This window comes from Erigeron canadensis, chromosome 6 (genome assembly GCF_010389155.1).
Source record: "Erigeron canadensis isolate Cc75 chromosome 6, C_canadensis_v1, whole genome shotgun sequence".
In the NCBI taxonomy this organism is placed as follows: domain Eukaryota; kingdom Viridiplantae; phylum Streptophyta; class Magnoliopsida; order Asterales; family Asteraceae; genus Erigeron; species Erigeron canadensis.
In genome coordinates, this window is record NC_057766.1 from 38,144,563 (window position 1) to 38,255,988 (window position 111,426).

Below are 111,426 nucleotides of genomic sequence, written 5' to 3' on the forward strand. Positions count from 1 at the left end.
TCATACATGTTTTTTCTCTCATAAATCATTTAAAAAATATTAAATATAAGCTATGTGATTGAAATCAATGTTTAAATTTTTAAAAAATTGTGAGAAGGAAACATGTATGATACATGCTACTAGAATCATATTCATTTTTCCCTTAATAAATATATATATAAAGCCCTTTAATATTGAGTGATTAGCCAGCTTAATTATTGATTGATTCCATTGTAAGTATGACGTTTTTAGGATGACGACTATATATGTTGACATATCACATACGTATGTATGATGTTCGCGTTGTATTCTATTAAATATTTACGAACTATATTAGTATATATTTTTCTAACGGTAAATCCGAACTGATCTTATATTCAAGAGATCAAAACCTCTACCAAATACCACACGTCCACACACCTAAGTGATTGATGGCAAGTGACAATTTTTAATATGCAAGATCGCTCAATATTACTGAATTATCGATCATGTTATGAGTTACATGTCTAAATTATGTTGAGTGGTAAGAATGAAAGACCAAAGTAAGTCAATAACATTATGAGCATATCTATCGGTGAAAATAGTCAATAATGACTAGTAAATTTTTCTCAAAATCTTAAGTGTGATCTTTATGCATGGTAAATTTTGAGGTTTTTCCTATAAATACTATATAACGATCGATAATCAATATCTCATTGTTTAAGGTACCTGCAAGGCTTCACCATTATACAGTGAAGGTTCCGTAATATCGTGTCCCGACTTAATATTAAAAAAACAACAATTGAAATGCTATATCTCCGTAACCAACTTTCCCAACTCATAATCAACCAACTTTTTGCACCCATAAGGCCATAACCATCGATCTGCAACCCATCAACCACAAATGTGAGTATGTGACAATTTAATACCTCAATTACGTCCATCTGTGAAAGTTGTATTTAAAACTGATTTACATGTGTCAATATCTAAAACTACTTTGTAAAAAATGAGATCATCTAAAATAGAGGAAAGTTACCATGCGGTTAACAGCATCTACCTGACTCTTATTGTCCTCACATTCAGGGGGATGATTATTTATTTATTATATGGGAAAATCAAGGAGATGTTTGTGAGAGCAACAGTATTTTCCCCGTAACATACAATCCATAAGTCAAAGTTATGAATCCAATCAATATTTTTGTGCATTTATTGTTTCAATGGATTATAATTAGTAACACATTGTAGATAATATATTTTGATAATTTTAGTTAGTATTGATGGTAACACCACAACTTTGGACACTTATTTTAATGTCGCACCTTAAACTTTGGAAAACTAATTATATATTTTATTTTATTTTGTATATATAAGTGTTGTTGGGCAATAACAAGTTCTGTATATAAAAATGTATACGGGGAATTAAAGTATTTGTTATATGTTACGTTTGCCAAATTGTCAAAGAGTTGTTCATGAGCTGTGCTATGTTTTAAAAAACGAGCAATAGTACCCGCGTATTGCGGCAATGAGATGTTGGGTTGATAGGTTATAAGAAATGATAAGTTATAAAGTGTGATAACCAGATGCCTTAGCCGTACGGGTTCCGTACTCAGATTTAAAAATTCGCCGAAAGTATATTGAATGACATCTCTAATGAAAGAGCATGAAATTTTATGAACACCCATACAAATTTTATAATTTATCGATATATGGGTTTTGAGATAAAAGATTTTGAATAAATTAAAGAAATAACATGATTTATGGAGAAGGGAGAAAAAAATGAGTAGTTGAGATTTGATGAGAGAGGAAAAAAAAGAGTGGTTATGATTTAAGGGTATTATAGGTATATTCAGGTAGAGATGTTTAAATTAGTGAATAAAGAAGGGAGGTAATTTAGGTAATTCAAATCATCTTTTGAGATTTTAAAAAGGGCAAAATGCTTTATAAAATACGAGCAATAGTACATGCGTAATGCGACAGTGAGATGTGGGGGTGATAGGTCATAGGAGGTGATAAGTCATAGAGTGTGATAGACAAATGCCTTAGCCATACGACCTCCGTAATCGGATTTAAAAATTCGTCGAAAGTATATCGAATGACATCTCTAATGAAAGAGCATGAAATTTTAAAAACACCCATACAAATTTTTTAATTTATCGATATACGGTTTTTGAGATAAAAGATTTTGAATAAATTAGAGGAATAAAATGATTTATGGAAGAGAGAGAGAGAAAAAAAAAATGAGTGGTTGAGATTTGAGGAGAAAGAAAAATAAGTGGTTGAGATTTAAGGGTATTATTGGTATATTAGGTAGAGATGTTTAAATTAGACTAAGTGAAGTGGGAAGAAAGGGAGGGAGGGGCGACTTACGCCATATGTCATGTAGTATAAGAAGAGTTGCCCCTTAAAAAAGGTGAAAATGGGTGGATTTTTGAGAGTGGGGCAACTTGTTCCTTGTGGCATGTGGGGTAGAGAAGTGTTGTATGTAAGAAAAGTAAAAATTGGGTGGATTTAGGAGAAGTCGGCGAGGGGGGTTGGTGTTCAGGGCGACTTTGGCTGACTTTGGAGCACAAAGGGACGAGCTGTGGAGGTCTGGCAAAACACAAGTCGGGCAATGGGGGTGGTGTGGGGGGCGACTTTGGGTGACAAGGGGCAAGAGTCAGCAAGAGTCTTTACCACTCTTTTCAGTCTTAGTGAATAAAGAAGAAGGGTAATTTAGGTAGTTCAAATCATTTTTTTAGATTTTTAAAAAGAGCAAAATGTTTTATAAGATAATACTAGATGTAGAACCCGTGTGAAAACACGAGATATGTTTAGAAAATAACCTTAATAAATAACTCTTAAAAGTATAGCGGTAGACTCGTGTGAAAACACGGGTTGACGATCGGAAAATTATACAATGAGTTAGAAAACCGTATAATAAATTACTAAAACCGTATAATAAATTTCTTTTTTTGTTGATGAATAAACAACAAAAAGTGTTATAAAATCGTAGATCTAAATAACAAAATAAATCGATTTAACAAAAAAAAAAACAATAACAAAAACAAAGATTGGAAGGTATTATCTTTTCATCATATTTATCTCTCAAAATCGATAAATGATCCTTCTTCATCATGTTCATCCGCAAGAATCTGATATGTGGAAGCCTGGAAGGAGAGAAAGGAATGGAAGAGTATTAAAAAAGATTGATTTAGTATGATTAATTTTGAAGAGAGACGATGCCTGACATATTTTCAATCTCAAAGTTTATTCAAAAATTAAAAATCCCGCCTATTCTCTCTTTTTACGTTATCCCGCCCATTCTCCTCCTCTCTTATCTTCTCTTTCTTTTCTTCTGTATTGACAGTATATATATTATATTTATATTTATATTTATATTTATTTTGAATCTGATAGTACATACACATATATAATAATCATTTATTCATAGGTTTCTACACACATAAATGTATAATTACAGAAATACCGTATATATACTTTTAAACACATAGTGACATAATGCATTGTGTGTATAATCCCGTGAGATTACCTTAAGCACTTGACAAATCAGCTTTTATAAGATCATCACCTAAGCTCCTTTAGTAGGTAAAGAAGATAGATATAGATAGATATAGATTATAGATAGATATAAATATAGATATAGATAGATTACGAGTACTAGTTTTTGTAAAGTATAAAATTGATTAGAAGAGTGTTTAAAGGTTAAATAAGTACTCGTATTATCTTCAATTCTTGCAAGAATGCAAGTTGCACGAGTAAGACTAAAGAGTGGTGGTATTGGTAACATTATTAGTATGCGGTGTAAAAATTGGCATGCTAAATCACTAATCTTTTACCTTTGGCAATATCTGTTATAGGGCGTTAACAAATAAATTTGGTAATTTGTCGATGGTGAGAGAATTTGACAAATAGTAGAACACATACATCCTTGGCATGTTTGGTAAGTAATGTAACTATCCTCTGATTGTTTTTATATTTTACTAGCACGGTACCCACGCTATGCGCCGGTGGTCGTGACGGCGACGGTGTGATGGTTGGACGACTGTTGGTGGTGGAGCGGCGGTGAGTTGTGTATATAATTGATGTAAAAGGTTAATGGACATATTTTAAATGATAAAGGACTGACAATATAATTTAATCATTAATGTTAAGAGGATAGTGTATATGAAAGTTATTTAAGGGGTGTTAAGTGATTACCAAAAATAAAAAAGGGCTATTCTTTTAATAATATAGTATAAATATATACATATTTTTTTTTATGAGGATCGACAGTGTTGGGGGCATAAGTTACTAGAGTTGACATAACAAGTTACACGAAACTTATTAAAACGCGAACACGTTAAAATAAAACACGAAAACGACGTGTTAACTAGTTGTGTCATTTCTTCCAAACACGAGGACGAAAATTAATGGGTGCATCTATTAAGACATGTCAGGAAAACTATTTACATGTATTTTATATAAGTCTTGAATAATACATAAATACAATCCTTAATGATACAAAAGCTTTTAAAATTCTTAAATAATACAAAATACATAACTATAATCCTTAACATTACAAAAATTTATCAACATTTATCCAAATCTTAAATCAAATCATCAATTCTTAGTAATATATAGGTCTTAACTCTGAATTTATTAAGTTACGAGTGTTAATAGGTTTTAACAGGTTCATACTTTGTTTAGACATTAAATCTATTAAGTTCAAATATGAAACCTACTTAGAACATGTGGTATTATGTTTTAAGACTCAAAGTTATCGGTTGTATAAGTTACATGACGCCTTTTGATTGAGTAATGTTGAGGTAGATATTTGACGTGATAACAACAACATGTTATTTTCCATGAATGTCATTTTTTTTAATAAATTTTGATGCTTTTTGGATTTACAAGATACGTGTGTCATATTCTATCAAGAAAAACAAATTTACCATCTTCAATTTATTAACTTGATATTGTTATCTCATACATGTCAAACAAGATTTTATCATGCAATTACATCTTTTGCAACCCTATAATCACATTCCCATAAGTTTATTTTTGAAGTTATAACACGACTAACAAAGCAAAAGTTAAAATCAAAGGAATTTTAATAAAAGTAAAAAATGAACCATTGATAAGGGGAAAAAAAAACAAAGTATTTTTAAATAAGGGCAAAAATAATCAGATGTAAACACAACAATACAAGTGAAGTGTTCTAGAGGCTTCTTTCCTTTTTCATGATACAAATATGAAAAACAATCTGGACCGTCCATGTAACAGATATATCAACGCCATCTAACCCCAAATTCCAAACCCCCCTTTTATCACTTTCGCCGAAACTCTTCTCCAAGTCTTCCTTTTTCTCCTTCCCGATCTACTTCTTCGCAGGTACCTTACAATTCTATATCTATATCTATATATCTAGCTCGATCTGATTGTTTATATGTTTTTTAATTTCTAGATTTGTAATTGAATAATCGAAGAAGAGAAAGGATGTTTGGACGAAGCGCCCCGAAAAAGAGCGATAATACGAAATACTATGAGATATTAGGTGTTCCGAAAACCGCTGCTCAGGATGATCTTAAAAAGGCTTACCGGAAAGCTGCCATTAAAAACCATCCCGATAAGGGCGGTGATCCTGAAAAGGTTGTTACTTTTTATCCCTAACCCTAATTTTATTTGTTTTTAATTAAATATTTTGTTGAAATTAGTTTTGATGATCTAGTTGAGGATGTGTAAATTAGGTTGAATTGTAAATTAGATTGGATTAAAAAAAATGGATTAAAGTTGCCCCTTTTTGCTATTAGAATTTGATTTTTAGTATTTTGTGTTTATTTTGACCTTGTGTGATTTGTAAATTGATGAGGTGAAGTATGAAGAATTATTTATTACTTGATATGAAAGTAATTGGGGAAAGTTTGATACTTTTGAGAACTGGACACACATTTTAGAATTTGAATTTTGTGTTATGTGTTTATGTGACTTCATAGTGATTTGTAAACCGATTATGCGAGGTTGCCGAATTATTTGTTACTTGATTTTAAAGTAATCGTCGAAAGTTTGATACTTTTGAGAACTGGATACAAATTTTAGCAAAACAAGACAAGTGTGATTCATTTTCATATACTTGTCTCTTATATTTTAATAATAAGGGAGGTTAAATTTTGTAATACATGGCTGTAGTTGTTAATCAAGCATTGAACATATATGTAATTAGTCTGTGAATATAATAAATTTGTATATTTGGTGGATGTTTATATTTTAGTTTAAAGAGATTGCCCAAGCATATGAGGTATTGAGTGACCCGGAGAAGCGTGAGATATATGATCAGTATGGCGAGGATGCATTGAAGGAGGGAATGGGTGGTGGAGGCGGTGGGCATGATCCCTTTGACATTTTTCAGTCTTTCTTTGGAGGAAGTCCCTTTGGTGGTAAGCAATGCTTTAATCAACCTGTTATCATGAATTTGCCTTTACAAGTTCTTGGAATTGTGTATGGTATTGTATTTACTTAAAAACTTTTATACACATAGGTGGTGGTGGTAGCAGCAGGGGAAGAAGGCAACGAAGAGGCGAAGACGTTGTCCATCCTCTTAAAGTTTCTCTTGAGGATCTCTACAATGGGACTTCCAAAAAGCTATCTCTTTCACGTAATGTGCTCTGTTCGAAGTGCAAAGGGTGGGTGTTCGCTTTCTTTTGGTGTTTCATATCTTTATTGATTTTCACTGCTTGCTTTGCTAACTTAAGTCGAAATTTTGCAGAAAGGGTTCAAAGTCAGGTGCTTCCATGACATGTGGTGGTTGTCAAGGTTCTGGAATGAAGGTGTCTATCAGGCATCTTGGACCATCTATGATCCAGCAAATGCAACATCCTTGTAACGAGTGCAAGGGTACTGGAGAAACCATTAACGACAAGGATCGATGCCCAGCGTGTAAGGGTGAGAAGGTGGGGCAGGAAAAGAAGGTGCTTGAAGTCCATGTGGAGAAAGGGATGCAGAATGGGCAGAAGATCACTTTCCCTGGAGAGGCTGATGAAGCTGTAAGATTATATCATTGTTTTTTTTAATCTGTAGTCAATGTTTACGCTTTACAGACTTGTTTGACGTGCTATTGTGTTTTGCAGCCTGACACAGTTACTGGTGATATTGTGTTTGTTCTACAACAAAAAGAGCACCCTAAGTATAAGCGAAAGGGTGATGACATATTTGTTGAGCACACATTGAGCTTGACCGAGGCCCTCTGTGGGTTTCAGTTTATCTTTACTCATTTGGATAATAGACAGCTTCTCATCAAATCTCAACCTGGAGAGGTTGTCAAGCCTGGTAATTTCTCATGCCTCCTTGATCCATATGCTGATGTGTATGTGCAGAATGCTTATTTTATTCTTTGGTCATTCTAATTTGTACATCTCTTTTCTGCATGTCCTTAATGAGGTTTGAACCCACAACCAGTATAGTATCACTCATAGATACTTAATTTCATTGTTGGTTTGTGAGTTTGGAATATTGTGTTATTGGTTTCACCTGACTTGTTTTTGTAATATTGCGGAGTACTAATGACTTGTGATTTAGGTGTCTGGTTTGGGATGACCAACAAAACCGTTGATTGTTGCTTTTATGGCATTGATGTTTGTTCTCTGTTATCTTCGTTGATACTAGTTTTATGCAATTATTGATGGTGGTTCGAACGTTTTGTAGATTCATTCAAAGCAATAAATGATGAAGGAATGCCAATGTACCAGAGGCCGTTTATGAAGGGTAAGTTGTACATCCACTTCACTGTGGAATTCCCGGAATCCTTGACCCCAGAGCAATGCAAGGCATTGGAGGCAGTGCTGCCACCTAAGCCTACAACACAGATCACAGACATGGAACTGGATGAATGCGAGGAGACTACTCTCCACGATGTCAACATTGAAGAGGAGATGAGAAGGAAGCAGCAACAAGCTCAAGAAGCATATGATGAAGATGATGACATGCCTGGTGGAGCACAAAGGGTACAATGTGCACAACAATAATTGAGGCATGGCTATGGGGTTAAGGTTTGCTCGTCTATAGTTGTTCGTAAGACAATAATGTCAGTTGTATTTTTCTTTCTATATACTGCTATCTGTTTTGAATTTTAATATGTATGGATAATCTTTACTGATTTGGGAAACTATCTGGGGATGCTCCATTTTCCTTTCTGCTATTAACTGTGTGTGATTTTCGTCTGTATTTGAAAAGATGATCTCGAAAGTCTTGATTAGTACTTTTTACTTATTTGCTTGTTAGTTCTTCCTGATAGTATGGGTAAATTGCTGTACGTGGATGTGCAAAAGCCACATATCAGCTGGCTCTTCCCTCTTGTTTAGGTCAAGGATTGTAAATAATTTGTGAAGGAATTAGATAAGCTTGTTTGTGGGTTGCCTCTAGGAATGATCATGGGTTAAAAACCGGCCCAGCGGAGTAAAGGTGATCATTTCTTGTTCTTTGTAGCTATGGCTATTCATTTGAGTATGAAGGTAATGAATAGTCAATGAGCAGCCCGAACTGACCCAGAAACTGGATACACAATAAAATTTTTATTCATAAATCCGGTCATGGAAAACTGGTTGGTTTGGGTGGACTTTAGTGTCGTGTCTGCTCTGTTGATAGAACCTCAAGCTAATAGGAAGTTGGAGTCAGCTAAGGTTTGGGGGTCTAATGTGTGCTCTTACAGTTCTTATTCTATTGCCTTCACAGTTTGTCCGCACGCAAGGAATCAGGCTTGACTTTCAAATACTGATATTATTATGCACTCTTTCCACCTAGCATAGTTTGTACTGCTTTATGATTTGTCATAGGTAGGGCATTGACCCCACAAATATAGAAAAGCATGTATCTGTTCATGGTATTATGAAAGACACACCTATATGTTAGCTGCCAACAATGAAGGTATCAGACTACCAGTGCTACTAAATCTTACCGGAAACAAGTAAAAAAAAATAATGTTAATTAAGTTAATCTCTGTTATATATAAAAAAGCAGCAAAAACGACTTGCTGGAAAATTGGAATTATAAATCCCAACATCATTTCGATGAGACAGTTTTTAAAACAAAGCGACTGCCCCAAGTAGAAAGATACACCACTAAAGGTGAGCAATCCGGTTGCCCAGACGGCCGAGGCTGGTCGGGAACTGAAGGTGTGTGAGAGTGAACGCTACTTACTTTATAAAGATATACTATTTTTTGTACTGGTATGAATGAAAAAGGGTGATGCTATGTGACCAAAAAGTTTTGTTATTTCTCAACCAATCATATAATATGCTCTTACCATTTTCAATTGTGGTAAATTACGTAGCTAAGTAGTATATATATATATATATATATTTTTTAAAATAAACTAATATGTAACATTGTTGTTATTATGTTATCTTAAATAACACACCATTCCATTCCATTCCATTTCAACTCTTTAACTCTTAAATTATACTAAATATATCTGAGTTGACATTCTAATCCTCCAAACACACGCAATTAACTATGATCAATGGCACAGTGGAAACCGATGAACCGTCCTACAAATCTGAATATCTCTGTGCCAGCCTTTGTTACGGACTTGAATTATACTCTGCGATGCTTTTCTTATTATTCACCATTTCTTATACTTTATACATGTGCAACAGGATGCGCTCTACATCAGCCACCATCTCAGATGTTGAAGATGTAAACGGTCATTATGTAAGTTTCCCTCAAGGTCTTGAAGATGTTGTCATCTCAACTTTTCCAACTTTTACTTATAAGGACCGAGATACCAATAATAATTGTGACTCCAGTTGTTCTATTTGTTTGGCGGATTATGAAGCTGCTGATGTTATACGGTTGTTGACCGAATGTGGACACTTGTTTCATGTAAGCTGTATAGATACATGGCTGAAGGTTCATCCTACTTGTCCTGTGTGTCGAAACTCTTTTGACTCCATACTTTAATACTACTATGTAACGAATTTTATGTTATTCATACTTGTAAGTTGATCTCAAGGCCTGAGGGCAAACTTATAAGTTGATCTCATTTCTGTTGTATCGAGTGACAAACTTATTGGTCATCATATAAGTTTGCCCTCAACCCTTTATGCCTGCTTTAATGTTATACATGATCCTTAATGCAATTTGCAGTGGCGGCTTAAAGTTTTTGGACGCCTAGTTCATAAGCATATAAGTTAAAGTAAACAAAAAAAGTTACCTCGGCTTATGTTATGGAACTACGTACTATTAATGAAAAGATGCAAATGTAGATTAAAAAATCAGTAAAAGTGTTACTGCAATGCAAATTATATAACGGTACTTCGTCAAAATTCAAACATTAAGTCTATTATACAAATTGAGGTCCTACATTTTTGGGGGCCAAAAGCGATCGCCTAGTCCCATAGTACTTTTGAGCCACCTATGCAATCTGGATTGTTTGGAATGACAGAAATGAGGCTATCTTCAACAGCTTCAAAGCAAATCCAGAAAAGCTCTTTGATGACATCATTTAGATGGAGTATTTATCATTAGAAGCAAGAAATGTCGTCCATCATGGTTTGAATGGATTGTAAACCCAAAAATCTATAACCAATTTACCTTGTAACATAGTTTTTCTGTCATCTTACTAGTTTGTTAATGAATATGCTGTTAAAAACATATATACTCAGTGTTGTATTAATTGGTAAAGACATTTGAATTCTAGAGTGGAGGAACTAAATACATCGAATGTAAGTCATCAAAAATAAAATCAAATAATTGGAACCTTAAACCAAATGTCAATACTTGTACACCCACTTCATTATGGAATTCCCGAATCTTTGTCCTTAAGAGAAGTGTTAGGCGTTGGAGGCCGAGAGCGCCTAAACCTTCAACGCAGACGATCGACATGGAGCTTGACGAATGCGAGGTGAAAACTCTGCATAATACAAGCTCAAGAAGCATATGATGAAGGTGATGACATGCTAGCCACAAAGTGTTAATTAAAAACTTAATTTGTCTCTAAGGGTGAAAATAACTAGCTAGCTAGATCGAGGTCCTAAGATTGAATCCTAGGATCGAGCAGACAAGTATATACCCCTTGTGGCCACGAAGGTTCACTCGCAACCATTTTGCCTTCGGGCTACCCGCAAAGGGAGTGATTGTTCTGAGATTATTTGACAATGTGCACGACAATAGTTTATTATGGTCCCTACAGTATCGATCTCCTCACAAAGGAAAGTCAATTATAGATTTAAAGTCATATTTATTTGATTTCAATTACAGTTTCTTGTACGTATATGGAAATATGTTGTACCAACCTTAATTGTTGCTTTTGTACACGGTCCTTTCCATGTTGTAATCGGCCATATATAGCTCCTAAAATTATGTAAACAACTTTTAACCGTACACAATAATTGTCACCAGTTATATTTCATCATGACAAAATTATGAATTCGTTTTCGATTGCACAATTTGTTGGTAAATTACTCTTCTTTAATTAAAAAAGAAGAAGAAGGAAAACAGATAATTAAATACATGGTCAAGCAACGTGTAACTATGATCATCATGTCAACTAAATGATATAACCATGTTGGAATAAAAGTTGTTCGATAATAATATGAAAGTAGCTAGCTAAATACAGATTAGTCGACCTTAATAAATTGCCATTTGCCAAGTTGCCATCATAGTATAACGAAGACCTCTAAATATAATAGAAATATATTCATAATAAGATTAGTTCTAAAACAATGTATATATAATACACCTTAAACCTCCCTAGCTAGGCTATGATATAAATACAAAGATATTTAAAGCAGCAAATTAGAAGTCCATTTATGAGACCTGGTTCGCACATTAATTTCCACATTCTCATATACGCAAAACCAAATATATATTTTCAATTCACCACACGCAAGATCGATGAACACCACAATGGACACAGGGGAACCATCTTATAGGGATGGAACCATTCCATACGGCCTTGGATTATTCTTAATCCTTTTATTCTTACTAATCGCCCTTTGCTATAGTTCCTATATCTATAAACGTCGAACACCACAGCCAGCTGGCCACATTTCTTTTATTACGACCATCAACAACTACCATACCGACAACAACCATCACCACTCTATAAGAATCCCTGATCAAACAGGCAGTGATGACGACGACGTCCTTATTGGAATGCTTCAAACGTATGTTTACTCTGAATTATTAATAATGAAGCAGCTTCATAGGCGAGACGCTTCAAGCTGCTGCTCCGGTTGCACTATATGTTTGGCGGATTATGAACCTGCAGATGTTATACATTTGTTGCCAGAATGTGGGCACTTTTTTCACGCCAAGTGTATAGATACATGGTTGAAAGTTCATCCTACTTGTCCGGTGTGCCGGAAATCCCCTTTGCCTATATTAACTACGAGTATTAATGAGTAATTAACAACCAACATTTGTATAGCGCAGAGATTTTTTTTCCATTTTTTATGTAGCCAAAATATTCCACTTCTATCTATATCTATATTATATTATAAAGCAGATTTCTCTTGAATTTTCAACATTAAACTTGAAATTTTCAATATTGATTTTAAGTACTTCCCAAAATGCTCCTCCTATCTATTATATATTTACCTAAAATAACTATAATACCTTTTCTCTCTTCTCAAATCTCAACCAATCATCTTTTTTCTCTCTCCTCCATAAATCATTTATTCCTCCAATTCATTCAAAATCTTTTATCTCAAAAACCGTACATCGATAAATTATAAAAATTGTATGGATGTTCTTAAAATTTCATGCTCTTTCATTAGAGATGTCATTCGATATACTTTCGACAAATTTTTAAATCCGAGGGCGGAGCCCGTACGGCTAAGACATTTGACTATCATACTCTATGACATATCAACTCCTATAACCTATCATATTCTATGACCTAGTTATCACCACCACTATCTCACCGCCGTAACGCGCGAGTACTTGCTCTGGTAATATCTAATAGGCAACTGGTACCACACGCAAGTCAATGTTTTTTTTTTAACATTAAGTTAATATATGACATCAGATAAACCTCACCCGAGTACAAATTTGTTTCTTTCTTACTATTATATACGAGTAATTGTTTGTATTTGTATTGCCTTTTTAAATAATGCCTTCCGTAGAAATAGAGAAAACATGATAGATGTTCGTTTATTCTCTTCAAGTTACAAGTATTACTAGATTCTATTTGAAATGGATGTAGAAATGTAGATAAGCCATGGACTATGCTGTACACAAGAATATTAAATTAAGGGGGTGTTCTTGTATTGCCATTACAAAACAAGAACTGCGTTTTCAAAAGAGATTATACTTTTTAAAATTGCGTTTTGAAAAAACATGTAGGTACATGCTTATCTAAAACTACGTTTTCATACACTTTTTCATACAAACATTTTTTAAAATTATTTGCTTTTAGTAAATGCAATAATTTAAATAATCACTTTATAACACAATCTCAAACTCCCTCTAAGTAAAATTTTAAATTTTAAATAGATGATATTAACATAATTTTATATATGTGAATAATGATTATATTTGTATTTATTACTACATAAAAAATTCAATCGATATTAGATGAAATTTTAAATAGATAGATATCGACACTGCCAACTTTACATCAATTATAATTATTACATCAACCTACATCACTTTTCACTATTGCCGCCACCCATCGTCGCCACCACCAAAGTGTTGTCGCTGTCGCCACCGTTGCAACCGGGCACGTACTTATATAAAGTTTAATGATTACAGCCCTCTTTACTTATCATATCGATCAACTCAATATAAAATTTTAAGTTCTCGTGTTTGTTGTGATTTGATTTGGTGGAATTGTGGAAAACCACGACTTAACACGCCGGATTCCATTTTTCTAATCCCATGGACTAAAGCATATATCAATTAACTAAACAGAAATGACTACTTAATCTGAATTTAGTCTATTTGTATCATTTTAGTTTAGACTATTCCCGATATCTTAAAATATAAATTTAAAATAATACTTCATGATATGTAACAATGTTCTTTATTTATCTATACTGCCTTCCCACCATTATCATCGCACCATTATCATCACATTATACGGATACTATGCTAATACTTTTATAAATAAATGTTTGACATATATGTTAACCACATCTTTGAATATCGATCTCTTCAATATTAACGCTACTGGTCTCTTCAATGGGTAATAATAATCCATTAAAACATTTAAGTTACATTTATTTAATTTTATCTATAATCCCTTATAAAGCATATTGACCTCTCTTATTTTAGGAAATTCATCACTTTTTTATACCCAAAATACCATTATTTCTTAATCATAATTTCCTGATGCACCTAATCTATACTTCTATACTATTTAACAAATAAAACAACTCTCTCTTTAAAATTTATGGAGGAATGATCTAAAATACCATTAATGATTAAATTACAATATCATTCATTTATCCAAAATATCTCCATTAACCTTTTATATCAATTATCATTATATCAGTTATTTACACCATTCGACGCCGCCTCCACCACTAACAGTCCCCCCACCACCATACCGTTTGCGCCACAACCACCATACTATTGCCGCCACAACCACCGTCGCATTGTGCGAGTACCGTGCTAGTTTAGATATAGTTGCTTAATGAGTAACACTGAAAATGTCCAAATTTAACTTAAACTAGTATTTTAATTTCAGGCACTATCCCGAAAGAGATAACGATGCGTATAACGTATATCATGTGTATAAGGGTGGTGATACAAATATAAGGATAAACGTACGTTGATTTAACCTAATGGAATTGTGGTGGTGGTGTTGGTAGAATGGAAAATTGAATGCAATACAAAATGCATTGAAAAATTGAAGGAGTAAAAAGATAGAAAAAATAATTTGTGGTAAATTACCAAAGTTAGTGGTCAAATTTAGAAAGGGATTATTACATGTGAATGTAAATGTCTATGTTATATAAGGATTTCGTAAAATGTTTATGTAATATAAGGAACTTTCAAATCCTGATTATTGGATGTATCCAGATATATGTGGCAACCAAATAAGTTGTCACGTGTAAGTTTTTGATTGGTGAGATACATCTAGTAATCAGAATTTGAAAGTTCATTATATGACATAGACATTTTACAAGATATTTACATAACACAGACATTTAGTCATAGTTAGTTACATCTGCAGATAATAATTCCCTTTAAAAAACCAAAAGTTTGAACCATAATATTGTAATTAAGAGCCTAATTCTAAATAAAATGAAAGTTAGTGACAAGAAAAAAAAAAAAAACCTTTTGTGTTAAAAATAGAAAAATAAAAAAAGTTGTGGCAAATATTTTTTTTTTTTTAAAAAGTCACTGAAGTTAAGACTACCTTAATTGTTATATATATAATTTCTACTTATTTTTTGTATGTATTTTAAAGCTTTAAAATGTTCGATCCTAAGGAAAACAAACAAAGAGATTTGTAACATGACCATATCACCGCCGTATTACGCACTTTTTATATCTTCTAAAATATGTTTACTATACCACCTTTACATCGGTTACAATTACATCAATCTACAACACTCCCACCACCAATAATCGCCGTCATTACCACCCGCACAAACACCACCATATCATCGTCGCGACCACCACCACCAGATTGTACGAGTATCGTGCTAGCGTGACAAAATATTAAGACAATAAATCTTTTGAAAAATTCGCGATTAGATATATCGTTGTTATTTAAAGAATTATCCCCTAGCCTGTAGTTTATTTCAGATAAATTACAAATTATATACGCTATAATTCAGAGACGGAGCTAGAAATTTTTTGACGAGAGGACAATTTTAAAAGTTGTTTATCATATTTATAAGAGTCATATCCAAACATGTGAAAAAATTGGGGCTTAGCTCGAGAATAAAAAATTGACTCTAAAAAAAAAACTTGTTCCTCACATTAGATGTAACACTCATAGTTTCACAAACAACTACATTATAAGTGTACTACACATTTATATATTCAAACAAAGAAAGCTTCTTATTAACCTTTTTTTTATTCTTTTTTTTGGGAACGGTGAATTTCAACTTTGGGGGTCTAGACTATGTTGTTTTAACCGGGCCCACCCGCTAGAGCACCTCATACGCCAGACCTCAACCCAATGGGAGGAAAACTCCCTATTAATCTGCCCGAAGGCAAGACAATTTATAGAGGTAAACTCTGCCCCCTCAAAAACTAAAGGTTTTTGTTGATCTTACTCAATCAATTTTTCGATGACTCATTGATCAATGACTTACAAAGAATAAGTTTATGATAACGAATATAATATTTGTATAGATTTCATATTTATCTTTTAGATAAAAAATACAAATATTTTATTTAAATTTTAAAAAATTACATAGTACCAAAATTAGAGCGGCGGAAGCTGACCAACTGCCCTATAATAACTCCGTCCCTTGTAGTTCGTAAATGGACCACAGAATTACAAAAGAATTGACTTTATGGCCAACTAGCCATTGACTTCAACAGCCAATGGAAACTTTAAACAAACGTATGACCTTCTGACACTTCTATTCCGGACCACAAACATATATAAAATTAAATATTTATATAGATACTCTATATATAATCAGATTAATTTGGGTCAAAACTAGAAAAATACAATCAATATTTATGAAGGAACAGGTTTTAGAGACAAACAATTAATCAAAGTCTAGTTTTTCATAAAAGGCGTAAAATAACCACGAATGACAAATATAACATAGGTTGTTTTAATCGGACAAAGAGATGGAGAGCCAAAAAGCTAGACGGAAACTTTAATTATGAGCCAGAGATCGGAAGGAAAACTCACGCAATCCGATCGATCATGAATAAAAATTAGATACGTATTTCTTATAACTGAAATATTTGGTAGTTAATATACTACTATTTCAAGATGTTAGCTTTTATAATTTTTATATTTTGGGATATCTGTATTTATCAATTTATCAAAATTATGATTTACGGAGTAATATATACTGGCGTATGAGGCAGGCAAGACACTCGCGGCTTATATACATTTTGTCGTAGTCGTAATCAAATCTATGATTTCAACTATTGGTAACAAAGAAGTTCTAAAAATAAAAAATGATTAAACCTTAATTAAACTAATGGTAAGTGACGTTATCTTGGCAATTGGCAACCCCACTCCCCTATAAACCACCACACACTTAAGTAGTTGACAACTCCATTTCCTCCTAACACACACATACATACTTTACACTTAAAGTATGAACGGCACTATACACGCGGAGGAACCATCTTACGCGACCGACGGCAACGGAAACAACAAAGGAGGTGTTGCCTACGACGTCGGATTTTCCTTTGTTGTCATCCTTTTCATAACCATCCTCATTTACGCTTCTTATATGTGCAAACAACGAAGCAGCAACTCATCGCGATCAGCACCACATCAACTGCACACTAGTACCAACTACGACGACTCAGATGATTCCCAGTGTATGAGATGTTCCAGTGGTCTTGACGACGAGGTTTTATCAACTTTCCCTACGTTTCTTTATTCCGAGACCAAGAAGAAGAAGCCTGATGATCATCATAATATAGTTGACGACGACATCAATGAAACATCCAAGAGTACTACTACTAGTATAGCCATTGATTATGGTTCGGGTTGTTCTATCTGTTTGGCGGATTATAAACCAATGGAGGTCCTCAAGTTGTTGCCCGAATGCGGGCACTTGTTTCATGTGAAATGTATAGATACATGGTTAAAGGTTCAATCTACTTGCCCCGTGTGTCGGAACTCCCCATTGTCGACTTCAACCGACTTGACTTTAACTCAACATCATGATGAGTGAATAAAATCGCTTAATTAGATTACGCACACATCTTAATTCGATCGATCCCTTTGTATGTATTTCTCTTATTAAAATGTTGCACTTAATTAGAAATTGATACAAATGTAGTGAACCGATTACGTTCATTTATTTTGTTTTTCTTTTCCTTTTTCTTAATTATTATTTAGTAAAGTTACGTCTGTTTAAATATGAAATTAATTAAACCGATTACGATTCCACACTCTTATACTAGTGTACAACTTGCGCCGATGTTCTCAAAACCTTATTTGCTTCTTTTTTGTCGACATATATAATATTCCTAGCAAGTACTATTTAATTGTAAAACCAAATAGTTGACTATTCGTTTTGTTCAAGTTGTATTTTATATTTGGATTTAATTTTATTCGTTTTCCTTTTACAGAATAGATTTTTTTTTTCTTTTAGTTTGAAGTAGAAACTATATATAATTCAACTCATATATATATGTAAATGTTGAAGTGACGATGTCTTTTTGTATGTCGGGATACTTTATAAGGTTAATATATAGGTTATATTGATTGATTGTCTTTGTTCTTAATTTGGTAGTCATCAAAATTGTTGTTAGTTGCATGCCTTTCAAAATGTGATAAATACTCATACTCGTATTACCTAATTTAGAACTAGTTCTATGTAATTTGTTATTATTGTTTGTTGACAAAGACTGTTTCTTTAATTTATAAGAACACGAAATGTAATAGAATTAAAAATATGTGGATCGAATATTATATATCAGTGTTTTATGGTGTTTGAAAATGACGTGGATTTATAAATTGCCAAATGTCCTACATATATTAATTAGTTTAACTAATATATGGTGTTATCAGATATCAGATATTATATATATATATATATATATGGCTACCATAGCTAAGGGAAAAAAATAGTTTTATCTTTTGATCTTGACCATTTAAATTAATACACAAAACAATCTTAACCATTGAAAATATAAGTCAATTTTGATTATTTAGATTTGGTAACTCATTTATGTTATCTATTATACAATTTATTAATCATATTAAAATTCAGTGCAATCTATTCTATTATTTAAAATAAAAAAATAAATTACTATTAGCACGAAACTTTAAATTCAATATTTCAGTGAGTTGGCATGACAAATATGGGAATTTAGCACTTTTTGTGATCAAATGTTATTTTAAGAAATATTTAAGGGAAAAGAATTCCTACATTGAGCAATATGAAATGTAACAAAGTTAAAGATTTTGATATACAAATTTGTTTCTTTTTTTTTTTTTTTACAATTTCATGCATATATATATTATCTCTCATTTTTATGATATAATTATATAATTACTACTATAGTAAAGAGAAAAAATAAATTAAACTCAAATATTAATCTAGCATTGATAAATAGGAAAAATTAATCCTGACCCTTAAAATTAAAAGTAAAATAAAAAAAGTCACACTTTAACTAAAAAAAGTTATATATATTTTTTGTATTGAACATCACAGATTAAATAGGCAATACACAATAACTTGCCATTTAAATCGGTAATTAGTAATGTAATCTATAATTTCATTTATTTAGTTCGCAGGTCTAAATTTATAGTTCGTAAATCATATCATATTTCATATATAACCTTTTTCACGCGTGTTTTCATAAATTGTAATAACAATGAAAATATACATAAAATTTCGTCACAATACACCATTCAATTCAATTAATACATATATAATTCAATTCAATTAGTACGAGAATGGTACCTGTGACTTGCGGCAATGGTGGAGGTGACGGCAGTGGTGGTGATTTAATGGCGGCGACGGTAGTGGCGATGACAGGTGGTGGTGGTTGCGTCGAGCGGTGGTGGCGGTGGCGATTGGTGGTGGCGCCGGTGAGTAATGGAAGTTATTGATGTAATGTGCTATGATGTATGGTATATCATGCATTAAAATGTGTACATTTTTGAAACTTCAAATCAATGTTGAAATTTAAGTTCAAAAGTAATTTGCTTTATTATATAATATAGATGTTTATTTAAAAAAGTATCTAACTCTCTTTTTCACATATTGCTTTATAATATAATATAGATTATTATTTTTAATTATATACTAATCATGTACTTGTGTTATAAAAAATTGTTTATGATGGTATCCTATTGATCAAACGGAAGAACATGAATAAAGTGAAACTCAAGAGCATTTTAAAAAACATCACAATTTTCAAAAGCATAGTACTCTTTTACTTTACATTCTTAAAGGTTTGAATCTTCGAATTGCCCATTTACGGAGTTTTGATGTGTTAACATCTTATTTTGTTATATTTTAATGTTTTTGTTTATTTATTGTGTACATCGTCTTATATCTTTATACTATGAACCACTTTTTGTACCATCAATATATATTTGAAAATTTAGAACTTTTTTTTTTCAAGGAATCTTATGTTTGGGTTTTTAACATTTTTTGTTATGTGTTATTGATAAAAGTTTGATATTTGCACTTTTGTTATTGTTTATAATAAAGTTCAACATGTTTCGTCTACTCTTAACTATATATATATTGTTTCTAACCCGGTCAACGACCGGGTATAAATCTAGTTCATTGTGATTTACTTGAAAACAGTAGAAAGCTATGTGGTGACCAGAGATCAAATATTACCCACATGTTTGAAAAATTGTACACAAAAATCAAAGAGAGTTAAAAAAAGAAAAAAAAAACCCTTTCCGTCTTGGTCTCAAGGTCAACTCTAACCTCTACCATATATTTAAATCGAACTATTCTTTTCCTAGTTAAATTGACCCTGTATTTTTTTTTAGTTAACCATAAGATTGGTTCTTGTTGTTTGTCTATTTTAACAAAGAGGTCCCTTCTATATATGTTGTGTAAAAGACGATATTATCTCTGTACGTGATGGTCTGACCACATGCAGACTTGACGACAATCATTAACCGTACGTTATTCTATTAATAATAGACCAATTTTGCAAAAACAATCTCATATTAGAAACCCTAATTGCAACGATATTTGAAAAAAGGTTTTCATTGCTAAAATAAACAAACCACAATAACCACTCTTGCAAAGTGAAATTGTAAAATTACCCCATGACAAGTCACATGGAAGGGCTTACATACTATTAAGGGGATAACTTATATGATGTAAACATCATATAGTTAAATGATGTTTCCTGACAAACCTTAAACTCTAGGGAGCTGTTTAAAATATGTGAAAATTGGTGCGAGTGTAGTGCAATGATGTTAACATTATATAACATATTACCTATTATTAAAGGGGTGTTTGAAATTGCGTTTGTTAAATAGAGTTTGTGTTTCAAAACTATTTTGTGAAAAAGTATGTCACAACCTGTTTTTTCGAAACTACGTTTTTTCTATAAAAACGCAAATAGTCAATTTCTTTCCCAAACACATTTTTCATCATTTGAATGTGTTATGCAAACGCAATAATCAGATATTCATTTCAAACACAATCCCAAAACCTTGATTTTATAGTAAAAATAGTAAGTGAATTAAAATTTTATTTTAATCTATAATAGGAGGAATTTACGTAATACTGTATGTGTTTTTTTTTTTTAATCTCAAGGTATTTCGTTATGTACAATAACCGCTATTTTCAAGTTTGCCTTCTCATAACCGCATGCATACATAAATGCATACACCGTCTTCTTCCCTTTATCTTGTGAATGATGGTTAAGTGGTTTTCCAAAGTAGCATTATTAGCATTAGCACTAATGGTCGTCGCAGCGACAGCCGGTAGTGGTGTGAAACACAATGTGGGAGACTCTATTTGGTCAATCCCTCCGACCAAAAACTTCTATGATAAGTGGTCCTCTTCTCGGACTTTCCATGTTAGCGACTCTCTTTGTATGTTATGTACTTCTATTACTAGTAATTAATCCTTCAAATTGTTTTTACTCTGATTAATTTAATTTCTTAATGACAAATGCTTATGTAATACGTGATTGTCCCTAACTTTTGATGAGACTCCAAATTAGCCATATTGGGTTTCGCTATATTTAATTTGATTCCTTTTAAAATGTTGCAGATTTCGAGTTTGAATCAACAAGGTACAATGTGATGGAAGTATCATGGAAGGAGTATTCTCGATGTGAGAAGGACATTCTAATACCTTGGAAAAGATACAATGAAGGGCCGGCGTTGGTTCCTTTAGAGAAAGAAGGCGAGGTTTACTACATATATGTAATTGGTTAAACTACTGTTCCTTAGGGATGAAATTTACAGTATTGGTCAACCGTAGAAGCACCACTTAATTTCATTCTAAGACATTGTCACAGTCCTTGTCATATCAGGTTTTTAATGCTATTTAATACGTTTATGACTGTCAATTTTCGTACTTCATAGTTCATAGCATCATATTTGCAGGCCGCCAATATATAGTGTAATAAAGTATATTATATACATGATTAAGGAGGCATAAAAGATAGGTAATGTATTGTCGTTTCATGCTTCACCGTACCACATTGTAATACCTACACGAAGGTTTTTAAGTTGTTGGGAATAAGAAAGGGGACATGTTGATCAAAACATGGTTTAGTTTTGAAGGTACTCGGTTGTTTGATCACAGACTAATTAAACAGTGTCATTTGGGATGAAATCAGTATAACTGATCCATATAAACATTATATTTGTATGTCTTCTCCGAGTCTTCTTTTTTGGCATATACACAAATGCTTATTCAAATGTGGCCATAAAACGGAAGTAGAGACAGCTGATACGTGGCTTTTCCACATGCAAGAAAATTCGCCTTGAAACCAATAACAAGAACTACTAAGAAAAGAAGGATGTTGCATAACAGGCAAAAAAGGCTTTCTAGAACAAATGACTAGAATACTCCATACATATTAAAGGTTCCCAAGACAAATAGCAATATAACAATAAAAGAAAATTACACTAAGACATTATTGCCTTACAAAACACACCTATAAACCAGCAACCTTAACCCAAAAAGCCTTCCAATTATCATTGCTGTGCACATTGTACCCTTTGTGCTCCCCCAGGCATCTCATCATCTTCATCATATGCTTCTTGAGATCGTTGTTGATGCTGCTTCCTTCTCATCTCTTCTTCAATGTTGACATCATGGAGAGTAGTCTCCTCACATTCATCGAGCTCCATGTCGGTCATTTGCATCAAAGGCTTTGGTGGCAGCACCGTCTCCAGCATCTTGCATTGCTCTGGGGACAAAGATTCAGGGAATTCCACAGTGAAGTGGATGTACAGCTTACCCTTCATAAATGGCCTTTGATACATCGGCATGCCTTCGTCATTTATTGCCTTGAAAGAATCTAAACAACAAGAAACGGAGAACGATCGAAACCACGAAAACAAAGTCAACAAAACCATGAAAGCAATTGTAAATCTACAAACGGCCATGAGTCAAACTCCAGCTTTTAGACAGATCATGATTCATTAGTACTTGGTTATTCTGAAGTAGCATAAATTTCTGGATTAAAAAGTAAAAACTTACCAGCCTTAACAACCTCTCCAGGCTGAGATTTGATAAGAAGTTGTCTGTTATCCAAATGTGTCAAGATGAACTGAAACCCGCAAAGGGCCTCAGTCAAGCTCAATGTGTGCTCAAAGAATAAGTCATCCCCCTTTCGCTTGAACTTAGGGTGCTCTTTTTGTTGCAAAACAAATACAATATCGCCAGTAACTGTGTCAGGCTGCAAGACACAAACCAAGTCAGAAACTACATCTGCAATTGCATACCAACAGGAAAACAAAAATATAATAAGCTTACAGCTTCATCGGCCTCTCCAGGGAAGGTAATTTTCTGTCCATTCTGCATGCCCTTCTCCACATGGACTTCAATAAGCTTCTTCTCTGGTGTCACTTTCTCACCCTTGCAAGTCGGGCATCGATCCTTATCACTGATGGCTTCTCCAGTACCCTTGCAGTCGTTACAAGGATGTTGCATTTGCTGGATCATAGATGGGCCAAGATGCCTGATAGACACCTTCATTCCAGAACCTTGACAACTACCACATGTCATGGAAGCACCTGACTTTGAACCCTTTCTGTAAAAGTGAGACTCAAGTTAGTACATATATAATATATAGGAAAATGATAATGACAGCCCTAAGGGTTGTCATTAACAGCTTATTACATGCATAAAAAATAGTACTTTATATATCAATAACCGCCCCCTGAGACAAAGTACAAATTTTAATGCATCAAATTAACTATCATTAACAAAACTCTAATATATAAGCAGCAGAAATTAAATATGTAGTAATACTGAAGAAAACGTGCACCCACCCCTTGCACTTAATACAGAGTTTATTGCGTGAAAGAGAGAGCTTTTTGGAGGTTCCATTATAGAGATCCTCAAGAGACACTTTAAGAGGATGGACCACGTCTTCGCCTTTTCGTTGCCTTCGTCCTCTGCTGCTAGTATTACTAGGACCTGATGATTACAAAACAGTCCATATAAATACAACACTATACACAATCCCAGCAACTTCTGAAGGCGAAAATTAGATAAAAGGGTTAAAACAGAGGTTACCAAAAGGACTGTTGCCAAAGAAAGACTGGAAGATGTCAAAGGGGTCATGACCACCAGGTCCAGAACCCATTCCTTCCTTCAAGGCGTCCTCACCATGCTGATCATATATCTCACGCTTCTCTGGGTCGCTCAGTACCTCATATGCTTGCGCTACCTCCTTAAACTATACATAGTTCCAAATTTATGAATATATATATAAAGACCATGAAATGTCTTATAAATTAGGGGAGAGCGCAAACATGCTATATTTGATCTAAAACTACCTAACCTTAAAACATAATATACATACATATATGTATATACACACACACACAGAGATGTATAAATTGTGTACATAGGTGAGCAACTTTTCTAAACAATAGAACCACCACTCTTATCAACATCATCCTCAGAAGCTATTTGTAATTTTTTATATATCATAATTCTATAAACACGCTAAAGATTCAACAATTATCATTCATTCAATCAGGAGGCATCAATTATATCAAAATATACAATCTAAATAAAATCATATAATGATTATTATTAGAAAGAAAAAAAGTTCTAGCAAGAATAGGAAATACCTTTTCAGGATCACCGCCCTTATCGGGGTGGTTTTTAATGGCGGCTTTCCGGTAAGCCTTTTTGAGATCATCTTGTGAAGCGGTTTTCGGAACACCTAATATCTCATAGTATCTCGTATTATTGCTCTTTTTTGGGGCACCTCTTCCAAACATCTTTAGGTTATTATTCAAAAATCACTAATCTGGAAATTATAATAAACATAAATAAAAAATCAGATCGAATCACATTATTCATATAAGATTGTTATATGGAGTGGAAGGGAATTGTACCAGAAACGAAGAAGAAAAATCGAAATCGGAAGGAAGTCGTGTGCTCGCGATAAAAAAAGGGTTTTGCCAATCGAAATATGATTTGGAGCTCTCCGAAGTTTGTTTGTTCGTAATTTCGTATATATGGGCGTTCCAAATTGGTGGGTTTTACCTTAACGGAGGTAGAGTTTCTATATAATAAAACTTAAAAGGAAGGATCTAGAATGCTCCAGTGTACTCCTAAGCTTTCCTTTTTCAATCCCAACCTTCGTATTCCACAAACTTCAAAATTGGACTATAGAGTATTCACATTTGTACAATTTTTAACAATGTAATTTTATGTTTGTATATAAATTTATAATAAAATTTGTAAACCAACGATAGTTTTTAAATAAATAAAATAATTTTAGAAGGATAATAGTTTTATTTAAAAAGCATTAAATTTATTATAAAAATAAATATCTTGATAAATAATAAGTGTGATTTACACGAATGGTACCTATGGTTTGTATAATATTACATGTTTCATGCCTCATGTGCAAGGCACATTGGCTACTTAACGATACAACTAACGACCATCAACTTGAGGTACCTTCCGAGTGCGAAATTGTAAAACATGGGTATGATGGACGTAATTTAAATCTAACAGGTATGAAAATAGTAATTTCGACCAAACCATAGGTACCATTTCAGTAATTTACTCTAAAAATTATAAACACTATTTAAGTGATTACTGAAAAATGTTATTTATGCTACATGCAACCGGACCTGGTTATACCCTTTAGCCGCGAGAAGAAACCGGTAAACAAAGTCGTGATCATATCGAAAGGTAGTTTGCGGGGCTTATATTTTGATTTACAAGTGTTCACGGCAAAAATTTGTGCCATAAAGCAATTTATAAAATTATCATTACCAATATCATCTCAAGACAACTTTCTTGATATATTATACGAGGCAATATAACTAAAAGAGTTACGAAGTATAGAACAATCATTTAGTCAATTAAATTATAGAACAAGTATTTTCACTAACAAATTTTTTTAAACAAATAATCATACAAGATTACAACTAAATTTTCAATGAGCTAAACTAACGACCTTAAGTACAAACACAAATAATGTTGTTATAGGTTTAGAAATTACATTGATTAAAGAGTGTATATATCAACATAATAAGTTACTTGAAAAAGATTGAAGTCAATATATCAATTCATGTCCTCTTAAGTTGATTACAATTTTAAAGGTAAAGTTAAACAATCTTTAACTTTTAAATTAAAATTAAATGTCAAAACTCACATTTGATTTTTTAAATTTTAACTATTGAGTTTATTAGAAAGGTTAAAATAGGTCAAACTTTACTAATTACTTTAGAGAACCTCTATATAGTTCATGTTCATTTACCATAGTGTTTTGAATGTTTGGGGTAGATAGAAACCGAAAACACATACATTTTACACTTCGATTACAATTACATTAACTTAGACTAACACGTTACCTGCGCAATACGACGGTAGTTATGGCGTCGACGGTGTGGTAGTGGAGGCGACTGTTGCTAGTAGAGACGACGTCAAGTGGTGTATTAAATTGATGATGTAAAGGGTTACTGAAAATATTTTAAAAGATTAAGGACTCATAGTATAATTAAACCATTAAGGGCAATTAAGACAATTCACCTCATGTAACTTTTAACAAGGAGGTTATTTTCTTTATAATATACTAGCATGGTACCCGCACGTCGCGGCGGATACCATTGACACCGCAAAATAATACGATGTACACCTGAAACAATTTCGCTAAAACTACTCACAAAATTTTATTCTAGTCTTGTAAATCATCTCAAATTCTCATTCTAGTGTTGCATTCCATGTGATGTAGTGCATTCTTAAATTGTTAACCATAAGGTGTAACTTCATGAGCATCTCATTGGCCATCAACTCAATCTCCTCTTTCAAACACTGCCGCAACTCCCATACCAGAACATGCAACATTGGTACTATTAGTTTGATTGGCAGCTCAAGTGTTCAAACAATATCTGTGAGAAATACGGATAGTATTGGTAAGAAACATAGGTTGATAAAGCGGCTAAATGATAATAAAAACTATTATTTCTCATAAACATGTAGAAATTGCCACCTTTAACTGTAAAAGAAGTAACTTACCTATGCACATAAAAACAATCCCAAAGTGACTATCTTATCCACGGCGCTTCATCTCATGAAGTGAAGTTGCGACACAGCAAGCTCCTGATACTTTAAAATATACGAGTCCATTAGATCTAACCACAAATGAATACAAAAAGGATAGTTTAGGATTATAGAAGTAGCCTATCGCTCCTAAATGATGTCCTATAGCTATGGCTTCTCCATTGACATTAACTTTTCGATAATTAAGTTGTAGCTTCTTGCGGAAATTTACAATATGTAAGTTAAAGGCATGTAACAATGTAGGTGAACATTAATACTACTTTTGCTGGGAAGATAAGCATCTTAACTCAAACTTATAAGGTTGTAATAATTGTACCTCATTTGATTTAAAAAGATCAATGTTATGAAGCTCTAGAGTCTAGACGTGGTGACTTCACTGCAAGTGGAATTGCAACAGCAGGACCTATGCTCATTGTAGCAGGATCCATATCTACATCCTCAAAACTCTTGTATAAGTTAATATTGTGAACACACATCAAAGTCATGCTTGCAACTCCATAACATCAATAAACAATATAAGTACATTTTACCTCTAAACTTCAAGAATAAACCCAGTTACAGAGAATGATAGAAATCTTTATCGTTGCAATAGTCTATGAGTAGATGGTTTTACATATTTTATAAGAATGAGTTTTTTGGCAGAGGTGTAGTAGCTTGTATGCAATTACCTAAGGATATGCCAATAGTTGTAACAAAAGGTTTGCTCATCTATAATTATAAATAACTCCAGTGATGTACTTGAAATTTGGCCATGGTACTTTGAACTTTCATTACCAACTAAACTCATAACTCATAAGTGACTAATTTCTATCTTAATCTAAAGCTCCAAATAAGAACTGGTAGTTGACTCAACTCTAGAATCATTACTTTTATTATTACTGAAGTAGATAGTTATGAGACTTATAATAACACAATTTCAAAATGTATATATGAAAAATATAAAATTCCTAAGAATTGTTTGTCATCTTTTAGTGCTAAAATATATCCACAAATAACATCACTATAGCAGCTTTTATTACCTGCATAGACTCTTTAGTCATGCTGCTCCTTCATACTGAAAATATGCTAAGCATTCAATAAATTCAAACTTCATATAAGTTGCTTTTAAACAATAGTCGTTGTGAGAATAAAAATTGCATTCACAAAATAGCATATAGTTAGCTAATCTGCTCTGTCAAAGCTTCATACTCAAATCCAAGCTGACTTGATGTTTCATACTGAAAATAAAGAATCATAATAGTAGAGTTACCATCAAATCCACAATAATCAAGTAAAATATACATGAAACCTCAAGGTAAGGTCGATAGATAATATCGATAACTACAATTCTTTCAAGTCTCGTAAAGAATACACACCCAAAAAAAGAAGCAAATTATATTAAAAAAATGTACATTTCATTCATGTCTGGTAAAGATAGAATCCGTAAAATTATATGAAAAAGCATCAGCCATAGTGATCCCCAAAAACCACTAATTAATTCAAAATCATAAATCCATCGTACTTAGTAGTATATCATTGCAACATGATGATTATCAAAAAACCACTTATCAAAATAAAATTATAAGAGCTATTGAAAAGAATGAAAAACCCTTCGACTATAAAATACCCGAATCATAAGAGCAAAAACCCAAAAATTTACCGAAATAAACTTCAAAATGAGTGTTATTGCTGTGTAAGAATCTCTGCAATTAACATCAACCGAGTTGTAACAATATGCTTCTATAGCCAAACCTGAAAAACTAAAAAGATCAGATTAAATAATATATAGAAATGTGTTTTTTGGAATCAATGATAAATAGAAATCCACATAATATAGATTTTTTTTTATCAAAATAACACAAACCCAGGTGGCATCAATGATAAATAGAAAATGGGTCAATTAGAAGCAGATTTGAAATAAAGCTTTATCTTTACCATTTTGTTGAAGATCGAGGAAGAGAATATGGGTGGTGATGGAGGAATAAGCCGATGATGGTTGTGATTAGAATTGATGGGATTAGGGTAGCGAGAAGAGAGGGGGAGACGGATGGTAGGCGTGCAAAAGAGAATGGTCGGAATTTGCATAAGGGCATTATAGATAATTCGTCATGCGTAACATTGGGTGCTATTTTTTTTATTAAATAGTATAGATTATAGAAGTATATATATATTGAGCTTATCACATTTTTACATTTTTTTTGTAAAATGATAAATTTATCTAGTCCATAAACCCGGTTCATAATAAAGTAGATTCGCCTCCACCATGACATGATGCTAAACTAATAATATAAAACATTCAACATTCGATATATAAGCATAATTTAGAGGTTAAAATTTTGACTAATGTTTTTTTAATCATAATATATTTTATTTTATACTGTTGGTGTGAAATTAATTGTCCATCGTGTATATTAATTTATTTTTTCTTTTTAATAGTTGGGTAGATCGTGTATCGAGTTATTTGTGTTTGTAATTTTTAACTCCACAATAGTACATATTTAAATTTAAATTATATAGTGCTTAACATTTTTTTGAGATGAACATGCTATCTACACAAGAATTGTATATTTGTGTATTATGTCAAGCGAATTAGCTAAATAAATTAGTTGATGTTAATTTTATAATTAGTTAAATATAAACCGTTAAGTATGTCTAGACACCACTTTTAAATATCATCAATAATTTGTTCAATTGACAGTGAATTGAAGAAAAAGTTAATTAAAAATACATCAAAATTTAGTGGAATTATCTTTGAAGTCTAAATGATACATTGAAAATGGGAGATGATTCATATACAATACATTTTTGTCATACATAATAATTTATGCATCAGTAACTATACAACTATATTATGCATATATTATTGTGTATGGTAAAACTAAGTTGTGTGAGGATCATTTTCCATTGAAAATACATGAACAGACGTTTACATATACTTGCTGATAAACCAAGTTTGTTGCTGTTAAAAAACAAACATTATCAAAGATGGTAATAAAGAGAATAACATGTGTTATTATTTTAGGGTGCATTTTTGAGTTTTTTGGTTAAAGGATAAGAAAAGAAAAGATAGGTGTAAAACTAACTTTCACATTCTTGAGTTTTTATAGATAAAAAAAGAAAAGATATTATTGAAAAACTTAGGGGTTTTTTGTTCCAAATTTTTCCAGCCAAAAGTGGCAAGATTTGGATGGAAAACTTCCCATATAGATATAAAAGTACCAATCTACCCTTTACCTTTATTGTTGTTGCAAGTGATACATAGATATGAACTGGACGATGGTTGTTTATGGCATACGACTTGTGTTTGTAATCAGCCAATTAGGCATCAGCAAAAAGTGATGAAAAAAGGAAACAAACAATAACCTTTTGTAACCAAAAGGCGTATAAAAGCAGGATGATATGGTGAGTTTTTGTGAAGGTGAATAATAAGGAGACAACGGTTGTTTTAATGCTATTGAAGAAGATGAATGAAATCATATAATCAATAGACATGAGCAGAAGATGGTGGAGTCTTTTTTGTATGAAATGTTCTAGAAGTGTCAATTTTTATCCAATAAATAAATGGTAAAATCGATCCGATTTTGAGTATATATATAATAGGGATATAATTATAAAGTTATATTTTTTATCCTTTCTTTTCTTGTGTATTTTTTTTAACTCAAGAATGCCATATATAAATTTATATCTTTCTCTTTTCTTTTTTTATCTACTATTTTCCTTTGTTTTCTTATATTCTTATATTCTAAACTCAAGAATGTGGTGGTGGATTTTGCACTTGGCCAATCAAGTTACTAGTGTCGTACATCTTTACATGAAATGCTTGGAAAGCACATACAAAGAAAGCAAACCAGATGATCAAATGTCCAAATTCCTAAAGTAATCTTTTTTGGAATTTTATGTCTCGTTATGTATTTACTTTCAAGGACTTTGATTGTCAACAATTCTTGTGATCGCTAATTTAGTAATACGAGAGATAGTATTCGCGCGTTGCGGCGGTGAGATGGTGGGGTGATAGGTCAAGTCATAGAGTATGATAACCTGCCTTAGTCGTACGTGTTCCGCTCTCGGATTTAAAAATTCGTCGAAAATATATCGAATGACATCTCTAATGAAAGAACATGAAATTTTTAGAACACCCATACAATTTTTTTAATTTATCGATGTACAGTTTTTGAGATAAAGGATTTTGAACGAATTAGAGGAATAAAATGATTTATGGGGAAGAGAAAAATGAGTGGTTGAGATTTGAGGAAAGAAAAAAATGAATTATTAAAATTTAAGAGTATTATAGGTATATTAGGTAGAGATGTTTATATCAGTGAATAAAAAGAAGAGGGACAATTTAAGTAGTTCATTTACTTAATTTAGATTTGAAAAAAGAGCAAAATGCTTTATAAGATAATATTAGATGTAGATTAATATTTCTATACATCAAAGAGTTAAATTAAATTAGGATTTTTTAATAACTAATCGTATTAGAAATTAACTTTGTATTTTTAGTTTTTACGAATTATTATGTTAAGCCGTTGTTTATTTTTTACTTAATATACACTCGATAGCTAAGGAGTTGAATCACTTGATATATTCAGTTAAATTTTTAATTTTATAATCGAATAGTCGTCAATTATTCTATTAACACCTTTTCAAAGAAAATAAAATTAAAAAATAAAATATATTTGTGGGGTGGGCCCCACAGTGGGGTGTGTGATAAACTTAAACCCAGTTGTAGAAAGGAGGAGGCAACGTGTAAAGAAGCAAAAGCGTGACGGCTCTCTACTCCTCCTCCTTCCACTATCACACTCCATCCTTCCATCCTTCCTTCCTTCCTTCCTTCTTTTCTCGGTGAACATCAAGAATTTAAAATAATAAAAAAAAAGGTACGTCAAATTTCACCCTAAAAATCTTTACTTTTTTTTACCTCTTCCTAAATTTTATAGTTATTATTTCGATGTTTTCTTCTTGAAACCACATTTGGGGTTTTCATGTGTTTTAAGGAGGAGTTATTATTATCATTATTATTTTTAATGGTTTTTAGGGTTGTGGCCTGTGGGGTTTGAATTCTGAATTCAAAATTCAGTAATAAACACAAATAATAAATAAATAAATAAATACTAATAAAACCCCCCCTTGTGTGGTCAAACTGTCTGTACCCAAAATTAGAAATTACAACAATGCTGTATTGTGATGTTGGTGTATTTATTTTACTAACAAAATCTATATACAAATTCAGTTTCTTTTTTTGTTAACAGATTATTATTGAGTGTTTTTCTTTCCTAATTTATGAGTTCTAAAACCAACTAGGGTTTTTTTTTATAAATAAAGAAAAAATATAATGTTATTCACTCAATGCATGTATGTAAATATAATTCGATTTCGTAAGTAATGGTAAACAAGTTAACAAACAAAAAAAATCCGCTGGGTGTCGTGATTTTTTACGACACGTAGCACCAACAAAGAGCAAGACTATATTTGACACACAAGAAAAAAGAAATTCGTGGACCAAGCGGACTCTAAGCGCGCCCGTGTAATGGGGAAATGTGGTTTGAATTATGGAAGTATATTTTTATGTGATGTTTTTTTCTAACATTGATTCTTAAATGGTTCAAAAGAAGTAGTAACAAGCTAGTATTTCTGACACACAACAGCTCAATCGGTTTTAATGTAAAAAGTTGTTGTTGTTAAAGAAGATGCCAACCATTTAAAATGTCTTTGTGTTTTTGAAAAGGAGATTTGAATTGTTGAAATATACATGCTCATTTATAATTGTTGTTGGTTGTACACTTGTTGCACATGGCTGCAATAAGTTTTAAAAGGAAATCTTTACTATTTTGGTTAAGGTAAATCTTTAACAACAGATTTTTGAATATCATGTTATTTAAACCTTTCTGGTTGAGTTATTTCTTTTGTTTATGTGTCTTTTTAGAAATCGATTCTGAGAAAATGTCGAGACAGCCACACCTTCCACCTCGTTGCCCTATTGCAAAGACGAAATCTCTAGATTCTTCATCATGGAAAAATGAAAACTTTCATTTGCAACACCAAAAATCTGTATCGCAGAGTTTTGATATGGAGGAGCAACCAGCATGGCTAGATGATCTTTTGGGTGATTGGGACTCGGGTTTCAAGTTAAAATCTCATCGTCGTGCAGCTAGTGATTCTGGAACTCTTTTGGATGGGCTTTCTGAGTTGCCTAGCGTGAACACGGAAAAAGATGATAAAAATGCTGCTACTGTTTTAGAGGAGTCGTCTTGTATATATGGTCCTAACTCACCTCGAAGCATGGGAAACGTATTAATTGAGTTGCCTAAAGTGAATGTTGTAAAAGATGATAAAAATGCCGCTACTGCATTACAGGAGTCTGCTTGTATATATGGTCCTAACTCACCTCGGGCCAAGGAGAAAGTATCAGTTCAAGAGAATGATATAGTTTCAGCTTTATCAGAGTATGCTTCTCATGGTCCTGTGCAGTATGCCAATTCAGATGTTTTCGGTTCTGCGTTTTCACAACTTGATTCAGTAAAAGATGCAGTTGGTGAAGTCACTATAGAGGCTAAACCGTTTAAAAGGTTAGGTTTCAAAACAGAAACATTCATATGAAATTTTGTTCAACTTTAGCTACCAGTCTATGAATTTAATATCTTGAATATTCTTCCATTTTGATGTTTTGGCGTAGTTTTGTATCCTTGGCCATTGCCAACTTAGAATTATGCATACTGTTAAACTAAATCTGTGATATTAATTCTTGCAGGCATTCTGCGCAAAGGTCACGTGTACGTAAACTCCAGTATATAGCAGACTTGGAAAGAACTGTTGAAAGTTTTCAGGTAAAACCAGTAGAAAAGTCAAGTAATATGGAAGCTCCAGTAATACCATCTTAGTTTTATGCATTCCTAAAATTACATTAACATGGGTCGTAGATTTGACCACATTATTCTTTTGGCAAGCTTTCCACATTCTTTCTCAACATCTGTATGCACAATCTACAAATCCTTTTTTTGTGCCCATTCAAGAAAATTATAATTTGTTTTTTTAACTGAATTCAGTTTCATGTGTTCATGGATTTTTATTACTGAAGTTGGATAATAAAACTTGTGATCTATTATTCTACTGGCTTAAACTTATGTCTTAACATCTTGCCACCGTTTGTAATTAGTTTGTTATTGCATTTATGAACTAGTTTAAGTGGCATTTATACTTATGTAAGTAAGTTCATGCGGATGATGCAGAATATCGTGTCAGAATTAGCTGTAAGAGTTGATTCTCTGGCAGAGCAACGTGTTTATTTGTCGCTAGAGAATAAGCAACTAAAGCAGCGGTTGGCCAGACTACAGCAGGAAAAGTTTGTCATGGAACGTAAGATGTTCATCCCTCATTCTATTACATGTAGGCTGTAGCAGCAACAGATTAAGAGTGATGACCTAAAGAGCATTTCATGTAACTTTTTTAACACGTTAAGCTTCACGAAGAGTACCAAATATGTAAAAAGATAGTAGCTAAGTTTTTACTTTGAAATGTAATATACTAGAAAGTAGTTGTGCTTAAATTTCACGAGACCACTTCATTACGCGTACTGTTTGCTGCTAGTAGTCTTATGCACCACAAGTAGTGTTATACATGCAAATTTGATAATGATGTTAGAAATTGTTTTGAAAATTCTGCAGAAATAGTTGATAGGATCCTGGTCACATACTTTATGTATCTCATCTATCCTTTTTTTAATTTCTGGAATGGAAACGTTCCATTGGTATTTCCAATACTGGTATAAAGGATCTTACCCATTTTAAAGTTGGGCTTTGAAATACTCCTTGCTTGATAGTAGAAATTTGATTATTTTGTTATGTATTTAGTTTGAAACTGTGTTCTCTGACAAGAGATTGTGATATTGATACAGGCCAGTACCAGTTTATGAGAAATGAAGCTGAGGTGTTGAAACATCGTTTAAGCAAGGTAAACACACATATTAGGTCGAATTCTACTGGCAATACAGAGAAACTGCATGTAGAACCAGCTTGGCATATGATCGACATGGGCAAGCTTCATATTAACTGAAGAATTTTGGGAACAAGGTAAAGGTGTGTTTTCTGCAGATATAGAACTGATAAGTTGCCTGCATTCTAGGAAGAATTAGATACTCCCCATTTCACCTTTTCCATTTAAAAAAATCACTTGTAGGTTGTATTAGAAATCTCCCACTTGATAAAAGAAGGGACCGGAACTATGTAACTAACTGTGCTGTTGAAATTGAAAAAATTAGTGTATTCTTGTTTTGATTTGACTGTGAGACGCACCTGGCCTGATGAAAGGACAATTTAAAGCTTGGTCCATCTTAATGTGTGAAGCATATATTTCACGTGTTTAAACTCAGACATGGAAAGCAAAAATATATAAAGTAATGGCAAAAACGAAAGTACCGAGTCCGATGACAATGACGGTAGTTACTTACAAGCTCTTTAAAACCCTCTGAAATTAAAAGTCACGTCACTTTTAAAATTTGTGTATCTTTCTAATAGCTGATCATGCTCCCATTGCTCAATGTCTCTTCTAAGAAATTTTGATATGCACTCCATTATGCGCATCCTTTCCGTTTTATGTGAATGATTTTTCGAAGTTCTTGTAAATTGAGATAAAAGTATGATGGGCAAAGGCGTGGTCTGGGCTAACTAATGTATAATAGGACTGATATCACTTACTTTGACCGATATTTAGTCCATGATCCAAACATATAAGCCTCATAGGGTTCATTCACAAACAAATTGGAAATTGGTGATGAACTACCCTACAGTATTCTAGCTTTGAGATTGGGTTTGTTAACAGTATACCCATAAGGCCATAACAAATATCTACTAAAGTCTAAGATTTGCCTTTTTATTTTATAGAAAGGTGAAAAATCTTTAAGAGAATCAAAAATGGATCATGTTTGTGGCCAACCGGCATTACAGTGAAACTATCACTAAATTTTCATGGGAAATTTTTTATGTCAATGAAAATCAGCAACTTACATTTCTTTGACTTTTTTTCCCAGTCAAATTAAAAGCATTAGCTTCAGTAAACTAAATGACATAATTGAGATATCTTAGAGTTACAACTCAACGGTGAGAAAAGATGATTTTTTGAATTAATATTATTGCTGATACAAAAACAGGAACCTCCAGAAAACATTGAACGTTAATGTCCAAAAACAAATAACTATAGTGATCAATAAGGACCTCCCAAGTCATTAATCCAACAACGAATATAGATTATAGATATGGATAGACTCATACATAAGTCCACAACATCATCTGAAGACCCTCAGTGAGTGATTTGTACTTGTAAAACCCCCATCAACAAACAGGTTGGTGCCACTTACATACTTTGCTTCGTCACTGGCTAAAAACAGCCCGGCATTTGCAACATCCTCTGGCACAAAATCCACACCTTGCAAGTTAGCTTGCCGTCCAAAATGGGCTCTAAAATTAGCAAAAGCATCCTCCGTCCTTTCATCCTCTGGCACATGTGCCATAGCCAAATTAGTCAAAACTGCATATGGAGAAACACAGTTGACCCGAATCCCGTGTTTCCCAAGTTCAGCAGCGACACTCTTGGTTAGACCCAACACCGCGTGTTTAGACCCCGTGTATGCGTGAGGGCCCAGCTCACCTATTGCACCCCCAACACTACTAATAGAAATGATTGAACCTTTCTTAAGTGGAATCATTATCTGGGCTGCATGTTTCATCCCAACAAACGTACCCTTGGCGTTTACATCAAATACCTTTTCAAATAATTATAGCGGGAATTCACGGATATCAGGGCAGGGGGGTTCTGCAATCCCAGCATTGTTGACCATTATATCGAGTGTGCCAAACTTGTTGACAGAGCCGTCCACTGTAAGAGAAAAGGGTTTTACATAATTGTTGACCAAGGTGGTCGTCAATGTCGACTACACAAACTTTTGCACCGTGTTTATGAAAAAGACGCACAATGATTTCTCCAATACCAGTAGCAGCACCAGTTACTAAAGCAACTTTCCCCAATAATCTGAAATGATTAAGTAAACGTGAAGCTGCAAATACGCTAATTCATTTTATAAAAAGTAGACATACGCAAATTCGCTAAATTTAACAATAAAGGAGCCGAAAAAGGATTGCAAGTCAAGGTGGTCCAATTGAGTGCAAACATAACACAACATGTGAAATGCCAATGTGTGTAACAAAATAAAATGATTGATATATATTATGACTATACATAATAGAAGTTGAGAAATGGTTTATGTTTGTTGTTTACCTTTGAGCTACAAGAGGTGTATCACTAGAACCAGTGGTGGTCATTGTAAGAGCTTCTTGATCAATCAGGTTCTAGGGTTTTGGTTGGAAGGAAACCAACAGATACAAGTGTTGATAGACTTGACAGTATTATATAGGACGAGAACGGTACCCACGCGTTGCGGCGGCCGTCGAGTTAGTGGCGGTGAGATGGCGGGGTGATAGGTTATAGAGTGTGATTGGTCATAGGAGGTGATATGTCATAGAGTGTGATAGCCAAATGCCTTAGTCGTCCGCCCTCGGGTTTAAAAATTCGTCGAAAGTATATCGAATGACATCTTTAATGAAAGATCATGAAATTTTAAGAACACCCATATAATTTTTATAATTTATCGATGAACGGTTTTTGAGATAAAAGATTTTGAATGAATTGGATAAATAAATGATTTATGGAGGAGAGAGAAAAAAATGATCGGTTGAGATTTGAGGAGTGAGAAAAGGGTAATATAGTTATTTTAGGTAAATATAGAATTGATATGGGACATTTTGAAAAAGTAAATATTAAAACTTAAAATTTAGATAAGAGGAATTTACTTTATAATATAGTATAGATATAGAAATATAGAAATGGGTGGGGACATTTGAGATACACTTCCCACCATAGAAAAAAAAAATGGTCCATGTGCATCATAGTAATTGTTAGAAGGCGTATGCTCCCAACACCCCTCCTTTAGGTCAATGTAGTGTGGTTCTTTGTGGTCCTGTGGGTTTTGTTTCTTTTTTACTTTCTCTCACCAGATCCCAACACATCAGCCTTTCCAGAACCACCCAACAACAAGAATTCAAAAAAAAATAAAATCAAGTGTTAATTTTAACTAATAAAATGGAAATTGAAGTAAAGATTCGGATACCCAATTCATAATCTTGCAAAACCCTGTTTTCACTTTTGTCTCCTTTCCATTTAAGAACAATTTCTTTGACGGCGCCCCCAGTGAGCTTTCCGGCCAGCGTGCCGTCCTCCGTATAAGATTTTACAATGACCCGGAAAACCCAAAATGTGTAATTAGTCTTAAAGCTAAAGCAATACTTGAAATCGGTGTGAGTAGAGTTAAAGAAGATGAAAAGGAAATCAACCCGGAAACTAGCCGAAAATGTGTGTCTGACCCATCTCGGTTGAAAATTTTAGTTGGGTCATCAAGAGTTATGACAAGGGTTAAAGATGTGTTTTTTGGTAATGGGGATGAGTTAGGGTTTTGGGGTTAAGTGGGTCTAAGGGATTGATTGAAGAGTTCTTAAAAGAAAATGGTGCAAATGCATATATCAAAAGAGTGTGTATAGGTTGGACAGAAGATAAAAAGGAGAAAAAAAAATTTTCAACTTTTTTATATGGGATTTTCTAATGACAGCCCACTAGGTTGTTTTTAAGCACTAATTACATTTTTAAAATAATGCATAATTAATTTAGATTCCCACCAATTAGTTTTTTTTGTCGTCCCTTTATTTCTTTTGCTAAAGTCAAATAAAAATAATTTTAATTCAATATTTATTCTTAATTTATCTCAAACATCTAACTATTATTTACATCTTTATTTATCAAAACAAAAACCTATACAAACTTTACAATTCTTCCGTCTCTCCTCCGGTCAGTATATATATCTTAAACTTTTGATACTTTTGCTTTTCAGTTAGTGTTTAATTATGATATACACTGATTCGTTATTTATATATTTTTGCTGATTGATTATTGAATATCTATAGCTTTGCATACATTTGATGGACTATATATTTTTGAGTTTTAAGTTCCTTGTTGATCTACTCACGTTACAAATTAGATATATATGATTTGTTAATTGTAAATGTACACCACTATTATTTAGTATTGGTAGGTCGTTGATATATATTTACTATTATTCTGTTAATTGTTTCTAATAATATTGTTGCACATTTAGGAATTATGTTTGATTTGAACAATCTTCCAGACGATGAATACGATGAAAATATTATTGATGAAACATTGAATAATGAGCCTTTTATTGGTCAAACTTTTAGCACTTTTCAAGAGGCATTTGTTTTCTATGAAAATTATGCGAAACAATATGGATTTACAGTTCGCAAAGATCGGTCTCATAAAAGAAATGATACGACAGTTAGACGTGATATTTGTTGTCATCGTGAAGGAAAGAAGCGATTAAAACTAGTTGATCTTTCTAAGAATCAACGAAATAGGGGCTCAATAAAATGTGAGTGCAATGCTCATATGCGTGTTACTTTGAAAAGAAGTTGTGATATATTTCCAGAAGAATGGCATGTTACAACTTTTGTAAAGGATCACAATCATGAATTATTGCCACCCGATGAAATGCGTTATCTTCCTGCTAACCGCATTATCACTCCAGAGGATGAACGACAAATTTTACTATATAAAGAGGCCGGGCTCAATGTTCGACAGATTATAAATGTAATGGAACTCCAAAAACAAGTGAAACATGGTGATCTTTCTTTTCAAGAAAAAGATGTCCATAATTTGTTTGCTAGAGTGAGAAGAGCACTTGGAGATAATGATGCAATGGAACTTATAAATTATATGAAAGCTTCAAAAGAAAAAAAATAATAAGTTTCATTATGAATACACCGTTGATGAAGATATGAGGCTAGAAAATATATTCTGGTGTCATCCTCAAAGCTTCGATTGGTATGAAAAATTTGGGGATGTAATTGTATTTGATACCACTTACAAGGTCAATGCGTATGACATGCCATGTGCACTTTTCGTTGGCATTAATAATCATGGAAAAACTGTTCTGTTTGCAAGTGCACTTCTTCGTAATGAGACTGTCAAAACATTTACGTGGTTGATGAAGGTATGTCTTTTAAAATATCTAACTTATTTATTTATTTATTTGTAGTATATGATTCATATTCATTTTCTTGAATTGATATGCAGACTTTTGTGGCCATCATGAAAAAACCATCAAAAACAATCATCACTGATCAAGATCCATGGATGACTGAAGCAATTGCAACTGAAATGCCAACTACAAAACATAGCTTTTGTATATGGCATATCACTACTAAATTTAGTTGTTGGTTTGCAGCTCTTCTCCGTACTCAGTACCAAAATTGGTGTGGTGATTTCTATACACTTTATAAGATGACTTCTATAGAAGAATTCGAGCATAGTTGGCCATTAATTGTTTCAAAGTATAACTTGCAAAAAAACAATCATGTGCAAGGTTTATACAAAATTAGGAAGTCATCGGCTCCTGCCTATCTTCGAAATTATTTTTTTGGTGGAATGAAATCAACTAGCAGATCAGAGAGCATAAATACTTTTATTAAATGATTTGTTTTCTCTCGCACAAGTTTGAGAGAGTTTGTTAAGCAGGTAATACCTTACAAAATATCATACTTCTTATAATTTTTTTACCTTTATAAAATACTCTATTTAAGCCGCATAACTTTTTTTTCTTATTTTTTCTTATTTATTATTATTTTTAGGTTGATTTAGCCGTTGAAGAAATTGGAATTCGCGAGGCGAAAGACAAAATGTCAACTACACTTACACATGTTCCTTTAAAGACAAAATCTCCGTTGGAAGAACAGGCTTATAGAATTCTTACACCATTTGCTTTTAATAAGTTTCAAGTTGAATTTCAAAGAGCGAACCAGTATTCGATTGTACGCGTTAAAGGTAACGACTTTATTATACGATACTTTGATGGTGAAAATCATAAAAATCATCAGGTATTTTGGGATGGGCACATTGCTTTGTGTAGTTGCAAGAATTTTGAGTTTTGGGGAATACTTTGTCGTCATATATTTCGGGCACTTCTTCACAAGGATTGTTTTAAGATACCACCTATATACTTCCCTTTGCGTTGGAGTCTAGATTCTTTTCAAAGTGGCAGTGCAAGGCAACCTTTATCACCAAATGTGTCATTGACTCAAACAAGTATTGCTCAAGGAATTGATGTGACATCCGTCACCAAAACTGGTAATTTATTATAGTCTCTAACTTACATTCCAAATATCTTGACTAGTCAATATGCCTATATAGTATAACAAGCATAGAAATGTGGTGATCATTTCCAATATGAGATTTCTATTACTTGGATTTTAATAGTTTAGGAATTAGATATTTGATCTTCCTAAACGTAGATGACTATAACTATCCCCGTAATTCCTAGACTTGTAGTTGTTAGTCATATTTATTTCTAAACATTGATAAATTTCTATACGCTATTTAGTGGTGAACAAAATCAATAATTATAAAAATAATATATAATCAGTATAAGTAGTAAGAGGGTAATAGTAATAGTAAAATATCATATGTTTAGTAAAAAAATTTCGGTCATATATATATTACAACAATTTACGGTGAGCAAGGAATTATAATTCCATTAGAATTCTTATAATGCATTAAGTCTAATCATAAATTAACTAAAACACTTATCTCCATATATATATATAATAACTATAACTATACCCTAAACAAGAAAAAAAAAATATAAAAAAACTCTTTGTGTTTTTCCCTGCCGTCGAACAAGACCACCACAAAGAAAAAAAAAAAAACAACTTCCATAATCTCACAATTGCCATTTATTCTCCAAGGTATCATGGATTTTTGGTAAGATAATATAATTCTCAATATGTTTTCTAAGAGTTTTATTATATAAAAATCTATGGTTAAAATCCTTATAAAATTAATATTTTATTTTGTTAAGGTATCTAAGGAGTGATCATCTATCTTGGGGTAAAAAAATTACTTATCTTTTCTTTTCATATATATATATATATATATATATATATATATATATTGTTGATCTTTTATTATAAGTAACCTATTTGATGAATATATATATTATGGCAAAATATATATAATGAATGAAAGGTGTTTTATTTTTAGGGTTAAATCAAAAGCTTGAAGTATAAATCATATTAATGTTAAAAGTTTATGTATTTATTGTATTATAATAATTAATGTAATTAGAGAAATTCAATTATGAAGACATGGAAATCATAATAACAGATGTAAATAGGTGTTGGAAAGATTTGAAAGTTTATATATGAATATTAGTTGTAGTAGTCTTTAAAACAGTAAGTTTGGGTTATTTCAGAATCTGGACAGATTCTGTTTGTTAACTTTGAAATGTCGTATCTTGGTCATGGAAGATGGTTGGTGTCTAAAATTAATTTCAGGAAGTCTACTTTCTGGTGGAAGTGGTTTCGTGTCAAAATATGAAGTTTAAGGTTGTCAAACGAATTTTATAACAAAACTGCGCAAAGCTGAGTTTTCAGAACAGATTTAGGTCGACTTCAAATAGTCATATCTTGGTCGATTTTATGAACTGGAAGATTATTTTTTTCCAGAAACATTTTTAAGATGTTAAGAGTGTACAGTAAAAATTTGGATTTTTTTTGAAACTTCGAAGGCCCTTAACTTTTATAAAACTTTTCTGTGCGCAAACAGTGAATTTATTAACTAGTCTGTAATTATCGAATTTTTAAAAATAGTTCAAGAACAAAATAAATTCTGTAAAAATTCATTTAAGTATCTAACACATAAAAGTTACTGTGGTAAAAATTTAAGGACTTGGTTAGTTCGGGTGATCTAGAATAAAAATTGATAAAGTTACTAAAAATTTCAGCGAATAAGAGCTTGTAGAACTAAATCATAAATCATTAAAACAAATACTCTATATTAAGTTATGTGACTTGTAACTTAATAATAGATGACAAATCAGTTGGGAATATTTTGAAAGTAGCCATATATGTATATATCATCAAATACGGGTTACAATGGATGGTTCTTGACCATGTCCATAATTGTAACTTGTTTATATATATGTTGTGTAGATTCTAGCGACCTTGTTGGACTTTGCATAACTACTTGCTTGTTGAGGTGAGTTTCGTGGCCCCTTTTTTTTATTATTTCTTTGGGGGAAAATGATTCTCAAAATATTTTTATTTCTTTACTAGCTGTGCCAAAACTAGTTTGTTTTATTGGACATATACGTGTACTTATGAAATGTGCATGTTAGCTTGCTTGTGTTGATTTCTATGATGCAATAGATGTCTGTTGATATCTATTGAAGACTATTGGATAACTATCGACCAACTTTATACTCCAGCTGGTAGTTGTTGGTATTTAAAGCATGATTGAGTTGTTAACAGGAGTGATGGGGATTGTGTTGTTGGATAACTATGATGGCATTGATCAGTATTTAGTACGCTACTACATGTTATATTTACACTATTGTCCAAAACTTGATATATCATGCACAGCAAACTCATTTGTATTCCTTTAAACCTACGAACTCACCAACGTTATGTTGACATTTTCGAGCATTCATTTTCAGGTAATAACAATGCTTAAGAAGATTGAGCTTATGGACTTTAGGAAGACCAATAAAGAGATCCTTCATGGACTCCTAGATTGCATGTGAAACATTGAACGCTATTTGAAATTGTTACTTCTTTGCTATTTGAGGCGTGTTGCCTAGACTTTCCGTTTGTGGAATTACATTTATTTGAATTTCATTTAGTATGACTCTAATATAAAGTCCATGTGCTATTGCTATATCTTTTCGTCATATCCTACGATTCCGCCTAAGGTGGGGTGTGACAATTGATTTAGAAAAAAGGTATAACGTTTTGTGCCTCCCAAAATCAGCAACAAAAGGTCGTCCAAAAAAGAGGCGTATGAAGGGTGGAAAGGAATTGGGAAATAAGCCACGTAATAGATGTTCCATATGCAAGGAACTAGGACATACAAAAACCAAGTGTGATAACAAGGAAAATAATGTTGCTGTTGAAAACCTCTCTTCAAATAAGCCACAAAACAAGAGGAAAGAAATGGCTAGTGATCTTGGGCTAAATCCAGTGTTTAGTTTGAAGTACTAAGCCATTAAATTTTACTTCTTTTTTTTGGTTCATAGACCTTCTAATAATGCATTGTATTTCGGTTTATATTTTGGTTGTTTATTTATGTGTTAAACTTATTTACTTTTTAGTTTGTTTATGCTGTAAGTTGTAATGATAAGATATCATACAATTTGATTGCATCTATTTATAGTGTAAAGTGTTGTACGTAATGATAAGATATCATACAATTTGATTGCATCTATTTATAGTGTAAAGTGTAGTGCATATATTCAAGTGTAAATTAAGCGTTGCTCGACTCAGAAAGATTTTTTTAAATAATGGAGCATAGTAAAACGAAATTAAATATATGTAAATATATATATATATATATATATAAATTGTACATTAAAATAGGATATTTTGTTAGTGGTTTACTTTGACAAAATCATTAGAACGGAGGGAATCTAAATTAATTATACATTATTTTAGGAATGTAATTAGTGCTTAAAAACAGCTTAGTGGGCTGTCATTAGAAAATCCCTTTTTATATATTGGAGTGGTCCAAGTGGTCTTATACCTATTTATGTTGGATGGGAGGGTGCTCAAAACAGCCCCCTTGTTAGAAACATTGTATTACGAAACAAATCATCACGTTGTGCATCGACCATCATCAATACCTTAATTACACATTCATACAAAACGCGTACAAATTTTTAAAACGTTCCCACCATAGAAAAAAAACATATGGTCCATGTGGATCATAATAACTAGATAAATACCCGGTCACCGGTGACCGGGTTACCAAGTAACTTAAAATCCATTTTATCAAAAATTAATGTTTATAATAAAATCGAGCATATGTTACAATAAAGTTTTAAATTTCGTGCACATTTTGATATAACATGTATAGAGTCGGTTTGATATATATTAAGATTGTTAATACTTGACCGTACCCGAAATTCACCTTGAAGCCGAGTGAAATCTTGAACCAGTAACCCGCCAACTTGATTTTTTGGGCCGAGGTCGGGTTGACCTTTTGGGTTAATAGGCCAACTTGCCAACCCAAAAATATTGATAGTAGGTCGCTCCATCAACTCATTTCATCAGACAACCACAACCCATTTGACTTAAAATGAATCTGTTAATTACCCAGCAACCCATATGAACTAAGATCAACCCACCAACCATTTAAAACGTCAATCTACCAACCCGTGTGACTTGAAATCAAACCACCAACTCATTGCCAACCCGATTTAAGCTAGGTTGACACGTTTTGGTTAAGATTCCAAGTCGATTTTGATATCAAGTCAAGTTCGGGTTGAATATTTTCAACCCGTTAACCTAAACTCCTTTTCCTTAACCCATTATGATTATATTATAAAGGGTAATTGGATGGGACCCCTTGATCCCATGTACCATTTGATACCCACTAATCCCCTAGCCAAGGTAGTGTCTATGTGAATCTCAACCACTTAATAATCCCTTAATTATCTCAAGTTTGCATTTGGTAAGACTCAAACTTAGGATTCTCTCTAAAAAGTGGTAGTTGGTGACCACTGGACTGTTACCCAATGATTTTCATATCCCCTTATACAATGACTTCGAAATAAATATATTTAATAAGTAAAATAGAGTAGCTAAAACATCCTTGGTATCTGATTAAATTATAAATACCCGTCATCTTTTATGAAAAAAATTCTCCAAATGAAAATATTGTACGTTTATATAATTACAATTTAATCGAAGGTGATATTCATATTTAAATCAATCAAAAGCTTCTTTTTTCTTGTTATTGAAGTGATTGATGGATTCAAAATCTTTAAAAAAATATAAAAATTGTAAGGCTTATGTTAGTATATATATGTATAAAACATGACTAATAATATAATATCTTTATATAAAATATAGAAAACCAGATTTAAATAATATAATGAAATATGAATGTAAAAATATTATATCGTTTTCATCTTGTTGTTCACTTGTTTGTAAATGGTGATATTTTGAAATGAGAAATAGTATATGTTTGTGGCTTTTATAACGGCATAACTTAAATCTTCTATAAGTTTTAAAAAGTATGCAATTAATTAAAAAAATTGTGGTCATGCGTTTGTATTTTGTAATGCTGTGTTTTTTTAGTTTTGGTGTAAAAAGTGTAGCATCTTTTACTTTTGTAAGGAAAACTATGTCAATCGCAATTGTTGAGCGTCGTCTATGGTTGTATATGTTTAGTAAGTTTGACTTGTAAGTTTGACTTTTAATTTGGAGGGGATTAAAAGGCTTATGATTTTAAATGGCTGGGATTAAAAGTTTTTTTTTTTTTTCTCTATGCTCTACCAACAATATATATATATAATATATAATATATATAATTGTTAGAAACATTGTACTACAAAACAACTCATCACGTTGTCCATCGACCATCATCAATACCTTAATTACACATTCATACAAAACCCATATTATACGAATGTCTAGAATGCAACTAGAACTACTCCCAAATATAAGAAGTGAGAGTCAAACTTAAGTCAATGCTATTAAAATCAAATACCTTACCAATTAACTACCATACAAAATCCATACATATTTTACAGTTTGTATACTATGAAACTAGAACCAACAATTACCCCGAGGAACCAACAACTTTTTTTTATGTTTAAATTTACATCAAACCGTGTTAAAAAATGTATGTGTTCAACTGTTCATGATTATACAAGGCGCTCTACGTTTCACGGAAGGTTTTTAACTTTCTTTCTTCAGAATGCAGGGATAGTACCAAAAGGTTTTACCTATCTTAAGTTACATCATAACAGAAAAAAAGAAGATGATTTATCGTGTTAATATATAATTGCTGATATTGAAAAACAAAAACCTCCAGAAAACCATTAATAGTAAATCAATGACCAAAAAACAAATGACTTTAGTGATCAATAAGGGCCCCCCTCGCCCATTATTCCAACAATGAAAAAACAAATAAAGATCACATTTTATTACAGAAATATTTTTAACATCATCTGAAAGCCCTGAGAGAGTGATTTGTACTTGAAAAACCACCATCAACAAACAGGTTGGTTCCACTTACATACTTTGCTTCATCGGAGGCTAAAAACAGTACGGCATTCGCAACATCCTCCGGGACAAAATCCACACCTCGCAAGTTAGCTTGCTCTCCGAAATAAGCTTTAAAACTAGCCAAAGCATCCTCGGTCCTTTCATCCTCTGGCACGTGTGCAAATGCCATATTAGTCAAAACTGCATATGGAGAAACACAGTTGACCCGAATCCCATGTTTCCCAAGTTCAGCCGCTACACTCTTAGTTAGACCCACTACTGCGTGTTTAGACCCCGTGTATGCGTGAGGGCCCAGCCCACCTATTGCACCCGCAACACTACTAATAGAAACGATTGAACCTTTCTTAAGTGGAATCATTATCCGGGATGCATGTTTCATCCCAGCAAACGTACCCTTAGCGTTTACATCAAACACCTTTTCAAATAATGAAAGTGGGAATTCACGGATATCAGGGCAGGGTGGTCCTGCCAATCCAGCATTGTTGACCATGATATCCAGAGTGCCAAATTTGTTGACAGCCAAGTCAACTGCATGAGAAATGTCTTCTTCAACAGTCACATCGCCATGAAAGAAAAGGGTATCGTCACCGAGAGTCTGGCATAATTGTTCACCAAGGTGGTCGTTAGTGTCGACTACACAAACTTTTGCACCGTGTTTATGAAAAAGACGCACAATGCTTTCTCCGATACCATTAGCACCACCAGTTACTAGAGCAACCTTCCCTAATAACCTGAAAGACGAAGTAATTATTGACCTGCAAAAACTTCCTACTTGATTTCTAGGTTATTAACAAGCTTCACTTTACAAAAAGTAAAAACACGCAAATTCTGTCAAATCTTATCATCAAGGAACCAAAATGTATTGCAAGCCAAGGTAGTTCACTTTTAGGTGTGCAACATACATGAGCCGTTATATATGGATCATTAGAGGTATAGCCGTATAGGCGCCTTTAACATGCCATACCATACTCAAGAGAATAGCAAAAGTATTTGGTTGAGACAACATATATATATATATACAAATTAGAACCAAATAAACGTCTTATGTGTTATTACCTTTGAGCCACAAGAGGTGTATCACTAGAACCAGAGGTGGCCATTTTAAGAGCTTCTTCGCCTTGGTCTTATCTCACTTCAGATTATTCCAATACAAAAGCCTTTGGATAGAAAACTAAAAGATGCAAGAGGGCCTTTGTTAAGATTTGAGATTCAATTGCCACCACCGATAAAACATATGGATCACAAGACACGATTAAATAGCCAAATTTGAACCAATTAAAGTTGACTTGTACATCATTGAATAATAAAAGTTTAGCCATCTTTGATCCAAATTTGACTTTTACGTTGTTGAATTAATATAAAAGTTTAGCCAAACTTGACTTGTAGCTAGAGTCGTTGGATAATTGCAGCCAATTTTTACGGAGTTAAATTATCAAACACTCGAGACAATAATTTAGGAAAAGGGCGTAGATTACTTGCAAGTTGCAACATGAGAGATGCATATGGATTACCTTTGCAAGAGCTCATCTTGGTTCCAACTCAATGCAGCTTATTTTCCAAATATATAAGGATTTAACTAAAAAAGAACATATTTTCCGATACATGGTGACAGTTTACAACTTAAAAAGTACTGAATCCTTGTGATTTGAACAACTATGACGTGAACTATATATATATATGAAGTTGATCAAGAAGCTATAGACATTTAACTAGAAAATGGGAATAGATGAGCGAGTGATTCGTACATGTGAAGCATCCATCGAACCCACACCCTGCAGGTTAAAATTCTTTCCAACGAAAGCCCGAAAACCTTTGACATCTACTTATCTACCTGATTAAAGGAATGAAAAAAACTTTCCCACTATTGCCCGAATCCACACCCAAAAAAAAATTTGGACCATTTCTCGATTTGTGCATGTCATCCCATGATGATCTTCTCTGTATCGTTCCAATTTTATCAGATATCCCCGAAGGAACAATATACGTTGCACGCCCGAGAGTTATAAACCTAGAAAAAGACTCTTTTTTGAACGATGTGGGATGGGTTATTGTTATCTGTAAACATAACTAATTCATCTATCTTTTTCCTTTGAAGTAATTAGTTAGTAATTATTGTTGTTCAAATAAAATTTAGGATTTCGCTGAATATACAATTCTTTATTATCTCTCTACCTTTGTATCTCACCTCCGTTAGATGCATCTTGTTTTCTTATACATTATCTGTGTTGCCTTGTTTTTACATAATTATGCTCGTCTGAGGTTTGCTTTTGCTTAGGTTTCAATATATTGGAGTACGTAAATCATGTCTTTGAATTTTTCATATTGTTTTACACCCAACTGATCTATTCACCACATCTCATTCTAATGCTGCTTTGTTAATTACATGCTAAAGTCTTAGTTGTTCAAATACTTTTCTGCTTTTGGGTTTTTCTCACTTAAACCATTATGATGTGCTACATCTAAAAATATGTATATTGATTTTAACATGTGATAAAGCAAAATAAAAATAAAATCAAATTATTTCATCTATGATCCAGTGACATCTAAGAAGACATTGAGGGGCAGTGGAAATTTTTGTCAGAATACCTCTCATTGTGTTCGACTTTAGAGACAGTGCTCCCTTTTGGGTATAAATCCTTGTATTAAAACCCAATCAACTTAACCAAACTCAAACCCAAACCCAAAACTTGTTGCTAAACCGTTTGAACATCAATGATCAAAACCCAAGGAACCATGAGTATGGTATGTGGTCCATGTGGATGCACCAGAAGGTTTTTCTTCTTCTATGTTTAAAAATGTGTTCATGATAATACAAGGCACGATACAATTTCACAGGACTTTATTTTAAGAACTACATAAACCCTGTTTAAAGGGTTGTCTAATATTACACTACGATATAGATATACAGCATGTCTACACCCCATCACCTGAATACCCTCAAAGAGTGATTTGTAGATGTAAAACCTCCGTCGACAAACAAGTTGGCCCCACTTATGTACCTGGCTTCATCACTGGATAAGAACAGTACAGCATTTGCCACATCCTCTTTCATCAAATCCACACCCTGCAAGTTTGCATTTTGTCCAACGAAAGCTCGAAAACCAACTATGGCATCCTCTGTCCTTTCATCCTCTGGCAGATGTGCCAAAGCCAGGTTAGTCAAGACTGCATAAGGAGAAACACAGTTAACCCGAATCCCATGTTGCCCGAGTTCAGCAGCTACACTCTTTGTGAGTCCCAAAACTGCATGCTTGGATCCTGTGTATGCGTGTGGGCCTAGCCCGCCTAATGCACTTGCAACGCTGCACAGAGAAATGATCGAGCCTTTCTTAAATGGGATCATGATCCGGGCTGCATGTTTCATCCCAATAAACGTCCCCTTGACATTTATATCAAATACCTTTTCAAATGTTGACAGGGGAAATTCACGGATATCGGCACAAGGAGGCCCTCCCGTTCCAGCATTGTTGACCATGATATCGAGTGTGCCAAAATTGCTAACAGAAAAGTCAACAGCACGAGAAACTTCATCTTCAATGGTGACATCGCCATGAATGAAACAGGTGTTGTCACCAAGAGTTTGACATAACCGTTGACCAAGGTTGTCATCAATATCGACTACACAAACTTTTGCACCATGTTTATGAAAAAGACGCACAATGCTCTCACCGATACCAGTAGCACCACCAGTTACCAATGCAACTTTCCCTAATAATCTGAAAAATACAGTTAATATCAAGAATCAGGAGTAGTATAACAATGTAACTTAGTTTAACTAATAAATGCTACAACTTAACACGGAAAAAACCTATCATGAAAGTTATGGCAATTCATCATTACTGATCACTATTTTCGTCATTTTTTAAATTCTACAAGATTTCCTTGGTGTTAACAATGTTTGGCAAATAACTGAACTGTGTGCTCCATGAAAGTGAAAAGCGTATAAGATTAGGACAAAAAGTATAAGACACGTCATCACTTGAATTTAATCGCAGTCAAGAAGTTATTGCAGGTCATGGTAGTTGAATAGAGTAAACACCAATCAAACAAAATGGGAAGTGCATCTAGATCCATATGACTACATGAGTTTGCTTGTCAACTTGTTCACAAACAATTAGCCAAATATTATCCAGTAACTGCAATAGGCACCTAAGGCAGATCCTATTTAAGAGTATAACATAGAAGTTCCGACAGATTATAACTTCAAACTAGAACTTGAAAAAAGGAACAGATTTACCTTTCAGCGACAAGAGGTGAATCGATAGTACTAGTGGTCGCCATTGCAAGACCTTGGTTCTATCTCGCTGCACAATATATAAATACAACACTCTTTAGAGGAAGCTAAAAGATGCAAGTGGGATTTTATTTCAAAAATAAGAACACCACCAATCCACCATGGAATGATAGATACATAATTGATAGGTGATGGATACTTTTCCCATAAATAAACTTTATATTAGATTCCCACCATATAAAGGAAAAAAGGATGAACCATAGAAACTTTACAAATCATTAATAAGACGACTGGCTAACTAACGACCATCAAACTCCAAAGTCCACTTTTTGGATAACTTGTACAAGTAAACCACCATGTGGTGTCACTACCATGTGATCACATGGGCCCACAGATCTAGTCACAGGTTCAAAACTTGCCAAATGCAAGTGGGGAAACTATATCTTGTGATCCATGTGTGAGAATGGTGACTTACCGGACATAAGTTCTATGCAGTGTGCACTCTGGGTACCGGTACATGACCCATTTACCCTTTTTTTTTACAAGTAAACCACATAAGATTTCAAAACTTTATACATACATGTATCAGAAGGCATGATTAGCCATATTTTTCCTGGCTTTCTAAGTAGTAGAAAACATAGCATGTAGTAGGCATTATTTGGACTTCTAAAAAAGCTTGATGCACTTTCCACGATAATCCGAAATGATCCCCCTCTCTCCTTAAGCTTTCGTCCCAATAATTATTACGGAATATGTTATTGTTGCTTAATAAAAGTCCCATTTCTGTTTCAAGAAAATTCTTAATTATTTCTGGATGCTATCAATTATAGAGAAATGATGTGACAAAGCTATAATGCTAATATAAATTCCGATTCATGTTAAATTTTATAAGTTTTTCAATAATGATGATGTAATGAACTGAACACCAAATAATAATGATATAAGTTTTTGGAAATGTATTTAACTCTAATTAATACTCCATTATTAAAAACTTATGATACTATGTAACATTGTAACCAGTATTATTTGTTATTGAAGTGTAACACATGACATTCATATATATGTTGTCACATCAGCAAAAATTCTAAGAATAGATACATACAGATACATAATATACTCTTTCGGGCTACTGTTAATTACATATTCAAGCAATTGACCCTAATTAATTAATTTTTATTAAAAAAATACAGCTAATAAACACTTTACTTTCCGTGTTAGTTAATAATGAGTTAATAAATACTTAGTATGTTAATTATGTTAGGAATAGTAGTATGACTACTTACTGTGGGATGAATGTGTCCAGAAAAGAAGTGATCGGCGGCGGAGGATGGAACACTCGACCGTCGTTGAGTTGACACAAGTAGCAGCAGCACTTGCTCTGTTTGGCCCGGGGTACTTTTTTGTCGACTACAAATTTATGTAATTACTCGTACTTTTTACACTGGTGACTGGTCTTTTGTAATTTGTATCCACCATCCGCATATTACTGCGAAAAAACAATAAATAGTAAGATTAATATAATATTAGGGAAAATGATGGTTACAATAGGCTTATAATATAAATATATTTATGTTAATTTTTGAACCCTAGTTTTTAACAAAGCATGTAACAATAATAAAAAAAAGTATATAAAAATAATAAAATGTGTAAAAACATAAAAGAAAATAATAATTATATTAATTCAAATAATGATACTCTGACAACGGTGAGTCGATGATGTAATATATGTTGTATTGTTTTTTTAAATATATATATATATATATATATATATATATATATATATATATATATATATATTGTTTTGAGTTAAACGGTGGAAGCAAAAATGAAAAAAGAGTTAGAGTTTAATTAAAATTTTAATAAGGAAATTGAATCTATATACAATTACGAAAGCTAATTTATTTTAATAAAAGTAAATAAATTAAAAGGACACATGTCGATCAAAGATTAAACCACGTGTCGTTTTAAGAATATCTCAATACTGTTTTAGTTTATTGGTAGATTGTGACGTAGCGTTATAACTAACCTTTTTTATTTTTCTCATACCATAACACATCCATTATTAATGACATTTTTTTTTTCCACTCGCATTGTTAATACAAATAAGGGAAATGATTAAGCTTTTTAAATAATTCTCTTAAAAATCTTTCTAACTATGTAATTATGACATTTGATAGAATCAAAGGATGAAACTAGGAGAAAGAATGAGTGAATTACACTTGTCATGACATTTAAAAAAATTATCAGACTATTTATTAAGAGGATATATCATTTATTCATTTCCCTACAAATAAAAGAAGGAAAATGATTATTGTGTATAATTTGTATGCCTAAAAAGGAGATCAAGCCATGTGACAAAATCAAAGGTAAAGATAATGAAAAAAAATTAGTGGAAGACAAATATCATGTAATGTATGGAGTGTGTATATATATATATATATGGGAAAAGGAAATATAAGGTTGTCCGACACCTAAGTTTAGGTGTGGAATCCCTCACATACTAATATTTTATTATTTATTGTTTAATGAATAAATGCATGGGCTCCCATGATTTTTATGGATTAAAAAAACAATATGTAAATGTTCCACACCTAAGCTTAAATACCCGACAGCCTTATATTCCCATCCCCATATATATATATATATATATATATATATATATATATATATATATATATCATGAGTTTCCTTATTTTAAGAACCATTTATTTTGTAAGAACCATCAGAACTCTTAAATCATATATTTGTTCACATGTTTTTTTTGTTTATTCACATGTGAAATGGTATAAAAATATATTTTGTAGAAGAAACTTTTTCAAGAAACCTTCAAATTAGCCTTTTATAAACTTGTGAACGAATTTGTTCACGTTTTTTGTTCACATGTAATAAACGGCTATATATAAGGTTTCGAAAAAAAAATTCTTCTACAACATATGTTTTTGCAATATTTCACATGTGAATGACCAAAAAACGCATGTGTTTCAATATAAAATTTAAGAGTTCTCACAGTTTTTACAAAAAAATGGGTTCTCAAAAGAAGAAAATACCTATATCATTATCCATAAAAGAAACTCTGCTATATTCATTTTTGTAAACTCAATATACTCAACGCCTAATTAGTGAACATCGGTTCTCTCAAATAAGTCCACCACTCCACCCATTAAAGACGTCCTTTTCACGTGGTAAATTACATCCAATTGTACTCAAACATCCTGAAAATATAGAAAACACATTTGATACGCATACTAATTTGTGAAAGATAAGTTTTTGCCACTCACATAGAGTATATTGACTTAATCGGGCATGCGTTACTGTACATTTTTATAGAAAAACCTTATATGCATATTGAGAAAAACCCAAATGCATCCACTAACCATGCTACTTCATTTGTTATTTCATACACATAATTGAAGTCTAATTTTTTCTTTTCGGATGATATTCAATAACATGTGCTCAAGGGTAAGTTGGAAAAGAAAGGGAAAGAAAAAACAACAACATGTGCATAAGGGACACGATTTTAGAAAAAGTGAAAAACCTTATCGTAAAGTAGTGAGATCGAGAAGATGCAAGTTGGGATGTACCGAATATATGGAAAAAAACATAAATACAGGAGGGGCCAGCTTCAAGTGGCAAATGCCATGTAATGTGATGCTCCACATTGGAAGAATCGTGTGGTCTCAACTCTCAAGTAAAGACCATCAACGATTCAACATGCAGTAATCTAATAATCAGGTGCCCTCTCATCCACGTCAATCTACCACGTGCTCACATGGACGGCGAGTCCGCCATCTATTTGAGCCCCACACATTTCCTCCTCCGCCCCATATTAATTGTCCAATTTTGATTTGCCAAGTCTTTTTTCTAAAACTTTAATCATACGTATCTTTATTTGTGTTATACGTGTCAAGTCCTTTTTCTAAAAGTTTAACCATAAGTATCTTTATTTGTGTTATACGGAGTATAATAGTTTATAAAAATCATGTCAATGAAAATATATTGAAAACTCAATACGTTCATACATTTCATATAAAGTGTTATATAATATAAACAAATAGTTTTATGGTCAAAATTGAAATCAAAAGACTTGACAAGTCAAAATTGGACATTTAATATGGGACGAAAGGATATATTTCAAGCAGCTTACACATCCAGGTGATATCATTGTTATACTAATTTTTTGATATAAACTATAATTGTGAAAACGATTACGTAATAAACAAACATTTATAATAGCATACCATAAATTTAATTGCAATTGGAAAATAAAAATAAAAATAGAGTGGTCCATTATTAATAATTTAATATACGAAAAGCTAACTTCAAAACCATGGTAAATACAATAAAGAATTTGACGTTAAGTTCTTAATAGTATTTGGTTACTTTTAAGATGGTGCAGGTCCAAGTTAACCTTGCTAAAAGCATCAAAGAAGTATCTTTAGTTTGGATTGAGATGAGAAGCATTGCAGTTTAACTTTAAATAATGTAAGACTAAGATAGTCTATCGACTGGAGTCATGAGATGTTCCCTTACCAAGACGGTTTATGGTAAGTTTACAGTTATACTACTTTTCACTTCTTAATAAGCTTAAATGAACCAGTGGACAGATACTGTGGGGTTTTAAAGAAGGCAAGGGTATATCCCTGACTCCTGAGTAAAAAGGGAAGGTGTTCTTGGACCAAAGGTAGTCAGAGAAATCCATGAAGAGAGCAGGGCAATGTCCGATTTGACTGGGCTAAGCCTGAAAAAAAGTTTGCATCCGCTAGTTTGATTGATAAAGTTGGGTCTATGTATTGTATACGGTTCATGGCCTGGAGAACGCAACCCTGTGTTAGAACGAGCAAGTAGCTGCATGGATCTATTTCCTTACCCCAGATGTGGTTGACAGTTGGAGATGGACTCATGAAAAGGATGGTTCCTTCCAGTGGTTGGATTATTGTTTCTAGTTCCTAACATTATGTTGAACGAATACCTACTAACTGCGAGCTTGAGTGGAATAAAAGGGCCCCTATGTTCTCTGTGTTTGGCGTATCTCAAACACTTACTTAACAAAACAATTCATAATTATAAGCTTACAGCAGCAGCACATTTACATGTGTAACAAGGGGAATGTAAACAGTCATAACAGGTTGTGGATGGAGTCGGTTTTTAACAATGAAACGAAAAACATTTACATCAATAATGCATGAATTAAGAAGTGTCAACAAAATCATATACATTCACAAGTATTGTATCCTAAACGAAAGCAAGTAAACGTAATCATGTTCAGATTATGCACACTAATGTTTGCAGCAGTAAACAGATACTAGTACCAATGTGACCAAGAATAAAAAAACTATAAGCAGACCAGTTCGCCCTTAATTACGAATTGATGCATTAGGAACAGCAGGAAAACCATATTCATCCACAGTCTGTAAAGAAAACATACATAAAAGAATTTTAGATTAAATTATCATCATTTCATATATCAGGTTGAAAGCGGAAAAGTATCAAAGATAGCTAACAAAATCCTCCATGAGAGAAAATCCCGTTCAATAAAACTTTATTTTTCCAGCGTCATTGGTATAACAACAGATAAAAGTGGAAAATGAGTTTGGTGGGCAACTAATCAAACCAAGAAAAATTTAGGACAGACCAGGTCAAGTTGACCCAAAACACTTAAGTCCCAATTTATGATATATTCATCATCGAAAATGATTGATATGCCTAAAACATATGCCTAAAGATATGCCTAATAGATTAAATGTTTGACACATGTATCATGTGTTTTCTCTCCCAATCTTTACCACTCATTATGCAATGTGTCGTGATCTTATCATTAGGTATACTTTTAGGCATAATGATGTGTATCAGACGAGAAAATAGAGAAAGAACAAGATAAATCACAATAATGACCGACAAAGTCGGCTGTTATAACTTATTTAGATAATCTGGTACAATGCTCCAGTAGCCCTAATCTGGTATAATGCTCCAGTAGCCCTAATCTGGTATAATGCTCCAGCAGCCCTAATTTCCTAAGAACAATAATAATAATCTCCCTGCCACCTAAACAATTGGCTATCAGCCTTATTTAAAGAACTACCAGACAAGACCTTAACTTGTCCAGGAAGACATTACTATAATTAATTAACTAATAACTAAAAACGACACTTAACCCCCTGACTTTCATTCTGCTGTAACTTCTGATTCATATCACATAACAATTAGGCCTATGTCAAGTATGAACAAAGAATAAACTAGATAACTAGTGTCAAGTATAAATCACTGTTGATATTCTTTATAAATACTAGTCAAGTTGACCGAAAGAATTAATAAATAAATTGGGACGTTTATGCATTAAAAAAAACACACATTGGGTTACTCACGACAGGTATCCTTTAAAGCTAACCTTTAGTTTACAGTTTGACCCAATAAAAAGAATACATGACCCAAATCCAACCCATTCATAAGTAATTAAGTATACGAGTCGAAATAACCACCTCTTAGATTATCATATTGAGTCATTAGGGTATAGCATACTCGGGGCATTTAGCTAATACTCTAAGTTTGGCTAAATAACTTCCCATTTCAAGCACTGCAATTTTCATGGGACATAGAGTGATGACACAACATAGAATAACAGCTAATTCAAAATCACCTGATTGTTGGCTCTGCCAGCTGGCACTGCATGTCCACTCGGAGCTGGAGGCAGGTTAAGCTCTTCATTCAAATCGGGCTCATTATCAGGTTGAAGATATGAAGGTACCCCTTCACCTTCAGTTTCCTGCCCCATATCGGCCTCAAGAGCATCAAGTTCTGCATCAATAAAGCATTCAACCATGAAAGTCAATGATCCAGAAAAGCCAGACAGAACGAAGAAAGTCAATGATCCAGAAAAGCCAGACAGATGTAAATACTTAAACGGAAAAGAAAATATGGGCTCACCTCCCATGAGGTCATCTTCATCAATGTCATCTGGCACACTGTAGCTTCTACCAAGAGATTCTTGTATTTCATTGCTAATATCCATCATGTCCAGCATTTCATCTTGCAGATTCTACGTAAAAATAAATTCGATCAAATTTTCTGCAATTATTTTTAATGACAGTTGGCATGAGAGAAATAGAACAACTGATATACTAACATCAATGTCTTGAATCTTCACAGTCTTCATCATTCCTTTTAACTCTTTGTTCGCTGATTTCAGGGCAGACATCTAGAAGGTATAAAAGTTATGAGAGACTACAAACATCAGTCACAAAGCACTGGTAGTAAAAGATATTTCAAACTAGCATATCAACGGCAAAATCTACAAACAAACCAAAGAGAAGAAACAAGCTATTCGGCAAAGCACAATGTTAAGATTATATCCAAAACAAGTATCAGAAAGACTTTATAAACGTACAGTTTGCTGAGCATCTTTAATTCCCTCTGAAGCAAACGCAACTTGATCTAGGTTAAAAGTTTGATTGTACAGCATGTCACGTTGTCCTTCATACCTGCCAAGATAATTGAAGGTTGTAGTTCAATTTATACAAGTAAATGCATACAAACACACATGAGATATTTTGAGATTGTATGTATATTAACTATGAATGAATGTCTTATTATTTAGCAGCTCAAACGTTCTTTCTTTCAAATCAAAAAATAAATCCCAGAGTTGCTATTTTCCAGTGTCTTTAACTATTGACAAAATTTCAGGCTTTATAAGCCATGAGTTTAATAATTCAATGTTATTAATGTTTCATGTGATTCCATATCATGGTGTCTCACAGATCATAATATAACCTCTGCAACTCTAACCTATTTTTATATCCGAAAGAATATCTAACTCTCAACTTTTCTGTTTTTCTATTTTCTTAATAATATTAAGGATTGCCAACTCATCCTAGAACAGCAAAGTGCATAAACTTGAGATAAAGAAAACATTTGTCAATTGAGAAAAAGATATCATGCAAGCATGGATACTTATAGATACAATTGACACAGTTGTTATACTATATTAAACTATAAAGTATCTTACATTCTTTTTTGCTTGAGAACTCTCATTGCTCTTGCCTTCACAGCTTCTTGAGCGGGACCAGGTCTGGTTTTCTTGATCTGTTCTTTATAACGAGCAAGTTCCCCATCTAGCCTTTTGATCTTCTCATCAACTGATTCACCTCTTTTATTAATCTAAAACACGTTTATATAACTTAATCAGAAATACATATATCACCCCAAAAAAAGTTCTTGTGAATGATAGAATAAGTCTGAACTTTAATAAGGAAAAAACTGCAGGACTTTTCGGATATACAGGTAACTAAACAATCCCCATATCGACTTAGGAGCTTGTTGTATCATATCATTAAATGTTTATCCCAAACAATATCTACATCGAGAAGCAAGAGTACAGATACAATAGACAAAGTGATCTAGATCATGGTGACGTAGAGAACACGCTAAGGATCACGAGATAATTTTTGACTTTCACATTACGATTGAGAAGTTTTCAACTCTAAGGGACCTTATATAAGCATACGCCAATCGTAAGGTCACTCTTTCTCGCAACACTTAGCTCAATAACAATCCACGTAATTTAGGATTCCGCGTCACCAATATTTCACTTGTACGTAACACAATCTACTAAAAGTAAAGGCCTATAAATCTTCTCAGATTACTGATTACATAAACATCCATTATTTTAATGGCATGGCATGAAGACGGTTTCAAGCGGTTACGATGAACTAATTTGTTCCGGAATTTCAGTTACTAAATAAACTTAATAACAAGTAATTAAGTCTATGAACACTTTAACATCAAAATTAAACAGTCTTAATTATACAATACAATATAAATCAGACAGGAATAGATAATCATTAATATAATAGATAATAACAATTAAAATTCCAAATAGGATGAAAGGAAATGGATTGAAAGTAGTAATTATTAAGAGAGCTGACCCGATCAGAGGCGTCGTTTAAGGAAGGAGGTGGTTCTTTATCTTTCTTAGCCCCGAATACTCTCCTCATCGGATCTACTGCTGCTGCTTTCTTTCTTTTTACCTCCGATTGATAGTAAAATTGTCTGGGGGTTGATTATAGGGTTTGTTATTAAATCGATACAAAAAGAATGAGGTCAGCGTAAAAGAGAGAGATATTGGTGAGCAATTTCGGTGAGAAGTTGAATTTCGTATTTTTTTTTAAGATAGATAGATATTGATTTCGTTGAAATAGCGTTTCAAAAATAAAAGATATTGATTTCGTCAATCCATCTAACTTTTTTTTTTTTTTTACGGGTAAAGATGAAATATTATATAAGAACAACCAACTAGCAAGGTACTAGAAGATCCAAAATACAAATACTAATATCTTGACAACTCTTCAATATATCAAATACATCCCAGAACATAAAATGAAAATAATACCTCCTAAGCCAAATATGATATATAATTAGTAGCAGCTCCTTTAGATCCCGTGGATAACTACAATTAGGAGTACACATTGATCTCAGCCATAACATAATCTGGAGACGATTTGATGTGGTTGAAAGTGAGCCTATTTCTAGCCGACCATATGCACCAGACGACAATCATGATAATAGCATGAACTGCTTTCTTTTTCTTATTGTCCCCAACACATCCTTTATGTATATCCATTAAATTTTGTAAAGAGAAAGCATATATAGGAGAGATATTACACAATCACTCAGTTTACTCCATACCTCATTTGCCAAAGGACATGTAAGAAACACATGCTCGGTAGTTTCAGAACCAGAATTACAGCTTAAACACAAATCATTTTCAATGTTTATATTTCTTATTAGCAGCCCCACTCTCGTTGTAATTCTATCCAAAACAGATTGCCAAACCAGGATGTTCACTTTTTTAGAGACCCAATTATTCCAAATGAAATTAAAGTCAAAGGGTTGCCCTTGAATCTCCTCGATTTTACGCCTTATAGAATACACTTGAAGCTCACTGTTATTATTATTGTCAAGAGGGAATCTGATATCAATGCCTTTTTCTTGTGGTGCTGCTCCATTTTTTATGATGTGTTTCCAATTTCCAACCACCCTTTTGTTTAAAGGTAAGCCATAAAAACTTTCGTGCCCATCATGAATGGCTGAGATACCTTTGCACCATAATCTTTGTGGTTCTGAGAAAAACTTATGCCACCACCTGGCAAGGAAAGCTTGATTTGCAGCTTCAAGAGAACTGATTCCGAGACCGCCTTTATCCTTTGGAGCTACAACATGACCCCAAGACACCCAATGAATCCTTCGTTTCTTACTCCCCCTGCCCAAAAAAATTTCCTCCTGATCCCTTCTAATATCTCAAGTACTTTTTTCGGGGCTCTGAAAAGTGAGAAATAATATAAAGGAAGGCTAGATAATACCGACTTAATGAGAGTAAGTCTTCCACCAGTAGAAAGATGCTTGCCTTTCCATCTAGACAATCTGCTATGGAATGAGCTTATGACCGGCTGCCAACTAGAAACTCTCGACATATTAGCTCCTATTGGAAACCCCAAGTAGTCCATAGGAAGGCTGCCAAGCTTAAAAACCCGCATCCTCAGCCATACTTGCAGCTTGAGTATCATCAACTCCAATTCCAATAAGCGAGCTTTTTTCTAAATTCACTCTTAAACCTGACACCAAGTAGAAGCAGCGCATTACTCTTTTTAACTCAACGACATTAGCACTTGACCATTCACCTGCAATTAGGAGATCATCCGCGTATAACAAATGAGAGATACTTGGACCTCCATTTGGTAACGAGATGCCACGTAACAGCCCAAAAACCGAAGCTTTATCTAACATCCAACTAAGAGCATCCATAGCCAAAATAAATAGAAAAGGTGACAGTAGGTCCCCTTGCTTAATACCGCGGAAGCATCTAAACTCGGTGGTGGGAGATCCATTAATAAGCATAGATGCCTTGGATCCCACAAGGAAACCTTTAATCCACATAATCCACCTTTGAGGGAATCCCGTTTGGTTTAGAATAGAGAAGACAAAATCCCAGTTTAGACAATCAAGTTTTAATAAAAAAGCCTTATTTCTTGTATCCTTAAAGTATGAGATAAGCTCATTTAGTAATAAAGGGCCATCAAGAATTTTGCGCCCAGAAATAAAAGCGAGTTGAGATTCATCAACTACCGAGCTAATCACCAGTTTAAGTCTATTTGCTAGGACCTTTGAAATAACTTTTTTGTATTGAACCAATAAGAGAAATGGGCCTATAATCCCCAAAAGATGAAGGGGTACTTCGTTTTGGAATTAATGCAATGAACAAAGACCTGCATTTATCGCTAAGTTTTCCATGCATAAAAAATGATGAAAAACCGCAGCAAAGTCACCAGAGAGTGTAGGCCAAAAATGCTTGATGAAGGCGAATGTAAATCCATCTGGCCCTGGGCTTTTGTCTGACCCGCAATCCCAAACAGCGGCTTTTATTTCTTCCATAGTAAATCTTTTAGTTAAAATCCTGCAATCATCAATAGAGACCTGTTTATGCGTAATTAGTTAAATATTTTCCGCCTGCTTTCTGTAACTTACATAGCTAGTCCTTGTGGTAGCATATTTGACTATTTCTCGGGTAATTTGTTTTCTTGATAAGTACCGGTATTCGTGCAATGCGACATGATTTTATCATTTTTTATTAAATGCGACATGATTTATCTTTTTGTGATTAAAACAAATGAGGTGAACATAACTTGTTTTTTTCTATGATTTATAGACTACTCGTGATTTATATATAAAACAAATGACATTCTTTCTTTCATCTTTTCGTTATTTAAGATACCTAAATTACTTTTCAACTTTTACCCTTAATATATTTTCCAACTCATATCTACTCGACTACATTTACTTTTCATTCACTAATTTAATTTAAATATTTTCATCTAACATATATATATGAGTAATATTTTTCATAAATTCAATTCATAAAAAAAACTACACTACATTTTTTAAGAGTTTGTTGTTAAGTACAAGCATCCAAAAAATTTTGAGTGGTCACTACTTATATGGATACAACTCACAGAGCGAAGATTTACAAGTGGGAGTTGGTATTGGGTCCAATTTACGACTTTGGTACCACCATTCCCTAAAAAATTGAACACCACCAATTTAACTTCTTGTGTCAAAAAAGACTTGAATCAAATCATCTTAAACACTCATATAGCCCATATAACGTGAACATATATCTAACGTACATATACATACATAAAAAACCCAAACGATGCGTCATTTGATAGGAATAATGTGATGTTTCAATAAACATGTTTAAAATAGATTAAAAGCATATGTATTGCAATTTTTGAAGATTCTAAGTATAAAAAATCAGGTCGGTAAAGGAGCGTATTTGTTTGTTTAAACCCTCAATTTAAACATGACAGGTTAGTTATAACTTGTATTAAAATTAATGAATTTATAGTAACAACCGTTAGGATTGTTAATAATAATAATTTTGAGCGTTAAGTACACTAAAAGAAAATTCCAACTAATGTAGCTTTATAGGGTTTTTCATCGAAAATCTATCACGTGAATAATAATAAACTGAGATTATTCATGAGTTTATTGAATACCCAATATATATCATTAATGAAATTAATTTACAATATCTATATCTTAATTTTTAAAATAAATACACTACATTTTACATTAATATAACCAACACTATTCATAACCGACACCAGTCGCCGCCATCATCATGTTGTTGTTTATCGTTGTCGTATCACGCGAGTATTCGTTTAGTTAAAAGAGATGAATGGTATTTAAATTTATTAATTTTTTTAAAACTTAATATACGTATAGAAGTCATTTGTATATTAAATCTCAAAAGTAGGGTCAATAATTTACTTCGAATTTTAAAAACATAACCTTAAGATAGAGATCAAATGAGAATGTACCTTAAGGAGAGAAGGGAGATAAGGTTTGTTTTTGATTTTTTTTAGCTTTTCTTTTGAACTTTTTTTTTTCACTTTTTTCATTCTATCTTTAATTAACTAATTTCATATAAAAAAAAATTAAAAAATTAAAAATATATTTTTTTCAACGGGCATAGCCCGTAAGCTATAAGCGAAGCCTAACAGTCTATGGCGGATCCATGATGGCTAAGGGCGAAACTCGTTAGATAGATCACCCCATCACCGATTATTCCCTATGACCTATCATCCACATGACCTATCACTCTCACCAGCTACTCCTTATTAATATCCTTAAGGTACATGTATACTAATTCGGGTTAGAAATTATTTTTTTTTAATTATTAATTTTTTTTATGAATTGATTTAATTAAAGAAAGAATGAAAAAAAATCAAAAAAAACAAGCTAAATAAAATTAAATAACGGAATTACTCTCCATTCTCTCTGTATTTCTACCCTATAACCTTAAATGCTACTAAATATCTATACCACTTATTAAAGAAAATACTCACATGTTGAAAACTAAATGAAGGAAATGTCTAAAATGTCCCCCCATGTAATATTTTCATCTGCCACCTTTAAAATATGTAATATTTTCACTTAGCACTAAAATATTTCTATTTACGATACCTTTAACATTAACTATTAAGTTACACTATCAATCATATATCTTTTAAAATATCTCCATTAAGCGTTTATATCAATAATCTACATCAATCGACGCCTCATCTAACACAAAGAGTCAAACCTACCACCACATCGTCGCCGCCACGACCATTGCCGCATTGCGCCGGTAACATGCTAGTATATTGTTTATGTAAATTATCTAACATATAGGATATTTTGCAATTTAAGTAACAAAATTTATTTGTAAAAATAAAAATATATACAAGTCTGCATACAATCGATACATATTTGAAGGGTTGTCATTAACAGTGTATTCTTGAGTTTTTTTTAAAAGAAAAGAAAGGGGAAGATTGGACAGGGAAAGAAAGGATAGAAGATTAGATTTATAAAAGTCATTCTTGAGTTTGAAGGGAAAGTAAAAGAAAAATAATCGGAACAATCGCCGGAAACCTGCAACCACCGCCGGAAACTTGCAACCACCACCGGAAACCTCCAACCACCGCCGGAAACCACCCTTTCCACCTGCAACCACCCCTTCCACGCAACCACCACCGGAAACCTGCAACCACCCCCTGCAACGCAACCACCACCGGAAACCTGCAACTACCACCTGCAACCACCACTTCCACGAGTTTCTTTCCAAATCAGGCCAGAAAACTTTTGGGGGAAAAAACCTTGATTTTTCCTTCCCTTCATTTCTTTTCTTTTAGAAAAAAAACTCAAAAATACAAAAAGGTGATTTTTTTTATCTTTCCCTTATTTTTCCTTTGGAAAAAAAAAGTCAAGAATGGAGCCTAAACGAATTCTTCTTAGATTAAAAACCAGATTTGGATTAGACTAAACCCGTGGGCTCCAATGTGGTGGTCGACTTGTTTCGGCCCCTGTTTAACTAATGAGACACGTAAGTGGTCCTTTTATATAAATATGGATAAAATTGCTACTTACTGCACATTGATACACGGATCTATCAAATCTATTAGCAGACAGTAATTTATTTATTATATATAGAGTGCGTTTCTTTCTGATTTATAGAGAGAGGGGGCGTGAAGAAAGAAAGGATGGTGGGGAAAGATGATGATGGATTGAAGTTGGAACAGAGACATGGTAAACAGCGGGTGAGGGTTGGCAGAGTGTGGAGATCCGCCGGGGGACGTCACTACTTTGTGGAATGGAACGTCAGCATCTCTCTTCTCTCTGATTGTATTGGTGCTTATCTTCGTGCTGATAATTCCGATATTGTCGCCACCGATACCATGAAAAACACTGTAAGTCCAACCAACACACAGCTTTATTTCACTACAAACTATAGATTTTTTGATAACCCACCAGAACAGAATCTGTCAGTAATTCGTGTTTGTTAAGATTAGTTGGAATTGTGTGAAAACTGTTTACATAAGTTACAAATGGCTACATGTATCAAGGATGGGTCACATATAAACGTGTAGTCACTGATCAAATTAGTTGCTGACTTGCAGCTTTCCCTAGGTTTATGGTTTTAAAATGTGTTGACATATATATATACTACGGGTGCACAATGCGTTTTTGTTGAGGAATTTGGTAAAGTGATATATATTCTTATGTTTGACTATATTTACTAACATGATGATGGTCATTTTCGGCAGGTTTATGTTAAGGCAAAGGAATGTTCAAAACAAGTTTCTGTTGAGGAATTTGCTATTATACTAGCTAAACATTTTACGTCATTTTATTCACAGGTAAAACATGTTTTGGTTGAAAAGTTTTTATGTATTTTCTGACTCCAAGTTTTGGATGCATAGATTAAATCGTCGATCTATTGTCTTAATTTGATTACTTACTTTTTGGTGTTTAAACTAAGTGACAAAAACTCATAGTATTAGTTTTTTTGATTATTGATTGATAATTAGCCACCCTTAATATCTTGTTGATAATAATTTCAGTTGACTGGGTTTGTAGGTTACAACTGCAATCATCAATATAGTTGAAAAACCGTGGGAGCGTATCAGCATAGATGGTCAACCCCATGATCATGGTTAGACACTTTCATGCTTTACTTATGCTGGTTTTTCCTTCCATTAGATTCTCAATAACTTCCTTTTTTTTCATTCTAAAATAAGTCCTATACTTTTATAGGCTATAGCAAACTTACTGCCATAAGCCCGTAACGTATTTGATGCTACAGTAAGATCTTGGCTATTTTTTTTGTCATGAAACAGACCGTTATTCATATCTTAAATTGTATTTACTCATGTGAGAAAATTACTCTAAAAATTGGATTTAAAAATAAAACTATTGTGTTATCTTATGATTTATGTGTTGCTTCATTTGACAAAATCTTGATAAGAAGCTAAACTGTAAATTGACTGAAACAAATCTGCTTCAATTTGGTCGCATACGTGTATCGTTTTGACATGTTTATCTAATTTCTTGAGTAATTCTATATGGATGGCGTACGCAATCATTAGGTATTCTGTTCTGAACTCCCATCAATCTATGATTATCTATCAAAAGTATATTCATAGCCTTAAACTTAAGAGTTAAGACAATTATAGTTGAAAAAACTGACCAAATCCTGTATGAAAGGTTATAAACTTGGATCTGAGAGACATACAACCGAGGTTATTCTAAACAAAAATGGCACTTTGCGGGTGACTTCGGGTGTTGAGGGGTTGGCATTGCTGAAGACAACACAAGTAACCTACATCCTCCCTTGAACGTTGTCTGTTGCTTAGGACTTCATATCTCCTCAGGGGTAACTTATGTAAATTATCTTAATAACAGTCAGGTTTTGTGGGTTTTATACGGGACCAGAACACAATACTCCCTGAAACACGAGAGAGGATGCTTGCTACAGAGGTCTCTGCCTCTTGGAGGTAACCTTGTATATTGCAAAGGTAAATAGTAATTTCCATCAATTGTATTTCATAGCCATGGCGATAAATCTGTTTGTAGATACCATTTTGAATCTCTATCAAGCTTTAGCAATCAGCCATTTAGCTTCACTGAGAAATATCTGGATGTGAAGAAGGATTTAACGGATACTTTCTTTGGTCCTCCAAAGGAGGGTGTGTACAGCCCATCTGTTCAGGCTACTCTTTATTATATGGCGAAAACTGTTCTTGGCAGGTCTCTCCTTTCCTCACATTTTATCATTTACATGTTATACAAATTATATTAGAAATTGAATGTAAAGTTCACTTATGAGCTTACCGTGGCCATTTTTCATCCGAGTCGCAAATTGGCAACTATATATCCAAAACGTAGGGATACTAATATTCTGACTTGCATATAATTTCAGGTTTCCAGATATATCATCAGTCCAGTTGAAAATGCCCAACATCCATTTTCTGCCGGTAAATTTATCAAGCAAAGCCAATCCAGTTATTGTGAAGGTATAGTTAATTGTGTTTTCTCTAGGGTTGTGTTTGTCTTATTAGTTTCTGTCTGGGCTTATGTAAATGCATACCTACAGTTTGAAGATGATGTGTACCTACCGACAGATGAACCACATGGGTCAATTGAAGCAAGTTTGAGCCGAACTCAGTCCAAACTGTAGATGTTTGATGGTTCATTTTTCATACTCTTATCACATTTTATAAATAATGTTGTTTTAGTAGTATGCTGTGTAAATCATGTGTGTTTGCTACTCTGTGAAGTTCCAATAAATAAATCTAACTATATTTAATTCCAATTTGTTGCCGTTTTGCCGAAATCTTGTGTGGATACTGGTTGTGATTGGTCTGCATTCCTGCTTTGATATGTTTCGGCACAAAAAATTTGGACTAATAAATATTAATTAATAAGTTTTGTTGAACATACAAGACTTCCTTTGATTTCTATTTATTGTGTTACTTTTATACAGGTACAGAGGTATTTTGTTATTATGATCATCTGGAAAGTTTTAGCAAGTTGTAAAATTTAATTTAGGAATGGGAGAGGGTCCAAACTAGAATGATCGAGGTTTTCAATCCTTCTTTAGTCATTTTCATTCAGAAAGCAGCTGTCAAATTAAAAGCAGATTTATCACAAGATTATTATGATCTATTGATGCTACACTTAGTTATGATAGTAATTGAATCAGTAGAGTGAAAATGGTTTAAATTAATATGAATCTTACCTGGTATGGACGCTACTGCTATTTAAAGGAAATAGGATCGATATACTGTATCTCTCGGCGGTCGTAGATCTTCGAAATAAGAGATGGAGGCTTGTCAGAATAACCGAAATCTGTGCATTGAGGCACTTCCATTGAGGGCATGTTTTAGTCGATTGACACCAACGTAATGTATTAAAATGAAGGTAATCAGCTATGTCATTCTATTTCCACCAGAACCTTTGATGTGTATTTTCTAGTCTTAAATTTATAAACACGAAATATCTAGCTACTGACTACTACACACTTGCGGACAGTGAACCCGTTCGTATGCAATATAGTTGACTTGGTAAACCGAGGTCGAACTCAAGGACTTATTAAGCAATTGTTACAATAAAATGATTCAGATTAAAAAGGGGGTTTTGTGACCGAATTGCCACGTTGCAAGAGTTAGTAAGAAAAGTCAGTAATCCTGTAGGATTAATCGCAAGAGAATATTTGGTTGTTGAATCTTAACAAAGATTTAAAAGGAACACCTACTTGGATCAGCTCACATGCCAATCATCGGGTCTAAATATTACTTGCATTTGTTGAACGACTCAAAAGGTAGACAAGATGAACTCCCGTTATACTTGAAACTTTAACCGCTCAAAATATAATTATTGCTCCCGCACTTAATTTCTACTCTAAACAGTTAAAGCAGTAAAAACCTGAGTTGGTTTTATGATTTAATCTTTTGAAAGCTTTCTCCCGAACTGCTGATTCGCCTAATCAGATCCCTCCATCATAAGCGTCGACACACTCAAAATGAATTTAATTGTTTAAAATCTTTATCGTTGTTTTCTCCCGAACTCCAACGATTTTAGGTTAACTATAAACCGATTAACCATTTCATAAATCAATTGACAATGACATAGATTTCTCCTGAACTTCTAATTATAATTATCAATCAATTAATATAAAAGTTGAAAAAAATATTTAAATCCAAATAAATGTGGATCTTCGATTAAACATATAAACCTTGTCCAACACTTACAAGCAATATTAATTCGACCCTATGACATGCTTACTACCCAAGCGGGTGCTAGGGATTTAGCTACTCATATTAAAAACACAAGAACAAACGAATAGAGAAGAAATCATATTATACCGAAATGATTGAAGATAATCCGGTAGCAATGATGATTACAATCCAAAGGTGCAAAGGTGTAAAACCCTAACAACTTGTTTACTCCAAAAGCTTAGAACTATGAGAAAACTAAAGAACTTTTATGCCAAAATTCGTCCCTTAAAGCAGAACCCTAATCGTCTATATATACAAAATTCGCGTGTAACGGCCGTTAGTGGAGTAATGGCCGTTACCTTTGAACTTCCCTTGTAACTCCGTTACACTCCTTTGAAAAACTAACTGCCGTTAGTTTAGTAACTGCAAGTTACAGGAGTTTCATGATTTTCCTTTGTAATGGCCATTACTCCAGTAACGGGAGTTACAAACTCCAGGATTCGTTTTCTTTGTCTTTTACTTGGTTTCAACCGAATCTTCCTCCCGTTTCTTCCATATATCATCAAACTCAACCAATTCATTCGTCTAATCAATTTCCAACCTGAAAACACTTAACACAGCTTCAAAGCATCGAAAGTTGGATATAAAACTATAAAAATAACGAATAATTGGTTCTAAAATCACATGGGAAATGGTATAAAATATGACACATCAACCTTATGAGAGGTACATCGGCTCCGCTGGTGCTGGAGTACGCATTGGGCTAGTTGCTGCAACAACTATATGGGCATGCCAGACATGAGACATGGACACTGAAAATCTTTCAAGTACCTGTACGAATGTTAAAAGACTTGACCATTATTTTTTAAGAAGATAATGTCCCATCGAAGTTGATTTTTTTATTTTTTTAATCTTTTTGTATTATAAAAGAACAAAGAAGATTAAGAATGCACTAGAGTTGTAGCCTTGTAGGACTCATTATTTGGAAGATTGTAATAAAACTAGTTAATTAACCCGGGTTCAACCCGGACATGTTAATTAAAATTTTAAAATTATAAAATATACTCTATTAAATAATATATATAATGTTTGTTATTAAAACATTATAATTTGATACAAATCTAATAATTCAACTAATTAACACAATAATTATATAGTTAATAAATCAACTAACACAATAATAATTTTAAAAATAAAAATGACTACTATAGTAAGTAAATAAAAAAAAAGACATTTTATTTGTAATATTATATAATAAAGAATTTATATTTCTTTAAATAAATGATTAATACTTTTATTAAAGATGTAAAAGGTTTTTTTATTTTATTTATATATGACATCATAATTAAATAATATAATTTTTAAGGTGAAATATGATTTTGTCACATCAAAAAATTTTAAAAATATTTATTGGAAACAATCTTGTTTTATTATATTTAAAGATGAGCGAGTTTCTTTTCTACTTTGCTAATTCTTTTATGATTTTAAATTTGTTATGGAACTGATAATATTAAAAGATTTATCAATGCAAAACAGAGACTCACTCACTTTGTGGCATTTTCCTCAACATGCAACTCTATTGTCTTCTTAATCTCTTGTGTTTTTATAAAACAAAAGGAATTACATCAACTTTGATGACAAATTATCTCTTAAAAATAGAGTTAAACCTGACTTTAACATTAGCAAGAGTACCTGAAACGTTCCCAATGGCTATATGTTGGGTATGCCCATGTATATATGATTGGTGACCGGCTCAATGACGACTAGAGCAACAGTAAAGCCTATGTACTTTCCATAGCGTTCTAGTGGAATTAGTAAGAAAAGCTAGCTAGTTGCCTTCGTTGTAATGCATTACTTTGGTGTATATACATCGTGTCTGAGTAAGAGGTTTGACTTACTTTGGTGTCTATTGATAGAAGTCATAGAACTATTATCCTATTGAAAGGGCCTAACATCAAGTGATTCAATCTAACATTTTTTATATAGTGGAGTCAATACACATATGGTAGACATAAAACATTAGAATTAGTATCATAAAGTTTTAGTCACCTCAATGCATAGTTTTAGGTTGTTTTACAAGCCTCTCATCTCTTGTTTTTCAGATCAATGACCGCTAATATATATAGGATATCCAATTTCCTTCGCATTGCAACAACGTCCAATTTAGGACCCAATTCATGTTAATTAAGCGTGGTTTAACTTCACATCAACCCTACATGGGATTGATTCGTAGAAATCACCAATAGCCACACAACCCTTTGTTCCGAGGATAGATCATCCCAAAAAACAGAATGTTACGCTACCAAAGTAAAATAAAGATGTTAAATTTGGACTAATAGTAGTGGTCCACAACCATTTATATTTTTTTATGCATGGCTTGAGAAATTAACCTAACATTCAGCAGTTAGTGTTTATGCATGTAACGGGAGAAATCGGTATTATGATAGTATATATTGAACTAGATTTTCAGCACTCATGGTGAATAATTTTATTTTCATAAAAATATGTTAGAAATTAATAATGTATCATCTAAATATAAAGTATAAGATTACAATATTAATGTTGTATTTAAAATTACTTATTAAAACAATTAAATCATAAATGCATATATATTATAATACTCAATCCATCCCACTATATGTGTCATAGTTATGAATTTTCAAAATCTTTCTTTATAAACTTTAACCACAAATATTTTGATGTGTGTTATATAATATTTGATGAAAATTATATCAATGAAAATTATATTTTGATGTGTGTTATAAACTTCAACTCATATAACTTTTATGGAATATTACACAAATCAAAATATTTAAGGTCAAATTTTATAAAATAAAAAAAAGTAAAAAGTAAAGTAACTCCTAATGCCGCCTTCCACAGGTTTTGGGTCCCAATACTGTCTTCGACGGTGTATGTAGACAGTCTTACCCCTACCAAAGGTAGAGAGGCTGCTTCCAGGTTCTACCATATGTAGAAAAGGACCTCCAGCCTTGCTGGGCATGAGGATCGAACCCATGACCTCTGTTTCCAGAGGCATGAGCTCCAACCACTGATCTAACCCAGTTGGTTAAAATTTTATAAAATAAGACTTTGAAAATTTATAATATGACACATTTAATGGGACAAAGGAAGTTCTCATTAGTAGACTTGTTATTTTAAAAATATCTAAATAATATAACCTTATAATAACAAGTGAAATCAAAGAATAAAGTATATAAAATATACTTCATAATTAAACTATCAACATAAATTCAATTTCAACGTAAAAAACATAAACTGAAAAGATTAATTTCCAAGAAATGAATGATTAATTGAATTTGAGAAAGAAACTGGATTTTTATTTAAGGGTTAAGTCACTGGATGATCATCGTACTTTCCTTCTTGTACATGGTTTTCCATCAAACCAGAAAACTAAGTTGTATGACCAACATACTTTTCAAATTTGTACACGGTTGACCAAAAGTTGACCGGTTGACCGGTGATAGCCGGTTAAACGTATTTTCTTTTAGGGTTAAGTCACTGGATGACCATCGTATTTTCCTTCTTATACATGGTTGCCCATCAAACCAGAAAACTAAGCTGTATGACTAACATACTTTTCAAATTTGTACACGGTTGACCAACATACTTTTCAAATTTCTTGAAAATTAATATCGTAACCAAGAGATAAAATAAGATTTTCTATAATTCAAAAGATGAAAAGAAAACAAATTTCACTATATCATATTTAATTGAATGCTAAAATAATTCAGTTAAAAGAAATATTTAGTCAAATTATTATTGAAAGATTATATAATGAATAAAATTTTTTAAATTTTAAATTTAATCGCGTACTTATTTCAGTTATTATCTAAAGTAATAATTACATATCAACTATATCAAACTATTTTAGCATTGGATTAAACATGATATATGAAAATTTTTTTCTTTTCATCATTTGAATTTGAAGATCTTAATTTACCTTTTAGTTATTGAATAAGAATTCAATCTCTTACTTAAATTCATTTAATTTTTTATTTCTTAAAAATTAACCCTTTCATTTTGTGCTTTATGTATTGAAATTAAGCATATATTTATGAAGTATATTTTATTCTTTGATTTCATTTGTTATTACATAGTTGCATGATTCACACATTATTAGAAAAAAAAAAGTCCATTGATTAGTATTAAAATATATTCACTTATGATTTAATTCCCTTTAAAAAGTAAGTTTACACTTGAATATATTTTTGCTACAATATTGTGGTTTTATACTTTAAATTTGGAAGATGTATCATTTATTTTTAACAAATTTTTATGACAACTATTTACCATGCAATCTAGTAATATAAAGATGAGTAATGACTATTAATTCAACAAGAATGTGATCAGATATTTTATAATGTTGCACTAATTTTCTACACGCAATAAAAACTTGACAAATACTAAGATTTTTCTTTTTTCAATATAACATCAATAATGAAACTTACAATCATTTGACGGAAAAGGAACCAGAGTCTTGGTATAGGACCTTTCAAAGGCTGATATTAGTCGTCTTGTAAAAGAAAATGGAACTTTTAGAGTATCTCAGTGATGGCAAATCCAAGAGATTGACTGCTAATTACAATGCCTAAGCAAAATTAGCTAGAACATATGTGATGGGAAGGACTTAAAGAATGTGTGTTACACTATTATCATATTTGAGTTAGAAGACAAGACACCCCTACATTCAATAACCAATCAACACCTTTAATGTTCGAAAACAAACACCTTTTAATAGCCAAACTGTGTTAGTTTTATATGACAATAGGTGATTCTTTTGTATGAATAAAGGTTAGTGGTTAGTATGAATAAGTTGTTGAGAGTACAGTCAAACTTCATTCGATTTGAATGTGGTTTGGAATATGGGGAAAACAAAAAAAATCCTTATATGTTTTGTATTTTATATGAGAAATGATAGATCAATCTAACAAATTAACCTAATAATCAACATAAAATTTTTATCATATTACAAATGTATTATACTCATTCTCTTTTCTAATTTCTTCTTTTGATGATAATACTGCATAATCATATTGTTAGGTTGGTTATCATTTTCCATTTTACATTGAAGTCTTTTTGTTAGATAATGATGATACTTTACATTGCATTTCTTTTATTATACATTTTTATTTATTATTTATAATATTTTTAAACTTTTCTTTAACATACTGTATTTAACTTTGTTCAATGTGGACCTCTTTGCCTTTTATCAATATGGCCAAATTGGATTTGATACCCCCTACCATAAATTGCTAATCAATCTGTTCGTTGGTATAGATAATTTGAAATTAGATTTAAACGGATATATAATATTTTTAAAATATAGTCAAATATACGAGAGGTTCATAATTTTTAATTAATATTATATGTAACCAAGAATACTTTATAAATTCTAATATAGAAGTATAATTAAAAACAAATTTAAATATATAAGATATAAATAAAGTCTATCTAAAAGAATGTACTTATTAAATTTGAAAGCATCTTCTTATATATTAAAAGAAGATACTTATTTTAATAACTTATTTTTAAATTGACTTTTTGCTTTCAATTTTTATTTTTGGTATTACAATTACTAAAACAGTACCTACGCGATGTAGTAGTGTAAATGACGGCGACGATGATGGGTGGTGACGATGTAATGAGCGGCAATTGGCGGTGGTTACGTCGGAGAGTAAAATGAGTTTGAAGGCGGCGGTGGTGGTGATGGCAAACATTATTTTACAATTATATTATCGTCCAATATCGTCACCATCACCGCCATTAATAAAATGAGTTTTAATGTGGTTAAACGAAATACTTTTAAAAAAGATGACATAACAGTATAACACTTAAAATCAAATTGCATACATTTTATCACTGAAAACATGTCGCATACATTTTAACAAGTTAACAAAAATCTATTTGAGACACAATTGAAGATGACAGCAAAGGAAAAACACTGCCCTCTCTTCTCTTTAGTTATACAGAAAGATTTGACAGTCTACATCATATTGATACCACAAAGCAGGTTGAATACATTTGGATTTTGGACAAAGCAATAGGGCCGTCTGGTTCAGTTTCTCCATTAACAGATATTCACACTGCTGAAATCACCATTCTGCAGAATTTGGTACTTTCTATATCTATTCACACACACACACTATATATATATATATATAGATACAAAGCTCAGATTTATCACAAACACATTATGAATCCCAACAACCCCCAAAACCCCAATCCAAGAAATTCATTATTCAAACCCTCATATTTGTTTTCATTTTTAATCATCTTAATTGCAATTTCTATCTCACTAATCATCCCACAAACAAATTACATCAAATCACAACTTTTTCCCCAAATATTGAAACTTTTAGGGCTTAATCACACAATTTTAAATCTTAATAAACCAACCCCATTAAACCCTTATACTAATCCATGTGTTTTATGGATGGCCCCTTTCATTTCTGGTGGTGGGTATTGCTCTGAAGCTTGGTCTTATGTATTATCTCTTAATAAGTATAATAAAGATGCTAACTTTACATTAAGTATTGCGCAACACGGAGATGGTGAAAATGTATACTTTTGGGAGGGTTTGCCTTTAGATATGAAAAGATTAGCTTATGAATTGTATGGAAGAGAATGTAGGTTAAATGAGTCAATTGTGATTTGTCATAGTGAGCCTGGTGCTTGGAACCCGCCATTATTTCAAACGACGCTTTGCCCTCCGTTGAATAGTAGGTTTAGTATCGGACGAACTATGTTTGAAACCGATAGAGTGAACCCCGAACATGTTAAACGGTGTAATGCTATGGATATGGTGTGGGTTCCTAGTGATTTTCATGTGGCTACTTTTGTTAAAAGTGGTGTTGATCCATTTAAGGTTGTGAAAGTTGTACAAGCTATAGATACAGAGTTGTTTGACCCGGTGAGATATAGTCCGTTGGATGTTTCGTCTTTGGGGAATTTGGTACTTGGTTTGGGTTCAAGTGGGTCAGATTTGAGAAACCCGTTTGTTTTCTTAAGTGTGTTTAAGTGGGAGTACAGAAAAGGTTGGGATGTGTTGTTACGATCGTACCTTAAAGAGTTTGATTCTTTGGATGGTGTTAGTTTGTATTTGCTAACAAATCCTTACCATTCTGATAGCAATTTTGGTAACAAGATAGTGGAATTTGTGGAGGATTCTGAGTTAGTGAAACCCGTAAATGGCTGGGCTCCAGTTTATGTGATTGATGCGCACATAGCTCAATTTGATTTTCCAAGACTTTATAAAGCAGCTGATGCTTTTATCTTACCAACTAGAGGAGAAGGATGGGGTCGGCCTATTGTGGAAGCCATGGCTATGTCTTTGCCAGTGGTTGTAACGAATTGGTCTGGACCAACAGAGTATATGAACGAGAAAAACAGCTACCTGTTGCCCGTTGATAAAATGAGTGAAGTTATTGATGGTCCGTTTAAAGGGCATATGTGGGCAGAGCCTTCTGTTGATAAGCTAAGGTTTTTGATGAGGCATGTGGTGAACAATCCAGAAGAAGCCAAGAGTAAAGGAAAGAAAGCCCGTGAGGATATGATCGATAAATACTCTTCAAAGATAGTTGCAAACATAGTTTCTGATCAGATACAGCTTATTCTTGAAAAAGTGGCTTAAAATATCGGCATCTTTTGTGTCGATTTTTTATTGCAAGTAAATAGATGAATCCATAATTCGATTGCATTATGCATTTTAGGGTTTAGTTGTGATGATTGTAACATTATTCATTTTCTTTCTCAGGGTGTAAATGGAAGCAGTCTCTCTACCATTGGGTAGAGGTAAGACTGTCTACAACTCACCTCCCCATGCCCCACTCTTGGGTCACGTTGTTGTTTTCTCAGGGTGTAAATGGAGAAACTGGTGTGCACTAACACATAACTGGCTGACTATAGAATCTAATCTCATTCTGAAACCGAATTAAAATTACAATATGACATGTCCTGGAAGAGGGTACATATTATTTGTTAGCTTCAAGCCAACTGAGAATGCCCTTCTCTGCTTCAGTAAGTTCTTTCTTCTGTCTCAATGTGCCTTCTTCAAATGCGAAGTAGTCCTTGTAATTGCGCTTGTAGTAGCTGTCTAATCTCTGCAATAGAAAAAGCTCATACGTAGTAATCAGCATTGTTGTCAGATAATTTGACGGTATCAACTCTTTCATCTATACTTGCATGAAAAATGTATATGAATGTTACCAACTATATTTATCGACCAAAAAGATGGACGTTTAAAAAACTTTGAACCTATAAACATGTTTGTACACCTTTGATTACTTGTCATTCTTATTCAATGATGATCAATCTAATGAATATATAAAACATATATTTCGCTAATTAAGGTTCAAAACATCCCGTGAACACATTACACTTGTACCATCAAATATCACATATATCTGTTCTAAAAAAAATATATCAACATATATATATATATATATATATATATATATATATATATTTCATATAAATTATTTATTTCTGAGAGTAGACTCGAGAATATTCAATGCAATGCCAACACAGTAGTTTACCTCTTTATCGTTCTTGGTTTTGTTGTCCTCTGATTTCTTCAGGTACTCTAAGTAAATGGAATCATATAAATCATGTTAAGCTACTCATAAATTGCAGTATGAACGTTTCTCACACATGATTGCAGTAATCATTTTACTGGTAAAATATATTAGAGAGGGGGTAATTTTGACCCATTTACTAATGAAGGAGTTCATTTGGGTCGTGTTTTATGACTATTTTAAACATATCAAATAAAACTTTGCTTAAACGGGAACGGGTTGAAAGTCACCAAAAAAAGTATTTTTATTTACCATTCAACTTTCTGAACTGTTTTTCCTTCCAATTGTGTTTTAAAGGTATGACTGGAATGCTAGTTTCAGATGTGGATTGTTCATGCAAAAAAAAAAAAAAAAAAACTTTCTGAACTGTATTATTTACAGATTTAGGGTAAATTTAGCTGGAGTTGTGGCCAGGGACTTAGAGCCGGGGCTCTTTTTTGAATGTTACTTTTAGTAGGTTTTATTTTAGGACCTTTTAGGGGCTTAGACTTTTTTTTAAAAGCTACATCCGAATGGAGCTTTCTTTTTAAGCTAGAGGACCTGTTATCTAAGCTCCCAAAAGCATCTAAGAAAGCTCTTGCCATACATACCTTTATATATTTATGTAACAATATTGTTATATTTATCAGAATTCAGAAATTACACATTAGTCATTTATAAATTTCTTTGAAAATTGGGTGGGGGGGAATGCTTGCAGGTAAACCAACCTGTTTAGACTTTAGACCACTACTAAAAAAAAATGATAGATTCCATCCAGAAACTACATAACCAGACTGACCCGTCTATCTTGTCACCTCTAATATATTTCGAAAAGTTTGAGTATTTGAATTAAATTGAGGAGGACATACTTTGAAGAAGCTGTGTCTTGGAGTCGGTAACTTGAGTAAGAGCAGCAACAGTTGAAAGAAGTAGCGCTCTTCTTCCTTCACCACCACCACCACTACCTTCTGTAACCCTTGTAGTTTTTCTGAATCTTAAACCTCTGTATTTTTCTTCACTGTTTTCGGCTGCTTGAATGGATGAAACCAGTGTGGTAATGTAAGCTCTTAATGCCATTACAACCTATTCTTCTTCTTTACCTTATCCTCTTTCAGTTTCATATTACTTCTGTGTGTGTATATAATCAGTTGCCTCTCTTTCTATTTTCTTGGCCACTAGTTCTATTTATCTGGATATGATGATGTTGACTTGGAGATTTGGCTGCTTATCACTTTGATTTTATTATTTTTTTTCTCTCAATTTTATGAGTAACCTTTCTATTAGAGGTATCTACGTTTTCTTAAAATCTCATTGTCCTGACTAATAATGAAAATCAAATAAGAATCGTTTTTGCCCATAACTACAATAGTTCGTCATAATGGTTATGCAACAGTCCAGACTAAAAAAGCTTTGAAAGGCAACAAATGCAGAGTTTATGTTATAGGCAGACCGACTTTCAAAACAAGCTTAATGCTAAGTAACTAACTTTAAAATCAATCATGGTCGGGAGACCGATGGCAAACTTTTAAAGTTTTAATGTTTAGTAAGTGACTTGCACAGACTACTATCTTTCTGCCTTCCCTTTTGATGGTCTCGCTAACCAAATTTATCTTTCTGCAGATATTTTCATCTGTTGATGTTGATGTTGTGATCACATTATGTTAAAGGATCCAACTGCCCTTAAAGCCATGCCATTAACAATGATGACACATTAATAAGCTTCCATATAACAATTATTTTGTTGAATCTCAAATTCATTCTTGAAAGGCACCATTTTAATTTCTTATATATGACCAAATATACAATTTCGTGAAAGCAACATGTCTACTTAAAAACACACTAGCGACTTGATTCTTAAAAAGTTTTCAAACGGCAGATTTGGATGATAATTAAGAAAACCCTTATCTCTAATCCGGAAAACACTTTTGCTCACTCTCGGAACCTAGTTTTTTATATATCAATTCATGTATTGATGGTTAGTTTCTAAAATTTATTTAAAGAAAGAATAGTATCATCAAAGGGAATATGGACTATCTATGGATGAAAGTAGAACGGTCTACTATTCAATTTTTTTTTTTTTTCGTATACCCCTCTATCTCATGACACAGGTTACTCAAGAGTTGAGAATTTGGTGAGGGAAAATGGGCTACCAGCAATTATTTTACATCTATCCATTCACTGAATTTATTAGGCCACTGACCCAACACAATACTGCCTCCAATTCTGTCATCTTTCTTTTACTTCTCTTTTTCTGCCTACCAATTTTGCCTTCAATAGAGGAGCGCTAGTTACATCAAAGGCCCATATGTTTCCTTTATGCTCAAAGTATATAAGTACAACTACGAATAGTTACTCTCACAAGTCACAACATAAGTAAATTGGTTCCTTTTTATTTTTAAATTCATCCTTTTCAAAAATCATTTAAACTTCACTTTGGTTGGTTCTGAGTTCTGCTATGACTAATCAATCAATCAATCTGGCTTAATTATAATGACCTATATACTCACATATTAAAAATAGGATCTAGCTATATACAAGATTTGGTGCAATTAAGCCTTAACAAATGTTTGTTTGTATATATGTAATGAAGTTACAGAGTTAGACATGCGGATTTATTATCATCGAGGATTTGACATAGCCACATAGGAGGTGTCGATTAGAATAAATTATGCTGATTTAAACTTAGAATTGAAAATTCAATTACATAAGAAGTTTGTGTTGGTTGCCTGGTTGGAGGGGCCGAAGACCATTAGCGTATCTTAACCTATTTAGTTGCAGATAGGGCTTTAAGGCATGTAACCAAGATCAAGATGTAACACTAAGAAAAGTAATCAGAGGAGACCGAAAGTCACGAGAACATAAAAATAAGACCTAAAAAATATTTTTTCGAACAAATTATGTGTAAAACTATACTAACGATTGAAAAACGGAGGGGGGCAAGTCCCATCGGGCCCTAAATAGATCCACCCTTGCCGAACACCCTCTTTCCCCTATACAATCTCCGCCTATATTGGTACATCACCAATAGAGGCGACTATATCAACATTTAATGCATTGGAAATTGGTACATGACCATATATGAAAGCAAATGGATAGAAGTAGCTACATCCAAGTCTTCTTTGCTCCAACTTCAACAATACGTTATATCATCAATTTGTGTTATCATCTTTTTCATCATAAATTTGATCGATCACCTGAGCCAGAAACAGTAACGAAATCATATGTTATCATCATGAAATATGTAACGCAATAACGTGTTGAAAATTAATTTATTTTGTACCATGCACGATGACTTGTCAGATCATTATTCAGAATCACAAATGATAATTAAGTTAGGTGTGTGTTATATATAGATACACTCGTATATTTTTTGTAATATTATTACAGGATACGTACACATAAGCATCTGTAGGTTCAGATTTCGTGTGATAAATCATTTCACCACGCATAGCATTTGGATCGAAAAGTGGTCGTTGATCGATCAATATATATATTGTTCATCCACTGTTTTACAATTGATTGTCCACCTACCATTATTATTGATATCATATGCTACTATGAGACATTTTAAGCTAAATTCCACAATCACAAGTCATTGTTTTTAAGTATAAAAACAGATGTGGATTTTTTTTTTTTACGACTCATAAGATTAATTATCTGCATGCCTTTCGAGCATAGACTTAATCATTCTGATTAAGAACCCATGTAAGAGATATAATTTGTTTGTCTTATTGATATGATGCGACCTTTAATTAATAAGTGTAAACAATCGTTTTTACAACAATCCATTTTATAAGATTTGATTGTACACATAAATTTGTTTCTGAAATACATGTAACTATCTAAGATTAGAAAAGTGATTAAGAACCGTGGAGGAACGCTATGTAGTGGTCATGACAATCTCATAATTTTTAAAAAACTCTATATTTCTAGTATTATTTTTATGTTTTTTGTTAAGGTTTAAGGTAATTAGCAATCCTAGATTAGTGTATTTGAATTTTGTAGTTTAAACTTACACTTATTAGTGGCCAATAGAAGATAATTTTTTTGTCCCCTATTAACACTCATAATTAAAATTTAAATCATCTAGCTTTGGGCAATAGAAGATTTTTTCTTTTGAAATGTCATAAAAGATGTTATGTAAGTGTTGATTATGGTAACAAATAAAAAATGTACCAGGACACTCACTTTCAGTGGTTGGTTCAACTACAGAACAATTTAAATGCAATATGTAAACAATAAAACAAGCTAGTTACTAGCTACCCGGTGGTCCAGATTTGGTGAAGATCTTCACGACTTAACTGCCACACATAACAATTTACAATGGGAAGTGTAACACATATTTTGATTTATTTACCACACAATACATGTTTCATAGTATACTGTACAAGTATGTAATGCACAACAATAGTAAACTTATCAAATATTGTAGTACGAATATCACTTCTCAAACAATCTCGTCCAATTAACCTATAAAAGGTGATGGTCATACTTAGATCAAGATAAATTTTAACCGGTTCCTTTTACATCCAACACTGAGATGACATTTAAAGGATTTACCCGGGTTTGAACGACCCCCGTCTATCGGGTAAAAGCTGATAACTTAACTCCTATATATCATTGATTCATTGTCACACTAGTTACTTATCAATACAACATTAACCTGTCTTGAAACCAAAATATTACCATCCGTCCCATATTAAGTGTCTTATTTTGACTTTTTGAGTCTTTTTCTTTCAACTTTGACCATAAATATTTTTGTGTATGTTATATAATAATATAACCCTTGATATAACATATATGAATTGATTGAGTTTCAAATGTACTTTTCGTTGATATAACTTTCATCGACTTACACAAACAAAGATATTTACAGTCAAAGTTGAAAAAAAAAAAGACTTGACCAGTAAAAAATAGAACAATTATAATAGGACTGAGGGAGGAATATATTAGTACTTGTAGTAAATGAAAGAAGATATAAGCTTTTGGTTGAGTTTGAATAAGAAAAAAACCACAATTTGTAGGTGCATCAATCAATACAGTGACCCTTGGTTTTTAATGTTTGCTATTTTCTTCACAACACATGTGACTTGGATTGTACCCCCAATTAATTTCATTACTTTTAAGTGGTTTTATTTCATCAGTTCATATCAGTGGAGGTTGGCAGATGTTTGATGTTTTGATTCTTTTTGCCGTTTTTAAACTTTGCATTGATAAAATCTTCTCATTTCTGCATCAAGTTTGCCAAAACTTCATCCAAATTTGGATAATCGGGTACTACGTTACATGTCCTGTTTCAACGTTGTCTTGTATCCATTTATAAGTGCAAACCAAGAGATACTAATTACTTGTTTTTAACTGTCATATTCTGGTGTAAATTCGGGTAAAGTGCAAAAGTTTGATGTGCATAACATAGTTCAACTTATCATGTCAAGCTGAAATAATATCTTAAAACGAATAACTGGTTCATTATCGGCCCACATTGACCGGCCGATTTCATGATCAAATTGAGCGAGAGTAAATCGCATAACATTATTTTTAAAGGGGGCATAAAATGAGAGTTGAACCAATGAATTTTGCTTTTACTGTATATCCGACAAAAAGGTATACAAAGATAATTTATCCAACACAACTAACATCTATTTGGTTTTTGTTACTGACAAATAAATTCGACCAAACTAAAAAGACAAACACTACTGTGATTTACATTATAGAAAAGATAACCAATCGGAAATTTAACTCTGAGTTTATTCCACTTGATTACTATGGAATTCAAAATTTACAATACTAGGTCTACATATATATATATAGGGAAAAGTGAGTATGGGGTTGTTCTCCATCTAAGCTTAGATGGGGAACCCCTCACATAAACATATTTTATTATTTGTTTGAATTTAAAACAAATACATCAGCCCTTATGATTTTCATGATTATAAAAACCAAATGTGAGGGGTTCCCCATCTAAGCTTAGATGGGGGACAACCTCATACTCACTTCCCCCATATATATATATAGTGAAAAGTTATTTTAAGAATCTTTTTTTTTACGAGAACCTTTGAGAACTTTTCAAATCTAGCTCAACCGATGATTATTCTTTACATGAAAATTGTTTTTTGAATAACTTATGTGTAATTTTGAAGTTTATAATTATGTGGATGCATGGATTATCATCCGTTATACAATTATGTGGAGATTTAGATTCTTGATCACATGTGCACGAATATTGCTATGATCACATGTATGCAAGTCGATCACATGTAATCATAGCAATATTTGTGCACATGTGATCAAAAATTCAAATCTCCACATAATTGTATAACGGATGATAATCCATAGCTCCACACAATTATAAACTTCAAAGTTACACATAAGTTATTCAGAAAACAATCAAAAAACAATTTTCATGTAAAGAATAATCATCGGTTGGGCTTGATTTGAAAAGTTCTCAAAGGTTCTCGCAAAAAAAAGGTTCTCAAAATAACTTTACCTATATATATATATATAGGGGAAAGATAATTTGAGACCAACTAAAAAAAGTTTAAAAAATGACCATTGATTTTCGTAAGTTACACACCACCATCATGATCTACTATGATATACAAGACTTTTTTGTAAAAACACTAAGACTTTCCAGCAACGGGCCCACAGAAAAATCATGTGTTACACGTGATTTTTCTATGGGTCCGTCGCTGGAAAGTCTTAGTGTTTTTACAAAAAAGTCTTGTATATCGTGGTAGATCATGATGGTGTACAAAAATCAATGGTCCTAGTTGGTCCTAAAATAAAAGGTGATCTCAAAATATTTCACCCATATATATATATATGGTCATTAAATTTTTTTTATACTCTGTGTTTATATATTTATGAATGAATTTTCTTCTCTTTCGGTTATTAAAAGTAGTGATGTTCAGTTGTTGAGTTTTAGTTGACCATAATTCTTACTGCGCGCTACAGCAGACGATTATGATTTAATTAACTCGTAACAAAGTATTGTTCTTTATAATTAAAAAATATTTTATAAGACAATATATTATTATTTGTATACACGCGATGTGTTAATCATAAGTAAAACCATAAAAAGAAAAAAGAAAATTAAAAAAAAAAAAGAAAAAGAAGCCGTCTATTTGGTCTAGAGGTGCTCCACCGTTCGTTATCTAACTTTAATGTGTTCTTTTAATGTTTCGTTTTTATATATTGTAATTTTCTAGTATTTTTTGTTGGTTTATATAAAACAATGAGTAACCAACTTCACTAGGTGGGTTGTCCAGGGGTATCTTCTAAATGCACTATGTGGGTCTTGAAGGTGAGTTTTTTCTAAGGTCTTGAGTTCCGGTATTGGGTTTCTCATTTCAAGGTATTTTCCATGAAGAGGGGGTTGAAGGTCCAGCAAATCACTGTAAAAATTGTCTCTAGTCTGAATCGAAACTAACTTTATAAAATAAAAAAATAAGAAAAGATAAAACAATGAGTAGTTAGTTGCTTACTATAATTTATTTTTCATACTAAATTTTCATGAGACAAAAATTGCACGTACGAGAGTACTATGATTTCCACATAAGAAATCTTGGGTATGAAATTTATGCATATTGTTCCTTGAAGGTATGCAAAAGTTTAAAGAATCTTCTTGCTGTTCTTTTGGACTGTATTACAATCTTAATTTTATGTATGTCTACATAAATATACTCGTAAAGATTTCTTGTAAGCATGCCATCTATTATTATTAGTCAAACTTGTTTTTTTTTTTATGAAAAAATTAAATCTATACAAAATGTCACACATTCACATGACCCAAATACCTATCACACTTCACATGAAATTTGTATCTTAAATCTTTACCAATACAAATGGTAATCCGAATACTACACAAAATACTAAAGTCAATGTCTCACTAATTAGTATTGCTACTCCGGATACAAAAGTAACAGTAGTTGAAGTAATAATAAGCTAATGAGGTATACACCTAGTTAATAAAATTATATCAAGAATATCTAAGAGTTATGATACACGAGAATTAACCTAACAAATCAACTTAATAATATACTCTATCAGAGTAGTGATATATACTACTCGTATATCATTTAGTAACCATTATTATTTTTCCTTGAGATGTTGGAGATGAAATGGGAGATGAGAAAGTGGAGCCAACTGAAGTAAAAGAGCCAGTAGACCGATGATCATCTAAACTTGCACCGTCACCACGACCACCGCCGCCATCATAAATTCCGGCAAGCAAGTCAACAAAAGCACCAACAATAAACTCATGATGAACCTTGGCATTCATTCTCAAAAACCAGCCCAACAATTCTTCCAAAGAATTCCAATCTTTCAGCTCATGAATCTCCACCATTTCTTCCATGGACTTTTTGAAGTCAAAATACGGATTCTCTGACTCTATAACCATAGCCACACTCTCTTTATATGGCAAATAACCATTATTATTATTACTCTGTTCTAACCTACTACATTTTCTACCACTTGCTGCTTGGGTTTCAAGTATAGAGCTAGTGGCATCAGGCTCAAAAAACAACCTATCAGACCGTGCCCCACGAACGATGTTTTCGACGGCTGAACCCTCTGACTCGGTTGAAACACTGCAGGCGGATTCTGATGATGAGTTAGTGAAACAAGAAGTACCAGCATGTGTCGTAGTGACTTCAACTAATTCTGGCTCATTAACAAACAGGTTGTCTTTATTATGATGGTCAATGTTGGTGGCTCGAAAAGAAAGAGTTTTAGGATTGTTGGTGGAGCAAGAAGAAGAAGAAGGCCAAAGCCAAAGTTGTTTTTGTTTGTTGAGTAAAAGCAGAGAAGGGATGAAATTCATGTTTTTGCCCATTTTGATAATTAGTCAAATGGGAGTGTTTGAAAGTTGAAGATTTTGCTTGTTATGTGTGTGTGTGTGTGTGTGAAGTTTAGAGTGGTGGGTATGTGTTGTGTTGTGAAGTCCAAACTTTGGAATGGTATTAATGGAGATCACAGATAGAGGTGGAATGGAAAGGGAGATGGTAGGGACTATCTCTTGTGTGTAATTAATACTACTCTCCTATTAATTGGTATATAGCAAATTTATTACTACTTGCTTGCTTAATGGATCATGATATCCTCCTACCAAATTTTTTACTTGTGTTACTTGTATGTACACTATACTTTTCTTTATCCGGCCTATAAAAAGCTAAAATGAATTTTGGTTTTGAAATGCATGTGTATTTATGTAATGTAAAGTAAATAGCACTATACCCGCATAATGTGATGTTTCAGCGGTATAGTGGTGTTGACAACGACTAATCCGCTGTCGATTAGTATAAGTTGATGTAAATGTGATAATAAAATTATTTTTGAAGGTTGAAGCTTAAGAGTGTACATTATCAACATAAAGTTTATAGTATTTTCATTAAGAGTAAATTGAGTACTCCCTCGATCCCACTAATTGTGTCTTATTTTGAATTTTCATAATTTTTTTTTATAAACTTTGACCTTAAATATTTTGATTTGTATTATATAATATTTTATGAAAGTTATATGAATTGATTGAGTTTTAAATGTATATTATAGTGAAATTTTCATCAAATACTAAATAACACAAATCAAAATATTTATAGTAAAAGTTTACGAAAGTTGACTTTGAAAATTCAAAATAAAACAGGACGGAGGGAGTAATTTTTAATAACTCTTTCCATATAGGGTTTTTATTAAAGGCAATTTCATACTTTCGCAACTAACTATGTGTAACACTTTCTAAAAATAAGGGTTAGATAATTTTTATAAAAGAGTAGAGTTAGGATCCTTTTATTTATGTATTAAAGATTTAAAATCTATATTTTTTTAAACGTACTATCTGATATTTGTTGCGAGTCGACCAATCTCAGGATGAGTGGATGACTATTCGTTTCACGGGTAGCTCATAATGGTGACGGATGAACATTTTTAATATGTGAAATCTTAATATTAATATTTGGTGGCCCATTGGTAAGGTCTTAGATTTTAAAGAAATTTATCAGTGTTCAAATCTCATTTTTCTTACATTTGTAGATATGGATTATTAGGGGGATTTTTTAGAGTCCTTGGTTTTATCTCAAGCATGTCTCCGCATACTGGCTATTTAGATGTTACTATGATGTTTTGAATGCTAACCAGTAACTCGCTGTTCAAAAAAACAAAAAACAAATTAAATACTATAAGGCAACTGATGTGATAGCTATTTATCAATCATAGTTTTTGATTCTTCAAAATTAATTAAATCAATACATGTCTAAATATATTTACATTTTTTTGTTTTTCATCACGGTTTGTTTTTTGGTATACTTTTACATTTAAATTCATATGGTTTTTTAAACTATAAATCTAAAATCTTAATCTTTTGAATATGTTGTAAACAACTCATATGAGACTAAATTAATAGCATCAATAGTAAAATATAAAGATAAGATAAAATTTGGTTATTTTAGATTTGATGATATAATGGATGATTAATGCAAAGAATTGAAGTTTTTTAAGGTCTTTATTTAGATGATTAGTCAACTGGTTAGAGGCATCACATGACTATCTAAGGTTTTGAGTTCGATCCTTAGGGATGACAAGTTTTTGATTTTTTTTCTCTGAATACTTGTAATGGCACATGGTCAACATCTCGTTGTCTATGGTACGTGCAAAATTTCACCATTATACGGTAAGGTTTTTATGATGTCGCACATCAACTAAATGTTAAAAAAAAAAAAAGTTTGAAATGAGTACCAGATTTCAGTATTTCACCAAAGATGTTAAGGTTGGAAAAGAAACTCTCTTTGTGAGGTCACACCGATGTTTTAGTATAAAAAAATAGCCATTTGAGTATACTAGTGGCAACTGGCAAATAACCTGAACCCCAAAATTTATTCTGCCAAAACTCAATCTTGGCTGTAAAAGCAAATAACACACATATATATCAAAGTATCAAACTTACAAAACCACGTTACAAAATATTGATATGACTTCATTACTCTGACTCCCCGACGAGCGGCAATATACAACAAAAAGTTAGGTTTCAACTTCTTTTTTTTTATACAAGTACTAGTGCTAGGTCCGTCCATTGGACGGGTAGTCTCAATATATATATAAATCTTATAATAATTATGAAACAAAAAGTGTATGACCAATATGACAACTTAATAAATACGAAAACTACAAAAGTAACATATGATAATTAACTACATATAAATATTAATTCCAGTTTACCTTTTTCTTTCAACTTTAGTTAAATAAAAAGAGAAACAAAAAATGTATGACTAATATCACAACCTAATCAATACAAAAGCTAAAGAAGAAATATTTGAAAATTAACGTCACATAAATATTGATTCCAATTTACTTTTATATTTTCAACTTTAGTTAAATAAAAAGAGAAACAAAAAATGTATGACCAATATCGATCACAACTTAATCAATACAAAAACTAAAGAAGAAACATATAAAAATTAATTTCATATAAATATTGATTCCAGTTTACTTTTTTTTCAACTTTAGTTAAATAAAAAGATAAACAAAAAGTGTAGAGTATATAATTTAAAAAATACATACCAATTCATCAATAATAATGATTAAATATGAACAAAGTATATAAATAAAAAAACCTTTTTGATAGTCGATTCTAGCTTCTTCTTTTTCTTTTTTTTTGGCAGTAGGTTTTTTCTTATGGTTGATAATATGTGAAAATTTTTTCTAGGTGGTATATATATAGATGATAATAATAATAAAGATTTTTTTTATTAAAGGTCAGCTATTTTTTATTGAATAAATATTTAAAAAAAAAGATGATTATAATAAGAAGAGAGTATTAGGCTAAAAGAGGAGGATTAGGATTGCCAAGTATACCCTCAACCCCTCTTTTAGTTATATTATAATAAATAAACGAGTCATCGAACTCAAACTCGATAGGTCAAATGTTTTATTTTTTTGAAGTTGACCATGGTATCGACATTATTCATTTTTTACAATTAATTATAAATCAATTAACGTTTTCTGTCTCAAGCGTATTAATCCTAATACCATCACAAGCCATGTGTAAATGTCTCCTCCGCGAGAAAAAATATACAGTTATTTTACATTCTTTTGTTTTCTCTAATAACTAGATTATTACCCGTGTAATACGCGGATTTACATAAATTATTACGACTATTGATATTAATACAATCTTTTATTACACTAAAGCATAGTTGCTCTAATAACTTATCGACCAATCATAACTCTCGATTTCTTAATATTGACTATTGTTTTCAATTTTGACTTTAATTTACACTTTTTGTTTTCCATCATAAATTTACACTTTTTACCCCATCACAAATTTACACTTTTTACCCGATAACTTTAATATAATAAATAAATAAAAATAGATAATATATATCCAATAGAATAATATCTAATATTTATCTAATAAAATAATAAGTAATATATATGCAATAATATGTTATATCATATATATATATATATATATTTAATTAATTAAAAATAAATTAAACTTAATGTAAATATATTAAGATTTTAATAGTAAAAATAATTGAACTAATGACTTATTGACCAATTATATCGCTTGATTTCATCAAATTGACTCTCGCTTATGTCATCGTTTAGTTGTTTACATCATTTTATGTAATTAATACAAAACAATTAACTAAAATAATTATTTTTACAATGTTATTAAAATTGATTTCTATCTATAAAGCCCAGTTTCACACACGAACAATTATACATTGCAGTATCTCGAATTAAGTCGAGAAGGGGCTTTAAGCTGTTAATATGTGACAAAGATGAGTAGACAAAAAAATTACAACAAATTTCGTTCATGATAGAAGTCTTTCAAATGATGAAGGAGAGTATATGTTTCCAATTTTCTTTTATTACATTAGTTTTCTTTCTATTAACTTAACATTCTTGACATTTGAATTGAATACTTAGTATCTACTTGTATCTTCAACTTTGAACTTATAAGTTTTTATGAATTACATGTAGTAATATCTAATATTAATAATGTCGTAAGTCTCGTGTCCAGTGTTAGACACGGGTCTAAAATCTAGTATAAACACAATAAATGAAGAATATTAAGTAAATAGATAAAGAGAAACATATAGAATTATAAAAAATGAGTTTGCTGGTTTAAGAAAATGTATAAAAGTACATTAACAAATTAGACATAATGATCGATTTTGGAGATATGAGTATTTATAAACATTTGGGTAGATGAATATGAATTTCTTTCGGTTGTCACTTGTGAGTACTTATAAGATAATAGATGAATAAATGTTATTAATGGGATCGAAAAAAAGCTATTATATTAATGAACTTTGGTAGATAGAATTTTGTAAAAGTTAGTATACCTTCAATTATTTTAGCTCTAAAAATTAAATAATAATAAGAATATTGTTTTTAGAAATTCACGTAGTGGTACAGGGGCTAGTGTTCCCCCTTTACTGTTTAAGCAATACCAATGAGCATGCAATAAATATTATAACCGTTGATTAAGAATACAATTGTAGTTGTAAATTGGTTTATTAAAATATGGTGAAAAATAATCATGTAATCAAGATGGTGTTTAGAAAAGAGTCCATACGTTGTGTTTTGTACACCCAATGATAAAACTTTTGTTTCTTCGTTTTCATCTTGTATATTATATCAAAAAACATGACTGATAAAATTTATATAAATTAAGATAAATTTTATCTAATCTTTATATATAATAAAGAAGAATTGTCTTATTGGACTATTTTTAGCAAAAAGTATGATATGGCATGTCTATATTTTTTTTCAAAAAATTTTTATTTTGCTTATGATGTCATAATTAGTTAGCAATATTTTTAAAAACAAATAGCTCATTAAATATTTATTTTAAATTTTTACATTTTTGTTAAAAGCATAAAAATTTATTTTATATATAATATAAGGAAATGTCTTTATATGTTTTGTAATGCAATAGATACTAATATATAAAAATTATTATGTTAGTCAATTTAGTATCTCTAAACCGAGTTATAATATATCAATAATAAAAATTTACATATATCTTTTTATAGATTTTTTTTCTTTTAGAATTTTAATTAAAATATCCGGGTTCCCAGGTTGAACCCGGGTTTATTAGCTAGTATATTAAAAAAATAAAATTTGTAAGTAAATGACAATAGAAATCACTATATATAACTAAGAGATTTCGTAGATGGAAATTTTTGTTTTATTGTCACATTATATTTTTAATGAGGTGTCATTTTTCCATTTAAATTGCTATATTTATGTTGTCATGTATGATATTAATCATCAAATGTATTCAGATCATCAATTATAATGATCCTTTGGGGTGCCCATATCATGTGGAGATTATGATTGAAGTATTATACCGGCATCATATGACTCGTACGGGGTGAGTCGATGGGTATCCAATTGTGGTACCGGGGCTACAGTTTCCCCCATTACCCTTTTTTTTAATTCTAATCATTAATATTTATTTTTCTATTTTTTTAATGAGTATAAAGATGTTTATATACATTATACTATGTTTTTGTTTATTAATTCAATGATAATGATAATTATCTTTTTTTCAAATTAGATTGTTTACTATATTATGTTTATTTTTTTAAAAATTATTTATTACATTATATTCAAAAAATAATATATCATAAAAATGATTTTTATGATTTATAAATATCTATGTTTCATTAGTCATGCTTTAACATATTTGACTTGTATCATATATTTATACGGTATAATTTTATTGGGTGCATCAATCGTAATTTAACATTTTTTTATATCATAAATTATGAATATTGATGTAACTATTAATTATTCTATCTTTACTTCCTTTATATTTTTATTTATGTTTTTAGTTAGTCCCGTATAACATATGGGTTTAAACAAATAAAAAAGTTAGACAAATATTATTCATCAAGTAAACCTGAGATACATGTCAAAAAATTTTATACGACACTAAAATAAAAAGTATCATTCTTATACATATAAATTAATAGCATGCATTTTTTTAAAGTTAAATCTAAAAAAAGGAATTAAAAAAAGATGACATCATCATTGTAATCTAATGGCTGTCATTAAATTTTGAATTTCATCCAATGGTCAAAACTTCTTTATTTATGAATTAAAGTTTCTCTTTTATATATATTTAAAGATTATTCAATATTCAATTCCCAACTAATGAGATGAAGTTATTGATTCGTTTTAGTAACATTAACAAATGTGCCTAACCATCTCCAAATGGTCTAGTAACAAAGAGTTCCCTTTCTTCACAAAAGGTAATTGGTTCGAGTCCTACTCTATACATATTTGAGGTGACCACAGACATTTCATTTCCACTTATGGTGGGCCTGGGTGAGTTTTCCCCTCCAAATTCCTGGATGATAGGGGTCTCTCATCGAGGGGTTTAATATGGAGATCTATTCGGCGAGGAGACTTTCTAGCGCGGGCCTGATTAAGACAACGTAAGATAGACCTCCTGATATTCGCGAGTAATTCACATATTTAAAAAAAAAAAAACAGATGTGCTTAAATTAAAAGAAATTGATTTTGCCAATTCTAAACTATTGTTGAATTGTCCTTAAGCATTAGCTCAATGGTTGAAAGTAATGGCCCCATTCAAGAGTTTTTGTGTTCAAGTCTTGGGAGGACATAAATGTCCTTTTATGAGGGCTTAGCTTAGGTATACTCAGGATTAAGTCTGAAGGGGCAAAGTTTACCCCTATTAATCGTCGTGCTTTCAGGCAGATTAGTAGGAGTTTTCCCCTCATCGGGTATTTCAAATAGACATTTCTACTTCGAGGCCGGGAGCTCTCTAGCGTGGACCCGGTTAAGGCGACGTATGCTAAACCTATCGCTTTTGAATAATGACACGAAGTTTCCAACGAGATTCACCATTAAAAAAAACTTTTTTTTTAAAGGCGATCATTTGTTCGCAATAGGGGATTTAGCTTACGTTGTCTTAACCGGATTCGCGCTAGATAGCCCCTCACCCTCAATATCTAGTAGGAGGAGAAACCCCCAACTAAACCACCCGAAGGCACGACATTTAATTGGGGTAAAACTTTGCCCCTGTGCACGACTCAAACCTGCTTCAGTGGAGGACTTTTAGTGAAATTTCTTTTAAATGTCTTTCCCATGTCTCAAACTCGAGACCTGCAACATGGAAAGTTGGTGCTCAACCATTGAGCTATAATTGGAAGTACTAAAACTATTAATTGTTTAAATTATATTAGGTTAAACCATTTATCTTTATATTAAATAAAAGAGGATTGTTGTGACATCATCATTCCATAAATATTGCTTATTTGTCACATCCAAATTATTTCTTAAAATTAAGTTTTATTTTTTTTTAAAAATTTATTTATGATGTCATAATCACTTTTCTTCTTACAATTTATTACATTTTTATTTTTGTTATTTTATAATGTTATTTTTTTAAAAAATATATATTTTTAATTTTTTTAATGACAAAACACTAATAAATTATACATTGTCTTTTAAGTTTCATCATCTAAATAATTTTGTCAGATTTTTAATTATCCACATATTATGCAAGTTAATAAACTAATTATAACTTATATGATATACTATTTTGACTTTTGAGGATACGAGTACTGTTAAACTATCGCAAATTCGGTGACGAAAATGTGCTTTTATAGAACTTTGATTGATATGCCTGAGTTAAACCCGAGTTAATTAGCTAGTATGAAAAATAAAATAAAATGTACGTGTTGCAACTCCAATGGGGTCTTAAAAAAGCTGCATATATCAGCTTTGCTTTTAACTTGTGAGAGCAATTTTTGCATTTAATCTCATTTATGGTCGTTTGTTGTGCAATCCTTGTCTTGCCAAAATTCTCACTACTTATTGCACTGCATTCAATAGATTTTCCTTCGTTTAATTTAATTAAATTTAAATACTAGTATAACATAAGAAATTTTAAGTTGATGTAACATTTGAAAATATTTAGACAGTAGAAGAGAGTCATTTGTAGAGGTTTGCACTTATGCGTAACTTTATTGTAAATTCAAAAAGCATTGGATGTTTATTAATGCATATTGAAAGAACTTTTTTTTAATGGCATGACTTTATTTTTTTTAAACAAAATTTTATTTACATATTTTTAATGTGTCTAATAATTACATCACTTCAGGTCAGGAGACGAAATCTCCTTTCTTATATTGACTCGATATCCAAATGAACGAGATGACAACTCTAGACGGATAAACTACTCACTGGAACTGTTAATACTCAACTTGAACGTAACATCATTTTATGTTTCTAAAGGGACCACCCCAAACAAACATAATTACTTCCAAAGTCCGTCGTTATTTATTTAGTGACAAAAATTTTATTTATAAACAGAAATTCTTTATAAAATAGAAAAAAACTAATATCAATTGCCGTCAATTGAATACAAAGAATTTTTTGCTTATCACTACAAAAAAAAGGTTTTCAGAGATTGAAAAACCAATCGCTATTGATTAGTCAGTCACTACAGCTTGGTCGTAGAAAGTACCAACTTATATAAAACAAAAAAATTAGTCTCTAAAAGCTTGTTTTTTGTAGTGTATATACATTACAGAGACAATTACCTAATTATATATTTTAATAAAGCAAATTGATGCGAAGAGTACTCCGATAACCAATAGTTACAATCTTGGGGAGCTCCGGTCTTTAATTGTAGTTTGAAAGGCCGGAGGTGAGAACTCCGGGTTAATTTGTTTTGCAAAATCATAGTTTGAACTCCTAATTTTTTCAAAACTCTTTCAAAAAAAAAAAAAATACAAACTAAATTTCCAAAAGATTCACATGGTATGCACCTTCTACATACAGATGAAATGCCTTGGGACCTTAGGGATGAATATTTTCAAAAGATCCAGTGGCAAGTCAATATACACCGTATGAACCTCTTAGCAAACAGATTTTGCATACACAAGATCTCAAATAAAAGTTAACCAAAAATAGATAACAAAAGAACAGTAGATGCACATGATCTAACATGGAAGTTTATGGATGGAAGTTTGAAAAAAGATCCAATAACAGATTTAGAGAGATTGATTGATAGCCTTAGTTTTTCAATGTCATGTCCAGCTTGAGACGCCTGCATATAACGTCAATCTCTGTTTCCTTGTTCTTCAGCTCATCGATTTCAGCATCAGCGTTCTCATCAAGCCACTGAATCGCCTCCAAAATCTGATGCTCTGTTTTTTCCATAGTTGTCAAAAGCGAAGGCGACCTCAAAGCGCAAAGACCCCAAATAGGGCGAAGGCAAGAGGCGCAAAAAAAGCGCACGCCCGGGGAAAAAAAAGCGCACTAAGAAAATATTTATATATAGTGAAAAATAATAGTAAAAAAAAATCAGATATCAGTTATAAAACCAAATATCATTCAAAAAATAACTTTTCAACCAAAAACTTCAAATTATTAGACTATTACTAGCCTTGTACCCGCGCGATGTCGCGGGACCTTGGAAAAAAACGCTGGTTAAGTAGCGGTACCGTGTTATTACATGAATGTATGATTCATCTCAAGTGTTTCTTAGTTCGGCTGAAAGTGCAAACCACCGTTGTCGTTTTAGAGTCAGCGCTTTTTATGTTAATTGATTATTAAATTCAGTAACGTATGTGTGTTATTTTGGTATACCATGTGAGCGACTTTAGGGAAAGGAAGGGACACGCGTAAGGTTTCTTTTTTTAAGGATAGTTTTGGAATTTTAAGAATAAAGTGTTTGATGATAGTATAAATTAAAAGGGTAAATTAGATATTTTAAAGGTAGAATGTTAAATTTTTTGGGTAGTTTGTTTATATAGATAGTATAGAAATTAAAAGGGTAAATTAAAGATTTTAAAGGTAGAGTGTTAAATTTTTTGGGTAGTTTATTTATATAGATAGTATAGATAAACATATATAAAAAAACATAATTTTTTCTTCCCCCCATTTTATATTTTCACTATCTTCTTTTATCTTCTTAAATGACTATGGTCACTCATTAGATCTAGCCACGATTCGGCCGGATCTTGAATGAATCTTGACCCATTAAACCATTTTGACCGTCGTTGACCACCACAGTTGACCGTTGTTGACCGCCTTTTTCATGGTCGACTTGGGCCTAGGGTTTCAGGCGCTGGAGGTGCGCCTCGCCCGCCTTTTGCGCTTAGGCGCAAGAGGCGCTCGCCTTTAACAACACTGGTTTTTTCCGAGTCTTTTAAACTAAGCCCTATCTTTCTGAGCCTCAACCGAACTGTGCATTCCTTAATATTGGCACGTAACTTATAAACGTAATCGTTTAAAGATCTATAGAGCATTGCCTTCTTCACATGTGCTTCATCTTCAAACTTATATCGCTCGGCATCTTCAATCATCTTCTTGATATCCACTTCCGACAGACAGCCATCACTAGTTATCTTGATAGCATTGTTTTTGCCACTAGTTATTTCTCTGGCCAAAACGTTCAGGATCCCGTCTGCATCTATTTCAAAGCATACATTGATCTCAACTTCCCCACGGGAAGCAGATGGAAGGCTAGACAGTAGAAATCCTCCCAAGAAATAGTTTTCAGTACACTTGGATCTCTCACCTTGATATACCTGCACATCCACCGCAGTTTGACCATCAGAGATTGTACAGAAGATTTCTCCCCTCTTGGTTGGTATAGTTGAATTTCTCGGAATTAACACAGTCATTACATCTCCTTCAGTATCTGTACCAAGTGACAATGGAGTAACATCAATTAGGTCGAGACCCTGCACAGCCTCATCACCCATGCCACTTAACTTTGCAGCTAGAATTCCAGCACCATAAGCAACAGCTTCATCAGGATTAATCCCTTGGCAAAGTTTTTTTCCATTAAACAACTCCTGCAGCAATTGTTGTACCTTCGGAATCCTGGTCGACCCACCAACAAGAACCACTTCATCAATGTCATCATTACTCATATTTGCATCCCTTAGACAATCTTTAACAATGTCCATGCACTTCACAAACAAATCCATATTAACTTCCTCAAACTTAGCTCTAGTAAACTTTGCTGAAAAATCAATACCATTAAACAAACAGTCAATGTCAATGGTTGTTTGAATAGCTGTCGATATAATCCTTTTTGCTCGCTCACAATGAACCCTCAACCTACCCAAAGGTTTTTGGTTCTTACAAATATCTACATTGTGCTTTCACTTGAATTCTCGGACGAAATGGTTCACCATTCTGTGATCGAAGTCCTCACCTCCCAAATGCGTATCACCACCTGTAGCTTTGACCTCGATGACTCCTTTTTCATCAATGGTGAGGATAGAAACATCAAAAGTACCACCACCCAAGTCAAAAACTAATACTTTGATCTTGCCATCTATACCCGCCCTCTTGTCAAGAGCATACGCCATGGCAGCTGCTGTAGGCTCATTAACCATGCGCAGAACCTCAAGTCCAACAACAGTTGCAGCGTCCTTTGTCGATTGCCGTTGAAAATCATTAAAATAAGCAGGAACGGTGATGACTGCCTTTTCAACCGTCGATCCAAGAAATGTTTCAGCGACCCCTTTCATCTTTGCTAAAACCATGGAAGAAATTTCTTCAGCAGCAAATTCCTTCTTTTTGCCCTTATATGTGACTATAACTTTTGGCTTGTCCTTACTCCCAGTCACCACTTTAAAAGGCCACAACTTTATATCTTCCTGGACGGTTTTGTCGCTTGCTCTTCTTCCAATCAACCGCTTAACATCTGTTTGATAATAGGTTGTTTGAAATATAAAAACTAAATAAATGACACACGATCATAATATGTAAAAGGAATATAAAGATGACTAACCAAAAATGGTATTTGTGGGATTATAAGCTGCCTGGTTCTTTGCAGCATCTCCAACCAAACGTTCAGTGTCGTTGAAGGCAACACACGATGGGGTGGTCCGGTTTCCTTGATCATTAGTTACGATCTGCACGCATTTGTGTTTCCAAACAGCCACGCAAGAGTAAGTTGTTCCAAGATCGATACCAATGGCTGGAACATTACCGCTTCTTGACATTTCCTTTAAGCAAAAAATAAATAATATTTTAATATAAAGTCCAAAGATTTTGTTCAAAATCTCAATCCAGTCATCGGAATTATAATATAAATGGTCAGATACAAAGCAAGTAACACCTAATGTCGTCTTCCACGGGTTTTGAGTCTCAATACCATCTATACGGTGTATGAGGGAGGTATATATAGAGGCTGCTTCTAGGTTCAATTTATAGTAGAAAAGGACTTGTGGATCGAACCCTTGACCTTTGTCTCGGATGTTAACCACTTGTCAATCAATACTACTTGTAATAAAGTAATAAGACCATGGAGTTATATAGGCAGAAAAAGTATTAAATTTTCAGGGGATTGTTTATTTGAAGTATAAACCACTTATTTTACACACAGGAAAACTTGTAATATTGTAGTCAACAATGAAGAATAATAAGAAATATCATTCATAAACTACCACTATCAACAACGATACAATTATACTCCGTATCAATTATATCCTGTTCTAAGTATATATAAAAAAAGAAAAAGAAAAGAACATTAAGTATACCAGAGTACGGGTAGGAAGTGGCGGAGCGCTGACGGTGATATACACGGTGGTTTCGCGCCAAGAAGGGTTTATGTCTCAGAAATGAGAATCGATTTTTTGGCTGGATTTTATGTTAAGTCGGTGGACCGCTATGACGAAATGGGTTGGGCCAAGGCCCAGGATATCGTTGGTTGGGAATTTTTCCCGTAATTTAAATAGATAATTAATGATTATTTTTGTTTATTAAATAAAAAATAAATGTATTAAGTTCTTAATTAATATATCAAGTAAAAGATAAGGCCCTTAGGCTTAGATACTTAAGTCTTGTTTCTTTTTTGACTTAGGACATGGTTGTATTTTTAATAATTAAATAACTGAATAGATTATTTGACTGAATAATTAAATAATGTCTGCATATATTAATTCAATACAATTGTTTTTTTATATATTAAGTCAAAAAATGGACAAACTTTATTGACTTAATAGGTTAAGGACTTTTTTAATTAAGTCCATTAAACAAACGTGTACCTAATAATTAAAAACTTAATAAATTCAGTCAAATTTTATGTTTCTTTTTTTACTTAATAAATAAAAATAACCGTCAATTACCTATTTTATAATTAATATATATAGACTTTATTTATACATATAGTCACTTAATACATTTAACACTTAATGATTAAAAACAGAACCCTAGAAAGCTAAGCACCACATCAAGCAAAACCCTGTTGTCACTAACCCAATACTAATACCATCCAAAATCTTTTAATGAGACCTCTAGTTTAAGACCCATTTATTTTTTATTTTATCTTTACGTTAATTGTATGTGAGAAGATAATAAAAAAAACAACGAAATCCCTAATTCATAATATGAGTCAAATATCAGTCACACTTAAAGAGGGGTGGGAATGGATACCGGACACGGCTTCACATGGTTTGGACACGAGTCGAGTGGTTAGACCACTGCCTCTTCTTCGGTTATGAAACGATTCGAATATTTTGGTTTGAATAATCATTCCCCACCTAGCCCATCTATCTGTGTGAATGCATTAAAATGCTTGGGTGAGGGTACGCTACACCACACCCACCTTAAATATATAGATATGAAGGTACAATAGTTTTCATGACATGTCCATTTGTGATTGGTAAGGTTTAAAAAAATGGTGAAGGTAAACAGTACACCACTCCCTCCCCCCTTAAATGTTTACTAGTGGTTTTGAACATGCCTTAAATAGTCTATCGTAGTCCGGTACCTAGTCCGGTACTGGGTACCCATGTCTTCTAAATGTGTAGTTCATGTTGGCTTTTATGTCATTCTTGATTGTTGCTTATACGGAACCCACAAAAATGTGGTAGATCACTTATGCCTACAATACCAAAGTCGGAGTTCTGAGTTTTCCAAACTTGGATCATGAAAACCCCATAGCCCGAGTTTCCCAAACTCGGAAATACTACTTTTGCAAAGCCTTTTGTTAACCATATTTTGCGACAATCTCTAAAACAGTAAAACAATGCCTATTTCACCAGAAAGTTCTAAAAAGATTTGAACACAGTTAATATATACTTCATAATACATGCACAGTAATATTATAAGGGTAAGTGACAACTGTGGCAACTCCTCATTTCATTTTCACAACCAAATGAGTTTGGGGTTATGGTATATGTGATTCATTTTATCTACTACAACTCTGCAAGAATCACAAAATCACTGTCCGCTTACACTTTAGCAGTCCATATATATGCCTGCCAAAGATGTTTCGTTCATATATTCAGATTAACCTTATTCATCATGCATGTAATGCATTAAGATTGATAATTTAGTGCAGAAAAAAGATGCCTATGACTTTTTTTTTTTTTTTATTTGTGGGGAAAAGGTGTCTAAAATATGCTTGCTTTTAATCGGAATTGCTATGATGCAACTTTACATTGGTTTAAGAAGCCATTTGAGAAAGCTTTAAGATGCATCCATCAACTCATTCTGGATGTGTGCATCCATCAGTTTGTGCTAGCTTGTCTTTTGACCTTCTTAAAGCACACACTAGAAAATCTACTTAATTACATCTTTGCACAAGTAATACATATACATGATTCATGTGACCAGCTTGAACAAATACCTACTTCTGGAAAATAAAAGAAGCAATTAAAGCCTGGAAACAAATCACAAATTGACACTGCTTTCAATGATAAAGGAAGACGCAAATGTTCCAGGGAGCTGCTTAGATTTAGTGATCACATGAAAAGCCAAATTAAGTTTCAGAATTATTGTAATGTTTAATACCTCATTATCACAGACAAGAAGAACGAGTACCGGCCTTCATTATAGATCAAAGTTTTTCAAAATGATCTAATGGTACGTCACCATGTATAATATAATCAATAGATTAGAAACTTCAAAGGCAGTATGCTTAATAGTGCCTTAGTTTTTCAATGTAGTAATATCCAACTTCATAAGCCTGCATATATCGTCAATCTCCGTTTCCTTGTTCTCCAACACATCAATGTCAGCATCATTGTTTTTATCAAGCCACTGAATTGCATCCTCAATCTGATTCTCTATGTCTTCCAAGTCCTTTAAACTAAGCCCCATCTTTCTGAGCCTCAACCGAGAGGTGTATTCCTTAATATTGGCTCTTAACTTACAAATGTATTCGTCTAAATCTCTATGGACTACTGCCTTCTTCATATGTTCTTCATCCTCAATTTTATATCGTTCTGCATCTGCAATCATCTTCTCAATCTCCACTTTAGACAAACTACCATTGTTAGTTATCTTGATACATTTGTTCCTGCCTGTGGTTATTTCTCTGGCTGATACATTCAGGATCCCATCGGAATCAATCTCAAAGCATACGTTGATCTCAACTTGCCCCTCAGGAGCAGATGGAAGACCAGACAGTCGAAGTTTCCCCAAGAAATAGTTTTCAGTACACTTGGATCTCTCACCTTGATATACCTGCACATCCACTAAAGTTTGACCATCTTGGGATGTATAGAAGGCTTCTTCCTTCTTGGTTGGTATGGAAGAATTTCGAGGAATTAATACAGACATAATATCTCCCTTACAATAAATACCAAGTGATAGAGGAGTAACATCAATTAGCTCAAGACCCTGCACAGCTTCATCACCCATGCCACTTATGTTGGCAGCTAGAATTCCAGCACCATAGGCAACAGCCTCATCAGGATTGATCCTTTGGCAAAGTTTTTTTCCATTAAACAACTCCTGCAGCAATTGTTGTACCTTCGGAATCCTGGTCGATCCACCAACAAGAACCACTTCATCAATGTTATCTTTACTCATATTCGCATCCAATAAACAACTTTTAACACTCTCCATGCATTTTGCAAACAAATCCATATTAACCTCCTCAAACTTAGCCCTAGTAAACTTTGCTGAAAAATCAATACCATTAAACAAACAGTCAATGTCAATGGTTGTTTCAAAAGCTGTTGAAATAATCCTTTTTGCTCTCTCACAATGAACCCTCAACCTTCCCAAAGCTTTTAGGTTCTTACAAATGTCTTCTTTGTGCTTTCTCTTGAATTCTCGGACGAAATGATTCACCATTCTGTTATCGAAGTCCTCACCTCCCAAATGCGTATCACCACCCGTGGCTTTGACCTTGATGACTCCTTTTTCATCAATGGTGAGAATGGAAACATCAAAAGTACCACCACTCAAGTCAAAAATTAATACATTCATCTTGCCATCTATACCCGCCCTCTTGTCAAGAGCATAAGCGAGTGCAGCTGCTGTAGGCTCATTAATCAGGCGCAAAACTTCAAGTCCAGCTACAGCTGCAGCATCCTTTGTTGATTGCCGTTGCGAATCATTGAAATAAGCAGGGATGGTGATCACCGCCTTTTCAACGGTTGATCCAAGAAACGTATCAGCAACCCCTTTCATCTTTGATAAAACCATGGAAGAAATTTCTTCAGCAATAAATTCTTTCTTTTCGCCCTTATATGTGACCAAAATTTTTGGCTTGTCCTCACTCCCAGCCACCACTTTAAAAGGCCACAACTTGATGTCTTCCTGAACAATTTCATCACTTGCTCTTCGCCCAATTAACCGCTTAACATCTATTATATATAAATGCAGCAAAACCATAACTTGTTTAAAAGTAATTAAAAGGAAAGTAAAAAAGAAAAGCTAACTAGAAATACGTAAAAAGAATGATAAATTGCTAACCGAAGATGGTGTTGGTGGGGTTATAGGCAGCCTGGTTCTTGGCAGCATCCCCAACCAAACGTTCTGTGTCATTGAAGGCAACAGATGAGGGTGTGGTACGATTTCCTTGATCATTTGCTATGATCTCAATACGGTTGTGTTGCCAAACAGCAACACAAGAGTAAGTCGTTCCCAGATCAATACCAATGGCTGGAACTTTACCTCTTGTGAACATTTTTCAAAAGGGATAAAGAAATTACAATGCAGAATTATGTAAAAATGGTCCTCTTACCATCGTAATATATACTTGAATCTTTCAGATAAGGTACCAACCAAAAGGTACCCTCTGGTTACCTGGTAACTGTGACTAATCAACTTCTAATAGTAATTGCAAATGTACTTTGACCTTTAGGATTTCTGTGATTAATTATGTATCTTTGGTCAAATAATAGATTCCATTTTACTATCACAATTTCAACCACTCAATTATGTACAAACTACAAAGTTTGTGATGTGTTTGGGAAATACAGCACTGTTAAAGCTTTAGGTAACGGGAATAAACAAATGGATTAGGATGCTGAAGCACAAAAAAAGGTTACCTGTGACCTACCTCGATGCCTATAATAACGACTCTTTTAACAATCGCGATTCAAAACGTTAATTCACTGGTCTATCAGATACAAGCCGTCCTGCAATGAACCCGTCCTGCAATGGTCCTCTTTTGACATCCACATAAGTAACAACCCGTCCTGCAATGAACAGAATTTAACTAATTTTTTCTAGTTAGGCCGGATGTAGGCCATTGTTAATGCCACTTATTGCTAGTAATGAAACAAAATTAAATTTAAAATTGTCATCTACAGATTTAGGGTTTAGGTACAATAAAGAAGAAGTTCAAGACTTCAGAATGGGCAAAAGAAGAGGCTCATAATCTACTAGTACAAGTTTATTATCGCTTACTTTCACTTTATTGCACGGCCAGCTGGAATCCTAACCATTTAGAGTAAATAACCAGAGCTTGAAAAGACAACTAGACCATCCAAAAGGTGGTGGTTTAACCACTCTAGCCAGTTCTGTACCAAAACAAACAACTACCAAAACAAACAGCTACCATTTACTCTGCTATCTTTAACACAATCGACTAATAGGTAGTGCATCCATAAGTCAAGTTTAGATTCCTCAGAACATAAACCATGAAACTACAATGGATCACCAAAATGAGATTCCTGCCTAAAAACAATCATAAATTTAGTAAGCATACTTGCAATTTAACCAAGTCTTAATCATGAAGCATCCCAAAAGTACATATTGCAATTCAATATAAAGCACAATTCAAAAGGAACCCACATAACTAGAAAGATTTGTGTAACAAAATTATCCTATGAATTGAAGATAGCTGGAATAATGCATCTAATATCTCTTGTTAAAGCCACCAGCACCCCTGCCAAAACCAGGACCAGATGGCACCGACTGTGGCTCAGCAGACGCCTTAACAACACCAGGAAGATCACCCATGCCAAGAGCATTAAGCATTTCAAGGGTCTCCTTATCAACCTCGATCAAATCAGTCTTGATAGCAGACTCGTCAGGCACAAAGTCCATTCGACGCTCACGTTCTTCCTCCTGCAACTTCAAAGAAATGCCCCTCACTGGTCCCTTCTGGATACGCTTCATCAAGTGAGTAGAGAACCCAGCAATCTTGTTCCTCAAACGCTTGGAGGGAATGATGGCAACTTCCTCCAAAATCTTCTTGTTCGTGTGAAAGTCCAAAGTCATCTTCCCATAGTACCTCTCGATCACCACCCTTGAGGATTTCTTAACAGTCTTGGTACGTACACGACCCATTTTTCAGCTTCTCCTTGCGGTTTATCCCAAAACTAAAACAAATCAAAGTTAACACAAAAGCACATTAATAAGATGTCCCCTAAATTCAATCTTATTACTCAGACAGATACAAATCAACACAGCAATGTACACAATCTTATTTGGTAACCGAAACAGACAACAAATATAAAAGTGAAAAAAAGAGGCAATACAATCACATGCTATTGATATTGATGCTGTAAAATAGTCTCATAAGAACAAAAATATTTAATCCACACAAATCAATTATCGGTCACTCACCAAAAAGTTTTTTATGTAAAAATAAACATATAAATATATAACTATCTGACAAATGTTTTATGTTGTAATAATTTTAATAATACTTATATCAGCTAATCAGTGTTCTTCATATGGTTTAATACTTTAATTACACCACTTTTCTGATTATAACTACAGTAAATCTAATCGGAGATGTAAGTACAGTGTATCATTTTAAACTAAAACATTAATCAAACAACAAGTTTGTTTCAAATAAAATTTCCTAACACATCATTATTGAAGTTATATGTTTGCAAACAAATAACGATACAAACTAATGTAAGATATATATGAAAATATAGATATAGTATAAGTATTAAAAACCGGAGAACGAAAGAGATCAGTATAGGGTATACCTCTCGTGGTTTGTGACGGTGAAGAGCGGCGGCACACAAATCTCACAAGAATATGATATATAAGGTACCGCTGCAAAATGAAACCCTTATTTTCATATACTTGTCACTAGGGGGCAAACTTGTCTTTTCCTACATTTTACATAGTTCATGTTTTAACCCCTTTGCTATCTATTCTTGTTATTTTTACCTTTTAGTATTCGATTATTTTTGTATAAACTATTTCATTTTACGGAAGATTTATTCTAAAAGTGAGCGACAGGTTTTGTTACTAGTTTACACAAATTCTATATCACAAAACTAAAATCTAGAATACTTATAAACATCAAAGTTCTTTACAGACCCATTGATGAGAATGTGTGAGAAATATGGTCACACAAAGTGAGAAAGATTACTAAGTTTTGTTCTCAAATCCCTACATTATATAAAATTTATTAGTTATTGCCTATGTGGCATGCTTAAAAATAAAAGAAAGCCCAAAAATCATTACAATATTGCTCCTTGGAAGGTCTACGGATTAGTTACTTTTATAAGAAGTTCAAATTTTTGAAAATTTGAATATGTAACCGTTCGTGTATTGCTTGTGGCGATTACTTCCTTGCATGTCTATGTCTATATAAGGCCACTTCCATTCAGTTTTAAGGCATTCAAAATGTAAACACATAACAGATCAATTTTAGCATGGCTTCACTAAAACATGTTTCAATTAAAAATTTGCGTCCAAATAATAAGCCATGTACAATAACGGTTAGAATTTGCGGGTATGGAAGCAACCTCTATATGGAGATGTTAATAACATAGGTAGTATTGAGATGATCCTGATGGATGAACATGTAAGTATTCATTATTTGTGAATTTTTCTTTTTTTATTAGATTACTTTTTAACATAACTTTTTTTCGAATTTATAACTAGCTTTTTAACATTCTAATGTATAAACATTTTCATTTTGACAGTTTGATAAAGTGGTTGTTGTTGCAACAATCGGTTTTATTCCAACCGACCAGTTATGGTATTTAATGGAATGTGTGAACTGTTCTCAAGAAGTTAAGTTGACCGATCTCTACATGGATGCAGTCGACATTATTGATGCTTTAAGGGACAACAAAATGTGGATTTGTTGTTCATGTAACAAGGAAGGAGTTCTCATCAATCATGGGTATATATTTATATTTCATATTAAAAGTCTATAATCATTAAGTTGTGTGGTAAATTGTATCTCTGTTTTTCTTTTTTTTTTTTGTAGGTTTAATGTGCAAGTTAGGATTGCCGATGCCACTAGTGCTATTGGAGTTAAAATGAATGATCAACAAATTTCAAATCTTATATAAAGAACAGCCTATCAAATTTGTGATGAAAATTATGAGGTATATTTGGTTTATTTTAGTGCTAAATAAGACTTTCCTATGCATTTTAAGTCATTATTTTTTTTAAAATGGTCATTAGTTGTAATAGGAGTACATTTACTTCGTTACATGCATGCTTGAACTGGTGTTAAATAAATTATTTAAGGTTATAGCGCATCTACGTGGGTCTATATATCAAAGTGGGGGAAAATTCATAATACCTATCACATCCAGGTAATCAACATAATCCTTCTTATATGCGCCTACTATGGGAAATCAATTTTATAATTTCTCTCTGGCGTGCAATGTACACGTTTTAAGCCATCGTGTATCATTAATAAATCCCAAGGTATATCTAGCATTTTTCTTCTTTAAATTAATCAACTCATAAGAATATTTTTATTATGTCCAACTCAGTTATATTTATTCATTGATACAATCTTAAAATAAAGTTTAAGAAAAATTATTTAGGGTTGTCCATGCATCGCACGGGGTCTAAGCACTAGTTACTATATAAATGATTGTGCCTCCAATAAAATGTAAAAAATAGGCCTACGATTCACTGTGACCTCCATATGTACACTAGATCGATAGATATAAGAAGATTTACCATCTGATATTTGTAAAATTATTAGTCACATTATCACTTATTTTAAAATTAAAACAAAAAAATAATAATATGGTATTTCATAAACTTTGCGTTCAATGTGTGTGATAGGACATTTTTTATATATGACATGGAACCTACAAGAAAATTTATTCTGATTGTGTTAATAGTTATTTGTATTACTATATAAAACAAATTACTCCACCCTCTTAACTAATTAAGATTTTAAAATAACCATATTACCCCTCTTCGTTATTCATTAATTTAAATATCTTCACTTATTTACCTATAATACCTTTAATGAAATAAATTACAACATATATCCTCCAACCCTTAAAGAACTATATTAACCCCTCTTAAATCAAATAATCTACATCAATTCAGCACCACGCCACCACTACCATCATCACTGCACATCGCTGCCACCACTGCTGTAATCACCACACCTTCGTGGCTACTACTATCACCGCCGTATCGTGCGACCATCCGTCTAGTATCTACCGATAAATTATGCCTTCTTTAAGCAAATTTGTTACTGACACTAAAAAAGGAAAATTTGGGCATACGACAAGTCAAATGACTCGGCAAATCACGTCTTTAAGACGTGGGTTGAGGCCCCAATGACAATTGAAAAGTAGCCCAGTAATGTGAACTTTCAAATATCAAAACTTTATTCATATGGGCCAGTATAAGTGACTAAGTGAGGACCCCTCACGTTTAAGTCCAAACTAAGATATCTGGATATCCATTAACAAAGGTCAAAGGGCCCCAAAATGCCATTAAAAAAAATTGCAATTCCAAAAATCTTGTTGCATTTCATAAAAGAAACAAGGGTCCCAAAATATAACACAAGTACAAAACTACAAAAGTGAATCTCTTGTAATCTATCATTTTAGAGATAGTAAATAGCATAAAATTTAATTTAATAGGCCCCGATATCAATTCAAGCCAACATTAAAACTTAATGAAAGAAACCCGCGATTCATGTTTCACCGAGCTAGAAAAGCTTAGCTATTATAAAAATAAAAATAAAAAAGTAGACCATTTAGTATTGAAAAGATTTGTACTTTCTTGTATGAAAATTTAATTTAACAAGTGTAATTTTATTCTTTCAAGTATAAATGTACAAAGTTCATACAGTATAGTAGGTTTAAAATATTTTGTTGGTAATGTGTGAGTGTGTGACGATTTGTAATAAACATTTTCGCATTTCATTTAATAGTGGAAATTAAGATTTTTATATATGGTACAAATACTATAAAACACATTGGTTCACCAGAGAATCTTTTAAGAATGTCATGGGTTCAAGTCATACTATCAATATTTCCTACCGTGCTTGAAAAGTTATCTGGCACTATTTTTTGTGAGTGAACAATGGATGATGTCAAAAATACAATCAAAATTAGAAGTGTCTCTGGCAATTTACACCTTGTATAGATTACTATAGAGTGATGTTGATAAACCACTTTCAAATTGGCTTAGTGGTTAATATTTTAACCTCTTTTTAAGTGGCATAGATTAATAAAACCTATTTTTTGAAAACTGCTCGCAATATGACATAAAATATTAGGATAGATACCCCAAGTTTAATGATTTGTGGATACTTTCTAATTTTTTCTTTGTAACTAAGGTCGCGTTTGGTTCACAGAATTTGATGAAATCTGATGGAATTGGAATTGAATTCCATTCCTTAGTGTGTTTGGTTGGTTAAAGATGGAAGAATCACATTCCGTTGGAATGTTAACATTCCCTCATTTGATGGAATCTCCATTGCTTGGGGATGGGGGAAGGAATCTCATTCCGTCCCTCACTTGAATCTTCAAAAAATCAAAAACATTCTGTCAAATTCTATTCCTTTAGATTCCAATTCCTTTGAAAGATTTCATTCCTTCCAAAAACATTCCGCGAACCAAACACGCCATAATAGTTATTTATCTTCATTGTATTGGACAATATAAAAATGTATGCCTTCATTTCTATAACTCTTTCACTAATTTATACAGAAGTAATAGATTCTAACAATTCACTGTCAATGGTCGATTTGGATATGAATACTAAAATTGTGGAATAATTAGCTAGAATGTATGCACTTTCCTGAGAACACCGGTATACCACTAATTTGGACTGATAATTAGTGGGCTTAATGAAAGTGGACTCAACCGAAGCATTACAAGCGGTGACATAACTAAGCACTAACGAATTATGATAACTAATCATATATAAATCCTTATTTATAGCAGCTGCAAAATAATTTCTAAACCATCAGCATTTATATTAAAAAGTAGTTATTAAAAAGGTTTTAAAACCCAACCTCTAAAAGATAGGACCAAAAGCTACCAAAGCATCTAAAAAAATCATTTTCGAGATAGCAAGAGCAACACATGTGAAGTCTTGTTTCATTTTTTGCAGCTACTTATAAATCATTCACTTAAACATTGATCG

General features: G+C 32.6%; 15 protein-coding genes, 2 long non-coding RNA genes and 5 pseudogenes across 18 annotated transcripts; 9 read left to right on the plus strand and 13 right to left on the minus strand.

The window, feature by feature from the left end:
- Window positions 1-5,219: 5,219 nt before the first annotated feature.
- Window positions 5,220-8,128, plus strand: LOC122602553 (dnaJ protein homolog). Its single transcript, XM_043775156.1, has 7 exons — window positions 5,220-5,328; window positions 5,402-5,586; window positions 6,206-6,371; window positions 6,473-6,617; window positions 6,701-6,977; window positions 7,062-7,260; window positions 7,636-8,128. Exons 2-7 carry the CDS (start codon window positions 5,434-5,436, stop codon window positions 7,953-7,955), a joined length of 1,260 nt encoding a protein of 419 aa, XP_043631091.1. The 5' UTR covers window positions 5,220-5,328; window positions 5,402-5,433; the 3' UTR covers window positions 7,956-8,128.
- Window positions 8,129-9,441: 1,313 nt separating this feature from the next.
- LOC122604832 (putative RING-H2 finger protein ATL69) lies at window positions 9,442-10,870 on the plus strand. The gene is made up of 2 exons (XM_043777697.1): window positions 9,442-9,810; window positions 10,628-10,870. Exons 1-2 carry the CDS (start codon window positions 9,442-9,444, stop codon window positions 10,868-10,870), a joined length of 612 nt encoding a protein of 203 aa, XP_043633632.1.
- A 965-nt stretch (window positions 10,871-11,835) lies between these two features.
- LOC122604833 (putative RING-H2 finger protein ATL71) lies at window positions 11,836-12,336 on the plus strand. The gene has a single exon (XM_043777698.1). It carries the CDS (start codon window positions 11,836-11,838, stop codon window positions 12,334-12,336), a length of 501 nt encoding a protein of 166 aa, XP_043633633.1.
- A 4,838-nt stretch (window positions 12,337-17,174) lies between these two features.
- LOC122604834 (RING-H2 finger protein ATL70-like) lies at window positions 17,175-17,762 on the plus strand. The gene has a single exon (XM_043777699.1). The coding sequence runs from the start codon at window positions 17,175-17,177 to the stop codon at window positions 17,760-17,762; it is 588 nt and encodes a 195-aa protein (XP_043633634.1).
- A 3,673-nt stretch (window positions 17,763-21,435) lies between these two features.
- On the plus strand, window positions 21,436-22,020 carry LOC122604835 (annotated as a pseudogene).
- A 518-nt stretch (window positions 22,021-22,538) lies between these two features.
- On the minus strand, window positions 22,539-25,263 carry LOC122603959 (dnaJ protein homolog). Its single transcript, XM_043776826.1, has 7 exons — window positions 25,112-25,263; window positions 24,842-25,023; window positions 24,279-24,441; window positions 24,032-24,179; window positions 23,514-23,790; window positions 23,238-23,436; window positions 22,539-23,055 (listed from the first exon to the last, which is right to left on the minus strand). Exons 2-7 carry the CDS (start codon window positions 24,992-24,994, stop codon window positions 22,730-22,732), a joined length of 1,266 nt encoding a protein of 421 aa, XP_043632761.1. The 5' UTR covers window positions 24,995-25,023; window positions 25,112-25,263; the 3' UTR covers window positions 22,539-22,729.
- A 1,436-nt stretch (window positions 25,264-26,699) lies between these two features.
- Window positions 26,700-28,453, minus strand: LOC122604066. The gene is made up of 4 exons (XR_006324523.1): window positions 28,313-28,453; window positions 27,610-27,723; window positions 27,249-27,338; window positions 26,700-27,121 (listed from the first exon to the last, which is right to left on the minus strand). It is a non-coding gene; the product is annotated as an uncharacterized LOC122604066 (long non-coding RNA).
- A 1-nt stretch (window position 28,454) lies between these two features.
- Window positions 28,455-29,364, minus strand: LOC122604067. Its single transcript, XR_006324524.1, has 3 exons — window positions 29,208-29,364; window positions 28,933-29,024; window positions 28,455-28,510 (listed from the first exon to the last, which is right to left on the minus strand). It is a non-coding gene; the product is annotated as an uncharacterized LOC122604067 (long non-coding RNA).
- A 2,676-nt stretch (window positions 29,365-32,040) lies between these two features.
- Window positions 32,041-35,542, plus strand: LOC122605364 (basic leucine zipper 34). The gene is made up of 5 exons (XM_043778292.1): window positions 32,041-32,149; window positions 33,196-33,838; window positions 34,021-34,096; window positions 34,499-34,625; window positions 35,164-35,542. The coding sequence occupies exons 2-5, from the start codon at window positions 33,213-33,215 to the stop codon at window positions 35,319-35,321; spliced, it is 987 nt and encodes a 328-aa protein (XP_043634227.1). The 5' UTR covers window positions 32,041-32,149; window positions 33,196-33,212; the 3' UTR covers window positions 35,322-35,542.
- Window positions 35,543-36,375: 833 nt separating this feature from the next.
- Window positions 36,376-37,783, minus strand: LOC122606038 (annotated as a pseudogene).
- A 1,687-nt stretch (window positions 37,784-39,470) lies between these two features.
- LOC122604836 lies at window positions 39,471-44,419 on the plus strand (annotated as a pseudogene).
- Window positions 44,420-47,193: 2,774 nt separating this feature from the next.
- Window positions 47,194-48,689, minus strand: LOC122605147 (xanthoxin dehydrogenase-like). Its single transcript, XM_043778029.1, has 2 exons — window positions 48,506-48,689; window positions 47,194-48,180 (listed from the first exon to the last, which is right to left on the minus strand). Exons 1-2 carry the CDS (start codon window positions 48,547-48,549, stop codon window positions 47,388-47,390), a joined length of 837 nt encoding a protein of 278 aa, XP_043633964.1. The 5' UTR covers window positions 48,550-48,689; the 3' UTR covers window positions 47,194-47,387.
- Window positions 48,690-49,335: 646 nt separating this feature from the next.
- LOC122606361 lies at window positions 49,336-49,426 on the minus strand (annotated as a pseudogene).
- Window positions 49,427-50,209: 783 nt separating this feature from the next.
- LOC122603241 (xanthoxin dehydrogenase-like) lies at window positions 50,210-53,051 on the minus strand. 2 transcript variants are annotated; one of them, XM_043775899.1, is made up of 3 exons: window positions 52,967-53,051; window positions 51,687-51,753; window positions 50,210-51,165 (listed from the first exon to the last, which is right to left on the minus strand). In XM_043775899.1, the coding sequence occupies exons 2-3, from the start codon at window positions 51,728-51,730 to the stop codon at window positions 50,373-50,375; spliced, it is 837 nt and encodes a 278-aa protein (XP_043631834.1). In that variant the 5' UTR covers window positions 51,731-51,753; window positions 52,967-53,051; the 3' UTR covers window positions 50,210-50,372. The 2 variants fall into 2 exon arrangements, with proteins under 2 accessions (XP_043631834.1, XP_043631832.1); XM_043775897.1 differs by lacking the exon at window positions 52,967-53,051 and having other exon boundaries at window positions 51,687-51,895.
- Window positions 53,052-56,849: 3,798 nt separating this feature from the next.
- On the minus strand, window positions 56,850-60,843 carry LOC122603673 (vacuolar protein sorting-associated protein 60.2-like). Its single transcript, XM_043776444.1, has 7 exons — window positions 60,602-60,843; window positions 59,683-59,834; window positions 59,065-59,158; window positions 58,804-58,875; window positions 58,605-58,716; window positions 58,318-58,475; window positions 56,850-57,091 (listed from the first exon to the last, which is right to left on the minus strand). Exons 1-7 carry the CDS (start codon window positions 60,668-60,670, stop codon window positions 57,038-57,040), a joined length of 711 nt encoding a protein of 236 aa, XP_043632379.1. The 5' UTR covers window positions 60,671-60,843; the 3' UTR covers window positions 56,850-57,037.
- Window positions 60,844-66,142: 5,299 nt separating this feature from the next.
- Window positions 66,143-68,865, plus strand: LOC122603156 (uricase-2 isozyme 1). The gene is made up of 8 exons (XM_043775784.1): window positions 66,143-66,460; window positions 66,818-66,910; window positions 67,131-67,206; window positions 67,758-67,867; window positions 67,956-68,047; window positions 68,127-68,300; window positions 68,473-68,566; window positions 68,647-68,865. Exons 1-8 carry the CDS (start codon window positions 66,254-66,256, stop codon window positions 68,728-68,730), a joined length of 930 nt encoding a protein of 309 aa, XP_043631719.1. The 5' UTR covers window positions 66,143-66,253; the 3' UTR covers window positions 68,731-68,865.
- Window positions 68,866-76,133: 7,268 nt separating this feature from the next.
- Window positions 76,134-78,175, plus strand: LOC122605270. The gene is made up of 2 exons (XM_043778179.1): window positions 76,134-77,957; window positions 78,045-78,175. The coding sequence occupies exon 1, from the start codon at window positions 76,485-76,487 to the stop codon at window positions 77,919-77,921; it is 1,437 nt and encodes a 478-aa protein (XP_043634114.1). The 5' UTR covers window positions 76,134-76,484; the 3' UTR covers window positions 77,922-77,957; window positions 78,045-78,175.
- A 12-nt stretch (window positions 78,176-78,187) lies between these two features.
- Window positions 78,188-80,010, minus strand: LOC122605272. The gene is made up of 3 exons (XM_043778180.1): window positions 79,713-80,010; window positions 78,826-78,872; window positions 78,188-78,390 (listed from the first exon to the last, which is right to left on the minus strand). Exons 1-3 carry the CDS (start codon window positions 79,918-79,920, stop codon window positions 78,262-78,264), a joined length of 384 nt encoding a protein of 127 aa, XP_043634115.1. The 5' UTR covers window positions 79,921-80,010; the 3' UTR covers window positions 78,188-78,261.
- Window positions 80,011-86,783: 6,773 nt separating this feature from the next.
- Window positions 86,784-87,763, minus strand: LOC122605849 (transcription repressor OFP13-like). The gene has a single exon (XM_043778806.1). The coding sequence runs from the start codon at window positions 87,677-87,679 to the stop codon at window positions 86,918-86,920; it is 762 nt and encodes a 253-aa protein (XP_043634741.1). The 5' UTR covers window positions 87,680-87,763; the 3' UTR covers window positions 86,784-86,917.
- Window positions 87,764-96,900: 9,137 nt separating this feature from the next.
- Window positions 96,901-99,851, minus strand: LOC122604837 (annotated as a pseudogene).
- A 2,737-nt stretch (window positions 99,852-102,588) lies between these two features.
- LOC122603550 (heat shock cognate 70 kDa protein-like) lies at window positions 102,589-105,053 on the minus strand. Its single transcript, XM_043776276.1, has 2 exons — window positions 104,560-105,053; window positions 102,589-104,450 (listed from the first exon to the last, which is right to left on the minus strand). The coding sequence occupies exons 1-2, from the start codon at window positions 104,771-104,773 to the stop codon at window positions 102,784-102,786; spliced, it is 1,881 nt and encodes a 626-aa protein (XP_043632211.1). The 5' UTR covers window positions 104,774-105,053; the 3' UTR covers window positions 102,589-102,783.
- A 732-nt stretch (window positions 105,054-105,785) lies between these two features.
- Window positions 105,786-107,107, minus strand: LOC122603551 (40S ribosomal protein S17). The gene is made up of 2 exons (XM_043776277.1): window positions 107,037-107,107; window positions 105,786-106,415 (listed from the first exon to the last, which is right to left on the minus strand). Exon 2 carries the CDS (start codon window positions 106,381-106,383, stop codon window positions 105,949-105,951), a length of 435 nt encoding a protein of 144 aa, XP_043632212.1. The 5' UTR covers window positions 106,384-106,415; window positions 107,037-107,107; the 3' UTR covers window positions 105,786-105,948.
- Window positions 107,108-111,426: the final 4,319 nt, after the last annotated feature.

Bases quoted from the DNA above. Each gene is read 5' to 3' on its own strand.
- LOC122603156 (XM_043775784.1), top strand. From the start codon at position 66,254: ATGGTGGGGAAAGATGATGATGGATTGAAGTTGGAACAGAGACATGGT. The intron at 66,461-66,817 runs GTAAGTCCAACC...CATTTTCGGCAG, and splicing joins CCGATACCATGAAAAACACT to GTTTATGTTAAGGCAAAGGA. The intron at 67,868-67,955 runs GTAACCTACATC...TCTTAATAACAG, and splicing joins CATTGCTGAAGACAACACAA to TCAGGTTTTGTGGGTTTTAT.
- LOC122603550 (XM_043776276.1), bottom strand. From the start codon at position 104,773: ATGTTCACAAGAGGTAAAGTTCCAGCCATTGGTATTGATCTGGGAACG. The intron at 104,451-104,559 runs GTTAGCAATTTA...TATATATAATAG, and splicing joins CCCCACCAACACCATCTTCG to ATGTTAAGCGGTTAATTGGG.
- LOC122604833 (XM_043777698.1), top strand. From the start codon at position 11,836: ATGGACACAGGGGAACCATCTTATAGGGATGGAACCATTCCATACGGC.
- LOC122603673 (XM_043776444.1), bottom strand. From the start codon at position 60,670: ATGAGGAGAGTATTCGGGGCTAAGAAAGATAAAGAACCACCTCCTTCC. The intron at 59,159-59,682 runs GTAAGATACTTT...TTATCTTGGCAG, and splicing joins GTTCTCAAGCAAAAAAGAAT to GTATGAAGGACAACGTGACA. The intron at 58,476-58,604 runs GTGAGCCCATAT...TTATTGATGCAG, and splicing joins TGAAGATGACCTCATGGGAG to AACTTGATGCTCTTGAGGCC.
- LOC122603551 (XM_043776277.1), bottom strand. From the start codon at position 106,383: ATGGGTCGTGTACGTACCAAGACTGTTAAGAAATCCTCAAGGGTGGTG.
- LOC122605270 (XM_043778179.1), top strand. From the start codon at position 76,485: ATGAATCCCAACAACCCCCAAAACCCCAATCCAAGAAATTCATTATTC.
- LOC122604832 (XM_043777697.1), top strand. From the start codon at position 9,442: ATGATCAATGGCACAGTGGAAACCGATGAACCGTCCTACAAATCTGAA. The intron at 9,811-10,627 runs GTAAGCTGTATA...TTTGAATTCTAG, and splicing joins AATGTGGACACTTGTTTCAT to AGTGGAGGAACTAAATACAT.
- LOC122605272 (XM_043778180.1), bottom strand. From the start codon at position 79,920: ATGGCATTAAGAGCTTACATTACCACACTGGTTTCATCCATTCAAGCA. The intron at 78,873-79,712 runs GTATGTCCTCCT...CCATTTACTTAG, and splicing joins CAAGACACAGCTTCTTCAAA to AGTACCTGAAGAAATCAGAG. The intron at 78,391-78,825 runs GTAAACTACTGT...TTTCTATTGCAG, and splicing joins AAACCAAGAACGATAAAGAG to AGATTAGACAGCTACTACAA.
- LOC122605849 (XM_043778806.1), bottom strand. From the start codon at position 87,679: ATGGGCAAAAACATGAATTTCATCCCTTCTCTGCTTTTACTCAACAAA.
- LOC122605364 (XM_043778292.1), top strand. From the start codon at position 33,213: ATGTCGAGACAGCCACACCTTCCACCTCGTTGCCCTATTGCAAAGACG. The intron at 33,839-34,020 runs GTTAGGTTTCAA...TAATTCTTGCAG, and splicing joins GAGGCTAAACCGTTTAAAAG to GCATTCTGCGCAAAGGTCAC. The intron at 34,626-35,163 runs GTAAGATGTTCA...ATATTGATACAG, and splicing joins GGAAAAGTTTGTCATGGAAC to GCCAGTACCAGTTTATGAGA.
- LOC122602553 (XM_043775156.1), top strand. From the start codon at position 5,434: ATGTTTGGACGAAGCGCCCCGAAAAAGAGCGATAATACGAAATACTAT. The intron at 5,587-6,205 runs GTTGTTACTTTT...TTTATATTTTAG, and splicing joins AGGGCGGTGATCCTGAAAAG to TTTAAAGAGATTGCCCAAGC. The intron at 6,618-6,700 runs GTGGGTGTTCGC...GAAATTTTGCAG, and splicing joins CTCTGTTCGAAGTGCAAAGG to AAAGGGTTCAAAGTCAGGTG.
- LOC122605147 (XM_043778029.1), bottom strand. From the start codon at position 48,549: ATGGCCACCTCTGGTTCTAGTGATACACCTCTTGTGGCTCAAAG. The intron at 48,181-48,505 runs GTAATAACACAT...TTCGTCTTTCAG, and splicing joins ACACCTCTTGTGGCTCAAAG to GTTATTAGGGAAGGTTGCTC.
- LOC122603959 (XM_043776826.1), bottom strand. From the start codon at position 24,994: ATGTTTGGAAGAGGTGCCCCAAAAAAGAGCAATAATACGAGATACTAT. The intron at 24,180-24,278 runs GTAACCTCTGTT...TGTAATCATCAG, and splicing joins CTTTGGCAACAGTCCTTTTG to GTCCTAGTAATACTAGCAGC. The intron at 23,437-23,513 runs GTAAGCTTATTA...TGTGTCTTGCAG, and splicing joins CTGGAGAGGCCGATGAAGCT to CCTGACACAGTTACTGGCGA.
- LOC122603241 (XM_043775899.1), bottom strand. From the start codon at position 51,730: ATGGCGACCACTAGTACTATCGATTCACCTCTTGTCGCTGAAAG. The intron at 51,166-51,686 runs GTAAATCTGTTC...TGTATTTTTCAG, and splicing joins TCACCTCTTGTCGCTGAAAG to ATTATTAGGGAAAGTTGCAT.
- LOC122604834 (XM_043777699.1), top strand. From the start codon at position 17,175: ATGAACGGCACTATACACGCGGAGGAACCATCTTACGCGACCGACGGC.